This window comes from Pongo abelii, chromosome 2 (assembly GCF_028885655.2).
Source record: "Pongo abelii isolate AG06213 chromosome 2, NHGRI_mPonAbe1-v2.0_pri, whole genome shotgun sequence".
Taxonomy (NCBI): domain Eukaryota; kingdom Metazoa; phylum Chordata; class Mammalia; order Primates; family Hominidae; genus Pongo; species Pongo abelii.
The window spans coordinates 172645717-172789895 of NC_085928.1; positions in this window are offsets into that span (position 1 = coordinate 172645717).

Here is a 144179-nt window from a genome sequence, read left to right on the forward strand (position 1 = left end):
TTAACATGTAAATCCTTGGAAGGGGTTTCATTCAAAAAAAAGAACTTCCTATTACAGAACAAATAAGCAATATTTAATCAATTCCTCTTTAAAGGTAACATTTGAGAGGGGAGGATAGCAGCTCCTGAAAGGAGAGGAGGTTGAAAGAGAGACTTTTGTAGAAGCCACAGATTCATCTAGATTTGCTGCCCAGTTTCCTCATCCATGTCAAAGGTAAACATTAAAATGAAGTGCATTTCTATTCCTGTTTTCTTTTCTCTAAGTTTCATATCCAAGTTGTCATTGGATAGCTTCACTAAATGGGGTGCGGTTTTGTTTTCATTATTGTTCACAGAAAAACTTTATTTATGGTTGGCTAGTGAATTTGAATAAATTGGGTTTAAAATGGAAAAATAAACTCACTGATAGAAGCTAGAGAGCAGACAAATTCAAAATATACTAACAGTGTAATTTTGGAAAATAAACAACTTATATCTTAAGTATGAAGACTAAAGGAGAAGCTATTAAAAAAAAAAAAAAAAAGGCCAGGCGCAATGGCTCATGCCTATAATCCCAGCACTTTGGGAGACTGAGGTGGGCAGATCCTGAGGTCAGGAGATCGAGACCATCCTGGCTAACGTGGTGAAACTCTGTCTCTACTAAAAATACAAAAAATTAGCTGGGCGTGGTGGTGGGCGACTGTAGTCCCAGCTACTTGGGACTGAGGCAGGAGAATGGCGTGAACCTGGGAGGCAGAGCTTTCATTGAGCCGAGATTGCGCCACTGCACTTCAGCCTGGGCGACAGAGCAAGACTCCATCTCAAAACAAAACAAACAAACAAAAAAAAACCCTACAGAAATTGGTTAAGAGATTGATAACAACAACAAATAAAAACATGTAAATTGAAATTTCAAAAGATCACAATATGGTGAGGTGCAATAGTATTAAAGGGTAGAGTTTTATTTTTTTGATACTTTTCTTTGAAATATCAGGTTGTTATGAGTTTAACATAACTTACTATAACTAAAGGATTTTTTAATCCTAATGGTAACCATAAAGTAAAAACCTATATTACATATGCTGAAAATACATCAGACATAATGAAAACAATGCTAGGTAAAAATTAATCACAATAGATAACAATAAGAGAAAAAATAAAGGATCTATAAAGCACACAAAAAAGTAATAAGTGAAGCAGTAATAAACACATACTAGTCAATCATAACCTTGAATGCAAACTGATTAAATTCTATGATTAAAAGATATAGAATGGCTGAGTGAATAAATAGGGAAGACCCAAATCTATGCTATCTACAAATAAACTTACACAACCTATAAAGACATGCACAAACTGAAAGTAAAGAGGTGGAAAAAGATATTCCATGTTAACGAAAGCCAAAAATGTGCAGGAGTAGCTGTCTACATATCAGATAATAAAGGAATTTAAGCCAAGAACAGTAAAAAAAAAAAAAAAAAAAAAAGACAAGGTAATTATATAAAGTGGTCAACTAAACAAGAGGATACAACAACTGTAAATATATATGCACCAGATAGAAGTGCACCCACATATATAAAGCATGTATTAATAGTTCTGAAAAGAATGGCTGCATGCAATAATAGTAGGGGAATTTAAACACCCCACATTCATCAATGTACATATCATTCGGAAAAAAATATATACACAAAGAAATATAGATGATAAACAGCATCCTAGAACAAACGGACCTGATAGATATTTATAGAACATTTAATTTCATTCTACAGCTGCAGAATGAACATTTTTTTCCCAACAGCACATTCTCCAAAATAGACTATGTTACACTTAACAAATTTGAAAATACCAAAATTATACTAAGTATCTTTTCTGATCACAATAGAATCAAACAACAAATTAATAACAACATAACTTTGGAAACTATACAGACACATAGACAGTTTAATGATATACTTCAAGGAACTAGATAGGAAAGTTGAGGAAAAAACTACAAGGAAAATAATAGAGATCATGACAGAAATAAATAAAATTGAGACAAAAAATCATACACAAGATCAACAACACAAAAAGTAGGTTTTTTGAAAAGATAACCAACAAATCTTTACCAAGTTAAATAAGAAAATGAGAAGACACAAATAAATAAAATCAGAGACAAAATAGTAGACATTTTACCACAGATAACACATAAATACAAAAAAATCACCAGAGACTGTTTTAAATAACTATATACTAACAAATTGAAGAATGTAGAAGAATGGGTAAATTCCCAGACACCTACAACCTGAATCAAGATTGAATCAGGAAGAAATAGTAAACCTGAATAGGCCAATAATCAGTAACTAGCAGGAAGCAGTAATAACAATTTTCTCATCAAAGAAAAGCCTGGAACCTGATGGTTTCACAGCTGACTTCTACCAAACATTTAAAGAACTAATGCCAATCTTCCTGAATCTATTCCAAAAAGTTGAAGAAGAGGAACTACTTCCAAAGTCATTTGTTGAGGCCAGCATTACTCTGATAACAAATCTAGATAAGGCCACAACTAAAAAGAAAATTGCAGGCCATATCCCTGACTAAAAATAGATGCAATAATCCTCAACAAAACATTAGCAAGCTGAATTAAGCAACATTAAAGGAAATCATTCAACGTGATGAAGTGGGATTAATTTCAGGAATGCAAGAATAATATACACAAATTAATAAACATGATAGATCACACTAACAGAATCAAGTACAGAACCATATGATCATTCCAATAGACCTGAAAAAGCATTTCATATAATAAAATGTCAGTCATGGTTAAAAAAAAAAAAAAAACTCTTAAAAAAACTGGATGTGGAAGTACCATAGCTAAGAACAATAAACTCCATATACAAAAAACCTACGGTGAATATTATACTGAACAAGGAAAAATTGAAAGCCTATTCCCTAAAGCTTTGGACTAAGACAAGTATTTCCACTTTTTCCACTTTTATTGAATGTAGTACTAGAAGTTGTGGCCATAGCAATTAGGCAAGAAAAATAAATAAATTGCATTCAAATGGAAAGGAAGAAGTCAAATGATCCTTGTTCTCAGATGACATGATCTTATAGTTAGATAAACATGAAAAGTCGCCAAAACCTATTAGAACTGATAAACAAATTCAGTAAGGTTGGAGGATACAAAATCAACATGCAAAAATTAGTACCATTTCTATACACCAACAGTGAACAATCTAAAAATGAAATCAAAAAAACAATTGCACTACAATAGCTACAAAAAATATCAAATACCTAGGAATATGTGTATTCAAAAAGTGAAAGATTTATGCAATAACAACTATAAAACATGGATTAAATGAATTGCAAATAACGCAAAATTTGAAAACTATTTTACACTCATAGTTTGGAAGAATTAATATTAAACTTTCTATACTACCCATAGTGACCTACAGATTCAATGCAATCTCTATCAAAACACCAACTATATTCTTCATATAAAGAGAAAAAATGTTTAAATTCCTATGGAAACAAAAACCACCATAAATATCCAAAGCAATCCTGAGCAAAAAGACCAAAGTTCTAAGCATCACACTAACTGACTTCAAAATATACTACAAATCTGTAGTAACTAAACCAGAATGACACTGGCATAAAAACAAATACATATACTAATGAAACATAATACAGAATCCATAAGTAAGTCCACACATTTACAGTCAATTGACAAAGATACCGAGAATATTCATTGAGAAAATGAGAGCCTCTTCAGTAAATGGTCCTGAGAAAACTAAATATCTGTGTGCAGAAGAATAATACTAGACTCTTATCTCTCATCATATACAAAATTTAAATTGAAATGTATTTAAAGACTTAAGTGTAAGACAAACTATGAAAATGTTTTTTTGGTAACCTCAAAAGCTTAGGCAATAAATGCAGAAATAGACAAATAGAATTACATCAAGCTAAAGAACTTCTACAACACAAAGGAAATAAACAACAGTGTGAAAACAAAACTGAGGAAATGGGAGAAAAATATTTGCAAACTAGCCTTCTGAGAAGGAATTAATAATCAGAATATATAAGAAACTTAACTTTATAGCAAATAAAATAAATAATCCAATTTAAAAATGGTCAAATGATCTAAATAGACATTTATCAAACAAAGACATGCAAATAGCCAACAGGTATATGAAAAATATTCAATATTACAAATTATAAAACAAATGCAAATCAAAACCACAATAACATACCTCACCTCAGTGAAAATGGCTATTACCAAAGAGACAAAAATACAGATGCTGGTGAGGATATGGAGAAAGGAAAATGCTAGTATAATCCACAGCATGTAAATTAGTGCAGCCATTATAGAGAACAATATGGAAGTTCCTTGAAAAAAACAAAAATAAATCTACTATATGATCCAGGAATTCCACTGTTGGGTGTATATTTAAAAGAAAGGATACCAGTATAAAAAAGACATATCTGGTCTCCCATGTTTATTGCAACACTATTCACAATAGCCAAGATTTAACTTAAGTGTTCATCAACAGATGAATGGATAAAGAAAATATGGTATTTGTATGTATGTACATATAATATATAATATAACATTATAACAATGTATATATCATATATACACACATACAATGGGATATTATGCTATAAAAGGACAAAAATTTCATCATTTTCAGTCATTTATATAAGTCAGATTACTTAAGTCTTTCTGACAATACAGAAAGACAAATATTGTAAGTTCTCACTCATATGTGAGAGCCAAAAAAGTGAATCTCATGGAAACAGCGATCAGAATTATGGTTACCAGAAGCTGGGAAGGATGATGGAGAGGAGTGTGTGAAAAAAGGCTGTTGAATAAGTATAAAAATACAGTTAGATAGAAGATAAAAGCTGCAGTGTTTAATATCCCAGTAGATGGCTGTAGTTAAATATAACTACATGTTGAAAATATTATATTGCAAGAATAGGGAAAATAGAAAGTTATTTTAAAGAACAAATAATTAAATTATTTTACATGCTGTATGTCTTTGAGAGGGATTATCCAAAATATACTACTTCTTAAATATTTTAAGAACTGAGACAAACTACAAAAAGTCAAAATAATTTAAATAAGACTGCATACTGCATAGGTTAATATAACCTAGCTTTCTTTTGTTCTAGAAAATCTTCACACATGAAAGACAAGATTATGTATGAATAAATATCTTCATTATTTGCTTTAGAAAAATCCTACAAGATAAATTTATCAAAGTCTGATCACCTGATGAAATAGCTCACTTATGAAAAAATAGTTTGTCAAGACTTATTTCAATACCCATATTTTGTTATACATAACCAATACTAAACTAGTATATCATAAACTTGTTGGTCCCAATCTGTTTGAGTTTTGCATCTCGAAAGAGCTACCTTAAGTCACCTGAACCGAGACGCAAATATCCAATTTACAGATTTAAATATCTGTAAATATCATGTTTCTGACTTTCCCTTTTTTAGACACTGCTACAACTCTCAAAGTTTTCTTCTCCATACAACATTAGTTCTAATACATTTAGCTTTGCTTCATTAACAGGTATTCTGATTTTATTTAAAGAGTTTAACCCCATGAAAGTTGAAGTTAAAGAAAATAGATAAAATTCATTAGCACTTAGCTTATATACTGTTAAATTAAAAATAATCACATATTCTTATATTTTAATTTAAAAAATGATACTTGATCATAAAACTAATTATTTTATGTACAAATACTGGATTTGAGTGCAAACATGATATATATTTAAATGTACATGAATAAATAAATATCTGAATCATTTTAATATTGAGGTACCTATATCAGATACAGTATAACTCATAGGTTTTAACTCAACTACAAACCACAAATTTATTTACTGAAGCTGAATAATCAATTGTCCGTTTTACATGTTTGAAGTTAAAATTATTACAAAATTAATTTAAAATGCCAAGTTACAGTCTGATTTTAAAAGATTTGTATAATTTTAAACATATTTTAGTATTAAATTACACTTGAACTTAGGCATTTCCCACAAGATTATTTATATATGAAATTTAAATACATATATAAATATGTATATACCATATAGGTTTATTATATATTTAAATATATATATTTATTAAATATATATAAGTGAGACTCCTGAGAAACTAAAGATGTATATATAATTTATATATGTGGATATTTATATATGTATATATAATGCATTTATGTATATATACATATATGAATATATTTATGTTATATATGTACATATATACGTGTATATATGTGTATATATGTATATGAATGTATACATTCTATTATATATATGCATATATATATTCCTCAGGTTTCTCAGAAGCCTCTCTCATTTATATATATTTAAATACATGATACATATATATGCATGTATTTATATATGTGCATATATACTTGTATAATAAATAGATTACATATTATATATAATTATATATTATGTATATAATTATAGATCTATATGTACATAGATAATATATATAGCTATACATAGATAATATAAAATATATAGATAATATATAATATATAGATATATATGTACATATATAATATATAATATAAACATGTATAATATAATATTTACATTATACATATATGCACATATATAAATATATGTATATACATATATAAATATAATATTTAATACATGTAATATTGTAGATCTATGATAGATATTTATATTTATAATATGATAGATATATAATAGATACTTACATGTATATATACACATATACATAAACGTGTATATATAATATATATACATACACACGTATATATATTTTTTATACATGGGGAGAGGAAGAGAGCGAGACAGCATGTGAGAGCAACAGAATTTTCTACAGAATGGTAGAAATTATATAAAAAGTGATAGAGTAATATGTAAACAAACACTTTGATCACTGTGATTAAAAATCTTTAGTAAACATAATCATCTCATTCATTCATAGAAAAATAAGGAACATTGGTTCATGCTAACTTATGTGTATCTTCATAATTACATTTATTTTAAAAATTGATCAGTACTATAATCTTAGGTATTTTATTTAAATTAGTTCTAATAACCTATTGTTTAAATCTACCTCCAAATAGACATTGTGATTTTGTTTTTTCTTGTTCATATAAACGCAAAATTTTATATAATACAAATATACACTTAATCCACATGTATTCACACATATGAATTGAGAATTGTATTAAATGTTTCCCAACAAAAGTGTATTAAACAATTAATTAATTAAATTACAGTCGGCCAGGCACAGTGGCTCATGCCTGTAATCCCAGCACTTTGGGAGGCCGAGGCGGGCAGATCACCTGAGGTCGGGAGTTTGAGACCAGCCTAACCATTATGGAGAAACCCTGTCTCTACTAAAAATACAAAATTAGCCAGGCATGGTGGTACATGCCTGTAATCCCAGCTACTCAGGAGGCTGAGGCAGGAGAAGCACTTGAACCTGGGAGGCGGAGGTTGCGGTCAGCCGAGATCGTGCCATTGCACTCCAGCCTGGGCAATAAGAGTGAACTCCGTCTCAAAAAAAAAAAAAAAAAAAAAATTACAGTCATATGCCACATAAACACATTTGGGTCAATCTGCACAGACTACAGTGGTCTCACGATATTATACTTTCTAAAATCTACCTTTTCTGTGTTTAGATATCTTTAGATACACAAATACCTATATTTGTGTTACAATTTTGCCCACAATAGTAAATACAGTAACATGCTATACATCTTTGTAGCCTAGTAGATATAAACTATAACATCATAGCCTGGCTATGTAGTAGAATACACAATATAGTTTTATGTAAACACATTCTATAATGTTTGCACAATGATGAAATTGTTTGAGACATTTCTCAGTATATATTCTCATTGTTAAGAAATGCATGGGAGGTATAGAATTTATATTTAATTCACTGACAAACAGTTGATTTTAATTAATTGAATTTTTATTGAATTAATTTTTTGTTAACAAGGGCAATATAGATAAATGTAAATATTTGTTGCACATATTTTAAATTTAAAAAAGTAGTTACTATTCACTATTCAACTTATTTAAAATAGTATTCTCCTAGTGGCTCAAAAAAATTTTTTTCAACCAAGTGTGGTGGCTCTCACCTGTAATCCCAGCACTTTGGAAAGCTGAGCCAGGTGGATTGCTTGAGCCCAAGATTTAGAGACGAGCAACATAGTGACCCTGTCTCTACCAAAAATACAAATATTAGCTGGGCATGGTGGTGCACACCATTATTTCAGAATAATCAGAAATAGTACAAAATAGATATAAGTTAATTTCCACATTTTGACTAAAACAAAAAGACTTATGACTTATATTTTCTTCTCTATATTACGCTGTTGTAAGAACAAATAAGTGTTACTTTAAAATTAATTGCAAATGATATTAGAGAATAAGAGTAAAACAAAAATTCTTGTTTATCAAATTCAAGGGTGATCTTTAGGTTTTTGTATTTTATATTAATAAACTAAAATGAGAGAGGTTTCTGATAAACTAAATATATTATTGAAAAAATATTTAATCTTATTAATAGTTAATATTCAATATAATATTACATTTTTAACATTTAAATCATAAATTACAAAACAATTCTAAAATATAACAGTTGTTTTTTTAAATATATAAATTTTTATGAAAGATATTCATTATTATACAAATAATGTTTTCTGAGAGGTGAATGCTATAAAATTAATGATTAATGGAAAAACAACATGTATTAAATATATATTTTAAAATGTTTAAATATTTATAACTATACTTTAAATACAGACAATAGTGAAAATAACTGACATCAATTTACAAGCTTTTTTTAAACAGCACATAAAGGATATGCAGTAAGATGTAAAGGCCTGCAGTACTCTTTCTTCCCTGCTTCCACGGCAGTTTTACTTCTGATTTATATCTGGAATATGGCCTTCAGAATAAACAGTATCTTTTCTATTCTAAAATATTTATTTGATGGCCTTAGCTAGGCATATACATATGACTAAGTGGTCACCACTGAGATTTACATTTTTGTACAAATCCTCTGTAATGTTCTCAATTTTTTTCCTGTCTCTTTTCTTTCTTTCTTCTGCCTGCAGTTGTAATGTAATATCTAAAATGTTAGCAGCTATATTGAATCCTGGAGTGATTTTGAGAATAGAATTTGTGCATATTGAAGATTCAACAAAAGTACTTGGATTCTTACTTGCCCTGGACTGACCTCCTCCTGTTACTTTGAGAACCAGAAACAAAAATCTTATATAGCTTAATGCATGAGTATTATAATGACTTTTAATGTTATCACTAAATATATTCCTAATACTTAATTCAACTCAATAAATCAATAAATGTAAAATTATGTGAATCTAAAAATTATGAAAGTATGCAAAATGGAAGATATGAATACATTTGATAAATTATATAGAGATCAAAATAATCACAGTTGGTTCTAGAAAGTGACTACTAATAGAAATGTTTCTGGCAAATGCCTTGAGGAAAAACAGAAAAGATATAAGTAAATAATATTAAAAATCAAATTAAAAATATTGGAAAATATTAAACAAACTTTGCAAAATACAAATAAACTGAGCAATTTTCTAGAAAAATATAAATCAGTACTAGGTAGTGTGAATATCTAGGCTTTCAAGTTCTAGAGACACCACCCTAGTGGGGAAAAGGGAGGTGTCTCATTACTGTTGGTGGAAGTGAAAGTCTAAAATATCCACTCAGTCTTTGCTGATGGTATACACAATGTTGTTTTCCCCCTCTTCTAACCATAATTGCTGGAGTAGGACATTTATTGTTTAAAAAAAGAAGTCTTCTGTCTGGCTAGGCTGCTAATTTTATGGTTCTTTGGCAAGAGGGAACAGGCTTTCTTGTGACTTTTTGTTGGCTCTCATTGTACACTTTTTTGGGGGGCTCCTTTAGCAATCAGCTTTAGATATACAGGATAAAAAAATAAAACCCAGAAAACTCATCTCACCACTTTAGATATCATAAGTCCCAGGGTTCCTAGGCAATCTTCTTTTCTCTGCTTTTAACCCTCTTTTTTTGTTTATTTTATATGTAATGCTTAGGGTGTTTTGCTGTACTTAATGGGAAGTATGGGAAAAATACTTCTACTCCATCTTGTCCAAAACTGGAAGACATATTAGATACTTGTCTGGTCTGTTGTGGTGTTGTCATCTAAAAAGTCATTCCTAGTTGACTCCTTATGAGCTAATTTATAGGAAGAACTCATACTAGGGGTTGGGTTGGGTGGCAGCCCAGACAAATGAGAAATAAGATTATCAATATCATTTTGTAGCAGCTGTATTAATCACCAGCTTAGTCTACTTGTCTTCATGTTTCTTATCCAACACAAACAGTGCAATTACTTTTTAGTGACCTTATTCCTTATGGTACTCCTAGGTGTGCTTATCAAAACATGCCCACCTCAGACGCTTAATGATGGTTTTTCTTTGAACATTCTTTCAAAATGTTCAATGAGGAGTTGCAGATTTGGCAATGTGTCCATTTACCAATCCAGTTTTGGCTTGCATATTAAATCTACATATTCCTTTCTAAGGGTGGTCATAAAAAGCGAAGTGAAAGCTGTTATCACATCTTCTTCAGAGTACACTCTTGAATGTTGTTTGGTGGTGGCAAAAATATCAGTTCTCACATTTTCAATGGATTCATCCATTCTTTAATTGCAGAACTGAATTAGAATGCAATTTGTTTTTACAAAAAAAAGTTTAGATAAAGCCTTCAAAAGATGTTTAGTATTACATTGTTCTAAACCCTTCTAGTGTTCCATGTAACTTGGAGTCTTATAAGTCATCCTCAGAGCATTCCCATTCTGTCTTTATCTTCCCTTTTTTTTTTTTTTTTTTTTTTTGAGACAGGGTTTCTCTCTGTAACCCAGACTACAATTTGCTCATACCAGAAGTTTCTCAAAGATGCCGATTCTCAGTTTTCCTCCATGAAATTGTGCCATATTGAAAGATAAACACAAGAATTAGGGTCATAGTTTGTACACAGGAAGCAGTAATCTGAACCAGGCAGTACTTAAATTTAGAATGATGCAGATTTGTGAGACGTGTCTGCAAGAAGTGTTGTTACCAATAAGGCTGATTTTTCCCAAGATAAGTTTTTATATATGATTAGATAATCAAAGGATTCCCAAAAGTGTTGCTTATTCCTAGGAAGATATTTGGGAGCTTGACAAAAAGTATTTAGAGTTCAGACACAATACAATACTATCTCATTGTCACTATCAGGGGGACCTCTGGGTGAAAGATTAAAAAAGGCCTTCAATGGAGTGCACAGTACCAAGCTGGGAATTTTAGGCTGTAGCAGGGAAAAGTGTGTTGACCAGATCTCTGTGTGGCTTCTAAGATGGTCCTCACCTGGACTCCCAGAAAGCCACACAAACAACCATTACTCAAGAAAAACCAAGTTTATTAAACTTCCTTTAATAAGAACACTGAGGTCTGTTCCAAGATGGCCGAATAGGAACAGCTCTGGTCTGCAGCTCCCAGCGTGATCAATGCAGAAGGCAGGTGATTTTGGCATTTCCAGCTGAGGTACCTGGTTCATCTCATTGGGACTGGTTGGACAGTGGGTACAGCTCACAGAGGGTGAGCCAAAGCAGGGTGGGGCGTCGCCTCCCCAGGGAAGCACAAGGGGTTGGGGGATTTCCCTTTCCTAGCCAAGGGAAGCTGTGAGTGACTGTGCCTGCAAAAACAGGACACTTCCGCCCAAATACTGCACTTTTCCCGTGGTCTTAGCAACTGGCAGACCAAGAGATTCTCTCGAGTTCGTGGCTCTGTGGGTCCCATGACCACAGAGACTTGCTCACTGCTAGCACATCAGTCTGGGATCGACCTGCAAGGCTGAAGCCTGGTGTGGGGCGGGGTGTCCACCATTGATGAGGCTTGAGTAGGTAAACAAAGCAGCTGGGAAGCTCTAACTGGGCAGAACCCACCACAGTTCAGCAAGGCCTACTGCCTCTATAGACTCCACCTCTGTGGGCAGGGCATAACTGAACAAAAGGCAGCAGAATCTTCTGCAGACTTAAACGTCCCTGTCTGACAGCCCTTAAGAGAGCAGTGGCTCTCCCAGCATGGTGATTGAGCTCTGAGAATGGACAGACTGCCTCCTCAAGTGGGTCATGACCCACTTGTAGCCTAACTGGGAGACACCTCCCAGTAGGGACGGACAGACACCTTGTACAGGCAGGTGCCCCTATGGGATGAAGCTTCTAGAGGAAGGATCAGGCAGCAATATTTGCTGTTCTGCAGCCTCCCCTGGTGATACCCAGGCAAACAGGGTCTGGAGTGGACCTCCAGCAAACTCCAACAGACCTGCAGCTGAGGGACCTGACAGTTAGAAGGAAAACTAACAAACAGTAAGAAATAGCATCAACATCAACAAAATGGATATCCACACCAAAACCCCATCTCTAGGTCACCAACATCAAAGACCAAAGGTAGATAAAACCACAAACATGGGGAGAAACCAAAGCACAAAAGCTGAGAATTCTAAAAACCAGAGTGACTCTTTTCCTCCAACGGATTGCAGCTCCTCATCAGCAATGGAACAAAGCCAAACGGAGAACGACTTTGATGAGTTGACAGAAGTAGGCTTCAGAAGGTTGGTAATAACAAACTTCTCCAAGCTAAAGGAGCATGTTCTAACCCACTGCAAGGAAGCCAAAAACCTTGAAAAAAGGTTAGATAAATGGTTAACTAGAATAAACAGTGTAGAGAAGACCTTAAATGACCTCATGGAGCTGAAAACCATGGCATGAGAACTACATGGCACATGTACAAGCTTCAGTAGCCAATTCAAGTGGAAGAAAGGGTATCAATGATTCAAGATCAAATTAGTGAAATAAAGTGAGAAGACAAGTTTAGAGAAAAAAAGTAAAAAGAGACAAACAAAGCCTCCAGGAAATATGGGACTATTTGAAAAGACCAAATCTATGTTTGATTGGTGTACCTGAAAGTAACAGGGAGAATGGAACCAAGGGGAGAATGGAACCAACTTGGAAAACACTCTTCAGGATATTACCCAGGAGAACTTCCCCAACTTAGCAAGGCAGGCCAACATTCAAATTCAGGAAATACAGAGAATGCCACAAAGATACTCCTCAAGAAGAGCAACCGCAAGACACATAATTTTTAGATTCACCAAGGTTGAAATGAAGGAAAACATGTTAAGGGCAGCCAAAGAAAGGTCGGGTTACCCACAAAGGGAAGCCCATCAGACTAACAGCAGATCTCTCAGCAGAAACTCTACAAGCCAGAAGAGAGTGGGGGCCAATATTCAACATTCTTAAAGAAAAGAATTTCAACCCAGAATTTCATATCCAACCAAACTAAGCTTCATAAGTGAAGGAGATATAAAATCCTTTACAGACAAGCAAATGCTGAGAGATTTTGTCACCACCAAGACCAGGCCTGCCTTAGAAGAGCTCCTGAAGGAAGCACTAAACGTGGAAAGGAACAACTGGTACCAGCCACTGCAAAAACATGCCAAATTGTAAAGTCGATCGAGGCTAGGAAGAAGTAGCATCAATTATTGGGCAACATAAGCAGCTAACTTCATAATGACAGGATCAAATTCACACATAACAATATTAACCTTAAATGTAAATAGGCTAAATGCCCCAATTAAAAGACACAGACTGGCAAATTGGATAAAGAGTCAAGATCCATCTGTGTGTTGTATTCAGGAGACCCATCTCACGTGCAGAGACACACATAGGGTCAAAATAAAGGGATGGAGGAAGATCTACCAAGCAAATGGGAAGCCAAAAAAGCAAGGGTTGGAATCCTAGTCTCGGATAAAACAGATTTTAGACGAACAAAGATCAAAAGAGACAAAGAAGGCCATTACATAATGGTAAAGGGATCAATTCAACAAGAAGAGCTAACTGTCCTAAATATGTATGCACACAATATAGGAGCACCCAGATTTATAAAGCAAGTCCTTAGAGACCTACAAAGACACTTAGACTCCCACAAATAATAATGGCAGACTTTAAAACCCCACTGTCAATAATAGACAGATCAGCGAGACAGAAGGTTAACAAGGATATCCAGGACTTGAACTCAGCTCTGCACCAAATGGACCTAATAGACATCTACAGAACTCTTCACCCCAAATCATCAGAATATACATTCTTCTCAGCACCACATCACACTTGTTCTAAAATTGACCACATAATTGGAAGTAAAGCACTCCTCAGCAAATGTAAAAGAACAGATATCACAATGAACTATCTCTCAGACGACGGTGCAATCAAATTAGAACTCAGGATTAAGAAACTCATTCAAAACCATACAACTACGTGGAAACTGACCAACTTGCTCCTGAATGACTACTGGATAAATAACAAAATGAAGGCAGAAATAAAGATGTTCTTTGAAACCAATGAGAACAAAGACACAATGGACCAGAATCTCTGGTACACATTCAAATTACTGTGTAGAGAGAAATTTATAGCACTAAATGCCCACAAGAGAAAGCAGGAAAAATCTAAAATCAACACCCTAACATCACAATTAAAAGAACTAGTGAGGCAAGAGCAAACAAATTCAAAAGCTAGCAGAAGTCAAGAAATAACTAAGATCCAAGCAGAACTGAAGGCGATGGAGACACAAAAAACCCTTCAAAAAATCAATGAATCCAGGAGCTGTTTTTTGGGAAACATCAAATTGATAGGCCACTAGCAAGACTAATAAAGAAGAAAAGAGAGAAGAATCAAATAGATGCAATAAAAAATGATAAAGGGGATATCACCACCGATCCCACAGAAATACAAACTGCCATCAGAGAATACTATAAACACCTCTATGCAAGTAAACTAGAAAATCTAGAAGAAATGGATAAATTACTGGACACATACACCCTCCCAAGACTAAACCAGGAAGAAGTTGAATCTCTGAATAGATCAATAACAGGCTCTGAAATTGAGGCAATAATTAAGAGCCTACCAACCAAAAAAAGTCCAGGACCAGATGGATTCACAGCCAAATTCTACCAGAGGTACAAAGTGGAGCTGGTATCATTCCTTCTAAAACTATTCCAATCAGTAGAAAAAGAGAGAATCCTCCTTAACTCATTTTATGAAGTCAGCTTCATCCTGGTACCAAAGCCTAGCAGAGACACAACAACAAAAAAAGAGAATTTTAGACCAATATCTCTGATGAACATCTATGCGAAAATCCTCAATAAAATACTGGCAAACCAAATCCAGCAGCACATCAAAAAGCTTATCAATCAGGATCAAGTCGGCTTCATCCCTGGGATGCAAGTCTAGTTCAACTTATGCAAATCAATAAATGTAATCCATCACATAAACAGAAACAATAAAAAAACCACATGATTATCTCAATAGATGCAGAAATGGCCTTCGACAAAATTCAATAGCCCTTCATGCTAAAAACTCTCAATAAACTAATAGAAGGAATGTATCTCAAAATAATAAGAGCTATTTATGACAAACCCACAGCCAATAACATACTGAATGGGCAAAAACTGGCAGTATTCCCTTTGAAAACCAGCACAAGACAAAGGTGCCTGAAAACTGGCACAAGACAAGGATGCCCTCTCACCACTCCTTTTCAACATAGATTTGGAAGTTCTGGCCAGGGCAACCAGGCAAGAGAAAGAAATAAAGTGTATTCAATTAGGAAAAGAGGAAGTCAAATTATCCCTGTTTGCAGATGACATGACTGTATATTTAGAAAACTCCATCATCTCAGCCCCAGATTTCCTTTAGCTGATAAGCAAATTCAGCAAAGTCTCAGGATACAAAATCAATGTGCAAAAATCACAAGCATTCTTGTACACCAACAACAGACAAACAAGAGAGCCAAATCATGGGTGAACTCCCACTCACAATTGCTACAAAGAGAATAAAATACCTAGGAATCCAACTTACAAGGGATGTGAAGGACCTCTTCAAGGAGAACTACAAACTACTGCCCAATGAAATAAAAGAGGACACAAACAAATGGAAGAACATTCCATGCTCATGGATAGGAAGAATCAATATCATGAAAATGGCCCTACTGCCCAAGGTAATTTATAGATTCAGTGCCATCCCCATCAAACTACCAATGACTTTCTTCACAGAATTGGAAAAAACTACTTTAAAGTTCATATGGAACCAAAAAAGAGCCTGCATTGCCAAGATATGGCACAAGTATACCTATGTAAAAAACCTGCACATGTATCCTAGCATTTAAGGTGGAATAAAAAATTTAAAAAATAAAATGAGAAAACACCATCTTGCCATAGTCTTAAATATTCTTATAAGAAGCTGGTTAGCCAGGGGAATATATTTATACTGTTTCAGTCTGTACTCAAATGGTTTAAGAGGTTTCAAGACAAGAAATATTAGAATTAGGCAAAGTTGATGACATAATAATTTAGGTCTGATGGATACTATGAGGTGATCTTGAAGTGAATATTGTTTGGTAAGTCAGTTATTTGCTGAGCTTAGTCTTTAAGTAAAAAGATTTTCTGGGTACAAAAGTTGTTTGCCGATAATAAAGCTATTTATTGGTTTATAGCCTTAGCTTTCTGGTCAATAAATCCCTGAAACAGTTATTTCATGTTGACATACATGGTCACGTTCATTAATTCTGATAATCAAGTTATGTGGATGTTGGTGATTGACTGTAATTCTCAACACTAAGGACAACTCATAAAAGTAGTTACTTGGGAAGCTGAGGCAGAAGCCCAGAAGTTTAAGGTTTAAGGCTATAGTGAGCTACATTCATGCCAATAAATAGCCACTGCACTCTAGTCGTGGAAACATAGTGAGATTCTGTTTTGTTTTGTTTTTTTAAAGGTGGTAGGAATATTGATATTTGATTACATTAAATCTTTTATGAAATGAAACACACAAATAATTTGAAAGATAATTCTAGACTATAAGAAGATATCTATATCACATAAAATAAATAAGTGATTACTATCATGTATATATAAATAACTTCTACAAATCAGTAAGAAAAATATAAGTATGTTTTGCAGATAAACGAGTCTGAATAGTCACCAATAGATGAGTATTTATTCAACTTATCTGGTAATCTGAGAAACACAAACTAAAGAAATATCAATCAAGCATAAAATTGGTGTAAAGTTAATATTATAAAATTTACATGAAATGAAATGTTAACTGCTGATAAGAATATGAAGAAGTGTTAACTCTCATACTCAATAGTGTGACTATAAGTTGGCATTATCATGCTGAGAATATGTTTCTTATCTTGTAGAATTTAATATAAACAATTTTGTTATAAAAAAATGCTGATGTCATGTCGATACAATGATGTCTCTTGAGTATGAATTTAAGGAAACATATTCATGAAAAGTGAGTGAAGAATTATTTCCAGTGGTAAAAATATAAATATACTAAGCAACTATCAATAGAGTAAAGGAAAAATAAAATATGGGATATTCTGAAATTTAAATTTTATATAGCGCTTAAATTTTATGAACATGACCTATTCATGTTTACATGGGTGACATGTGTGAAAGAAAGTTCGGAAGTATACTTTGAGTATACTTCTGAGTATTGTGCAGTTTATGTAAATATTAAAATCTCAAATTAAGATCTTTGATGGATATATACTACAAATTGTAGTGAAATATAAAAGCATTGACAAAACATTTAAACCCAAATCCTTCAGGATCAGGATTTTGTTAGTGGAGAGAGGAGAATACATTTCAACGGAAAATCTAACTAATTTTTAATAGATCTATAAATATGACTTAATCTTAGCACTTGTTAAATTTGAAAGTTAAAAACAAGACTTATTACATTTCTGTCTTCACTTTTTTGTTTACTTCAAATATTTCGTGATTTAAATTTTTTCTTGAAAAACATTGATTTAGGATACAAAATAGAAGAACAAAAATAATATTTCAGAAATAAATTTGTATATGTGCAAAGATTTGTGACCAAAGATGGCTCTTGCTGTCTTGTAAATAACTATTTAAGAAACCTCAAACACTAAGCAATGAGGAAAAACAGGAAACGAACTATATTGCTTTCAAATAATAGGCAGGTATTAAGAAAAACGTGTTAGCTCTTGGACAAACTAAGGAAGATTAGACAAGCCCACATTATGCAATGTGTTATTCCAGGGGTCCCCAACTCCTAGGCTGTGGAGGTATGTGGCTAGCCTGTTAGGAGCCACACTGCACAGTCATGGATGTGAGCCAGGGAGAGACGGGTAAGAGGGCGAGCAAGCATTACCACCTGAGCTTCACCTCCTGTCAGATCAGCAACAAGATCAGATTCTCATAGGAGGCCAAACCCTTCTGTGAACTATGCATGCTAGGGATCTAAGTTGTGCACTCCTTGCAAGAATCTAACTAATGCTTGATGATCTGAGGTGGAACAGTTTCATCTCAAAACCATCCACCACCCCCATCCTGTGAAAAAATTGCCTTCCAGGAAACTGGTCTCTGGTGCCAAAAAAGTTGGGAATTGCTGTGTTATTCCATTTACTTTAATATATATAGTATACATTTTTTCATCAAATGCTGAAATATCTTGTATACGAAGCCTTAATATGAGGATGTGTGTATATCTTCTTAAACATTTGAAATGAATATAACAAGCTGTTAATAGCACTTATTTCTGGAAAGTGGATTGGATTGGATATGAAGAGAATTAGTTACTTATTATTCTTATAATAATCACTTTAAAAGTTTTTTTTTTAAAAAAACTCAAAAACACACAATAAAAGAAATGAGTACAAGAAAGGTGGAGTATACATTTACAAGCAAAACTTGAGTAGAGGATTTTGTCTTTTTTTCCCTCATTCTCATTTACAAGGACATTTTCAAAGATGAAGTTTGCCTTTACTCAACCCATTAATTAATAATCCATTAAGAAAAAAATCAATTCTGAATTTCCATAGACAAACTGACATTGAAGCATAAGTGAGGATTTTTATCACAATGCTGTACAGTGGCTTTCAATGCTTTGAATCCAGATAAAGAAGCCAAATTGCTGGACACAATGTGATCATTTTGACACAAAACTTCGTATATTGAACTATCACATCTAACAATAAAGAAATAACTATTATTTTGTTGTATCTATTTTTGTCTTGTATTTAAAGCTGTAAAATTTGAATCTGGGAATTTATTTTATTTTTTAAAACAGAACCTTCAGAGGAAAGTGTTCAGTAATTAGCTCATGTTAGTTTCAGTTGCTGGATTGATTCCCAGGTCTTAGCCTTCTCTCCTGTGGGAAATTTTGATCATAAAATTCAAAGGCTGACCTTGGTTTTGATTTTATAAGGAATTTTATATTCAGTTCGACCTTCACAATCTAGATGGAAGGAAGATGAAAGGCTTAGCTGAAATTGAACACTATGCCTACAGTCCAAGAAAGAAAAAAAATAAAAAGTTAAACTTTCAGAATAATAAATTATGCATGAGAAGATATATGCTAATAGTATAATCTGAAGTCACCAGATTTTCTGCATTATGTGAACTTGTAGGTGTTATGTTAGTTGAAAGGTAATAATGCCTTTAAAAAAACAGTGAATAGCTTTATGGAGGAAAAAAATTTTCTTAATTTTATAATTTCACATTGTACAAAACACTTGCACAAGTTATTTCTATACAAATGGTAGCTTAAATTGCCAGAATTTTAGATATTATTTAACTTATTTTTGTACATGTACAAGTGCTATACACACTATTTTGTCTTTATAAAAATTTATAAAAGTTTATTGAGCAAATATCTTTAGGCATGTACTTATTTAAAACCTCATTCTAGGAAAAATTACCAAGTACTAATTTTTTAAGGAAAGTATTCTTTGTATCAATTGATAATCCTGTGACTCATTTTTTTTAAATGTCACTTGTTTGGATTAAAATATTGCCAAACACTCTCATTCACAGTTGAAACTGTTTAAAATTTAGATTTTAAAAATATGCCATGATAATTGGAGTTTTGTAAGAAATAAAAGTAAAAAAAAAAAAAAAAGCATGGTATAGTACAGCAGGTAAAACATCTTACCAGTTTGCCAAGAAAAAGATAATTTGTCACATTCTGAGGGAATAAACTTTTTGTCATCTTTAAGTGTCAAGAACAAGGTGGCTTCTGTCCTTGATGTCCCTTTTACCCTTGATCAATATTTTTATTTTTTATTACATTAATGTCAAAATTGCTTCCTTTGAGAAAGAGCGAAAGGGTGTCATATGGATACCATACCCCACAACCTCACTGGTGAACAGTGCAGCTCTGCCCAGGATCAGGCTATCCCGTGCCAACAGTTGATCCTAAAACATGAAAATCTACTTTGCTTCATAAATTATTACTAACATTATTATTTTTTGATTTAATATATATTCCACACTTTTAAAGTGTTTTCGTATTTGTGAGTAGTCACAGTTTGATTATGGAAACAGAGTAGTGTAACCAGAGGATGACATACTGCAAGAATTACATATTCATTCCCCAGTATTTGAGTGTAAATGAAGCCTGAATCATAAAAGTTATATGCCAAGATTCCAAATAAACAATGTCGGAGTAAATTTTCCTACAAATGTCAAATTGGACATTTTCTGATTTGATGCTGTGTCAATCAGTTTTGTAAAGTGTTCTTCACAGTGACAGAATAATTTAGAAAAGTCAGCTGTGTTCTGATAATCAGCAATAGGTATGTTTCCTTTTTCATTCCAAGATGATAGATATGAACATACATGTTTTTGCTTCAGGTTCTGTTACAACTCAGACTGAAGTTTAAATTAAAGAAAAATACCTCTACCCTCAATCCCCATCCAGATTTCTCCTCTTAAAAGCCTATAACTAATCATTAAAGCAATAAATATTTAATGAGTGCTTAATAGGTTCTCAATGATTTTAGGAATAATGTAATTGGGATAGGACCCTAGACATGTAAGATACAGAGAAATAAATAATAAAAATGAGGCTGTAAATTATAATGAAAAAGTGAGAAAGTTTTCACGTGTAATATACATGTATTTCATTTGGTGTCAATGTTAATGATAATGACTACAGTAATTGTTTATAAGTATTAAGTTTTTATGGTGTGTCCTATACTGGGATATATAATTTACACATATTATCTATGCAATGCTCATAATCACAACATAATTCTAATTTTATAGCTGAGATGAAAGTGAAACTATGACATTAAGTAATTTGCAAGTAAATGTTGGAACCAAAATTGTAATTCAAGATCTGCCTAGACACAAAAAGAGACATAGGTAATCATTGAGATATTATATATGTATACAAACATAATCAAATAGAGCAAAGGAAAAAATGTTATTACAATACAGTACTGCCTTTAATTTAAAGGACATTTACTATGTATAAAGAAAGTGAAAAGACAATCCTTTCAGATGGAGGAATTAAAAAGGAGAATGCCAAGTTCAAGATATAGAAGTGGACTTAGGTGAAGTTTTTATAAATCTTTTAAAGACTGGGAAATCAAAATGACAAGACACCCATGGCCTACTTCCTTGCACTAGCCAGAGTATATGTGGAAGACCAGCTTTGGTACATTAAAGAAGTCTCAAGCAGAGATACTTGACAAAATCCCTGGCACACAATATGACCCAAAAGCAGGGGAGCCACCTGACATTAAGGAAGACTGAATATTTGGAAAATGGGCACACCAGAGGTATCTGATGTAGACCGATGACACAGGGGCTTTCCTCATATGTTACTACATGGCATGAGACCCCTGTAAGTATCACCTCTTCCTGATAGTCTGGGAGAAGGTTCTCTTTAAGACTGAGACTGAATTTCTACCATCTTGGTGGGATGATTTAAATTCTATTCAAAAAGTGAAAGGAATACAGTATTTATATTCATAAGTTATGGTGTAAAATTCTTATTTTCTAATTATGGAAGCTTCATCATCATGGGTTACAATTACAGTGCAGTAAATATTTTTATAAGATACTAAATTATAACACTAATAATTGGAAATGGTTATTTTTGAGACAATGGGTATAACCCTGATGAAGAATTTATGCATAAACATAAATGACATATTTCATGATTTTTAGTGGATGGAGAAGTATCAGCAAACTATGATAAGAGGAATTCTGAAACACTGTTATATATGACTTTGCATATCCTAGTGGACATAGAGTATTCAGCAGATATATGTACAAGAATGAGGAAAGGTCTCCTTATAGGTTTCTGATAGTATTAAATTTGTGATTCCCAATAAATTGTAAAGAAAAGAGGGGTAAGGAATATGCTTTTTAAATTTTCTCTAAAATTGCATTTTAAAACAAAAATAAACAGCTTTTCTAGGAAATGAAGGAACACATATTGCCCCAAATTATCAATGTTCTGGAAAAAAAGGCCACTTTTGTTTTCCTCATTGGAAAATATCACAGAAGTTAGGTGCTCACAGTTTGCAAAGATCACCAGGACCATGGGGGAAATAACAAAACAGTAGAACTTCTGATGTTTTACAGAAATGAAATTCCTTTGTTTGGATAGCAGACATTTGAATCTTCATTATGGCCTTTTGTTACCATTCTGAGGCATTTGAAAATATGCAGGAAGTACTAATAGTGTGTTTCCTTGCTGTGCCAGGGTGAAAGTGTGTATGTGTGGAAAGCAATGGCATTGGTGCAATGTCTTTAGAAGATTAGCTTTAAATTTTTAACCAAGATAAAAGTACTCAAAACATAAAAATATTCAGTGAAAGTGGCTTAATAGCTGAACATTTTAAGTTTTTAATGCCCTGTAAAATCTGGAATAACTCAGATTAAATTCCTAAAGTTTTACCAGAAGCTAGAGAAATCGTGATTTTGTGTAATATTGAGGCTAGAGACTTATAGACACTGGATCTGGGAGTTTTGGAGCTAGGAATACAAATCCCACATAGATCATGTGCGTATTGGGATAAAACTGGGCACAACAGTCCTCTAAAAGTTCTGCTTAATTTAAAGGTTGTCTTCTGCTTCTTTCAATTGCTGAAGATAGTAAATTGAAATAAAACATCTCTCTGAGTAATTAAGCCTTGACCACTTCAAAGACATCAGACACTGCCAGTGCACATAAAGACTAGTTACACAAATTACAACTTTGAGGCATTTATATCCCCTCAGAAGCCTATTGTTGAGATAATTGAATCCCGGAACCTTAAAATAAAAAATAATATTTATTTTTTTAATAGCACAAAAACATATAAATAAAAAGAATAAATTTTATACAGTTGTTTGCTGTTGGTCATTTTAATGTGGATTATTTTCATCACCTTGTGTATGTTTTCTTGTCAATATTTCTATTAAATATATATTCCTTTCATACTTTAAAGTATTTTTATTTAAATGTTTGATCTTTGTTTACTATAAAGCATAGTTGAAACATGTTGTTTGGAGTGGGATTTTAAGAGTGTTCCAAGAATGAAAGGGGGCTTAAAGTTTGATCTAACAGTAATGCAAGACTAGTAATTTTGTCGTAACAGAGACACACAATATGTATTTGAATACAGGATGATTTACTGATATTATAAAATTTTATTTAACAAAACAGATATTACTGAATCCTTTGTCTAGCCATACCTATTCTAAATTTCTCTAGGGAACTAAACATGAGAGGAACAGTGACAAATGAAAAATCAGAAATGCATTTATGGATAAAATGATGCAAGGCATAAAAATATTTCAGTCAATGACAGACTGCATATAAGATGGTGCTCCCATAAGACTATAATACTGTATTTTTACCGCGCTTTTTCTATGTTTAGGTGTTTTTAGATACCCAGATACTTACCATTGTGTTGTAATTATTTATAATATTCAATATGGTAACATGCTGTAGATTTGTAACCTAGGAGCCATAGGCTATATCATATAGCCTAGATTTATAATAGGCTATACCATTTAGGTTTATGTTAAGTATATTCTGTGATGTGTGCACAATGAGAAAATTGCCTAATAATACAATTTTCAGAATCTTCTTCTGTTGTTAAGTAATGCATGACTGTATCTAGTTGTGGGTAATATCCAAAGCAGAGATTCATTCATGGTCAGGGCATGAGTTTTGGTCTTAACGCCCTGCCATTAATCCCAATTTACCAAAAATCTCTCTCTAGCTATATGACTAGCTTTTTTGTGCTGCTATACCCACGAGGTGAGAACTCATAAGATTTTATTTAACCATATGTGAAAGAAATAAGAGAAAGAGGGGCTACATTCAATGACATGTAGAATTTTGCAATATCCTTAATACAGGCTGTTTTTAAAGACATAGCATTCTACCATGAAATAAAACTGAAGAGTTAGTCTTTACTGTTCAGGAAAAAAGGAAAAAAGAGTAGTAAGATATAATTTGGTAGTCTTGTATTTGAGATATTTCTGGATATTCACAAAAACGTACTTTAAGAAAATATTTGCATGTCTTAACACTGTAAATTTATGACTTAGATTCTTAACTCACAATAATTCTTGAAAAATGCTTTCTATTAAGTGAAACAGTAATCTAGTAAGAGATGGTATCAATGTAAATCAACCATTATTTCAAACCAACATCAACAGCCATGCTTTAAGAAAATTTAGAAAGGTTATGAAACATCATATGTGTAATATTAGAAAGTCCTTTATTGAAGCAAGGGCACTCTATCTCACTTGGGCACAAAAGGAGGAAAGATATACAAACTAGGGATAACTGAGTGACTTGCATAGATGACCGTAAGTTGTGAATGAATAATTTGACTATGTTTTGCACTCTTTTGTTTCATAAACAGATATTGCAGTTATATTTTCATAGAATATTCTGCTTCAGTATGTTCATTAATTTATTCATTCATGCACTACTTATCGTTTACTGTTAGATAAAACTTTTAAGAACTTGGGTACAGTGTTTAAAAGAACAAAAAGAGTTCCTGCTGTCACAAATATTAAATGTGAGGAGACATTTACCCCATCTATTGATAAATATGTGCAATAAGATAGCACCAGAGAGTAGTGAGATAGAGAAGGGGCACGGGAAAATGTCAGGTATTTCCTCTATGAGAAGGTGACAGATACTTGTTGCACAATGCACAATAAACAGAAAAACAGAAAAAAATGAACTATAAAATATATGTACACTCTTAATTGTTTGCATATGTAATCTGTTTATCAGGAGAATGTGTTAGGCTTTATAATTCTCATTTTAAGGAAAGCAAACTCATTTTACTTCCTCAGTGATATGGTTTAGCTCTGTGTCCCCACCCAACTCTCACATAAAATTATAATTTCTAGTGTTGGAGGAGGGTCCTGGTGGGAGGTGACTGAATCTTGGGGGTGAACTTTCCTCTTTCTGTTCTCATGATACAGTTCTCATGAGACGTGGTTGTTTGAAAGTGTGTAACACTTCTCCCTTTGCTTGCTCTCTCTCCTGCTGGCTATGTGAATATGTGCCTGCTTCCCCTCCCATTCCACCATGATTGTAAGTTTCCTAAGGCCTTCCCAGAAGCAGGAGCCTGTATAGACTACTACAGAACCATGAATCACAAACTGACTAACCCTTTTCTCTTTACAAATTACTCAGTCCCAAATATATATATATATATGTATATATATATATTTTTTTTTTTTTTTTGACAGAGTCTCACCCTGCCACTCAGTGCAGTGGCATGATCTTGGCTCACTGCAGCCTCCACCTCCCAGGCTCAAGCAATTCTCCTGCCTCAGCCTCCCAAGTAGCTGGTATTACAGGCACAAGTGACCATGCCCAGCTAATTTTTGTATTTTAGTAGAGATGGGGTATTACCATGTGGGCCAAGCTAGTTTTGAATTCCTGACCACAGGGGATCTGCCCGCCTCATCCTCCCAAAGTGCTGGGATTATAGGAGTGAGCCACTATGCCCAACCTCAGATATATCTTTATAGTAGTCTGAGAATGGATTAATACACTCAGATAACACAGTCCAATATAATATAGGAAAAATATACACACACAGCAGAGAAGTTTGGGCTAAAATATTGAACTGATTTTAAAACAAGCAGATGAACTAAGATATTTTTCTGGGAGAAACAGGATTTTATAAAGTTATTTTCTGACTTGAGCAATTGGGAGTATGGTAGTGCCATATTTTACAATGAGAAAGACAAAGAAATTATAAGATTTGGAAGTATCAAAAACTTCATGGTTGACATGTTTTCTTAAAACACTTTTAAAACAATTCAGTAGAAATTTCTAAGGCAGTTGGATAAACAATTCCAGAGCTCCAGGAGAGGGATAAATTAGAAATATAATCTTGTGGAGCATCCACATAAATAATATTACTTAGGAAGATTAAAGAGACACTGTTAGAGTCCAAAAGAGATTCCTGAGAAATTTAACACTGAGAAGTATAAGTAGAAAAGAGGAGAAACCTGTAAGAGTAACAGAAGAAATGGTCAGCATGGTGCTAGGAAAATTGACCAATGCCAGAAGTCTAGAGAAGAAAGCATTTCACATCAGAATATATAATCACTCAGGTGAAGAGGTGCAGGAAGACTGATTAAAATTAAAAGAAGAGTTGATCCATAAAATCCTCGGGCAATTTTAATACTTAAGAAGTAGACAAACAAAAGGAACAATAAAAAATATTAAGAAAGAATAGCTGTAAAAATAACTGAATACAGGAGCCTGTAGTAACATGAGGGGTTAGTGGGGGAAGAGAACTTTGAAGGAAGAAATGATCAAATATGTCAAATATTGCTGCTTTAAAAAGGCTAACAAAATAAGAACAAACTTATCTATTGGAATTAAAAGCATACAGATTATTGGAGACCTTGGTATTTAAAAGCTGTGACTGGAACTGAAGCCAGCTAGAGTGGGTTAAAAATAACTGGGAAGTAAGGAAGTGGAGACCAAAAATGAAATCAATTCTTTAGTGAGGTTTTCGGTCCATGGGAGCAGCATCCTCAATGTTCTGAAAAGGGTCAACTTTGATCTGTCACTTACAGGGATAGGTTTTTAGCCACTGTGGGTCATTTTCCTCTTGGACTGCAAAATTCTTCCATCTCTCATTCTTTGCAGGATTTTTTCAATGCTCCAGTCACTCTTTTCACAGTCTTGTTTCCTTTATAATTTTTGTTGTGTTTTGTTTTTCCCAATAAAGGTAGACTTGAAGGGACAATCCAAACAGAAACTGAAAGTATCAGAATGTAAACTAATTGGATTTCATCATAATTTTTGTATAAAATTGATTTACTTTGTAAGGAATCTGAACTTAATGAAAATGTATAGTGATCATAATACATAATCTGTTTTCTTGTATTGATGATCACAGTGGTTAATTACAAAGTGGATGCTCCCAAAATCACAACCTGTTTAAGGTCTAACACCTGATACTCTACTGGTACAAATTAGAGAGCCCTATGTGAGCCTGATATATTTTCTCCTAGGTATCATATCAGAGCATGTTCCTGTAGAGCAACCTAGGACTAGTTACATTCCCATTTCAAAGAAGGGTGTGCCTTGAAGGGACTTAATCAGAATCATGTACCATTACATCCTTGGTGCAAACCAGCACAATAAAGCCAACCTCATTTTCCTATCTGGTTCTTCTCTACCTTTTTTTCCCCCTGAAAATCTAATTATGAGTTTAGGATACACCCTTGAAGTCTACAAACTTGCTCTTCAGTGATACATTATTACATATCACATCATCTGTGTTGGCGCCTAGATCAAGGGAGTTTTGGAACCTAAATCTAGTCCCAAAATCTTTCTAAATAATTCCTTTGTGAAACTCAGGACTCCACTGTAAATTTTACATGGGGAAAACATTCTTCGTAGAACTGACAAACTTGCTAATTAAAGCATAACAATGACCCTCTATCACATATATTTTAGAAGGGTTGACGGTGGGCCAAGAAAGTTAATATTTAATTTTTGTGTCAATAAGTATACACTAAAATGTAGCATCATTTGCTATCTTAGTTTTATGATAGAATTAAAATCTCCAGATAATTCCTCAAGTCTCTTGCTTTTTAAAATTATACCTTTACTTGTGGATTTATCATTCTCCAGACTTGCTCTTGCATGAAGAATATTTTGCAATCTCTTTAGCTGCTGCAAAAAGCCCATCCTAGAATATGAGGTATCAATTTCATGCAGGATTTTCAATAAAAGAAGAGTGACATCCACACGGATCCAGAGCTCAGCCTGTTCCATTAGACTGATAATATTCTCCCAGCTTCTCAGTCTGAAATATGTCCTCCTGCTGGTCCTCATTATTAACACCTTCAGTGATGCCTTTTCAAGCCTGTTGTCATACAGCAGGCAGTATCTCAGTGCTGTCAGGAGCATCATTATCATCTCTGTCAATGAATACACAGGCATCTAACCCCAGAACCTCTCAAAGCTCACTAGTCTCTGCAAGGAATGTTGAGATGGGGAAAAAAGTGTGTGGGTCTGTATCTAAACAAACATATATTTTTTACACTTAGACTATATTCCCCTTTCTGATTCTGTCTCTGAATACAAATATATTTAGAGAGATATTCGTAGAGACATATTAGTATATATGTATCTAATATGTAAAATGATGAAATTTAAATTCAAATTACAATCTTTCTGTTATAGTTCCTCAAAGTAAATGTAGTTGAGAATAATAATCTTATAGATGCTTATTTCCTTGTCTTGTATTCTTTTTCATCTTCTTACGAATGGTATATAATGTGCCAAAAATAAAATAAAACCCGCTTTAGTGACATAAAGAGTATCAATTTTGTTTATTTTTTTAAGATTTTCAGTAAAATATAAAACGTGATGTATCTCAGTGATATTTTCTGAACTAGTAAAATAGTATCTTTTTAAAATGTCTAGAATTATAATTGTTTCTGTAGGCACATCTGCATAAAGGAGAGGGCAAATTGTGGTGGTGTATAGGTAAATATACAAATATAGAAATAATAAAGAATTTAAAAAATAGACAATGTGACATTTCCAGTGGTAATTAGACTAGATTTTAGAGCATCAAAATTGAAGAAGCACTGCTCTGGGCCTTAGAATAGAATGCAAACTGAGAATGACACAATTTTTAAAGGAAAAAAAAAGCTAGTGAAATCTCAACTCTAGAGATTACAATTCATTATATCAGTGATTTACCTTTTTAATATTAGAACATGCAATATAAATATGTACAGATTTCTAACAAGGTAATATTTAAATAAGTTCATTGTGATTGAAACACATTGAATAAATGTGATTACTGTCCATGAAAACATCTTTGTAAGAGGGAATTAAAGAGGTCAAGTGACTAGAAATACCTAATAAAAAAGAACTATTTATTTAAAAATATTTTACTTTTTGTATTATTTCATATAACTCTAGATATATCTATATATGTGCATTATATATATAAATAAATTATATATAGACATATTTATACTTATTTATTTAGATACAGGGTCTCACTCTGTTGCCCAGGCTGCAGTGCAGTGGTGCAATCATAGCTTGCTGCAGGCTTGAACTTCTGAACTTAAGGGATCCTCTCACCTCAGCCTCCCAAGTAGGTGGGACTATAGGTGTGCACCACCAGGCCCAGCTAATTATTATTATTATTTATTTTATTTTATTATTATTATACTTTAAGTTTTAGGGTACATGTGCACAATGTGCAGGTAAGTTACATATGTATACATGTGCCATGCTGGTGTGCTGCACCCATTAACTCGCCATTTAGCATTAGGTATATCTCCTAATACTATCCCTCCCCCCCTCCCCCACCCCACAATAGTCCCCAGAGTGTGATGTTCCCCTTCCTGTGTCCATGTGTTCTCATTGTTCAATTCCCACCTATGAGTGAGAACATGCGGTGTTTGGTTTTTTGTCCTTGCGATAGTTTACTGAGAGTGATGATTTCCAGTTTCATCCACGTCCCTACAAAGGACATGAACTCATCATTTTTTATGGCTGCATAGTGTTCCATGGTGTATATGTGCCACATTTTGTTAATCCAGTCTATCATTGTTGGACATTTGGGTTGGTTCCAAGTCTTTGCTATTGTGAATAGTGCTGCAATAAACATACATGTGCTTGTGTCTTTATAGAAGCATGATTTATAGTCCTTTGGGTATATACCCAGTAATGGGATGGCTGGGTCAAATGGTATTTCTAGTTCTAGATCCCTGAGGAATGGCCACACTGACTTCCACAATGGTTGAACTAGTTTACAGTCCCACCAATGGTGTAAAAGTGTTCCTAGTTCTCCTCTCCAGCACCTGTTGTTTCCTGACTTTTTAATGATTGCCATTCTAACTGGTGTGAGATAGTATCTCATTGTGGTTTTGATTTGCATTTCTCTGATGGCCAGTGATGGTGAGCATTTTTTCATGTGGTTTTTGGCTGCATAAATGTCTTCTTTTGAGAAGTGTCTGTTCATGTCCTTCGCCCACTTGGATATTTTATTTTTTGAGAGACAATCTCCTTTTGTTGTTCAGGCTGGTCTTCAATTCCTGGGCTCAAATGATCCTCCCACCTTGGTTTCACAGGGTGCTGAGATTACAGGGCTGAGCCATTGCACTGAGCCATAAATACATGGTTTAAATGTACTGAAAGCTGTCATCTAGAGTAGTGACTATATGGTACACTATTTGTTGTCTATGAAAAAAACACATTTCCTGATTTCTATTTAAGAAGTGATCTTTCGTATTTCTCATAATCAAGGTAAATAATACAATACATTGCTCTATTAAAAACAATAATTTTAAGATACATACACATATTATTAGTAAAAAAAAGATGTATTATGTTCACTACATGATATTTTATTCTGTACCCTTTCAATTATGCTAATCCATGAAGTTGAATACATGAACATGATTTTATAACATACAGTATAAAATATTCATTTGTTTGGTTATATTGGCAGAAATACCAATGCCAGGAATAAAAGTGATTCACTGGTGAGGGAAATTTTGAACCAGATTAAGAACTTTCGACCTTTCATTACGCATTACTGCACTTGTTTCTGAGAAAATAGGAGTCATGTAGATATACTGAATTTTCCACTAAGTTATGTAAAAGAGATTATATAGCAATACTTTACAGTAAATCATTATTTTATAATCTTCTTTTAAAATATTTTCTTAGTTGGGCACAGTGGCTTACACCTAAAATCCCAGCACTTTTGGAGGCTGAGGTGGGAGGATCACTTGAGGTCAGAAGTTGCAGACCAGCCTGGCCAACATAGTGAAACCCATCTCTACTAAAAATACAAAAATTGGCCAGGTGTAGTGCATGCCTGTAATTCCAGCTACTTGGGAGGCTGAGGTGCGAGAATCGCTTGAACCTGGGAGGTGGAAGTTGCAGTGAGCTGAGATCACGCCACTGCACTCCAGACTGGGTGACACAGTGAGACTCTGTCTCAATAAATAAATAAATAAATAAAAATAAAATGTTTTCAATAAATAAGCTAGGTTTAGATTAATTGACAAATGTTACATTTATACTAGCTGGCTAATTTGCAGCATATCAGAAAGAGTCATATACAACACACAAATTAAGGTTAAAAGTTTGTCCATGCTTTAGGCGGAATTCTTATCCAAACAATTGTTTTGCAAACAACTATTACAAAACGTTAAAAATAAAGTGAGTTATGAGAAAAATATATAAATTAATCAAGTTTTATAATAATGAGCAAGTGTTCCCACATTTAATATAAATACCTATGAACATACAAAGTTTATGTGAATTAATATAATTACTGATTTTCAAAGCAGATAACAAACCTCCCAGAGTGTTGGTATGTGGAACCTGTCTTAGTCCAGCAGTGTGTCCTGGAGCTGTCTCTTCCCCTAAGGCAATGATCCACACTGGCTTATTCTTTGCTGTTCATAGTTGGGGGTAATAGGCATGGGGTAAAGGAGATATGCCAGACCAGAGAAAAAATGGACATGAAATATTTTTCCATGTTATCCCCAAAATTCCTAATAACATGAAATGAAAGGAGAATTATTTTTTAAAATACACCTACTTCATAAGTCATATTGAACTGTATAAACTAAATAAATTAAATTAAGCACTCTAAAACTATGAGAATACAGGCTAAGTGGCCGTTTACTGTAGCTAAGTGTGTGTAATGGAGTAGATCTACAGTATCAAGAAATTAAAGATGTGTTTAACTGGAAAGTGAAAAAAGCTAGGTATAGAAAAATGCAATATTAAGGAAATAGCAAAGGCTTAGAAGAACTCTGTAAAGAGAGCTAGGTAAATTTTCTAATTGACAAAAGCAGAATTTGTAAATATTGATATAGAGTCTATGGAAGGATATAAAATATAATGCAATTGTAATGCATTCAAGTAAGCAACAGTGGCCTTTCTCTATTTTATTATCAATGGCAATTGGATAACGAAAGACATTGTTGCCCATGATCATATATGATAATAAATTTTGTGGCTCCTCTGATGATTCTAACTTGGATTTATCAGCATCTTGTTTTAGGCAATCTAACCCCAAAATGGAAAAGGCAAACAATTACAATTTAAATAAAATTTTATAAAGAGTTTTTTTTCATCTATTGATCATGCATTAATGCCACTCCTGCAAATGATACCTCAATTTTCACTTTTGGAATTTACCATTTTCCCATTGAATAAAGCACATTGTATGGGACTTCTTGAAAGTAAAGCTTTGCATAATCACCTTAGAAGTAACTGAAAAGCAAACACATAGATATATTTTTGAGAGTTGCTGATTTAACAAATGAACTCTTGAGCTCCAAGGATTCTTGTGAAAGTCAATTTATGACCTGAGAGTATGGAGCTGAAGAAAAGGAATAACACAGTAATAAAATACTCCCCATTCTAAAGTACCTTCTAGAAGAAAGGAATTCATCCTTTCTTGGGGTTTATGTGGATAACTTTGATTCAGAGAAAGAAGATCAAAACTTAATTCTGATCACCTGCTTTTTCCTCTTCTATCTCCCATTCCCCCCACCGACCATTCAACCGGGTGAGGAACAGAGTAAGATTTTCTTTTTGTTATTTTTTCTGTGTTTTTAGGCTTTCTCCAGTAGCATATCTTTCCCTATGCTTACTTCAATTTATGGATTAACACAACGGAAAGGGTGCAAAATAAAATGTCATCTTATGATATTTAACTACGATACTTAACTACTGAAAAGCAGACCCTATTTCAAAAACAGCAATTCTGTTAAACTTTTTCTTTCAAATGTTGTCGAATAGATTTACTTTTGTTGGTATTTCTGGGAATGTAGCAAATCATTGAAATTTGACACTTTTTTATATAAAAAAGGTATCTGAATTATAATTGTCAATATTCTCTGCTCATTTTTGTTTTTCTTTATATAATTTTACTTGTTTTAAATAAGCTGAAAGAAGAAAGCAGAGAAATTATATATTAACAGTTTGTTTTGTTAAGCTTCTTATTTTTGAGTTTTTTTCTTGTTGCGGATACAAGTTATTGTCTGGAAACATTTTCTTAGCCCAATATGATTTTCCTTCCACCTACCTCCTCTGTGCTGTTATTGGCGTATACATTAACATTTTATTTATTTTAATTTTTATTAACATTTATTTTAGGTTCAGGAGTACATGTGCCAGTTTCATTTTTTTTTTGGTTCATTTGGTTGTTTTTGAGATGAGGTCTTGCTCTATCACCCAGGCTAGAGTCCAGTGGCACAAAAACAGCTCACTGCAGCCTTGGCCTCCTGGGCTGAAGAGATCCTCTCACTTCAGCCTCCTGAGTAGCTGGGACCACAGGCATGCTGCCACAAAGCCTGACTCATTATTTCTTTATAGAGGCAAGGGTCTCACTATGTTGTACAGGCTGGTCTCGAACTGCTGACATTAAGTGATCCTTTCAGCTTGATCTCCCAAAATACTGGGTGTTGCTCTGTTGCCCAGGCTGGAGTGGCACAATCTCAGCTCACTGCAACCTCCACCTCCCAGTTACAGGCAATTCTTAAACCACAGCCTCCAGAGTAGCTGGGATTACAAGTGCATGCCATCATGTCAGGCTAATTTTTGGTATTTTTACTAGAGCTGGCGCGAACAGCCTGGTCTAGAACTCCTGACCACAAATGATCTAAGATTCCACCTTTACAAACTAAGGAAAAACAATCAGTCTAAGCCTTAGGAAAGCAAAAGAAAAGATATCATGAAATAGAAGAAATCATAATTTGAAAACAGGTAAAGATAGTGAAAAGCTGGTTTTCGAATAAAAGCAGATGAAACTCTACCAAGGCAAATAAAAAAGTCACAAAATATCAATATCAATGGCATAAGTAAAAGGTCATTATTGTTAGCTCCATAAACATTATAATAATAATAAAGAACTACCCCAAAAAAATCTATGCCCTCAAATCAAATAACTTAGATGCAGTGGACTAATTTATTTGGAAGGCACGAAATACCAAAACTCACACAGGAGAACTAGATTATTCACTATTTCTATATGTATTTTAAAGATTGTATCAATCAATAATAACCTTCCATAAAGAAAGCACCCATTATCCCTCACCAAAAAGAAATACTCATGAATAAATCCAACAAATACGTACAAACTCTATATAAGGAAAACTACAAAACATTGATGAAAGAAGTTCTAAAAGAACTAACTTAATGGAGAGATATTTAATTTTCATGGATAGAAAGACTCAATATTGTCAATATGTCATTTCTTCCCAATGTGAACTAAAGACTCAATGCAATCTTAATACAAATTTGTGGGTATTGAAAAACTGATTCTACAGTTTCACGGAGACAAAAAAGACTCAGAATAGCCAACACAATATTGAAGAAGAACAAAGTTGGAGGGCTGGCATTACCAAATTTCAGGACTTACTATGAAGCTATAGTATTAAAGATAGCATAGTATTGGTGAAAAAAAAGGAAAAATAGATTAATCAAACAAAATAGGGAGCTTGGAAATAGATGCACAGATCTTTGACAAAGGGGCAAAGGCAATGCAATAAAGCAAAGATAGTCTTTTCAACAAATGGTGCTTAAACAACTGCACATTCACATAAAAGAAAACTAGATTTTACCCCTGATTTTACCCCTTTAACAAAATTTACTGAAAATAGGTTATAGACCTACATGAAAACTATAAAACTCCTAGAATATAGCATAGCAGAAAACATAGATGGCAATGACCCTATCGATACAGTACCACAGTCATGATCCAATAAAAAACTAATTGAAAAACTGGACAACATTAAATTTTTTAAAAAAGCTGTCATGTTAAATACACTGCAAAGAGAATAAAAAACAAGGCACTGACTGGGAGAATACATTTGCAAAAGATACGTCTAATAAAGGTTTGTTATTCAAAATATATAAAAAAAACAGTTAAAGCTCTACAATTAGAAAACAAACCACAAGATTAAAAACTGTGCCAAAATCCTCAACAGACATCTGTCTAAAGACAATTAGATGGATAAATAAACATTTGAAAAGATGTACCATGTCTTATAATATCAAGGAAAAGCAAATTAAAACAACAATAATCACTTCACACACATTAGTGTGGCCAAATTCTAGAACACTGACAGTACCAAATGCTGGTAAGAATGTAGAGCAACAGAAACTCTTATTTATTGCTGGTAGGAATGCAAAAAGGTACAGCCATTTTGAATTATTTTTGTACTCTGTACCAAATTTTCTGTTTTGTACTATTTTGTACTTTGTACAAGTGTACTACTGATACCAGTGGAAGCCAGTCTGGAGTGACCACTGCCATCATGTCGGCTGCAGACGGGAGATGAGGCTGGAGCTGCACACTCCATGGAGCCAGTGGGAGCTGGTAATAGTGTGATCCCTGACCCTTCTGAGTTGGTGGAGCTCCCCTGTGCCCCTGCAGCCACCCAAGCTGTGGCTGCAGACCAGGGCCTCTCACTTCATGGAGCAGACAGTAGCCCCGATCCCCTACTGCAGGCACAGATGCAGCTGCCCAAACTGTGGCTGCAGACCCAGGGCATCTCTGCACTCATGGGGGCCCAGAAAGGCCCCCCTCTGTCCTTGCAGGCTTGGAAGTACCTGCTCCCACTGCCTGGCATCTCCCTGCTGTCAGCACCCACTCCAATCTTGGAGCAAAGTCATGGCCAAGCCTGAGCACTGTCACAGCCCAGCCAAGTGTGCAAACTCTTGGGGAAGTGTTGAGATGCCAGCTCCCTGCCACTTCAGCCCCCGTCTGGACTTTGGGTGCCAGCGAGCATAGGAAGGAAGCCAGGAAGGGCCTGAAGGCTGGGGGCTGGGCTGCCACTTCCAAGGACTGGAGTGGGAACTTGTGGTGCCTTTTCTGGGCCTGCCCATGGCTACCCATGGACCAATCAGCATGCACTTTTTCCTCTCTGAGGCCCACAAAAGCCCCAGGCTCAGCCAGATTTGAGCAGACGTCTGGACAACCAGTTACAAAGAGGAGCTACCCACTTCAGGGCCTCCTCTCTGCTAAGAACTGCAGAAGTCGGGAGGACCAGTAGCTGTGAGGAACTACCCAAACCTGGACCTCTTATCTGCCGAGAGCCGCAGAGACGATGGGAAGACCTGCCTGAAGAGAGTAGCTACTTACTACAGGGCCACCTCTCTGCTGAAAGCTCAACGCTTGACTTGACCACCTGCCTGCAGAGTGGACCTACCCACTCCGGGGCCTCCTCTGAGCTATTTTGTCACTCAATAAAGCGCCTATTTACCTTGCTCACCCTCTACTTGTCTGGGGACCTCATTCTTCCGGGGTGCAGGAAAAGAACTCAGACCTGCCAAATGGCAGGGCTGAAAGAGCTGTAACACAAACAGGGCTGAAACACCCCTTGCTCGCCATGTTGTCAGTGAAGTAGAGAGAAGAGCTGCAGCCCCTTGGGGATCCCAGACCTGGGAATTCCCCAAGCCAGGGCTGTAACTCCCTCTTTGGGGCCCTGCAGTTCCTGGAGTCTCCAAGCTTCCAGTTGCCACTGCATTCCTCATTGGTGAAAACTGCTTACGGTGCACCTGGTCTGGCAGCAGCCTTGCAGAGAGGAGCATCTGTGCCAGCACATGGAGCTGCCCACCCCTCTGCAGCAGCCCTTGTGCCTGACTGTGCACAATGCCTGGACCCCACGCTCACCTGTTTACACACTCCTAATGACTCTACGCCTGGTATGCCCTTGGCAGGCATGGGATCCAGGCTGGTAGCATGAGCCAAGTGCATCCTGCCAGGCTGAGTGGGTGAAATGAGCCCAGTGGACCTGAGCAAAACTCAGGCAATGGCACCACTGGTCACAGAGGTTTCTGGCTAGGAATGGAAATGCAACACCCTAAGGATCTTGAAACACTATTTTGTGCTTTGTATCAAAGGTGTTTCACACTTTCTTATAAAACTCTCCTAGAGATATTCCATTATTATTTGTATCTTGACACTTGTGAGTCTGCTGGTAGAATGTGGGAAGAGGAAGCATTTTTTGATGCTTTGATTAAGCATCTCTCTTGAGTAGGCATCATGTAGCTAGATCATGAGGGAGTGACCTTCTCAACATTCGTGCCACTCATCTTGCATGTGTACATGTTCCTGTGGTAGGTGCTTTTTTTTTTTCTTTTTTTTTTCTGTCCCTCAGCTGCAACAGAGTTTTCCTGTGTTCTAAGTGAGAAAGAATTCACTGATCCCTCACCTTTGAACTAATGGTTTTTCTCCAATAAGGAAAACAGGGGAGAAAGCCCTGGGCAAAGTTTTGTGCCTCCCTGCAGTGGCCATTCCAGCCCTCAAACATGAATAATGTTTTCTCAAGATCCAAACCAATCTGACTTGTGAGCACTGCATGAAAGCCCTGGAGAAAAAACCTAAAATGTGTCCCTATGTCTTTGATCACCAAACTATTTGCCACATACAGTTTCCATTAATTTTTTACTTCTGTGGCTAAATTTTTAACTGATGTCTGGCTTTGTATTTCTACATGAGCAAACATTTTTGTCCTGACTCTTCTAATAGATCACTTACCTCTCTTTAGATGTCAGAATAATTTATTGCTCTGTTAACTCAGCTCTCTCCTGTCTTCAAGGAGTCATGAATTTGCAGATTTTCTGTTTTATTTATTGTTTTCTTTTTGGTTATTGTAGTGATGGAAGTGATGCTTGTTTTACCTCTCTACATTTTTACATAAAAACCAGAGTTCCATAATTTATCTTATTCTTTCACAATATGTGTTTACTTTTAAGGACATTTTGTTGACTCTAACTTCAAAATATATTAACTGCCAAAGTACTTCTTACCAGGTATAACGTTGCAATCAGATTCTACCAGTATCATCTCTAGTTTATCATTATATAATGATAAAAGAATCAATTGGCAAGAAGATATAACAATTATAAATATATATGCACCAAAGACCAGAGCACACAGAAATATAAAGGTAATATTGCTGGAGATAAAGAGAAAAATAGATCCCAATATGTAAAAAGTTAGGAAATTCAATACCCTACTTTCAACACTGGATGGATTATCTAGACAGAAAATCCACAAAAAAAAAAAAAAACTTCAGACATAATCTGCACTGTAGAAAAAATTGATCTAACAGACATTTACAGAACATTTTATCTAATAACTGCAGAATAAAAATTTTTCTCATCAGCACATGGAACATTCTGCAAAATAGACCATATGTTAGGCCACAAGACAAGTCCCAACAAATTTTTTAAAATTGAAATTATATGAAGTATGTTCTTAAACCACAATGGAATAAAAGAAGAAATCAATAACAAGAGGTAATATAGAAACTGTACAAATACATGGGAATTAAGCAACATGCTCCTGAATGACAAATGGGTCAATAAGAAAAAATAATAGAGAAATTTTTAAAAAAATCTTGAACCAATTGAAAATGAAAACACAACATAGTAAAACCTGTGACTGATAGGGTACAATGCATGTTATTTGGGTGATGGATTCCCTAAAAGCCCTGACTTCACTGCTACATAATCTAAGAATGTAACAAAATTGAACGTGTGTATTATACATTTATACAAAAATATATACTCCTGCCAAAATAATGCTAACAGGAAGGTTTATAGCAATAAATGCCTACTGTGCAGACTAGAAAAAATTTCAGTGAATAACCTAACAAAGTAACTGAAGGAACTAGAAAATAAGAACAAACCAAACACAAAATTAGTAGAAGAAAGTACATATAATAAGGATCAGAGCAAAATTAAACAAAATAGAGACTAAAAATTTATATAAAGTAAGTGAAAAATTGATTGTTCAAAAAGATAAACAAAATCAGTATACTGCTAGCTAGGCTAGCCAAGAAAAATAGTGAAGACCCAAATGAATAAAACCAGAAATTAAAAAAGAGATAATACAACTGATATCACAAAAATACAAAGATAATTAGAGACTCTTATGAACAACTATAAGCTAACAAACTGACAAGTCTAGAAAAGTGGATAAATTCGTGGAGAAACACAGCCTCCTAAGATTGAACCAAAGAAACAGAAAATCTGAATAGACCAATAAAAAGTAACGATATTGAATCAGTATGAAAAAGGTTCCTAACAAAGAAAAGTCCAGGACTGAACTGCTTTATGATTGAATTCTGCCAAACTTGTAAAGAATAACCAACACCAATTCATCTCAACTTATTCCAGATGATTGAAGAAGAGGAATTTCTTTTCTGTCATTGTATAAATTCAGAAGTATTTATACTTTGCTGATACCCAAACCAGAAAAAGACACAAGAAAAATTAAAATTACAGAGGAATATCCCTAATCAACATGGATACAAAGTTTCTCAAAAAACACTAGAAAACCTAATCTAACAACACATCAAAAAGATAATACACCATGATCAGATGGAATTTATCTCAGGAATGCCAGGAAGGTTCAGCATATGCAAATTAATAAATATGTTACATCACATCAACAGAATGAAGGAAAAATATGATTATCTCTATAGAAACAGATAAAACATTTGATAAAATTCAATATCCCCCTCATGATAAAAACTCCCAACAAATTAGGCATAAAAGGAACAAACTTACACTTAATGAAGGCCATATGTGACAAACCCACATTGTACTGAATGGGGAAAAGCTGAAAGCCCTTTCTCCATTATCTGCAAAAAGACAATGATGTCTCATTTCACCACTCTTACTCAACATAGTGCTGGAAATCACAGCCAGAGCAATTGGGCAAGAAAAAGAAAAAAAAAGCATCCAAAATGGAAAAGAGAAGGTCAATTGTCCCTCTTTGCAGGTGGCATTATCATATATATAGAAAACCTAAAGACTCCCAGAAAAAATTTTAGAACTCAAAAACAAATTTGGTAAAATTACAGAATAAAACATGAATATACAAAAATTAGTGGTGGTTCTTTACACCAATATATACTTGCTGAAAAAAATAATCAAGAAATCATTTCAATTTATAGTAGCTACAAAATATTAAAATACCTAAGGTTACATGTAATCAAGAAGGTGAACAACCTCCACAATGAAAACTAGAATACACAGATGAAAGATATTGAAGAGGTTGCAAACAAATGAACGGACAGCTCATGATCATGGATCAGAAGAATTAATTGTTAAAATGACAACACTACTGACAGCAATCTCCAGATTCAAGGTAATCTTTATCAAAATACCCATGACATTCTTCACGGTAATAAAAAGAATCCTAAAATTGATGTGGGAACACGAAAGACCTTGAATAGCCAAAGTAACCCAGAGCAAAAAGAAAAAAGCTGGAAGCCTTACACTACTTGAATTCAAAGTATAAAGATGCTCAATATTATTAATAATCAGAGAAATGCAAATTAAAACCAAGAGCTATCACTTAACCCCCCAGCTGGAATGGTTATTATCAGGAAGGCACAAAATACCAAATGCTGACAAGGAAGCCGCGATATAAATTAGTACAGCCATTATGGAAAACAGTATTCAGGTTTCTCAAAAAACAAAATATAGAACTTTCATACAATCCAGCAATCCCACTACTGGGCATTTATTCAAAGAAAAGGAAACTAGTATATGGAAGTGATATCTATCTCCTCATGTTTACTGCAGCACTATTCACAATAGCCAGAATACAGTTCAACTTGTATTCATCAGTGAATGAATACAGAAAATTTGGTTTGTATGCACAATAGAAGACTATTCAACCACAAAATATAAGAAAATTCTGTAATCTGTAGCAACATGAATGAAACTGGAGGTCATTGTGTTACCAATAAGTTAGGCACAAAAAGACAAATCCTGCATGTAAATGTTTTCCCTTATATGTGAAAGCTAAAAACATTTCTCTCGCTAAGGTAGAGCGTAGAATGACGGTTACCAGAGACAATGTAGGGCAGGAGGGATTAAAAGAGATTGGTTAATGGATACAAAGACACAGTTAGATGGAAGAAATGAGTTCTAGCATTTAGCAGCACAGTAGGATAACAACAGTTAATAATTTGTTACATTTCAAAATAACTAGATTTGATATGTTCCCTGCACAGAGAAATGGTAAATGTTTGTGGTGATGGTTATTCTAAATACCCTGTTAATCATTACACATTGTTTGTGTTCATCAGAGTATCAAGTGTATTCTATAAATATGTATATGCTTTTCTTCTTATAATGTTTTTTGGTGTATCATTTTGATGCATGTATCAATTATTAATTTGTTTTAATTGCTGAGAGGATTACAACGTATTGACATATTGTTTTTCCAGCTGAAGGACATTTAGGTTGTTTTATCCTGGGCAACTATGAATAATTCTATAAACATTTCATTAAAATTCTCTGTATGAATATATATTTTCAATTCTCTTGGGTGCATTACTGAGGGATAAATTGTTGGTTTCATATGATGAATCTATACTTTCCAAATTGGCTGTAATGTTTTATATTCTTACTAGCAGTGTAAAAAGATTGGCGTTTCCCCTCAATATTGCCAACGCTTGGTATTAAGCCTTTGTATTTATAATCATTCTACTGGATACATAGTAATATTTCATTTTGATTTTTGTTTGTATTTTCTTAATGATGAACGATTTTGAGCATCATTTTAAAAGTTTCTGTACCATCCGTTTAGCTTATCTGATGAAGTGTTTACCAAAAGCTGTTTTACTTTTTTTAAAAAATGAGTTGTTTCCTTATTATTGAGTATTAAGCATTTAAAAATATTTGGACTGAGGTTGGGAGTTTGAAACCAGCCTGACCAACATGGAGAAACTCTGTCTCTACTAAAAACACAAAATTAGCCAGGCATAGTGGCACATGTCTGTAATCTCAGCTACTCATAAGGCTAAGGCAGGAGAATCGCTTGAATCCGAGAGGCGAAGTTTGCAGTGAGCAGATATCGCGCCATTGCACTCCAGCCTGGGCAACAAGAGTGAAACTCCATCTCAAAAAAAAATATATGTATATATATATATATATATTTATATATTTTATATATATATTTATATATTATATATATATTTATATAATATATATATTTATATATTATATATATATTTATATAATATATATATTTATATATTTTATATATATATTTATATATTATATATATATTTATATATTATATATATTTATATATTATATATATTTATATATTATATATATTTATATATTATATATATATTTATATATTATATATATTTATATATTATATATATATTTATATATTATATATATTTATATATTATATATATTTATATATTATATATATATTTATATATTATATATATTTATATATTATATATATTTATATATTATATATATATTTATATATTATATATATTTATATATTATATATATATTTATATATTATATATATTTATATATTATATATATATATTATATATATTTATATATTATATATATATTTATATATATATATTTATATATATATTTATATATTATATATATATTTATATATATATTTATATATTATATATATATTTATATATATATTTATATATTATATATATATTTAGATATATATTTATATATTATATATATATTTATATATATATTTATATATTATATATATTTATATATATATTATATATATTTATATTTATATATTATATATATATTTATATATATATTTATATATTATATATATATTTATATATATATTTATATATTATATATATATTTATATATATATTTATATATTATATATATATTTATATATATATTTATATATTATATATATATTTTTATATATATATTTATATATTATATATATTTTTATATATATATTTATATATTATATATATTTTTATATATATATTTATATATTACATATATATTTATATATATATTTATATATTATATATATATTTATATATTATATATATAAATATATATAGATATGTCTTTTATAAATATAAGTATGCAATTTGAATATGGGTACTCGCTGTCACTTAAGTGGAAGTTTCTAATTTCAATAAAGTATAATTTGTCATTTTTTAAATTTATGCTTTTATCAATAAATTTTTTATTTTATATGGGATCATAGTTAAGAAAGCTCCTAATTTAGTTCACAAATACTTCTACTATTTCTTTTCATTTTTGTTTTTTCAGATTTATTTTTTTAGATTTTGTATTTACATCTATGATTCATATTTAAATTAATAATTGTTTAAAATTTAAGGTGAAGAAACTAGGTCAATTTTTTGTATTGTTTTGCATACCAAAATCCGAATGTTCCAACATATTCCCTAGGAAAGACTTCCATATCATTGAATAACCTTAGTGCCTCTGTCCAAAATCAGTTATTTCTGGAATCTATTCTGTTCTTTTATCTATTATCTATCTTTATCTCAAATATATACTGTTTTTTTTTACTATAGCTTTATATTAAACTTTGAAATCAGATAGTATAAGTCTTACATCTTTATACTTATTTTTAAATGGAGTTTCCTATTCTAGATCCTTTGCATTTCCAAGTAAAATTTAGGATAAATTTTTCATTTTTTATTAATAGTCTCCTAAAAATTTGATAGAATTTTTTATAAATAAAGTTGAGAATATCTTAATAATTTGATGTCATTCAATAGGTCTTCTTTAACATATCTCAGCTGTATTTTGGTGTTTAAAATGTAGAGATTTTTTACTACTTTATTAAAGTTATATTTAAGTATTTTTAACGCTATTGCATTAAAATAATTTTACCGGTTTAGTTATCAGATTGATTTTTGCTAGTACATACAAATACAATTTTTTTAATATTGATCTTGCAGCCTATGACGTTACTCAACTTGTTTATTTTTTCAAGCAAGATTTGTGCGTGTGTGAGTTTCTTAGAGTTTGTTGCTTTTGAAAACTTTTTGATCTAGAAAAAGAACTCAGGTAGTTGTATTTATTTTAAACCAATATAGATACATCTTATTTTCTTTTCTTGCCTTATTGCCTTGGCTAGATCCCAAAACATAATGTTGAGCAGATAAAGTAACATCAAACAACCTTGTCTTCTTCAAAATCTTAGTTAATAGCATTCAGTCTTTTACCATAAATTGTGATTTTTACCTGTAGATTCTCTGGACTTTATTTTTTAATCAAAACATAGATATTCCAATTTAATTCCTAGCTTTTGATTGTTCTTTTAACCAAGAATGGGTGTTGGATTTTGTCAAATCCCTTTTTGTTGTAACTATTGAAATACTCCCATATTTCCCCAATTATACTTTCATATCACATAAATCGAGGATAAAATCTAACTGTTGTCAGCAGCCTGTAAGATGGCCTCCAAGGCCCACCTTCTGGTATTATGCTCTTTTCTGATTTCTTTCTTTTGAATATAAGCTGGACCTAGTGATTTACTACTAAAGAAATAGAATATGGCAGAAACAGGGAGAATTGAAGGGAAGCAACAAATTTGTAAAAGGGCATGAATAATAAGACAGAGAGAAAAGGACTTTGTGGAATGAATTAAGTAGAGATGATTAAAGGAGTTTTGAGAAATATTGCTGTGATAAGTTGCTAAGAGCAGATAAAAAGCAAGTAGAGCAGAGCAGAACAAGTCAATGAGGTCAGTAATATCCAGATTTCATATGTTATGAATGCCATTTTACTCTATATGCATATGAGTGTTCATAAATGTATAAATGTATAAACATTCTTTTGCACAGCTTTAATGAATTCATCCTACTACCTTCACTGAAATTCCACAGGAAACTTGAGAAATATCAAGATAAAAATCAGTTCCTTTTTGGGAGTTATATTGTAATGGGAGTAAAACCAGATATTTTTCAACACCAGAAAAAACACTGTCAGTAGCATAACAATAATATAAAGTATTCTATGCAAATTTTGAAGAATTAACACTTTAAAGGTGAAGGTGATTTTTATGGGAAATGTACTTAATAATCAATAGCATTGAAGTTTGGCTTTGAAACAGTGATGAAAATGTGGATCCTTAAATATGAGAATAAAGGCTTGTAAGTATAAGTGAAATTTATGAGGACAGAAAATAATGGATGTTTCTGGCAAAGAAATGGCATCCTTTGGATGAAATACTGGATGAGTGGAAGAGAGCTATAAGTGATAAAATTAGAAAAATTACTGGGTGCAGCACACCAACATGGCACATGTGTACGTATGTAACAAAACTGCATGTTATGCACATGTACCCTAGAACTTAAAGTATAATTTAAAAAAAGAAAAATTGTGAGACCTAAAATTTTGAGTGTCAGTTTACCAAATAAGTGTGTGTATTTGCACACACGTGTAGTAAAAACTAGTGATATACAATTGCTGAACTGTTGAAGACGAGTGGTAGATTAATATTAGCCATCATTACTACTTAAGCACCTGCTTCATGATGTCTCTAACATGACTTTATAAACATAAGAAACTTAACTAAAAATCACAAAGAGGGATATCCTAGAGTAATCTTTAGCTATAACTACTGTGCCACCATCCATCTTAACCCATGGAATCTCTACTATAATTTGTAAGCCTCCTTCACTTGAAACTACAGTGACCAATTCATTCAATTTACATAAAATTCTCATGAATAGTTAGGGGCTACCTAAAATATGTTGAGAATAGTTTTGACATCAATTCTACATATAGAAGGAAATAATCCTAAATCAATATATAAGACTACTATGGGTACAGAAATTAGCAACACAACTAGTGCAGATAAGTGGTTGCTGGCCCTGAAATAGAAACACTGAAATCTGGCCAGTCCTTTCCAGGTAATAGGATAGCGGTGGCTCTCCTTTATGAGAAGTAAAGATGGCATTTATGTTCCAGTTTAGTTACTTGAAATAGACAATATAGCTTGTATTTAGATATTCAGATATCACACCTGTAGGACATTTTCAAATTGATAATTTGCAACCAGTAGGAGTGGATATATATTATTTTAAAGTACCAAGGGTTTCCCATAATCTGTGAAGGTGGCTAAGTAGCAAGCACACACCTGGTTCTGAGGGTATTTACCATGACATTAGCTGATATTCCATTATCTTTACCAGTGATCTTATTTGACTGCCTTGTCAAGATAATAGCCAAAACAACAAATAAGAAATTTTCCATTTTGTTATTTTTTAAATTTTATTTTCAATTGACACATCATAATTTTATATATTTATGAAGTAAAGTTTGATGATTCAATACATGTATGTGTTGTGTAAAAGTCAAATCATGTATTTAGCATAACCATCACCTCATGCATTTATGATTTCTTTGTGGTAAGAACATTAAAGGTCCTTTTTTTGTAGCCTCTAGTAATCAGCATTCTATTCTCTAATTCTGTGAGATTAACTTGTTTATATTTCACATTTGAATTAGATCATGAAGCTATTGTCTTTCTATGCCCGGTCTCTGTAACTTCACATAATGTCCTCCAGGCTTATCCATGTTGCCCAAAATGACAATATCTTACTATTTTTTATGGGTGAATTGTATTCCAGAAATCGTGGTATAACTACCACAATTTCTGTGTCCATTGATGAATGGACACCTAAGATGATGGACACTTAGGTTGATTCTATATCTTAGCTATAGTGAATAATGCTGCAATAAATGAGGGGTAGATACGTCTTCTACATACTGATTTTATTTTCTTTGGCTATATACTAAATAGTAGAATTGCTGGATCATTGGGAGTTCTATTTTTAATTTTTTGAGAAACATCTGTACTATTTTCCATAGTGGCTGTACTAGCAACATTCTCACCAACAGTGTATAACAATTCGCTTTTATCTTTATTCTCAACAATGTTTATTATTTTTATTTTTTTGTCTTCTTGATAATAGTCATTTTAATTGGGATAAAATGATATCTCACTGTGGTTTTGATTTACATTTCCTTGATGATTAGTGATGGTCAGCGTCTTTTCATATATCTGTTGGCCATTTGTATTTTCTTTTGTGAATTGTCTATTCATGTCTTTTGCCCATTTTTTAATTAGATTTTTGTTTTCTCATTCTGCAAGTTGCCTGTTCACTCTATTGATTGTTTTGTTTGCTATGCAGAAACTTTTTAGTTTAATATAGTTCTGTTTGACCATTTTACTTTTGTTGCTTGTGCCTTTGGGGCCCTATCTAAAAAAGTTTTTGCCTAGTCTAATGTCATGAAGTATATTTCTTTAATTTTATTTTAGTAGTTTCAGAGTTTCAGGTCTTACATCTAAACTTTTATCTATTTTGAGTTGACTTTTGTCTATGGTGAGAGATAGGAGTCTAGCTTTATTCTTCCGAATGTGGCTATCCAAGCACCCTTTATTGAAGAGACTGTCCTTTCTCCATTGTGTTTTCTTGGTTCCTTTCTTTATTCTGTTCCATTGGTCTGTGTCTATATTCATGCCTATACCATGCTGCTTTGGTTAGTACAGCTCTGTTGCATATTTTGAAGTCAGGTGGTATGATGACTTCATCTTTGTTTTTGCTTAAGATTGTTTTGGTTATTTGGGGTACAGATTTAAGGACAAAAACCATGTGATTATCTCAAGAGATGCAGAAAAATATTTGAAAAAATTCAACATCTCCTGTTAAAAACTCTCAATAATTAGGTACATAAGAAATTTACTTCAAAGCAGGAAAGGCCCTACATGCCAAACCCACACCTAATGCTATACTAAACATGGAAAAGTCAGTAGCTTTTTATTTACTATCTGTCACAAGACAGGAATGTCAATGTCCACTTTTGCCACTTCTATTCAATATAGTACAAGAAGGCCTAGCCAGAGCAATTAGGCAAGACAAAGAAACTTAAGGTATCCAAATTAGAAAATAAGAAGTTAAATTGTCCATGCTTATGGATTGAAGAATTAATATTATTAAAGTGTCCATACTACCCAAAGCAATCTACAGATTCAGTGCAACCTCTATCAAAGTACCAATGACCTTCTTCATAAAAATGAAAAACAAAACCCTAAAATTTATTTGGAATTATTCTGTTTTTTTTGTTTAATCATAGAGAAACATTCCACTCACGATGTCAGTCTGCTGATGTAATTGTAATTTATTTTCCCTCTACATGTAGTATATGTCTAAAGTTGAAAAAAGTGATTTCAGATTTACTGTTTTATTAAAATCTTATTTCTTATTGTTGTTTAAGTTCAGAGACACTCTTATATGTTAATTTGCATTTATGACTCAATATTTCCACTGAAAACCTCAGTTATTGTAGTGTTATAGTATCCATGTTATACATATTAATATGCCAACATGTCTCCCTCATTCTGGCTTACTTTAATATTTTTTACATAATGAAATTCAGTTACTTTTAGTACAACATGCTAAGTTATTTATAATTAAAAAATTAAGGGTGGACAGGGGAGGGATAACATTAGCAGATATACCTAATGCTAAATGAGGAGTTAATGGGTGCAGCACACCAACATGGCACATGTATACATATGTAACAAACCTGCACGTTGTGCACATGTACCCTAAAACTTAAAGTATAATTAAAAAAAATTTAAAAGCTAATAAATCATTTTTGTAAACATATTTGCATTTTTTAAAGCTCTGAGAAAGCATAAGACATTATAAATGTAATTGGAGAAAAACCAAACATTAATTTTGCAAACTGTTTTAAGTAATTGCATGATGCAGTAGTGCAAAAAAATTCATTGTGTGGTTGATGCTGAATGTAGAGTTTTAATGAGTTCTTCATTTTGGAAGATGTATTCATAAAACTTTTTTTGTGGGGAGAAGTGTTTCATTTGTTTTTTTTTTGTGAGATTAAAATAAATTCCATTTATTTGTTTTTTTGTGAGATTAAAATAAATCCCTTTCACACAAAATAAATATTTATCAAACATTTTGAAGATAAGTTGAAACTTATTTATCTAAGTTAATACTACTTCTGAATATCTTTTACCACAAAGAATTTTGTTGTGCAATTTTCTCCAGAAGCATAAACTTGAGCATGAAATTAGCCATTTTAGCCTCACATTATTTTCATTGAAGATTCCAAAATATATTTAATAATTCATGAAATATTACTATTTAGTAAATAAAAATTTTTTAAACATCAAAGACTACAATGAAGATTTTGAAATAAATACCATATTCTTCTTATCAATTATCTTGGAAAGATATACATTTATTTCACCAAGTACAACATTGTCATTATAGAAAATATTTTTTCATATTTACCATTATAACTGGAAGATAAATTTCACATTCAAAACCAAGTTGAGTTTTTTTTAAAGCAATAGCTAGTTGATTTCAAAGAAACCAAAAACATTTCTAAACTATAATGCTTTGTTATGAGAATTGTTTATTATTTTAAAATTGATTTCAAAAGAATTGCTAAAACTTTTGGATGAATTTTATAAGTATTCTTGGATGAGCTGCTGCCCACCTAAAGTAACAATTAGTGCCTGTTGCGTTTAAAATTATAGTCAATTTTGTTTCTCATGTTTTGATATTTTAAAAAATTTTTCTGACAAAAAATTTTGTTTCTTTCCAAAAGAAGTGATCAATGGTAATAACTGAATGTCAATAAAAGAAATGGAATGTGAAATGCTCTCACTGTAGTGTATTAGGAAAATATGCCATTTTATAAGAACTGATGATAGATACTCTGCTGAATGTCATTTTATATAGAAAAACTGCTCCAAATATTCCATTTCATCCTGGGCTGTAGAGGCAATAATATCTTGGTGATGTAGGAATAAATAGCAGAAATATTGCTTGGTACTAATAAAGCTTTTCTCATATCTCCTTGAGATGTTCAAGTAAAAATGTTTGAATATTCAACATATTTCTGTGTTAAGAAAAACATTTTCACTACCAGTGAATTATTTGTTTTTCTTGATTTTAGGAATCACATCTAAATAGTTCTTATATCTGTGTAGCAGCCCCTTCTTAAGGAGTTTTAAAATTATAAGATATCTCCTACCTTATAACCTATATTTTCTTTTAAAAACATTAGGCAAATGAACAAGGTATTGAACATCACTGGATAAATCAAAATATTTTAGTTACACATCATGTATGAAGAACACAGTGTATTTATTTTTAATGAAGATGTTTGTATAAATAGAAACTAACCTTTTAGCACTTTTCCATCAGGTCTGACATAACTTTTATTGCCTTTGTTATCACACTGCTCCACCAACTGATAAATTGCTGGGTACTGTTAAACCTAGGGCTAAATCCTGGTTTTCTTTAACTGGCTGTGTTTCTCATCATCTATAAAAATAATGTAAAATGTGCCTAATGAGTAAGTTTGTCAGGAGACTGCAAGTTAAAACATAAGTGTCATTAATACAATATTTTGCATGTTGTAGATTTTCAATAAATATTTATTGTGGTTTTATCAGGATCTGGGGTGAGTAGGAGGTGCTGGGTGTATTAATATAGTTTTTTTTTTTTTAATTCGAAGTAGTGCAGCAACAACAGGAGCATATATGCACGGAGACAAAAACTTGAAAGAGGACCAAAGCCAGAACTCAAAAGTACAACTTTTAATATTAAACATTAATCGAACTGTAAAAAATATAGAATGTGATAAATATATTAAAACCAACATTAATTTTATGAAAACCACAATTTTGAGTTCAAAGAAAATTATTTAAACTCAGTAAGAATACATTTATGACCTCAATTTACTAAGGGTACAATGGTTTGTGACTACATTAATTTTTATTTTTTTAAATGCATAGATTCAGGGGGTACATGTGCAGACTTGTTACACGGATATAGTGCACAGTGGTGTGGTTTGAGGTTCTAGTGTACCCATCGCTCAAATAGTGAACACTGTATTCAATAGGTAATTTTCAACCCTTACTCCTTCCCTGCCTCCCCATTTTCGGAGGCCCTAGTGTCTATTCTCCCCGTCCATATGTCCATGTGTGCCCCTTGTTTAGCTCCCACTTATAAGAGAGAACATACAGTGTTTGATTTTCTGTTTCTGAGTTATTTCACTTAAGAGAATAATGGCTTCCAGATTCATTCATGTTGCCGCAAAAGACATTATGTCATCCTTTTTACCACATTTTCTTTATTCAGTCGTCTGTCGATGGACACTTAGGTTGATTGCATGACTCTGATATTGTGAATGGAGCTGCAGTTGTCTTTTTGATATAATGATTTCTTTATAATCAACACATGAGTGCCGGTGTCTTTTTGATAAAATGATTTATTTTGCTTTGAGTAGATACTCAATAGTAGGATTGCTAGGTCAAATTATAGTTCTATTTTTAGATCTTTGAGAAATCTCCACATTGTTTTCCATAGATGTTGCACTAATTTACATTCCCAGCAACAATCTATCAGTGTTCCCTTTTCTCTGCTTCCTCACCAACATCTGTTGTTTGTTGACTTTTTAATAATAGTCATTCCAACTGGTATGAAATGGTATCTCATTATGATTTCGATTTCCATTTCTCTGTTGATTAGAGATGTTCAGTATTTTTCAACCAAAAATCCCTTCTACTTTTATAAACTTCATTTCCTTTTTGATTATACTGTATATTTTTCTAGCAGAATTAAGCTAAAATGGCATAACAAAGTGTCAAAAAGTTAAATTATTCAAAGACGACAGGATTCATTCTTTCCCAGCAGCACCCCCTCTGTAATGGAAGATTAATAGATCACAGACCAGCTATTTTAACCCCTTTTCTCTTAGTAATTTACAATGTGAGAAAGAAAATGCTTTAGCGTAAGATGATCTACATTAATATGCATAGTAAATTATTTTATAACAGTGTACACATAAATGGAAAATTATTGAGAAAAATGAACAATGTCCTCCTATAAGTCAAAAGTTATTAAATATTTCAAATATCAGAAAATATAAGAGTAATATTACACATACAAATGTACTACCACCCATATTTCAACACAGGTTATTATTTTGCCATATCTGCTTTATATTTTAAATAAAATTAGATAGTTATATACACTTAGAGTACCATCCTCAAGCCTCAACATTAATACTACCCTTCTCACCTAAGTAAAAATAACAATATATAAATCAGTTTAATTTTTTAAAGCTTTATGTGACAGAAATCATACTGTATACATTTGAAACTTTATTTTTTCACTGATAATTATATTTTGTAATTTAGCTATGCTAATATATGCACGTTTATTTTCGCCTTAAAATTGAAACACACATTTTACTTTTGAATGTATTATTGCTAATTTATCCAATTATTTATTGATCTATAACAAGGTGGGGACCCAATTTTTAAATAATTCTAAGTAGCTCTGTCATAGACAGCTTTGTTAATGCCTCCTTGCACATATGAACAATTTTAATGTGAAACTTTTCTTCTAGAATATTTACCTAGAATTTGAATTGCAAGGTCATAGAATGTGCAATTATAATTTTTCTCTTCAAAAGCAAAGCATTTTTATTATCATTCTTTAAGCCTTGACAAAACTTTCTATTCAGACTTTTAAATGTTCATTATTTAGCATTTAAAATTATTTTTTCTTAGTGCATTTTCATTTCTCTTATGAATCATGTTAAGTATATTTTCATATATGCTTCCTGATTATATAATTTGCCAACATTTTTGTCTATTACTTATCTATTAGTATATAAATTGTGATTATCCTCTCTTTTTTTTTAATCTATAACAAATACTGTCTTCCAGATTATAGCTTTTCTTTCTTCTTTCTTTTATATACTTTGTATAATATGGCTTTTAAAGTTAAATTTCTTATTCTTATTTTTATTTGTGGGCTTATTAAGTTTGTTCAATAATTTCTTCTAAACAATAATATTTTAAATAAATTCTTGACCATTTATTATATCAGTTACTTCATAGATTTATTACTCTTGTCCATCATAATTTTAAAATTTCATTTCCAAGTGGTTTCTGGTGTATAGAAACAGTACTGACTTCTATTAATGGCTCTTGTGTTTAGGGAACATGAGTATTTATGTTAAAGTTCTTTTTTTTTTTTAATTTCTTGGTTCTGATTCAGACTGTTATTTCATCTGCAAATAACAAGTTTAGACCCCGAACTTTAATACAGTAAACTATTCAATATCCACTCTTTAGCTTAGATGTAAAATTGCAAGAATCAATTGTAAAAGGTTGGGAAGAAATATATAAAGCATGAATGAACAATGCTGTAAATAAAATGAGTTATGCGAATATATGCATTAGCTATTTTAAAAACAAAAATGTCATATTTTCGTAAAATATAAAACTAGTTAAAAGTAATGGTGATGATTTTTTTTTACAAAATATAATTACTTTAACTTAAGAATTTATAGGGGGAGAGAGAGAATCAGGATAAATAGCTAATGCATGTGGGGCTTAATACCTAGGTGATGGGTTGATAGATGCAACAAACAACCATAGGACATGTTTACCTATGTAACAAAGCTGCACATCCTGCACATGTATCCCAGAAATTAAAATAAATAAAATAAAATGCTAAATAAATAATGTATACACACATACACCCATATATGCACACATATGAGAAGAGGAAATAGATCTAAAGCCATTTTGAAATTTCAGAAAATAGTCAAAGTCTACTAGTAAAAAAAATTTGTCTGGGGTCAAATCTATCTCTATGAATCATCCCTATTAATTTAGAAATTACATTGGATGATACACTAAGGATGTCCATTTCTTACATTCTCGTTTCTCATCTATATAATAAGAATAATTATATGCCCTCCTCATAAGGATGAGTGGTGGGAATTAAACGAAATAATTTTAGTAAATTTATTTTACTAACTAAACACTCAATGCAAAGAATCTGTAAAGAATAGACACTTTTTTCAAAAAAGATATACAAAGGGCAATAACATATATGAAAAGACGCTCAATATTTGTAACCATCAGGGAAATGCAAATCAAAACCAGAATGAGCTGTCATCCCATACCTATTATTAGCATGATCGTTATAAAAAATCAAAAGATATCAAGAGTTAGAGAGGATTTTTTGAATGAGAAACTTTGTTCCCTATTGGTGAGAATGTAAATTTTTCAGCCATTATAAAAAACAGTTTGTGATTTTCACAAAAAATTAAAGATAGAGCTACCATGTGAACCAACAATCCAAATTCTGGGTATATGTCCAAAAGAAAGTAAATTAGTATATTGAAGGGATATCTGAAGTCCCATGTTTTTTGCACAACTGTTCACAATAGCCAAGATATGAAATCAACCTAAGTGTCCATTGACAGACTAATGGATAGAAAATTAGACACACACACACACACACACACACACAGAGACATATACACACAATGGAATAGTATTAAGCCTTAACAAAGAGGAAAATATTGTTTATAAAAACATGGGTGAACCTGATAGACATTATGCTAAGTGAAGTAAACCAGGCATAGAAAGACAACTACTGTATGATCTCACTTATATGTGGAATCTGAAAAATTTGAACTTGGAGAAGCAGAGCATAGAATAGTGGTTGCCAGCAACAGGGGGAAAGAAGAATGGGAAGATGTTGGTCAAAGGGTACAAAGTTTCAGCTAAGCAGGATTAATGAATACATAAAATGTACGGCGTGGTGACAATAGTTAATAGTACTACACAGCATACTAGAAATTTACTATGACAGTAGATCTTAGGTGTTCTCAGTACACACTCAAAAAGGGTAATTATGTGAAGTGCTGGATATGTTTATTAGCTTGACTGTAGTAAATATTGTACAATGCATATATATATCTAAACATCATGATGCATGCTCTAAATATATGCAATTTTTGTCATTCAATTATGCCACAATAAATGGGAGAAAATACAAAAATATTTTAGAATTATTTCAACCAATAATATTTATAATTGTTCTTATGAAACATAGGTTTTATTTTGTCATAGAATGTATATATTATGAGAAATTAGGTCACTATATTGACCTAGGATTCTGAAGATTTGATTTCTATTCATGCCTGCAAATTCTAGCTATTTGACACTTGACAAAGCCTTTTTCTAATCCAAAAATGATAGAATTAGACTACATCAAAGGTCAGAAACTACTACTTGTCATGGGAAAAATATGACCTGCCACCTATTTTTGTGAATAAGTTTTAGCTAGAGTATAGTCATGCCTGTTTTTTTACATGTTTTCTATGACTGCATTTGCGCTACAATAGCAGAGTTCAGTGGTTGTTCTTAAAGATATAAATTCTTAACATTGGCCCATTTTCTAAATCCTGACTACATCATTTTTCAGGTTCTTCTCTGTGCTATTATTCTGTAATTCTACAGATAATAATTATTTCTGAATGTGTCAACATGTTTTAAAAGAAGAAATTATAGAATGTAATAAAATACATCTTTATCTTCTTCTATTCATGTAGAATAACCAAGCTCTACATATTCTAAGATATCCTAATCACAGACCTCTGTGTTTAATTAAAATCAGTTACCTACAAAGCTGTTGGTGACTGGTGGTAGACATTGTTTGTTCTGATCTCTATCCTATGCTTACAGCACTGCTTCAAATAACCTTATGATCTGCTACCATTACTGTAACTCTTAGTTCCACCTTTTATTCAACCTATACTGATGCTAGATCATCTATGAGACCAGAAAAATGTCATATCTATGTTCTGCTGTATTGTGCACCCAGGTACTATATCAGCCCTGCAATGGCAACTATCCAACCTCCAGGCAAGGACTATATCACATTATAGTTTTATAATTCCATTTTGAAACTACTATTTTCCTAAAACTGGATACCACTGACTAACTCAAGTCATCCCACTTTCCTCATCAATCTGAAATCTACCCTCCTGGATGGTCTTCGGTCTTCAAAGTAGCATATTTCTCAGTCAATTCTATCTTCTTTCCATTCTCATTCTATAGTATCTTCCTGTGATAAAACGTTCCGTATTATCCAGTTACATAAAGGAATGTGTTGGGTTTAATTATGTACTAATTTAGTAATTGGTAGCCTGAAAATTGTAACTGTCACTTGTGTAACTCCCTCCAATTCATAATTGGACAGAGGTTACTTTGAGATTGGATTGGGATTAAGTAGTACACCCCTGTTTCCATAGGATTGTTCTAAGTAGCATCAAATCTTATAACTCTTATAACTAAGGTAATTTATGAAGCATTAGGAACCAAATTAAATTCTAGAAGGTTTTTAGAGTTGTTGAAAGCATGGATTTCAGTTGGACTGATATGTGTTTGCATAATAACTTTACTCCTTGTTTTAATCACCACTGAACTGTTTTAGTGCCCCCCATTTCATTTTAAATGAAAAAACGGAATTTACAGTAATTATTTTTGAAAAAATTAAATTAGGTGAATCATGCAATATGCTTACCACAATGGCTAGCACATGTTAAGCACTCAAAAAACAGTTGTTATTATTGCAAGATTATTGTTACTCAGTTGTTGAGGAAATACAAAAATTATAAGGAATTATTTTGGCAGATCAAAACATAATTTGGCACCATTCAATAATTCCTAGTACCTCTGCTCTAAATAATGTGGCTTACTATGAGAATTGGCTGAAACGGCTATATGTCACTGAACAGAACAAAGAAAAACTTTGATACATAATGGAGAAAAATAACACAATAAATCAGAAATGAAGAATAACTTAAAAAACATATAACAGACAAGAGGTTTAGAGTCTCCTTAAAATATAGTCAAACTAAGCCACATTTTTGCCTACATCGTTCTGTTTGTTATAATGCTCTAAAATGTTCAAAGGTTAAGCATAATTTGAAGAGATTTCAGCAGAATAATAAGGTAATAAATAGATAAAGGAAGTAAGACCATGAAGAGAAATACAAACTTAAAAAAAAGAAATGATGGTGAGTCATATAATAATATTTCTAGTATATAAAAAGATATTATTCAATGGAGAATGACAAGATATTTTCCTTCACTACTTAGAATGTAGGAAGAGAAAGGGGATTATACTGAAGAATAGAGGGTATAAGCTATATATAACAAATAATTTTCCAACAGTTAAGAATGCTAAACGTGAAAATTAGTTATCCAAGGAGGTCCGTTACAAAGAAAGAGGGTTTCATCGTCTAAGTTAGTTTAAATGTAATCTTGCCTGAAAGCCAGAAAATGGGTTCTACCACCTTTCAGTATTCCATGCAGCCTTGTGATTCTTTGACTAAATATTTGAGTAATGTTATTATATTTTTTGCAATGGAAATGTTTTGTGCTTGTAGGATAGATTACCAGTCATATTTTAGCATCACCTTCACACATTCACATTATCGTACTCCCCTGAAGAGATATGTATATCCTCTTACAAGTGGGTTTCCTATGGAGGCTCTAAACACAAACTCTGTTCCATATTGCCTTTATCAGCATTTGATGCTGAGCTCAGTGGGCATTAGAGCTTTTAAATGAATACATTTCAGAAGCACAGAGAACTGAACTTTAAATGGCTTATATTGCTCAGAAAGCCTCTAGCCTTTAGAATAAAGATACCAGTGCATTCCCAGGAAATACTGTTTACTATCCCCTAAACACTATAAAATAAAGTGTTAGGAAGTAAGGTTTTATTCTGAGAAGAGGCAAATACAAACATGAAATGCAGAAGAAATAGAAGATTCCTATGGTATTAGGCTGGAATTGGAGGTTTCCATATATATAGAAATATGTATGTGTGTGTGTATATTATATATATCAATCTACATATATTAATATGTACATATAAAATGCCTAGCTCTACCCACTGAAATTGCCTAAAAGCAACAAAACACCATTGACATCAAGAAAACAGAGGTCTTTGTAGAAATTAATAATTCTAGTACTAGAAAAGGAAAATTATGAGATATTCTTGATGCATCTTGTATCAGAAAGTCAGGAAGTCAGTCATTCCTTGGTAACCACAGGGGATGGTTCCAGGAGTCCCAGCAGACACCAAAATTCATAAATGCTCAAGTCCCTTGTATAAAATAGTCTAGTATTTGTATATTCAGACTCTGTCCTATATGTTAAAACATCTCTAGATTACTTACAATACCTAATACAATGTAAATGCTATGTAAATAGTTGTTAACTGTATTGTTTTTATGTTATTTTTTATCATAATTATTTAAGTTTTTTTGGAAAAAAATTTTTATTCCCTGTTGGTTGAATCCACAGGTGCAGAACTCATAGACATAGAGGGCCAACTGTATTTGTTATCAATGGTAAAAGTTGAGCTTTCAACCAAACATTAGAATTTTGGAAAACGTGCACCTACCACCAAAGTGTTGACAGATTCCAAGTACTTAGCCTTTGTTGATGAAATTGGTGGTAAGTCTTTTTTTATATTTCATAAATACGTATGTCAAAATTGTTTTTTCTTCATAACTCATTGAACCAATATTCCCAAATGGCTGTAATGTCATAACATCACAAATGGAGAAGGAATCCACTCAAAGAGCAAGGTAGGCCAATAAATTTTAACATAGTAAAGTACAAAAAGCTTATTTGTATGGTTTTATATTCCGTATGCAACTGATCTTAAAGAAACTACCACTTGTCAAAATGTGGTGTGACAACAAAGATGTATATTCATGCATTTCTGTGTGAGGCTGAATTTTCATCATGTACTTCAACTAAAATAACATACCACAACTGACTAAATAAAGAAATAAATATGAGAATCCAGCTACCTTGTGTTTGGCCAGTCTTTAAAAAAAATAGCCAAAATGAAAAACAATGTAATCATCCTCTATTTGGGGTTTGAAGTATTATTTATTTAGTCAGCTTTGAAATACTTAATGTTGATATAAATATGTTTTAAGGTACATTATGAGTTTATTTTAATGTTTAAGTTAATAAGTGAACGTTTTAAATTACCAATATTAGTAACTAATATGGAAAATCTAGATAAAACATGCATAACATGAACCTTTCTAGGGTAATAAGAATTTTTCAAGAATATAAGAAAGTATCTAAGAATGAAAAATTTGAGTGTCTCTGTTTTTCAAAAATAAATTACAGGCTGCACAATGGTAGTATTTCTTAATTTATGTCATACACTATAGGTTAATTCACAGCATACAATTATAAAATTGTACAATAATCATTTTTCTTTTTTAATTTTTATGGATTTTAAATTTTTATGCATGTTTTTTGGAGCACATGTGATATTTTGATACCAGCATGCAATGTGCAATAATCAAATCTGGGTAATTAAGACAGCCATCACCTCAAAAATTTATTGTTTCTTTGTGTTGAGATCTTTCTGAATCTTTTCTTCTACTTATTTTGAAATATACAACAAATTATTATTAACTATAGTTGACTTATTGTGCCTTTGAGCACTGGAACTTATTCCTTCTAACTAAATATATTTTTGTACACATTAGCCAACTCCTCTTCATGTCTCCCTCCCCACTAAACTTTACAGCCTTTAGTAACCACCATTATGCTCATTATCTCCATGAGATCAAATGTTTAGCTGACACATATGACTGAGTACATGTAATATTTGTCTTTCCATTCTTGGTTTATTTCACTTAACATAATGACCTCCAGTTCCATCCATGTTGCTTCAAATGACAGAATTTCATTTTTTTGTGGTTAAATTATATTACATTACCATATATACCACAGTTTCTTTATCTATTCAGCCACTGATTGGCACTCAGATTCTTTTGTTTTCTTGGCTATTGTGAATAGTGTTTCAATAAACTTGGGAGTGTAGAATCACTACAATATACTGATTATTTTTTCTTTTGAATAAATGTCCTGCAGTGAGATTGCTTCATTATGTGATAGTTTTATTTTTAGTTTTATTTAAAATCTTTCTTGCTGTTCTCCATAGTGACTGTATTAACTTACATTCCCACCAACAGTGTACAGGTGTTCTTTCTCCATGATGTGTTGAACATTTGTTATTGTCCGTCTTTTTGATAATAGTCATTTTAAGTGGAGTGAGATGATATTTCATTATGGCTTTGATTTGCGTTTCTCTGATAATTAGTAATACTGAGCATTTTTGCATGTCACTGTTGGTATTTATATTTTGATGAATCTTTATTTAGATCTTTTGCTCATTTTAAAATCAGATGATGATGATTATTTTTTTCTATTGAGTCATTTGCATCACTGATATACTCTGTTTCTTAACCACTGGTCGGATGGATAGTTTACAAATATTTTCTTTCATTTTGTAGCTTTAATTTTAATTTGTTTATTGTTATCTTTGGTATGCTTTGAAGTTTATTAGCTTGACGATTTTCTTGCAGTCCTTTCATAGTTTCAAGGTTTACACGTAAGTCTGTAATCCATTTTGATTATATTTTTGGGTATGGTAGGAGACAAAAGTCTAGTTTTATTCTTCTGAATATGAATATCTCGTTTTTACAGCTTCATTTATTAAAGAGGATGTGCTTTCCTTACGGTATATTCTTGGTGCTTCGATCAAAAATGAGTTGGCTATAAATGCATGGAATAATTTCTCTTTTATTTTGTTCTATTGGTCTATGTGTTTGTTTTCATGCCAGTACCATGCTATTTTGATTACTATAGCTCTGAAGTATATTTTGAAGTCAGGTCTTGTGATGCCTTCAGCTTTATTATTTTTGCTCAGAATTGCTTTTGTTACTTGGAGTCTTCTGTGGTTCCATAAAAATTTTGGAATTTCTTACTATTTCTTTGAAGAGTGTTATTGATATTTTAATAAAGACTACATTGAACATGTAGATTATTTTGGGTAGCATGGACATTTTAACAATATTAATTCTTTCAATCCAGGGCTGTAGGATACCTTTCCATTTATTTGTGTCCTCCCCAACTCCTTTGCTGTGTTTTATAGTTTTCATTGTAGAGATGTTTCAACTCTGTTAAGTTTATTAGTATATATTTTATTTTCATAGCTATTATAAATATAACTGCTTTCTTGATTTTTTCAGATTTTCTATTGGCATATAAAAATGCTACTGATTTTTGCATGTTAAAATAATGTTATGATTTTGATTTTGTATATTTTAACAATTGTCTTCCTCCTTTCCAATTTTGATGCCCTTTCTTGCCAGATTGTTTTGGCTAGGACTTCTAGTTGAATACAAGTTTAAGAGGGTATTCTTGTGCTGTTTTAAATCCTAGAGAAAAGGCTTTCAATTTTTCTCTGTGCAGTATGATGCCCGTCATGAGTTTGTAATATTCAGCCTATATTGTTTTCAGGTGTGTTCCTTCTATATCTAGTTTGTTCAGAGTTGTTATCATGAAAAGATGTTAAATTTTAACAAATATTTTCTGGCATCTATGGAAATGACTGATCATCTTCTTTTGATCTTATTAGGCACTGTGAATATAATCTGATTTAGGAAATATTTATAGAAATCCTAGTTAGAAATGTTAATACTTATTATCAGAAATGTAATTACCAATGTTTCACATTATGGGGGACTCTCTCTTGCATTCAGTGAACATTATTTGCTAAATACATTCCAGAAACTCAAATGCCACCATCTTTGCAGAGACACCATTGACTTACCCTAGACATCTATAATAGTTTTCTGATTATTAATTTACTTTCATTGTTGCCTACCAAGCTCCCCAAGAGCCGCAGTGAACTTTTTATAAGACACTTGAAATATCATCTTTTTTTTCCTACTTCAAGTTTTCAAAAAGCAAAGTTGTTTTCGTTGATTTTTTGATGGAAGTGAACCTCTCTTTTTTTTGATGGAAGCAAACCTCTCTTAATATGGTCTACCCAATCCTGTCTCATCTGACCCTTCCCTACTTCTCTGCCCTCTTTTAATACTCTCCTGCGTGTCCCGACTTGCTCACATTGTTCCAGTCACTCTGACCCCTTTTTGTTTATTATGAATGCCAGGGTAATTCTTCACTCAGAATTTCATCCTGAAATTCTAATTCCTCACAAAATTTAATTTGTCTTGTCTCAGCACATATGTAAGCCATTATATTGGTGCTCTCATTTCCAACAGATAACACTCTTCTATTGGAGTTATTCCAATGTATGCTTATCAGTATCCCCACAAATTATTTTTATTCGTGTGTTTCTATGTTTATTGTTCATCGTACCAATCAGATTTATAATCTCTGTGAATCAGAAAACTTGACTTTCTTACTCTTTAATGTGTTTCCTGGGGCTGATTCACAAAAGGCATCTGACAAATATGTGTAAAATAAATAAATGTGTTGATGTAAACACTATCTTTGGATACATAATGTTTTATAACAATATTAATATTAATTATGAACATTCTTTATCTTTTAGCTGTGATTATTTGAAACAAAACTTTCTAGGTTATCTTTTAATATTCTAGTTTCCTTATTAAATTAATGAATCAATGTACTGATAAAGGTGGAAAGATGCAAAATATAAGATGCGGTTTTTATACATGATGATTCATTGTACAATCTTATATGTGAGAAAGTAGCTGGTTTCAGAACTCAACTTCCCATATAATTGTTTTACCTAAAAAAATGCTAGAACCTCACTGTCTGATATATTTCCAATGGCCACAAATGTCTATTTAAATTTAAAGTAAAATTAATTTAAATAAAATAAAAAATGTAGTTTTCTATTTGGACTGGCTACACTTCAGTTCCCCCAAAGGCACACATGTCAAGTGGATAGTTGACAGCAAATATATAAAATATTTTTATTATCACAGAAATTTCTAGTGAGCAGCATTGCTGTAGGACATGTAAAGCACGAATGTTTTCAGCAGTATATTATGATTATGATATAGAGCATGCATTGATAGAAAGAAAGAAACTTGTTTCTTTTTAGCTTATTTAAACATTAACTTAGTTCTTAATTTTTGTGCGACACACCACTTCAACATTAGTGGTTTAAAAATAACTTATTATGTCTGTCTATTCGGAAGGTTGGCTATGGTCAGTTGGTTGATCCTTCTGTTCTTCATAGTATATCTAAAACCACATATTTAGTTGCATTCATCTGGGAGCTCAGCCAGTTCTATTAATGTACAATATGTCTCTCATCATTCAGTATATCTCTCCGTGAAGCCTCTCATCATTCAATGGTCTATTCTGATATTCTTCGTAGCAAAGTTGTTGGCTTCCAAGATGAGGTATTCTAAGAAGGCAAACTCCATGTGCATGTGCTTTTCAATCCTCTGCTTGAATCATACTTTTTGATGTTTTATTACAAAGAGTAACTAATATGACCAACCTCAGAATCAATGTAAAAGAAAATCATACAAGTGCTTAAAAACCAGGAAGAGTGATTATTTGGGACTAACAGAGCAGTCTATTACAAACACTGTTAGCAATGATCTAAGAGACCACTGATTTGAAATTAGATAGATAATTCAGTTTCTCAGGGTTGGAAGGGACATTTAAAGGCCTCTATGTCAGTCTCCTTGGGCTGCCATAACAAATACCCAAGATTGGGTGTCTTATACAACAGACATTTACATTTCACACTTCAGGAGGCTGGGAAGTCCAAGATCAAGCTTTCAGCTGAATCAGTTCCTGGTGGGAGATCTCTTCCTGGCTTTAAAATTTCTGCCTTTCACTGTGTCTTCAAATGATGGGGAAAGGGAATACTCTAATGTCTTTTCATCTTCTTTAATAAAGGTACCCTTTCAACTCAGAGCCCTGCCTTCATGACCTCATTTAGCCTTTATCACCTCTTTATAGGCCCTATCTTCAAAAATCGCCACAGTCGGTCTCAGGACTTAACATACAAATTTGGGAGAGAAAAAAAATTTCAGTCCATAGCAGCCTCTAAGTCTAAAAAAATAAAAACAAAACAAAAATAAATCTGATGCTGGAATACAAGCTATAGTTTTTGGTGTCATTGCTGTTGTTGCCAACTGAACTTTTAAAGTTTCTGAAGTATCACAGTACCTAGTACTATATAGGAGATGCACCACTTCCTTAAAACTGTAAGGCAACACAGCCTCATCTATCCTGCAGCTTTGCTATCGCAGAGCCCATCAATTTCCTCCATATAAAAGGAGGAGAGAAAGAGAGAGAAGCCAAGATATCACTTTTGTCCATACTGCACTAATTAGGCTTGCAAACTGATACTTCTTGTTTGTATTAATAATTACATATAATTTAAGGTATCAAAAACATTCTATTCCAAAATGTAAATATAACATATTGTATTATAATTACTTACTTAAGAAAGACCCTTATTTTGCAGTTAAACGGGTTCAAAAACTAGTGTGACTTAATTCAATTCACATAATAGAACAAAACTGAGATGCAATAACTCCTAATCTCAATAACTTATTAAGCCACAGGATATGAAATATAAAGGAATATTAATGGCTTCCCTAAATTGCCATATTCTTTTCATGCAGTTTATTATTACCTATCCAAATGTTTTGAAAATAAAAATAAAACAAAAAGAAATTGTGGTTTCAAAATGGAAACAGTAATAAGAAGAGTATCTCTAATGGTGGTTAGTTTTCTAAAATAAAGTGTTTTAAATTTTTACTACTTTAATTGTTAAAGAGAAAATGATGAGCAATTGCAATTGCACATTTGGTTTGAATGAGAATGAGATGATTTGATGAAAAACAATATGAAACCCTCTAATCTTTACGAAATATTGTCAAGGAAGCATAAGAACATTTGTAAAATTGTGTATTGTTAAAAAATCAGACTCTATAATTTAGAGAATACTCCTTATCTGCTCTATTTTACATAAGTTAAGCAAGTCCTGAGTTTTTAAATCCTGGTCAACAATCTCTCCCTCACCTTGGAAAGAGTTTAATCATCTATTAGTCTTTAGGGAGTTTTAAATATTTATAAATGCAAAATTTTCAACTTAGAAATGATAATAAGAAAGAAAAGCTGTAAGTATAAATACAACTGAGTTGTTCATCTACAATACTACATTAATTCAATTACATTATTTTATAAATTCATTTACTTATTTAAAATTTGTAAAGGAGTAACATTTGCACTTGTTCTGTTTATGAAGCAAACATAATATTATAGTAGGCATGATTATTTAAAACACCAGCTGCCTCCTTAAATATATTTTACTATTTCCTTAATACAATAGACATTATGATATTACTTTAAATTTAGTTTGATAATATGTGGCACATAAGACAAAAAAAGTTCTAATGTCAAATGAAAACAAAAGGAAAATGTACAGTGTAATGAATATACCATTCTATTTACAATAAAATGGGACACAATTTTATTTTTAGAAAACAAAATTACTAGCATTTTAATTAAAAGATGATGAGCTGGTTATTATTGCTGCCTGGGAAGTCGGCAAATATACTGGGGGTTATCACTGCAATAATCTTAATTATCATCTTTGGAATCTGTACAAATTATCTGTGCTTTAGCTCAGTTGATGACCAAATGGAAGCATTCTCATAGTGCTAAGTTGCAAGTTTAGTGCCAAAAACTGCAAATAAGATATTTTATAGCAATTTAATAGACTTCTTAGATATTTTGAAATTGCTGATCAACATCCATGTAATCTCTCTACATCTACAATTTAAAGTTTTACTACAGATCTAGAGTGTAGGCAAATACAAAGTCTCTAGACCACAGCAGTTAACTTCTATTGATGTGCTGTGCAACTTCGTTAGGAGGAAATAGGAGTACATAAATGTGGTACTCTGTGGGGAAAAGTTTTTGGACTGAAAGATTAGCTCTAATCTGGGGTTACATGGAGTGTTCATTGATTTAAAATAAGTAAAAGTCATTTTGTGAAAGGTGTGAAAAATAATTTTAATTGACATTTCTGTGTAATAAAACATGAAAGTCAAATTGTCAGCTTGTCACCCTCTCTTATTTCCTCCTTTTTTATAGACTCCCTGGGATTTCTCAGGTTTCCATGTTTATTTTGTAAGTGCTCATAATTTTCAAATTATATTTTTCTTAAAGATTTATTGTTTTTCAGTATTTTGAAAAAAACTTTTAATGAGATATATGAAAGAATAACAACATATAACTCCTAATTACTTATATTTTAAATCGCTGTATTTTAAAATCACTGTAAGCTGGTGATTATGTCTTTGTAAAATATCTCATCTATTTACATAATCTGAAATTTTACAAGTCAAAGACTTTATACAATATGCAGAAAAATTAATAGTAATAAATGAATTGTAGTAATTACACAAGTTAGTGAGACTTTTTTTCTTCCTCCCAGAAAATGTGAATTCTAGACAATTTGCAGACTTGTAACTTATTTCAAATCTTAAGTCAGAGGATATTAGTTCCAGATTAAATAAAATATTCATAAGTAGACCAGAAATGTAGTGAGTGACATTCCTTAATCTTATCAATCCTTATTTTCAATTTTTTGTAAATCCAATTCTGTAAATTGCTTTATTCCTAGTTGGCACTGGAACTTTACCAATCAATTCAGTAATATAGATGTAACCTCCATGAGAGTTTGATACATTGTATTTAAGTAGTTCGCAATTGAATTATATTCCCTCATTTAAAGGAGCTATAGTCACTTGGGTTGGTTAAGTACGGGAAGACAGAGGTATAAGGCTGAGTAAACTGAGATGCAGAAACTAATGACCGAGTATAAGTAGAATTGAATAAGAGAAGAACCAAAAATCATATAACTGTACTAACAGAGACATATCATTTCAGTGAACAATTCAGAAAATTTTTCATGGTAGAAAACCAGCCATAAAAGATAGCAATTGGATACTTAGAGTTACTTCAACCAAAGATCTAAAAAACAAACAAACAAACAAAAAACAGATTCCTTTAAAGAAAAATCATGATGTCATGCGATAAGATTCAAATTAGAAACTAGTGGTGAAGACAATCTCAGAAGAAATAATCTGAAAGAAAGTACAGCAACAGGCCAGCATCCTTGAAGAAAACATTCTTATTAAATGAATGATATTTATATAACAGAAAGGTCAATGAGAATTGTTAGATTCTGTTCTTAGACTGATAGCTATAAGATATTTTTAGCTCTGTGTCTTAGTTTGTGTATTATATTTGTCTTTTATTTTTGTTGTTGATAATGATGGTTTATTTTTGTAATGGGTAGAATAGCAGAATAGTTAGAACATTTTCTGAAGCCATTATGCCCGAGTTTTTAGTTTCACATCTAGATAAGTTTCTGAAGCTCTCTGTGTCTAATGAGCAAGATAGCAGATAATAAAATGCATCCACATGACAGGATTGCTTGGAAAACTCAATGGATGAAAAGGTCTTCGAATAGACCTTACACATTATAAGTACCATATAAGTGTTTACTATTATGTGTCAATATCAGCAATGAATTTATTAGGTTATGTGAACTAACATACAAGTATCAGCAGTTATTTCATACATTCCTAGTGGAAGAAATTAAGGGTCTGCAGATGAATATGTCAAAAAAATTATCCTGGCTACTGCTTCAGAAATAACACTTTCAAATACAAACATGACATATGTTACAAAAATTTTTTGTGAAGTGTTTTATAGTTTAGATATTTTATTTTTGATTTTAATTTTTGAGAGAGAATCTTGCCTTGTCATTAAGGCTGGAATGAAATGGCCTGATCTTAGCTCACTGCAACCTCAATCTCCCACCTCAATCTTCCAAGAAGCTGGAACTACAGGCACTTGTTGCCATACCTAGTTAATTTTCTGATTATTTTTTTCTTTGTAGAGATGGAGACTCACTATCTTCCCCAGGCTGGTCTTGAACTCCTTAGCCCAAGTGATCCTCATGCCTCGGCCACCCAAAGTGCTAGGTTTATAGGTGTAAGCCCCCAAACTGGCCAGTTTTTTAATTTTTTAATAAGAAAATTACAGCTTTTAAATATCTTGGTTTCCCAACCAAACATAATTACTTTATAATATTTGTTATATTTTAATAGTATTTGATATAAAATTAGAAAGGTAAAAAATTCAATCAGTAAATATACAATTAGTCCTTTTTTAAGTCATAAACTCATGAGACCGTTGAATTTTAACTACTACCCTAAATTTCATAATCTATCACGTTTTCAAAATGTATAAACTCAATATTACAAATAATTCCTCTGAAAATAGATATCAGTGAAGAACAGCAAAATAATGTTTCTTAAATTTTCTAAGCAAAAATATAATAATTCAATTTATGTTAAATGCTATGTATTTAAAACTTTCAGAGATACCCTGTATTATACTTTAGAAGACAATGATTTAGATGATCTAAAAATATTGTGAGCTGTGCAATCTTCGAAGAATGATCATTATATATCAACATTTGAAATTCAGGACTCTCTGACTCCTTATATAATCAACTCATCATGATATACAGAGAAAATAATATTGTTTTTATCTCTCAATTAATATTCCATACTAAAATTGTATGATATCATAACTAAGAGAATATTCAAGGGGTTGCTAAAATATGTACGCTTGAAAAATATTTTGACAGAAGTTATCACACTCTGCAAAACATTGTAAAAACAAACTGATCAAGATACTTTCATGTCACCTACATAATAAATAAACATCATACTGTTATACACTGTTATTTTTTAAAACTTCACACATAAAAACCTGCTCACATTTAGCAAAATATTATTTAGTACCTGTAATTTTTCAACATTAATGAACAAAGGCATGTTATTTCAATGTTTGTCCTGTTCTTTTTCGTGCATGAGAATTAGAAATGGGAATTCTCAAGCCTGACAATAGTTGAATAAATACTTAAATGTTCTTTAAGAGAATTTTACTACATTAACATTTCTAATCTGTTAAAGTTCTTATATTAATGACCAATTCAAGTTTCATAAAGGATTATGATAAATTCAAGGAAAATCAATTTTAAGAACTTCTTTGGTGGGGCATGGTTGCTCACGCCTGTAATCCCAGCACTTTGGGAGGCCGAGGCAAGTGGATCACCTGAGGTCATGAGTTCGAGACCAGCCTGGCCAATATGGTGAAACCCTTTCTCTACTAAAAATACAAAAAAAAAAAAAAATTGCCAGGCATGGTGATGGACACCTGTAATCCCAGCCACTTGGGAGGCTGAGGCAGGAGAATCACTTGAACCTGGGAGGTGAAGTTTGCAGTGAGCCGAGATCTTGCCATTGCACTCCAGCCTGGCAACAAAAGCCAAACTCCATCTCAAAAAAAAAGAAAAAAAAGAAAAAGAAAAGAACTTGTCATTATGTAGTATAAATGATGCAAATGATGTTACATTGCCATTTATTTATTTTTACACTGAGTAATAAATATTGCAGCAGACCAGAGGAGATATTGTTAGTATAATGTTCAATGAACATTTGCATCCCTGAAAATTCAGTTGTTTTAAATGCTATCTGAAATAAGATGGGTTACAAATAACCACTATATCACTATAGGAAAGAGGAGTTTTAATTTAAAAACTTTACATTTTAAGAATATGTATCATATAGAGTTTCAGAAAATAAAACAAATACTGGTATTACTTATATTTCAAGGCCCAGTGTGTTAACTGGGGTGTGGATTCGTCTTCTGAGGCTTCCTTAACAAATTATAAACTTGAATGCCTAAAAGAACATAAATATTATCTTAGAGTTCTGGGTGCTTTAAGCCTAAAATCAACTTGTGGCAGGACCAACCCAGAAGATATTTCATTCCATGTCTCTTCTAGCTTTTGGTGGTTTTCTGAGCATTCCTGGATTTGAAGCCACATCATCTTCATCTGCCTCAGTCTCACCACAAGGTAAAAGGCAATTAAAGATTTGCTAAAAAAGAATAAATTATATAAAAGATATAGTGATTTACCAACTGACGAAGGTAGAAAGATCCCAGAAAAAGTATCCTATGGGAAATAAAACTTGGCTTGGATTTTCAAAACAATAAAAATATTTTATGTATATAGAAAAACAAAAAAGTCATTATAGATGAATGAAAATGAATGACTTAAGGAAGATTCAGAGTACCCAGTGTGTTTAAAAACAGTAAATAAATTGCAGACAACTTACGTAATGCATTGAAGATTGCAATCTATAGTCAAAAAAGAATCAAACGCTTTGACCAAACAGTTATATACCTCATAGATGTAGACTGTAGTCTATGTAAAAGGTTAAAAATTAAAACAAAACATTTATTTTTAAAAATGTAAAAGTAGTTATTTCACCCCAGTTAAAATTGCTTTTATCAAAAAAGACTGGCAATGATAGATGCTGGCAAGGATGTGGAGAAAGGGCAACTCTCATACACTGTTGGTGGGAATGTAAATTAGTACCATCAATATGAAGAGCAGTAGGAAGGTACCTCAACAAATAAAAATAGAACTAACATATGATCCAGCATTTTCACTACTGGCATATATTCAAAAAAATAAAATCAGTGTAGCAAAGAGATACCTGCGCTCCCTTGTTCTGTGCAGCACTCTTCACAATAGCCAAAATATGGAATCAACCTAAGTTCCCATCAACAGATGAATAGATAAAAAAAATATGGTATATATACAAAAAGGAATATAATTTAGCCATAAAAGAATGAAATACTGCCATTTGTGGCCACATTGGTGGAGCTAGTTTGTTCCTGCCAGCAACTGGACTTCAGACTTCAAGCATCCAGAACTCTGAGGGAATACATTTCTGTTCTTTTAAGAGATCGAATTATAATTTGTTAAGCAATTCTCAGGAGACAAATACACACCTCTATTAACATACTGGGCCTTGAAATATAAGTAATACCTGTATTTGTTTATGTTCTACTAGTGGTGAAATATAGGTGAAACTAGAACTAATTTTGCTTATTATGTTAAGCAAACTAAGCCAAGCTCCGAAAGATACATATTGTATGTTTTCGTTCATCCATGGTAGCAAAAAATAGTGGATCTCATGAGAATAGACAGTTGAGGCCAGGCGCTGTGGCTCACCCCTGTAATCCTAGCACTTTGGCAGGCAGGGGCAGGTGGATCACCTGTGGCCAGGTGTTTGAGACCAGGCTGGCCAACAAGGTGAATTTCCATCTCTACTAAAAATACAAAAATTAGCTGAGCATGGTGGCTCACACCTGTAATCTCAGCTACTCAGGAGGCTGAGGCAGGAGAATTGCTTGAACTCGGGAGGTGGAGGTTGCAGTGAGCCAAGATTATGCCACTGCACTCCAGCCTGGGCAAAAGAACGAGACTGTCTCAAAAAAAAAAAAAAAAAAAATAGAGTTGATTGGTGGTTATCATAGATCAGGAAGTGTAAGAGAGCGAGAATGAAGTGTTGATTAGTGGGTTCAAATACATAGTTTGATAGAAGAAATAAGACCTAGTGTTTTATAGATCAGCAGGGTGGTTATTGCTTACAATAACCTACTGTATATTTCAAAATATCTAGAAGAGAATAATTTGAATGTTCCTAGCATAATAAAAAGACAATATTGAATCTGATGGACATCCTAAGCATGCTGATTTGCCCTTAATAAATGATATGAATGTATTAAATTATCACATGTACCATGAAACCATATACATTTATCAAGTATCAACTCAAAAAATGTAAAACTAGCTCTCTCACAAATGCATGCTTAAACCATAATATTTAGCTTTGAAATATTACTCCTACTTCAGATCATATAAAATAGGGCAAAAAATGTTGAAGTAGAAGTAAACAAAAATAAAGGAATCTGAGTTTTAGACATGAGAGTAATGTTTGATTAAGCTGAATGAATGAGTTAACAACATATTATATATATAATTGTATTAGTACATTTGCATTACTAAAAAGGAATACCTGAGGCTGGATAATTTGTTTTTTTTTTAAAGAAATGTTTATCTGGCTCATATTTCTGCAGGCTGTATAAGCATGATGCCAGCATCTGCCTGGCTTCTGGTGAGACCTCTGGAAGCTGTTACTCATGGTGGAAGGTGAAGGGAGAGTGAGGGAAAGCAAGAGAGAGAGAGAAAGAGAAAAGTAGGAAAGTACCAGGCTCCTTTAAATAATCAGCTCTCCTGTGAACTAATTACCATAGGGAGGGCAGCAAGCCATTCATGAGGGATCCAATTCCCTGAATCAAAACCTCCAACTTTGGGGATCATGTTTCCACATGAGATTGGAGGGGGGGGTACAAAATATTCAAACCATACCAATAATAATGTAATTTAAAATATTTTTAATCAATCCTCAGTTCAGAAGTATTTACCTACCAATTAATATGTGGTTGGCATACAAATGTCAGGCAATGGGGACTCAACTATTCTAATGAATCTCGAAACAATGAAAGAGTAAACAACAGGTCAATTAGTAAATGTTTTCAGTCTGCCCAACCTGTAGATGTCATTACTTCTCTAGTATTGATCCATATACCTTTATATAATCTATTATAATTTTTACTTAATCCCACAGATAAAACTCCTAAGACACTGCAGATTAATAGGCTTGCCATACATTTTCTTCTCTATCAATGGAAATGTTCAAAACATATCCTGAAGTTGCCTGCTTTATTTCTGTCCTACTCTTGGTAAAGGGAATCTATTGTATTCTAATTTTCATAGACCCTCACACACTGATTAGGTGTGAAGAAGTAGATGAATAGAGTCCAGGCCACAGTTTGGCCTAATTTGAAGTTTACAGCCAAGACTTTGTGGGTAAAACTGAGCTATATTTCCAGCAATCAATGTGCGTAATTGTAAGACTATGTAAAATATGATTATAATGTATTTTATATGCAGAGGTATTATGTTCTCTCTAATCTAGTTATACAAACATACATCAAAAGGTATAAAGAAACAAAAACGCTTTAGGCAAGAAATTACCTACTTACTTATCTTTCTTCCTCAGAGAACACATGAAGCCATTTTCCCCAGCAAAAAGTACAGTGAAATTGACCTATGTTTAGTGAGAACAATAATGATAATCTGTTAATCCCATTTTTTTATGAGAAAATAAACTTACATAGTAGTTCTAGGGATTTCAAATCACATTTGGTGATTTTCTCTAAGGTTCTCTATACAATTACAAATACATCTAGTTAAAGTTGAAAAAATAAGTTAAAATTGCCATATTTTAAAATAATTGATAGTGACAAATTACATAGTTAAGTAAATATTTCTACTGTTGCTATTAATATATTGTCCCTGAAACATATTAGTCTGATTCAGCATGGCTTGAGAAGAGATGCAAGATAATAAGTTAAAAGGAAAAAGAAGAAACTCCATACAATAAGATTAGACTCAACAATTTATTAATATCCAGTTAGTGTTTCCTACAACTTCAATATTAATGGCTTTCAAATAACACTACAATAAGACTATTGTGGGTGGGATATGTTTCTCTATATATGCATATATATAAGACTGGTGTCAAGTGCTAAAGTATAGATACATATTTATTGATATTATTTAATTAATTATTTTTAAATCAAAGTTTCACCAAAATAGAGTCAAAGAATGTATATAGTACCATGCGGTACTTATTTTTCACCCCAAGGTAGGATACATGAAATTTTTAGTAGACTGATCTGTGAATATCTGCTTAAATAGGTGCAAATGTAGCACGCATAACTTTTACTCTTCTTTCAAAAACAGCAATGTTAAAGAAAGCTCCTGTGTGGTAATTTTTTTCTATTATTCATCTCATTTAAAATAACATTTTAGTGGCAGGAATTGAATAATTCTCTTTATCGCATAAAAATAGAGTTGAATTTCAGAAAGCTTACTGTCAACAGAGTTACCCCAAAATCAGTAAAAATAATTTTGTTTTCTTTCATTGTTAACCCAAGAAATATTGGTCCTAAGAGCTTTTGAGAAAGCTGTTCCTTTGGTAAATACAATAGGAAAATGTGTGTGTGTTTGCAGTGTATCAAACTTCCTTTTCAATGCTTTACAATATTGTTCATGTTTGATTGTCATAACATGTTTAGGAAGTTGATATTCTTGACATTCTTCATTTAAAGATGAAAAAAGCACTTCTTAAAAGAGAAACTTCCCCACAATCACACAGCTAGCAATTATACACAGCTGGTTCCAGTAATGGCAGAGTAGCTTGTATCAAATTAATCCTCTTGCAGAAAACATTGCCAATTCTTAGGCAGATATAAAAAAATCCTGCTAAAAGTTGCTGAAACATGATCAAAGGCAGCCAAATATTAGAAGGAATTTAACCCTTGAAATAAAGGATTTGCACTGGGTGACATGTTCATTTATTTAGCTTTTCTTCTAAAGGCACTTCTCATTTCTTGTTGAGCAGAATATAAGCATAGAGTTACAGGCTTCTTGACCTGAGGAATGTGGGATTAAGAGAAACTGGAAAATGAAGGGGTCATGAAGATATAAGAGAGCCAGATGTGGATAAGCCACAAATTCTGTATATAAATTCTCCTAGGTTTTTGGTTGACCCCCAGAGCTGCATGCAACATTCCAAAAACCTGAGGAAGAAAACCACAACTGCAAAGCTTGAAGACCTGAGCAGAGATTTTAATGGTTTCCCAATGAAGTCTGGAGTTTGAATCTTGACAATATAGAGGAATTTGTTAAATGCTTTGAACTTTCCATAGATATTCTAGGAGAGCACCCCTTATATACTAAGATATTTTCCTTAGGACTAAGCACAAAACCAAAATGGACTATAACTACTAAATGTAAAACCAAATACCCCCAAACTTAAAGTAATCTTCTGGTTATTTAATGCCCATTACTACAAAAATTAACAATCTTCAGAAGAAAATTACAAAATCCCAAATATTATATTGCAACATCATATAGCATACAATTGAAAATTATTAGAAATGAGAAAAAAGAAAAAAATGTAACAGCAGAATAAAAGAAATCATTCTAAAAATCATTACCATAAATTGAAAAGGTGTTAAAATTAGGAGACAAACTATAAAATTACTATAAAATAATGGGGTTAAGACCCAAGGAACAGTAGAAAATAATAAAAGAGGAATTGGGGAGTTTCATGGATAATTAGGAGAGCATAAAAAGGAATCAAATTGAAATCTTGAATAAAACTGAAAAATCAAATATCTGAAATGAAAAAATATATATATTGAATAAGATTAAAAGTAGATTGGGTATTTCACAAGAAATCATTAGTAAATATAAACTCAGGACAATGGAAGTAATTGGAACAGAAGTACAGAATGGAAAAAGAAAACAAGGTGAATAAGCTTTAATGATTCATGAGATATTTTAATACATATGTAATTTCAATCTCAAAAGGGGAAGAGAAAATAAAATGCAACATAAAAAGATATATTTAAGAAATAAATGCTGAAAATGTTCCAAATTAGAGCAATCTATAGAAATATCAATACCAATATATCTTAAAGTAGTTGTTGGGTCTTGTACATTTTTCTGTGTGTTATCAGCAGAAGTGCTGACATCCTTGGCTCCAGATGATTTTTTTCAAAGATATTTGTTTAGTGAAGAGCCTTGGAAGATTGAGATAGTGCCTTTCTCCAGAGCAAAGGGCAGTTTGTGTGTGTGCAGTTTTATTTTGTTGTTGTTGTTTATTGCCTATTATAATAAACATAATGTCTTCCTTCAGTGCAGAAAACAGGAAAGTTTATTGCTTATTTTAGAAGGTTTGGGTTGCCTAAGCTCAGGGTTTATGTTCGTGCAGCACTACAGGAACCTGCTAGGTGTACAGGCATCACTTCAAACCTCTTTGCAGAATTATGTGGGAATTGGGACTCTGTGAACCAACACAAATGCTGATAGTCTGGCTACTGCTTTTGTTGTGAGTAATAAAGACTTTGTCTCTGACTTAGAGGTTTTATGTCTTCTGAGAGCATCCATGAAATTTTGGAAGGCTAATTTGTTAGCTGTAACTAGGACAAAACCGTAAACTCTTTACAGTTGTTTACAGTGATCAGAATCCCAGAATCTGAAATCTGGAAAGAAGGAAAGAAGGGAAGGAGGGACAAAAGCGAGAAGGGAAGGAAGATAAAAGAATTAAAAACAATAAACATAAAAACAGATTACATTAATGCTGAAACTAGGAAAGATTGAGTATCACAAATGTGAGCAGCACTGCCTAGAAACCAAATATTTTGATTCAGGTTAAGACTAATATTTATTAATTTAAAGGCAGAGTACTGTGTACACTTTTAGGTGCATTAATTTAGGGATAAACGGAATTCTTCATTGAAGGAATAGGCTGTCCTGGAATATTACAGGTTCCCTTTTCTAGAAAGTATTTTCATGGAATCAAATGGCCATTTATTAGTTTGAACTTGAACTTTGAAAATATTATCATGTATGGGCAGTTAAATAGAATGCAATTATTTCTGCATCAGTAAAACAAGTAGGTTTAGAGAAGTAATTCCAGAGTCACTTGCATCTATAAATCATTCTATGAATTTCCAGAAACTAAAAGAAACAAAGGTGATAACCAATGGTAAGATTGAGATGCCAATTTGCTGAGTCAGCCAAATTAGACTGTAGACACCAGACTTATATATCAAAAATAAGAATGGTGTGGTCACATTTAACATGAGATCTACCCTCTTAAAAACCTTTTTTCCAGCTTTACTATGGGATAATTTACAAATAAAGGTCATATATAATTAAAATGTGCTACATTATTTTTAGATGCATGTATTTATTATGAAATGATAACCATGATCAAGATAATTAACATATCCATTACCTCACATAGTTACCTTTTGTGTGTGAGGCAGAGACAGAGAAAATATTTAAAATCATTATCTTAGCAAGTATACAATACATCATTACTAACTATAGTCACCACGTTTTTCATCAGGTCTCCAGAACGTATTCATCTTTTAATCAAAAAATTGTACTCTTTGACTAATATTTCCCCAATTCCCCTCCCCAGCCCCTGGTAATCACCTTTCTGTTCTGCTTCTGTGAGTCTGAGGCAGTGGTGGTGCAGGGAGCAAAGGGACATAAGGAAACTTTTGGAGGTAATGGGTTTGTTCATTAACGTGATTGTGTTGATCGTATTCTGGGTATGTGTGTATGTATGTCAAACTCATCATATTGTATACCTTAAATATGCACAGATTTTTGTACTATAATTGTACCTTAATAAAGCTGTAAAAAAAAAAGAATGGTGTCAAAAATGCTACCTTGTTTCTCTCTCTGTTTTTTGTATTCTTCTTAAACCTGAATCAATCTTTTTAAATAGGTAAAATAATTTTTAATCCTATCAGCTCTCTATTATTTATTATGGTTATAAAGGGTTTCATGGTATGGCCTTTATCTGAACTAAACTGCATGTTAAACAGTAACAGGCAAAATGAAATTTGGACATGGGTACAGATAAAGTAGGATGAGAGCCATGGATTTATAATGTAAAATTTGCTTGCTTTTGAGAGAATAATGACACTAGAATATCAACTATGCCATGTGATATTCCAGGGAATGGATTTCTGAGTCAAAATTTGGAAAGGAAACTTACATCATCTTTTATTTCTCTAATCTCATGAAAGAAAACAGAATTGATGTGAAACTGATTTTTTGGCTTGATTTTTGTCAAAGCTTTGCTGATACAACATTCTACGAGGATACTATTCTCACTGTAGCCAAGGAAGTGTCTGTGTATTAACAGATACAGAAGCAAACATAATTACACTATCCCATTCTTTGTCTACTAATCTTTAAATATGAACAGTTTCAATAAAATTGTTTGTATCACAAGTGACTAAACCATGGCAAAATGCTAATTTAGACAGCATTGGAGGACTTCCTGATTACTTGGTTTCATGACTTCTATTTTATTATTGTTATTTTAAATTGAACTTGCCATGTTAATTGTGTTTAGAGTAAGGCATTTGAATACTCTCAGCATGAGCTTATATTTATATTACCAAAAATAAAAATCACTTTAAATTACAACAAAGTCTGACAGTCCATAGCCATCAGCAAAAGAACAGAAAACTGTTTCACAAAGCTTTGGTTTTGTTACAAGATTAAACATACCCTGAAATTATTTTAAGAGCCTTAGGAAAAGAAAATTAGATTTTTTTAACCAATGACAATATAACCTCTCAAGTAGATAAATTGAACTATAATGTATCCTTGTGAATAATTTCCAACAAAATGATCCGTTACATACCTCATTCCATTGATCTCAAACACTGGGACATAGGCATCTATGGCATGAGCCACACAAGCCACAGAAAACACACACACACACACACACACACACACACACACACATACACACACATAGATGGACATAAATAATATTTCTCCATTGGATGAAGACATTTCTGAAATCCATAAAAATAAAATAAAAAATAATTTTACAATTTAAAAAAGAATAACAAATATAAAAAAGCCAAGCAATGGCAAAAGTCTAATTGAAAGTTTAATAAGTTTGAGAAATGCCAACATACGTTGTTGAAAATGTCTGCTACACACAGAAACGAAGAGTTTGTTCCATGAGATAGCAGTGTGATCGCTCTTGAGCAAGAAGATGGGAGAAAATCCTTAAGTATACGATCCTAAAAAGTGATTTGTTTCCACCCCAGAAAAATTAGAAAATAGATGTCGTTTTGACATGTAGTCTTTCAACAAACAAAATAGTTATTAAATGCTTACATATACCGAGAACTGTTCTCAATGTGGGGCATAAAACAAGGAGCAAACAAATTATCTGATTTTATATGAGGACTAAACTCTGATTATTTTATCTTGCCCAAATTCCTATCTAAGGGATCTGGGGAGTCATGCTGTACAAACCATAAATTCTCATCAGATGGGTTTTATTTAACCCTATATATCGTGACTTATTTTCCAACCTGACTCTGGCATAACATTAAAAGACAAGGAAGAAAATAAATATATTTTACCCTCAAAACATGTTTTTTTGGGTCACATTTTGAAATGACTCTGCAAACTGTCCTTTGTGGCGGAAAACTCAGATCTCCAAAGAATCCCTATGAACATAGCTAGACCTTTTCCTTCAAGGCCCCTCCAATTCTCAATAGATTAACTGAGAGCCTAGCACCTTTTAAAGGGTCTGAAGAGGAAAAATTTGCCATCTATTGTTTCTATGGTCAGCCACTATGAAACATCAAAAGAACCTTGTCTCCACAATTTTTATCTTAACCTGAACATTTCCTTTCTATTGATCCCAGGTCGGTAGACAAAAACTCAAGCAATAGTCAACAAGAAAATGCAGAAAATGTTTAAATTTACCTATAGCCTGGAAGTCCACACATCCCACTTCAAGCTTCAAGTTGTCTCGCCTTTCTGGAACAAACCAATGTATTCCTTAAATGTATTTGATTGATGTCTCACGTCTCCCTAAAATCTATAAAACCAATCTGCACTCCAATCACCTTGGGTACATGTTCTCCGGACCTCCTGAGATCTGTGTCACGGGCCAGGGTCCCTCATATTTGGCTCAGAATAAATCTCTTAAAATATTTTACAGAGTTTGACTCTTTTCATCAACATATAGAACCTACATTCTGGTGGAAAGATCAAATGCAAATGAAGAAAAAACAAGCAAAAAATACACATATATATTTGGATATAACAACAACAAAAAAAACTGCAACCAGAAAACATTGTAACATAACAAGATGTAACATAACAAGATACAGCAGAATAAGGGATCTAGAAAGGTCTCTTGAGAAAGTGACTTCTGAGGAGTGATAAAAAGAAGTAAATGAGGAGGAATGTTTCAGAAAAAGAGAATGATAGATTCTAAGGTGTGAGTAAATGTTTCAGAAAGATTATGTGCTGCAGAGCAGGGCACCTAGAACTCCATTACTATAGGGAATGCATTAGAAGATAAAGTCCAAGAGAAAACGATGCCTAGCAGATAATTTAGGACTATATATTCCATGATAAGCATTAGGAAAAGTATTCTAAATGGTTGGTAAACCATTTGAGTGTTAAGTGTCTGCATGTTGGGGGAGAGGGAATGAATGAATTTAAATTTTAAAATGATTACCAATTGCAACGTAATTGCAACATAATTGCAACGTAATGGACAAGGAAAGATTCGTTGGGAGGCTATGGCACCAATTCAAATGAGATATGTTGGTGTATTGTTCTAAGATGGAGGGAGTTTAAAAAGTGTTCTAATTCTGGAACAAATTTGAAAATAGATATAACAGAGTTTGATGATGTTTTGTAGAAGGGGTGTAGGAGAAAAAAAAAGTCCATATGGTTCTAAGTTTTTTGTTGTTAGAAAGTCAATCCTGGAAACTTCTTATTTGGTAAACACTGGGATAAGCGAGTTTGAAGAAAACAAGAAGTTTGGTTTTGGATATTTTGGGTGTGAGAAGCCTATGAAACATTAAAGTTGAGATGGAAAGTAGTGAGTCTGAAATATGAGTCTGGATATAGTGGAAATATCATGACTCTAAATTTGAGAGTCATCAGAATAAAAATGGCATTGAAGTTCATGGAGCTGAAAGAGCCTACAGAGTGAATTAAAATAAGAAAGAAAAGGAAGCAAAGAGCCCTGAGCCCTGGGCCATCCAATGACTGGGTGGTCAGAAAAATAACAACATTCCAGCAGAAGTGAGTGGGAAGAAACAGCCAGGAAACTAGGAAGAAAACCAGAAGAGTGTGGTTTCCCAGAAGCAGAAGTGGAGATATTGTTGCAAAAGAGAATTAACAAGTATGCCAATTGATTCCAAGAATATGAACAGATAAGAAAAATAATTTAATCTGACAAAGAAGTCATTGATGACTTTTACATGAATGGGTTTAGGGAGATAATAGGTATAGAAGCCTGGAAGGAGAAGAATGAATGGTAAAGGACCTACATTCTTCCTAAGAGGGACCATCCTTATATGACCTCATCACAGCCATAAAATTATAGAAGACTCCATTGTCACTCAAATTATGACTGGCACTATTTTTGAACTCTATCTTGAGCTGAATTTTCTGGTGTGCTCAGATTCACCAGTTCATTCCCTAGATATTCAGACATAAAATTTCTACCAAATAATAAACAATTTTCCAGAAAATTAACAAGACCATGTGGGAAAATAATGACTGGATAGAAATAAAATCACCTAGAAGGCTTTAAAATTGCAGAATTCTAGATGCCATCAATTGAAATTTAACTTTACTTGGCCTGCAAATAGGCAAGCATTGGTAAATTTTACAGATCACTAGAGAATACATGTAGAATTCATGTTTTGAATCAAGAGTAAGAACCAAAAAAAGGTGGGAGATGAAATGATATTTCTTAAATGCTCTGTTTCTAGCATTGTACTGGATATTTTGTGTATTTGTATTCAACTTTACATATGAGAAAATGAAGAACATATTAGAGAGCTTAAGCAAAACTTCTCTAAACCTGAGGGCCTTTGAAGCCCATAAAACTTAACAATATCTGGTGCCATAATGTCTATCTTGCGTTTTAACCTTGGTTCACATCTTAGCTTTCATTATTTCTGTTTGTACTAAACTTCACAGCAGTCTTCCTCCTCTTTTTCTGTTGGCCTGAAGCACAGATAAATCCTCTAGTCCATATGCCAGATACACATGTGGTGAAGGCTTTATGAGGAATATTATACTAAATTAAAATAAACAAAAAATACGGCATTGTATTTGTTCCAAGCTGCTCTCGCTTGGCTGCTGACATTTATTATTTTTTTAAAATTTTCAACTTGAAATACAAAAACAGCCATTTGAAACCAGCTATTCAATTAAATTCTTTTTTGCGCGAACTCAACATTCATTGTCTTTTAAAATTCAGCTGGTTATGTACAAATGGTTGTTAAAATTAGTCTAAAATCTTAAGCATTACTTTTTTTATTTTCAAACCTTTAGCTATAAGATTGCCCAAATAATACCTCACATAATTCAAAATACAATGTTTAAGACTACTTGAAAACACTGTTTTTATATAATAAATAAATATTTTAAAAGAAAAGGCAAGGGGTAAAAAGAAAGCAAGGTGTAGAAAGGAGAGATGTTGAAATGTGAAACATATATTATTAATTCAAATACACCCGCAAGAAGAGTGTAACACATTTAGAGCCAAGCTTTTCAGCAGCCATTGCAAACAGGAGGACATGATCACTTTGTTTATTTATAGTACACTTAAGATAAAAACAGACCAGATGTTACATCGAAGACTAACCATGCTTGGTCCTAAGATGAGAGGAATATTTCTCCTGCAAACACTTGTAGCGAACACACTGTTATATAGTAAACAGTTTGAATGAAATTGTTATAGTAAGTTCAGCAATGCATTTTATAGGTCTCTTTCTGGTTAAGTAGACTAGTGGCATCAAGGCAAAGAAATTCAATAGTGTGATTATCAGGGAGACTAAAACAATATAGAAAAAGAAAAAACTTTTGATTTTTTTTTTTGTTAATTAAGTTCTAAATTCACTCCTCTGATTACAGCAGTGTGGAATGGTGAAACAGCCATGATTAAATGCCTTTCGTGCCTCAGGTAATATATGGAATATAGAGACCAGACTTATTAATCTGTACTCTTAAGTTATGAGAAGAAATAAAGGGATGTTATTAAAAATAACTGAACTGATGTATAATAATCCTAGTTTTTCAAAATTATTGTATTATTCCAACTAACTTGAGAAAAATTATCACTTAAGCATTTTGGGTAATACATATTTAAGAAGAATACAAACATGCTTTATATAATTTATTTCTTATTAAGTTAGAATTGAAGAAAAATTACTCTTGAGAAGAAATTATTGTTTGCATACATTCCATTAAGTATTTCTGCCCACATTACAAAGACTGGTTTTCCATACACACACACAGAGATCGAGAGAGAGAGAGAGGGAGAGAGGGACAGAGTCATATATTAAATTTTATCATTAGTGCATCTTTTGGATTTTGTTTTGTTTTGTTTTTAGTATGGATTCAGTTAAGTAATTAATCGAAACATTAAATATTTAAATGCTTCTAAAGATATTAAAATTATCAACACCTAAATATTTACATAATATTATTATTCCTTTACACAATGCTTCCTATTACTAACCCCACAGTAGAAAATTAATAAAAATGAGAAAAAATTGTAAGTATAAAATATTACAGTAATTTTAAACAGCATAATGTAAAATATACTCTAAAACAAATTTAGAATTTCATAAATATTTGAAGATTTTACAAATCCATAAATATGCTATTTGGTAACATTTTATTTAAGTTCTTTTTTTTTTTTTTGAGACATAGTCTCACTCTGTCACCCAGACTGGAGTGTATCTGCATGATCTTGGCTCACTGCAGCCTCCGCCTTCCAGGTTCAAATGATTCTCGTGCTTCAGCCTTACAAGTAGCTGGAATTAAAGGCATGTGCAGTTGATTTTTGTATTTCTAGTAGAGATAGTGGTTTGCCATGTTGGCCAGGGTGGTCTTGAACTCCTGGCCTCAGTGATCCACCCGCGCCAGCCTCCCAAAGTGCTGGGATTACAGCGTGAGACACCATGCCTGACCTATTTAAGTTACTTTTATAGACTCCATGGTATAATTCTGATTTTGATATATAAGAGTATAAAAAGTATAATTCAAAAGGGCCCTTGGGCCTTGAATAAACAACAGCAGTAGCCAGGCAGTAGTAAACATGGGCTTGGGGTAGTGGTGGCCATAGGGAGAGACTCTTTCTGCTTAATAAAAGGAGAGGAAAAAGTAAAGAGGACTTAACTTGCAACTCAGGTACCAGTTCACCCACAGTAAAATAAAGCACCAAGTAGATTCCTAAAGCCCCTGATTCCAGGACCTAGCTCCTGTATGGAATTTCTTTTTTTTTTTTATTGGACAGAATCTCCCTCTGTCACCCAGGCTGGAGTGCAGTGGCATGATCTTGGCTCACTGCAACCTCCACCTCCTGGGTTCAAGCAATTCTCCTGCCTCAGCCTCCTGAGTAGCTGAGATTACAGGTGTATGCCACCACACCCAGCTAATTTTTGTATTTTAGTAGAGACAGAGTTTCACCATGTTGGCCAAGCTGGTCTCGAACTCCTGACCTCAAGCGACCCACCGGCTTCGGCTTCCCAAAGTGCTAGGATTACAGGTGTGAGCCACCATGCCCAGCCCCTGTATGGCATTTCTAGGCCCACCTTTGGCCAGAAGGGAGCCTGCTGCCCTGAATGGAAATACACAGTCCTGACATGATTCATCACCTGTGGACCAAGGACCCCTTGGACCTTGAATAACCATCTACAGCATCTAGGCAGTGTCACCATGGGCCTTAAGCAAGACCCAGTACTGTGCTGGCTTCAGGTGTGAAAAAGTGCATTCCCAGCTGGGGTGGTCATGGGGAGAGACTCATTCTGCTTGATGAATGGAGAGGGCAGAATGAAGTAAAGTTACTCTTAAGTAAAGAGTTAAGTAAAGTTTTCTTGCAACTTGAGTACCAACTCAGGCACAGTAAAATAAAATACCAAGCAGATTCCTAAAGTTCCCCATTACAGAACTTAGGTCCTGGATGGCATTTCTAGACCCACCTTGAGCCAGAAGGGAAGCCACTTCCCTGAATAGAGAGACCCAGGTTTGGCAGGATTCATCACCTGCTGACTTGGACCTTCGATAAACAACTACAGTAGCCATGCAGTAGTCACCATGAATGTAAGACAGTGGTGGACATAGGGAGACACTACCTCAGATTGAGTAAAAGAAAGGGAAGAGCAAAAAGCACTTTGTTTTGCAAGTTGGCTGCCAGCTCAGCCACAGTAAAATAAAGCACCAGGTAGATATCTAAAATTCTTGATTCTAAGCCCTAGTTCTAGGGTTTAGAAATGCAGACCTACCTTGGGGAAAGAGGAAACTCACTTCCCTGAAAGGAAAGCCAAAGGCTGACAGGGTTTGCAATCTGCTGTCTAAAGAGCCCTTGGAGATTAAATAAACATTAGCAGTAGACAGGCAATAGTTGACACAGGCCTTGTGTTAGACTCAGTGCTGTGCTAGCTTCATTTCTGACCAAACACAGTCCCAATGATGGTGGCTACAGGAATGCATGTGTCACACTACCCCCAATTCCAGGCATTTCAGCACAAAGAGAAAGACTCCAATTGTTAGGGGGCATGTGAGGGAAGAGAATAAGAGACTGCCTGGTAATTCAGGAAATTGTCCTGAATTATACAAGCCCACCAAGGTAATACCTTTATGAGTTTTCAAGAGTCACACTGTTACTGAGCTTGGGGTGCCCTATAATGCAAATATGGTGATAATGACCAAATTTAGATCACAACACCCAAGTCCCTTTGAAAACTTGAAAAGCCTTCTCAAGAAGGACAGATATAAATAACTCCAGACTGTGAAAACTACAATAAATACCTAACTCTTCAATGTCCAGATATTGATAAACATCCGCAGCTCAAAACCATCTAGGAGAGCATGACCTCATCAAACAAACTAAATAAGTCACCAGGGACCAATCTCAGAGTAACAGGCACACATGATCTTTTAAGACAGATAATTCAAGATAGCTGTTTTGGGAAAGCTCAATGAAATTCAAGACAAGAGAAGACATTCATAATTGTATCAGATAATTTTAACAGAGATTAAAATAATACTAGGATCTGTGCAGGAGGTAATAAGCTAAATCAGAAACCTCTGAGAATCAGAAAAGTCTTCCTTTGTTTTGGGAGAACAAAGATTAGAGTTCCAATCATGCCTCAGGGAGATACCTCAAAGAATACACCAGATTCTCAGCTGAAAACTCTTAAAAGAACAAAGGTAAACTGACTCTTACCAGGATCCGGCATAATCCTATTTAGAAGAGTTCTTGACTTAATTAAGGTCATTTACAAATAGGAGCAAAAATATTAATGGTTGCTATGGTTTGAACATGTTCACCAAAGTTTATGTGTTGAAAGCTTAATGCCTAATTTAAGTGATGAGAAGTAAGACCTTTAAAAGGTGACTAGGTCATAAGAGCTCTGCCCTCATTAATAGATGAATGTTGTTATCACAGGAGTGGGTTTGTTATTGTGATAATAGTTTTGTTACAAAAGTGAGTTTGAGACTTTCATGCCAACTGTCTCCATGGGATGCCTTCTGCCACAGGATGATGTAGCATGAAAGCCCTCACCAGATAACGGTTCCTTGATTTTGGACTTCCCATCCTCCAGAATGATGAGAAATAAATTTCTTTTATTTATAAATTACCCAGTCTCTGGTATTCTGTTATAGCAGCACAAAATAGACTAAACAGAACATTGATATTGAGAAGTGGGTCTGTTGCTGTAACAAATACCTGAAAATGTAGAAGTAGCTGTGTAACTGGGAGATCAGAAGAGGCTGGAAGTATTTGGAGGAACAAGCGTGACAAAGCCCACATAGACATGAATGGAGCATTAAGAGGAATTCCGATGAGGGCTCAGAAGATGAGAGCTTTAGAGAGTTTGAATAGTTTTAGGGATTACTGAAGTGGTCATGATCAGAATGTTAGTAGAAATATATACAGTAAAGTTTCTTCTGGTGAGATCTTAGATGAAAATAAAGAATAGTTATTGGTAACTGTTTTACAGGTAGATAGATAGGCATAAGCAGGGCAGGAAAGTGCTCTCCCCTTACCCACTAAGAATATCAGATGATGGTTTGACAGTTATCACACTGACTCTTTAAAAGTGAAAATTTGGCACTCGGAGCCAGGGTGCCAAGGAGAGACAATCTCCTGGTGATCCACAGCTACTATCATTAAACTGTTAATTGAATACAGTTGCCAGGGAGAAGAAACTTCCTGGGCATGTGCATTGAGACAAAATGGTGAAGTAAGACCTTCTGCATGCACTCCACTGGAAAAAGGGAGGAAAGCCTCAGATGGGCATGCATACAATTTCCTAAATACACTGTACATGCTCAATTCCTGAGGGTAAGGAGGGCACTGTGCATGCAGTCAGAAATAGGTGAGGCTATAAAGTTCTAGAATCAAGATTAAATGCTCTCTTTGACCTTCAGGCACCCTCTTGTATCTCTTTCAGGTGAACTTTCCTTTCTTTCTTGTTCTAAAGCCTTTTAAAATAAACTTCCACTCCTGCTCTGAAACTTGCCTTGGTCTCTCTTTCTGCTGTATGCCCTGAGGAGGTGAGAATTAAAGTTGCTGCAGATGCACATGGATTCACCATCGGTAATTCAAATATCTTCCACCAGTAACAGCAAGAGTAAAGATCATTCTTGTTATACAGTAGCAAATGATTTGATGGCATTGTGTTTATGTCTTAGGATTTTATGGAAGTCAGAATCTGAGAGCAATGAACCATAATATCTGGCAGAAACAATACCTAAGCAGCAAAGCACTGAAGGTACTACATGGCTTTTTTATCTGTTTACAGCAAAATGAAAGACAGAAGTGGCTTATAGATGGAATTTAAAATTAAAAGAGAAGTAGAACGAAAAGATTTGAAAAATGTAGCCTGACCAAGTGAAGAATGAAAAAGCACGTTCAAGAAAGAGTACTAAAGGTGTGGCCAACTAGCAGGTTGCTAAAGTCATTAATATGGATAAAAGGAAGCCAGTGTTTACTTATCAAGACAATGGGTGAATGATTCCAAAGACATTTTAGATATCTTCAAAGCCAGCTAGGCCCTTGATGATAAGGTTTCCAAAGAGGTGACTGCAGGACCTCAGCATTCACTCTTCTGTGCCAGCTATAGACTCTGTTCTCTGAGTTCTGGCACTCCCCGCCTCAACCACCACAGCCATGGCTCAAGGGGTTCTGGGAGCAACTTGACCTCCCACTCCAAAAGATATAAGCTATAAACCTTGGCAGCATTTACATAGTACTTATTCTACACTTGCAGGAAATATAAAAGCTGTGTACCCATAGTGCTCACCTCAATTTCAAAGGATGCATCAGACAGCCTGGGAGTCCAGGCAGAAACTTGTCACAAGAGCAGAAGGGCTGCAGAAAGTCATCATCTGGGCAATGCTTAGTGGACACACAGGAGCCCCCAGAACTATGGAGCTACCAGCATGCAATGCCATACTGGTAGAGCTGCAGGCATGAGGTTCCAACCTGTAAGAGATGTTTGTGTACTGAACCCAGAAAATGCTGTGGTGAGGCTGCCTGAGGCCTTGGGGACTTAACCTCTCCCTCAGTGTGCCAAGAAAGTTGGACATGGAGTCAAAGAATATTCTGAAGCCTTAATATTTAATGTTGTTTACCTGTTGGATTGTGGACTTACTTGGGACCAGTTACCATTTGTTTTTTGGCCTATTTCATTTCTCAATTTTAGAATGAGAATGTCTGTCTTATCCTATCATTGTATTTTGAAATTGTGTAACTTCTTTTCATTTCACAGGCTTACAGTTAGATGAAGTTTGCTTCAGGATAATTTCATGCCTTGAGTCTCACCCAGATCTGATTTAGATAAGACTCTGGACTTTTCAGTTGATACTGAATCAAGTTAAGACTTTTGAGGCTACTAGAATATAATGAATGCATTTTGCATGTGAGAAGGGGACACAGGGGTGCAATGCTATGGTTTAAATGTTTCCCCAAAGTGCATGTGTTGGAAGCTTAATCCCTAATGCAACAGTGTTGAGAGGTGGAAACTTTATAAGGTTATTAGGTCATGAGTTGTGGCCTTGTTAGTCAATCTGTGCTATTATTGAGAGAGCTGATTAGTTATCACAAGAGTGGATTTGTTATCAGAGTCAGTTCAGCCTTCTCTTGCTTTCTCTCACCCTCTCTCTTGCTTTCTCTCACCCTCTCTCTCGCTTTCTCTCACCCTGTCTCTCTCATGCCTTCTGCCATGTTATGATGCATCAAGAAGGCCTCCTCCAGATGCAGCACCTTGATTGAGCTACTCAGCTTGCAAGATCATGAGCTAAATAAACTATTGTTTATAAATTACCCAGTGTGTAGTATTCCATTATAGCAGAACAAAACAAATGAAGATGATTGTTTATAGAATCTTATATAGCATCACCCTTATCCATTGTGGATACAATTTAAGTGTCCCAGTGGATGCTGAAAACATGGAATGCTACCAAACCTAAGCACTGTGATACCTTGACAGTTAATCTGATAATCAAGACACCAACTGAGTGACTAACAGGTGAGTAGTGTATACAGTGTGGGTATACTAGACAAAGGGATGATTCATGTCCAATGCAGGATGGAGAAGGATAGCATGAGATTTTTATCATGCTACTCAGAAAAGCACATAATTTAAGGTGTAAAAATTATTACTTTCTGGAATTTTGTATTTAATATTTTCACACCATCCTTGAACACATAAAACTTAAATACTGGAAAGTGAAACTTAGGTTAAGGCAGTAATAATGTATTTGTATTGTGTAACCAGGATTTAAAAATTACTTGGACTAATATATCCAAAATGCAAGAAATAGAGGAAGAAAATAAAAGAAAATGTGCAATTTTCACCCAAAATTGCATTGTTTAAATACATAATCATATGGATACTATTGAAGTAGAAAATAAAATATATGTAATTAAAAAGTCACTAGATATTTATGAGATATCCAGTTTAATACAACATTACACAGAGCAGATGACAGAATAGATGACCTGGAAGACAGGTCAATAAAGATTATTCATATCAAAGAATAAAGGCAACTTTCAAAAGGAAAGATTTTTAAAGGGCATTAGATACATATGTGTTGTGGAATATTTTTTAACATGATATAGGGGAGGAAAAAATGATTTTCTTTCTAAACTTTATACTTCTTACTTGGGTTTTAGCCCTGGAACAAAAGACAGATTAAGAATAGAGAAATCAACAAGTTTATTAACATGTACACATCACGTATACATGAAAAATACATAGAAAAACAGAATTAATCTTAAAGAGGTGCCTTTGAATCCAGGCTTAAATATTATCATTTGCTGAAACAAAGAAAAAAGGGTGTAGAGAAGGCTGGTTATGGGAGGTAATCAGGAAAAGTTCAGAAAAATAGGAAATAATTTGTTATGTCAATTTCTCAGTGCCTTCTCCATGGATGAGTCTCTAACCCAACAGTCAGACCGTCCTGGTGTGCATGGGGAGCCTTGGAGAAGGGGACATCTTTGCCCCCTTGTCCACCATGGCAGGTACAGTTGGGACTTCTTCCACAGCAGCTCGGCATTGATGCAACTATAGACATCTTTTCTGGGACACATCAAGATGACTGCATCCCCACATGAGGAAGACCCCCAGGTTCAGGCTTGCATGATAGAGTCACATGTCTATTTGAAATATCAACATTTCTACAGATGAAAAAAGTGCCTGTCTGACCTGAATAGCCAGAGCTCTGAGACAGGAGTGTCTGAGAGATGGATAACTTTCCTGATGACCTGTCAGGGGAGCTGAGGTGGCTCCAAACCTTCCCCATGATAAGATCCCAGTGTGACTCACTGAGAGCTCCTCCAGGCACCTTTGTCAAGGCTGGGACCTGTACTCACCACTGAGTATTGCATTTACCCACCAGCTTTAGACACAACTGGTTCTTACCCTGGGACACATCCCCTACTGTCCTGAAGCCTGAATTATCCAACTAGTAAAAAAAAAAAAAAATACTGGGGGAAAACAAATAAATAAATAAAGTGCACACCACAGAGGATGAGATAAGCTTTATCCCATTCCAACCTTACAGGAGACAGTGACCTTGCTCAACACCAAGTGTATTGCTACTACGACTAGCACATGAGAAAGCCATCATACAAAAACTCTATAACCAAGAAACTCTGACAGAGTATTCACCCCTGAAAGCCCCAAGAACCAAATTAGGCTGTAATTAACTATAAGCATTAAACTCACATCCTTAAGGGGGAAAAATAAATTAAAAACAAAAACAGAAACACAGTTAAATTGTATTAGTTAGGGTCCTCTGGAAGGACAGAACTAGTGGACAGAATCTACACACACACATACACACACACGTATCATAAACTCCCTTACATATATATGAACTGACATTCATATATGTAATTCTTTTGTGTGAGAATTGGCTCACACAAAAGACAAAGTCTTGTGATAGGCTCTCTGCAAGCTGTGGAAAAGTGAAGCTGGTAGTGGCTCAGTCCAAATCCAAAAGCCTCAAATGAGGGAAGCTGACAGTGCAGCCTTCAATCTGTGGCCAAAGACTTGAGAGCCCCCAGAAAACTACTGGTGCAAGTCTCAGAGTCCAAAGGCTGAAGAACCTGGAGTCTGACTTCCAAGGGAAGGAGGAGCAGAAGAAAGCATCCAACATGGGAGAAAGAAGGAAGCCAGAGGACTCCACAAACAATGTTATCCCACCTTCTTCTGCCTTCTTTGCCTTAGCCATGCTGGCAGCAAATTGGATGGTGCCCACTCACATTGAGTCTGGGTCTTCCTCTCCCAGTTCATTGACTCAAACGTCAATCTCCTCTGGCAACACCCTCACAGACACAACCAGAATCAATACTTAACCAGTTATCTAGGCATCCTTTCATCTAACCAAGTTTATACCTAATATTAATCATCACATATATAAAACATAAATTCAAATATGATTAGAAGAAATAGTCTATCAAAATGAGAAGAAACCAGAAAAGTAACTCTGGTAATATGACATAACAGGGTTCTATAACACCCACAAAATATTACAGTAGCTGTCCAGCAATGAATCCAAACCAAGATAAAAATCTTTGAAATACCAGATAAGGAATTTGGAAAGTCTATTATTATTATTATTATTATTACTATTATTATCATCATTTTGAGATGGAGTCTCGCTCTTGTCCCCCAGGCTGGAGTGCAATGGCATGATCTTGGCTTACTGCAACCTCCGCCTCTCGGGTTCAAGCGATTCTTCTGCCACAGCCTCCCGAGTAGCTGAGATTACAGGTGCCTGCCACCATGCCCAGCTAATTTTTGTATTTTTAGTAGAGACAGGGTTTCACCGTGTTAGCCAGGCTGATCTCAAACTCCTGACCTCAGGAATCTGCCCACCTTGCCCTCCTAAAGTGCTGGGATTACAGGCGTGAGACACCGCACCCGGCCCAGTAAGTCAAGGAGGTATCAGAGAAAGCCACTCAAGGAGATATCAGAGAAAGATTAAAATTATAATACAGAAATTTAAAAAGCAGTTAAGGATATGAATGAGAAATGAGAGATAGCTATCATCAAGAAAAGACCAGCATATCATAACTTCTAGAAATGAAAAGCACACTTAGGAAATTACAAAATACAGTGGAAAGTTTTAAATATAGACTAGAACATGTAGAAGAAAGAATTTCAGAGCTTAAATACAAGGCTTTTGAGGTGATCAAGTCAGACCAAAATAAAGAAAAAAAAAAAAAGAAATAAAGTATCCAAGATACATGAGATTATGTAAAACAGCCAGCCCTAAGAATAATTGGTGTTCTTTTAGAAGAAGAAAAAGTAATATGTCTGGAAAACTTGTTTGAGGAAATGATTAAGGAAAACTTCTCTTGCCTGCCTGGAGATGTTAGCGATGTAAATATTCAAATCCAAGAAGCACATAATTAAAAATGTACACACTTTAAAAATGTACACTCCTGTCTCAGAGCTCTGGCTATTCAGGTCAGACAGGCAACTTTTTCATCTGTAGAAATGTTGATATTTCAAGTACAGAGAAATTGTGATTCTGTCATGTAAGCCTGAACTTGGAGGGTCTTCCTCATGTGGGGATGCAGTCACCTTGATATGTCCCAAAAAAAATATTCAAATCCAAATCAAAGAAATCCTGAGATTTTCATTGCAAAAATATCTTCGCCAAGACATATAGTCATTAGGCTATCTAAAGTCAACACGAAACAAAGAATTTTAAGAGCAGTAAGACAAAAGCGTCAGTTAACCTACAAAGGAAAGCCTATAAAACTAACATCAGACTTCTCAGCAGAACTCTTGCAAGCCAGAAGAAACTGGGGTTGTATCTTCAACCTCCATAAAAAGAACAACTGTCAGCCAAGAATCGTGTATTATGCAAAACTGGATTTCATAATCGAAGGAGAAATAAAGTCATTTTTAGACAAACAAATGGTGATAGTTTTTCACTACAAAACCAGCACGACAAGAGATGCTAAAAGGAGCTCTAAACCTTGAAACAAAAGCCTGATATGCACCAAATTATAACCTCTTGAAAGCTTAAAACTCACAAGGCCCATAAAACGATAACACAATGAAAAACAAAACAAAACTATCTAGGTGAAAATTAACATAATGAAGAGAGAAAAAAAGTACCTCATATCTCGATATTAATATTGAATGCAAATGGTTTAAATGTTCCACTTAAAAGATACAGAATGGCAGAATGGAATAAAAAAAATAAAAATCCAGATACCTGCTATCTTCAAGAGAATCACCTAACACAGAAAGATGCATATAAACTCAAGGTAAAAATGTAGAAACAAAATTCTACCCAAAGGGAAATAAAAAGTGAGCAGGAGTAGCTATTCTTATATAAGAAAAAACAGACTTCAAAGTAACAACAGTAGAAAAAGTCAAATATGGTTACTATATAATAATAAAAGGATTAATCCAACAAGAATATATTATAATCCTAAATTTACATGCACCCAAAACTGGAGGCCCCAGATTCATGAAACAATTACTACTAGTCTTAAGAAATGAGATAGCCAGCAATACAATAATAGTGGGAGACTTCAATGCATCACTGAAGATCCTGAAGATCTGTCTAGTGCAAGAAGTCTAGAAGATCTTCAGATCTTCTGTTGACAAAAAGTCAGTAGAGAAACAATGGACTTAAATGACATGCTAGAACAAATGGACTTAACAGATATTTATAGAACATTCTACCTAAGAACTGCAGAATATACATTCTTCTCATTACCAGATGTAACATTCTCTAAGATGGACTACATGATAGGCCTCAAAACATGTCAAAATACACTTTTTTAAAATTAAAATAATATCAAGTATCTTCTCAGAAAATAGTGGAATAGAATTAGAAATCAGCTCCAAAAGAAACCTTCAAAACTATACAAATGCATGAAAATTAAGTAATCTGCTTCTGAGTGATATGTGGGTTAACAATGAAATCAAGATGGAATTTCAAAAGCTATTTGAATTGAATAATAATGACACAAGTTTAAAACTTCTGTGATCCAGTGAAAGCATTGCTAAGAGAAAAGTATATAGTGCTAAGTGCCTCCATCAGTCTGGAAGCACAAATTGACAATCGAATATCACACCTTAAGGAACTAGAGAAACAAGAATAAACTAAACCCAAAGCTAGAAAAATAAATAACAAAGATCAGAGAATAACTCAATGAAATTCAAACAACAACAACAACAACAACAAAAACAATATAAGGATCAATGAAAAAAAAATCTGGTTCTTTGAAAAAATAGACCATTAGCTAGATTAACCAAGAGCAGAAAATATAAAAATAACCTCAGTGAAACTGGAGACATTACAATTGACACCACAGAGATACAAAAAAATCATTTGAGACTACTGTGAGCACCTTTATACACAAAAACTGGAAAACCTAGAGGAAACAGATACATTCTTGGAAACACAACCCTCCTAGATTAAATCAGGAAGAAATAAAAACCCCAAATAGACCAATAATAAGCAGTAAGATTGAATCAGTAATTTAAAAACTTCCATCAACAGCAACAAAATCTCAGGATCAGATGAATTCACAACTGAATTCTACCAGATATTGAAAGGAAAATTGGTACCATTCCTACCAAAGCTATTCTAAAATATTGATAAAGATGGAATCCTTTCTAAATAATTTGATGAAGCCAGTATCACCCTGACACCAAAACCAAGAAAAGAGGAAAAGACACAACCAAAAAAGAAAACTACAGACCTATTTTTCTGATGAACATAGATGCAAAAATCACCAAAATACTAACCAAATCCAACAGCACATGAAAAAGATAATTTATCATGATCAAGTTGATTTCATTCCAAGGAGGCAGGGGTGGTTGAACATATGCAAGTCAGTAAATGTGATACATCACATAAACAGAATTAAAAACAAAAGACATATTATTATCTCAATATATCCAGAAAAAGCATATGAAAAAATAGGCATTTCTTTATGAATAAAAACTCTCAACAAACTAGGCATATAAGAGACCTACCTCAAGATATTAAAAGCTATATATGGCAAACCCACAACCAACATCATACTGAATGGATAAAAGTTGAAAGCATTCCCCCGGGGAACAGGAACAAGATAAGGATGATCACTTTTACCACACCTATTCAACATAGTTCTGGGAATCCTAGCCAGAGCAATTAGGCAGGAAAATGAATAAATTAATGAATAAATAAATTGCATCCAAATTGGAAAAGAGGAAGTCAAACTATCAGTGTTTGAGGATGACATGATTGTATATCTAGAAAATCCTAGACTCCTCCAAAAGATTCCTAGATTTGATAAAATCTATGCTCATGGATTGGATAAATCAATATTGTGAAAATGACCACACTGCCAAAAGCAATCTACAGATTCAATGTGATTCCCATAAAAAAGTTAACATTATTTTCAGATAATTGAAAATATCCTAAAATTTATATGGAATCAAAAAAGAGCCCAAATAGCCAGAGCAACGTTAAGCAAAAGAACAAATCTGGAGGCATCACATTACCAGAATTCAAATTATACTACAAGGCTATAGTTAACAAAATAACATGGTGTGGTTATAAAAGTAGGCACATAGATCAATGGAACAGGATAGAGAACCCCAAAATAAAGCCAAATACATATGGCCAACTGATCTTTAACAGAGCACACAAAAACATAAATTGGGAAGGGACACCCTATTTAATAAATGGTGCTGTGAAAACTGGCAAGCCACATGTGGAAGAATGAACCTGGATCCCTATCGCTCACCTTATCGAAAGTCAACTCACAATGGATCAAATACTTAAATATAAGACCTGAAACTATAAAAATTCAAAAGACAACATTTGAATAACTCTTCTAGACATCAGCCTAGGCAAAGAATTCATAACTAAGACCCCAAAAGAAAATGAAAGAAAAACAAAAAAAAAATGAGACCTAATTAAACTAAAAAAGTTTTGGCATAGAAAAAAATAATAATTAGAGTAAACAAATACCCCAGAGAATGCGAGAATATACTTCCAAACCATGCCTCTGATAAAGGACCAGGATCCAGGATCTACAAGGAATGCAAAAACAAATCAGCAAGAAAAAAACAAATAATTCCATCAAAAAGTGAGCAAAAGACATGAATACATGTCTGTCCAAAGAAGATACACAAATGGACAACAAACATATGAAAAAATGCTTATCATTAATTATCAGGGAAACACAAAACCACAATGTGATACCACTTTACTCCTGCAAGAATGGTCATTCTTAAAGAGTCAAAAAATAATAGATGTTGACATGGATGTGGGGAAAAGTGGACACTTATACACTGCTGGTGGGAATGTAAATTAGTACAACTTCTATGGAGAACATTATAGAGATTCTCTAAAGAGCTAAAAGTAGATCTATTATTTGATCCAGCAGTCACACTACTGGGTATCTTCACAAATAAAAAGAAATTATTATATGAAAAAGACACTTGCACACATGTATTTATGCCAGCACAATTTACAATAGCAAAGATACGGAACCAACCTAAGTGCCCATTGACTAATGAGTGGATAAGGCAAATGTAGTATACATGCACAATGGAATACTAAGCCATGAAAAGGAATGAAATAATGCCTTCTACAGCAACTTGGATGGAGCTGGAGGTCATTATTCTAAGTGAAATAACATAGGAATGGAAAACTAAAAACTGTATACTCACACTTAAAAGAAGAGCTAAGTTGTGAGTACCCAAACACATGCACACATGCAAATTAATGAATAAATAAATAGCATCCAAATTGGAAAAGAGGAAGTCAAACTATCACTGTTTGAGGATGACATGATTGTATATCTAGAAAATCCTAGACTCCTCCAAAAGATTCCTAGATTTGATAAAATCTATGCTCATGGATTGGATAAATCAATATTGTGAAAATGACCACACTGCCAAAAGCAATCTACAGATTCAATGTGATTCCCATAAAAAATTTAACATTATTTTTCAGATAATTAAAAATATCCTAAAATTTATATGGAATCAAAAAAGAGCCCAAATAGCCAGAGCAACGTTAAGCCCATTTATAATGGGCTTTAGAGATTCACAAGGGAGTGGTGGAAGCAGGTCTAGGGATAAAATCTACACATTAGGTACAATGTACACTACTCAGGTTATGGATATACGAAAATCTCAGAATTCACCACTATATAATTCATCCATGTAACAAAAAAACACTTTTACCCCAAAAGCTATTGAAATTTAAATAAATACAGGAACACAAAATCTTTTCTCATACTCCATATATGGACATAAATTTGAGATGAAACAAGGATCCCTTTTGGGGACCTACTGGATCCCCACAAGGGTGGAAACAAAGAAAAACTCTTGAGTCCCTTCAAGTGAAATTCCAGGCACTTAACTCTCCTTGAAAAGTAAGTGAGCAACATGATAGGCAAGAATATATTAACAGTAGTCTTCCAAGCAAATCAGTCACAAGGTGTTTTTGGTTCCCTATTTAAACTAAAAAATAGCACCTTAACATATATTCTTAAATTGTCTTTCAGAAACCCCTACCAGATGGAAAATATTGATTACTATCACATAGATCTTATATAAGGGGAACTGAGTACTGAACTCTGACCACCATTCTTTTTTCTAAATTTCTTCCTGAAGAGCCTGAAGAGAGTCACACTCATGGACCAAGCCAATGAACAATCTCCATGTATTGGTTTACAATGTTGCCTGCAAGTCCTCCTTTCCTGACGTATACTCCAGTCTATAAAAACCTTTGCTTGTAAGCGAGCAGGATGTTTGGAACTTAAGTGTTAGTTACCCATTCTCCTTACTTGCCACCATGCAAGAAATGTCTTTTTCTCCTACTGCAAATCTCAGCATTAGTGTCTGGCTTTACTGTGCCAGACAAACAGACCTCAGTTTGCTATGGCAACAAATTAAAGAATCTTCCAGAAAATATGGTGCCTATTATCATTCATTTGATTTTTGAATTCCTTTAATAACTTATCCTTAAAAACATTTAGATTCTAATCTGTCCTATAGAATTTATGTATTCAAAAATAACAAGAATTTGAAAAATAATGCCCCAATATATAGATAATACAATTGATTTTTCCAAAATACAATTAATGATTTTTTTATTAATCTAAATTACTATGTCTTATTTCATTTATGATTAAATTATGATGGTTAGAGAGGCAACTTCAACATAAATTAATCTGACTATCAGAAAAAAGCTGTCTTGGACATTTTTCCACAATTTTCTTAAATTTTAAAGTCAGCATTCTACTTAACAGTTTGTGTTTCATGTACAGCTTCCCTTGAATTATGTGCTAGCTGGCGATTTAACCTATTCTGCATATATGAAATTTAGTTTTTAAATATAAAAACATGTATGTAGACTAATGCTGTCTTTGTTGTATATAGTGTCTCTCTCTCTAAAAGGGATTAAATGCTTAAGAAAAAAGCTAACCCTGATTGAAAAAAGATATTCATAATTCTTTTATACTAACCATGCTTCTTACAAATATAACTATATATTTCCATTAATATATATACATTTTTATTTGACAGAATGAAACAAATGAAGAATTGATACATAAAATACTAAATGTCATTAATATTAGAAGAAAATGGTATATTATTGAAAATGCCTTATAGGTTTGCACACATAAAGATTCCCATGGATGCAGAGAAATTTCTTGGGTAGTCTAGTGATTTTCAGAGTCTGCCTGGATAAAAACATGTGGTCTACAAAGCAGAGTTCCCATAGGTCTTAGCTTCTCTGTCCTTGAAATAATGTGCCTAGAAAGTATCCTGTTGTTAATCAATTGGTAACCTGTAAGTTGTTATACAAAAACCTACCCTGTAATAGAAATGGCTTCACCTTCATTCTCAAGAAAATTGTCCCTGGGATACAAAAACCTCTCCATAGCATGTGTTGCCATCTTTTGTCAGATATTCTTCCTTTTTTATATTTTTTCCTTATTTTTCCTTGTAAGAATTGCCAATTAAATAGTCGTTGGGAATAAATATAGTTTTGTAGTCGAAAATAATTTGGAGCTAGCGATAAAAAAACCTTTCACATTCAAAAATTTTTCTAAAAATAAGGTTTAATTGTTTTCACATTTACTATAATTATGCACATTTTACAATGGTATAAAATGTTCTAACTCAGAAAATAGCAAAAAATAGAATAATTTTAAACTTTTGATACCCTGTCTTTGCTGGTTTGTCTAAAATAATGTTGCTGTATCTTGTACATCCTGAAAGATTATGCCTTGGACAAAATCTGAAAATAAAATGTCTATCCAAAGATTTTATATTTGGTGAATATATTTAACAAGGCATTATTTCTAAAACATTATGCTGAGAATGTCATAATTATACTAGGATGGGCAAAATCCCTCATCTTAATGGCAAGAATTTATAGGAGGTATCAATGAGGAGGAAAGTGTAGAGTACAAAGTGTTCTTTCCTAATATTCATCTTTGTACTGTTATATATATAATAGCACCAAAGGCCCTTACATAAATAAATAGATCTTAGATCTACAAGTTCATTATCATAAGGTTGTTATTTCACAGTGAAAAAAACTGTAATGTATATCACAACGTTTATCAGTTTCTAATAAAGCTGGATTTTTTTTCCAAAAGGTAACACACTACAGAAAACTCAATGTCACCATTACCAAACAAAGTAAATTAGGGTGGACATATTCCATTACGAAACCAGAAGAAAATAAATACACACTTACTGTTATTTTTTAAGTTTTCAAGCAGATTATTTTCTGCTTTCCATGTTCTGTCTAATTTTGTAAGTACTCTATCTTTAAGACTCCTGATTTCTTCAATAACCATAGACTAAATCACTTAATTTGTAACTAAAATTTTATATACAGCACATAGTCTGAGGCTAGTTGTCTTAGTCATTTTGGATTGCTATAACAAAAATACGAAAGCATTTTGCTTTTGAAAACAACAGATACTTTTCTCAGTTTTGGAGGCTGAGAAGTCCAAGACCAAGGCACTAACAAAAGCAATTTCTGGAGCAGAGACCCACTTCCTGATTCATAGCAAAGGGACAGAAAAGGTGTAAAACCTTTCTTAAAAGGATCACCACCTACACTCCTATACAAAAGACAGGTTAACAAGAGAAAAGCATAACAAATTTACTTAATCAAAGTTTTATGGGGCATAGGAGCCTTCAGAAATAAAGACTCAAAGGCTCAGGAAAAACTGTCTGTTTTTGCTTAGGTTCAATAAATATTGGACAGCCATACAGAAATGTGATTGGACAAAAGAAAATGGTCTAATGGAATAGACCAAGTGGGGAATCCAGCAATGCCTGTTTGTTCAGATTCTTCTTTGTCTCTCTGCGTGGCATTTATTCCTCCCAGTTAGAAAGTAGGACTCCTTTTGGAATGAGAGTTTTATGACCTACCATCAGACAAGGTAGGCCAGATTATTTCTTTATGGCCAGCTTCTACACAGAAAGGTCGGAGAAAGTTAGAATGATATTTGTAGCTTCTATGACCTGCACTGCAGAAGAAGAATTCTAGTTTCTGTGGCATACCTTTGAGGAGAAAGGGAAGCTGAAGAAAGAAGAGCAGGTCAGAAAGACAATGCTTCTGAGGCCCTTAGAATGTTCAAACCCTCAGAATATTCGGCATGCCAAAGCACCATATTTTGGAATACTGACTTAGGAGTCTCAATAATACACTACATGGGCAGAAAGGACTAGGAAGCTCCCTGGGAGGCCTTTTATAAGAGCACTAATCTCATTAATGAACTCCCTGCCTTCATGACCTTATCACCTCCCAAAGGCCCAATCTCCAATACCATTACATTAGGGACTAAATTTCAACCTAAGAATTTTGGAGAGCACACAAACATTAAATATATAGCACCACTGATTGCAAAAGTGTGTTTGTAATCAATATTAATTTTAGGAATGATATGTCAATGGAGTTTCTACCAAACATCATAAATTAGCAAAGTTATAATTTTTTGCATGTATGAAAGCAGTTTTTAATTTGAATTTGATCTTCAGTTTTATAACTAGAAACATGCAGTATTCATGTTAATGTGTCATATTTAGGAAATAATCCTGGTACTCCAAGGTTGCTGCAGAAAGAAGATAAAGTAATATTTAAAAAATTAATTCATTGAATTTCACCCTGGTGAGAAAACATTTGTTATTCATTGTCAGTCATCGTTGATTTCATTTGCCTATACAATTTTTGAATAACTGATGGTTTTAGAGTATGTCTCTGATGTGCACTATCTGGTGTCATCTATTGGCTAGACTTTTTTGGATCTCCTTATTGCCTCTTATTTTAGGACTGAGACACCTCTAGACTTCCTCTAAGCATGCAATATCAGACCCATACACTTACTTGAATATAGACAGAGTTTATTATTCCCAGGTTCCAAGACCTCCCTTTACTATCATTGAAATGGTTGTGATCCTCATGTGCAAATTAGCTACTTTCAAATTTAATGAAGTTTCAGCTGTAAATATTTACACTAAAGTTTTGTATTAAAATTATTTTATTATTAATACATGATTTCTCAGTGTTTTTTCTTGAAACTCTAGATATGTGATGCCCATTTCTACATTGTGGGAAATATTTAATAGTAAAGCCTAGGGCTGGGCGTGGTGGCTCATGCCTGTAATCCCACCACTTTGGGAGACTGAGGCAGGTGGATCACCTAGGGTTAGGAGTTCGAGACCAGCCTGGCCAACATGATGAAATGCCATCTCTACTAAAAACAGAAAAAAATTAGCCAGGGGTGGTGGCGGTTGCTTGTAATTCCAGCTACTCAGGACCTTGAGGTAGGAGAGTCACTTGAACCCGGGAGGTGGAGGTTGCAGTGAGCTGAGATAGCTCCACTGCACGCCAGCCTGAGCAACAAGAGTGAAACTCCGTCTGGAAAAAAAAAAACAAAAAAACATTAAACTATTTAATTTAGAGACATGCTTTTGAGACAAGAAATTGAGAAGAAAAACAAGTCTCAAATGAGCAATAAATAGTTTCACAGTGGTGGATTTCTGTAGATTCAATAGATTGTTTGAAGTTGTTTGAAACTAATACATTTTAGCATATCATTATTTGAAAGAAATATGTGAGAGGAGTAGAAGTGGATAATGTAATTGAAAACACATCTACAACTGCATAAAAAATTAGAAAAGCATACCCATAATTTTTATATCATTATTTGTATAATTTGTCACATGATTGTAGCTGGTATGTATAACTTCCTTCTTCCACTATCAATTTCTTTTTCCCTTTGTGTCTAGAAAGTATTTTGCCTAGTCTAGGTTCTTTTGGTGGGGTAACCCAAAAATATATTTCTAAAACATCTGGACCATTTGCAATCTGTCTTGTGTTGGGGAGTTCCAGTTATATTTTGACTTTCATCACGTGGCCTGAGGTCATTACACAGTACTCCAAGGCATTTCCTGAACACCTTACATTCTTCTTATCCCTATCATATAGTAGCAATCAGAACCAATCAGCCCAACTGTTCAGACACTTTCTAATCTGCTTGATGATTTGTTGGCTTGGGGAACCCAAAGTAGTCAGAGTACAGACTCAGTGGAAAGATATTGGTATCCCATATTGGAAGTATTTTTTCCTTTGAGAAATAAAGCCTCTAGGCTAGGAAAGCCTAAAATTGTGGTTATGGAAAAGAAAAATGTATTTCTTTCTTAGAGCTCTGGAAGTAGCAGTGAGCAGAAATACTCTCTATTTTTAGATTAGCATTTCCATTTTTAGATTCCCAGACCCATTAACTCTGGCTGTGAAACAACAAACAAACAACAAAAATCCCAGCATCATCTATTTGTCATTTATTTAACAGTCACAACCTAGAATATGTTATAGTAGTTCAGAAAGGTGTTGCCAGTCTGCTGGTGCTGAAATTTAAATTTCCAAGGGCCACTCTACCATATATCAGGCCATATACTTTGTTTTGATTGTGTGATGGTTGATTTTACGTGTTAAACTTGCTGGGCCACAGAGTTCCCAGCTATTTGTTTAAACATTATTCTGGGTGTGTCTGTAAGAGTGTTTCTGGATGAGATGACATTTGATTTAGCAGACTGAAAAAAGCAGATTGTCCTCCCCATTGTGGATGTGCCTCATCTAATCTGTGGAGGAGCTGAGTAGAATTAAAAGGCTGAGTAAAAACAAATGTATTCCCTCTGCCTGACTGTCTTTGGGCTGGAACATCAGGCTTCTTCTGCCTTTGGACTCAGACTTGAACTGAAACTTACCCGAATTTGCTCTCTTGGTTCTGAGGCCTTCATTTTTGAATTGGAAAGACACCATTGGCTCCTCTGAATCTTAAGCTTACTGACTGCAGATCTTCGGACTTTTCAGCCTCCATAATATTAATATCTTGTAAACCAATTCCTTAATTTAAATCTCTCTCTCTCCCTCCATTTCTCTTTCTCTCTGTTTCTTTCTCTCTCTCTCTCTGTTTCTCTCTCTATACACACACACACACACACACACAATACTATTTGTTGTTTTTCTCTGGATAAGCCTAATATAGATTAGAAACACAGTAAAGCCTGTGAATTCCAAAAGAATAATTACTTCAACATGATTCATTTGCTCCAACAAGAATTACTTCTTCAGAAGCAAGCATGATGGTGAATAAGCCATTCTGTACATCTACAAATATTTGTTTCTGTAGAAATACTGTCATTAGAAAAGGAAAGCCGACATACAGATGTAATTATCTATTCCAGTGTGATTTACTTTGATCTACACAAAATACTACAACTTTCATGGTGGAAATAATCCGATGTTCCCATAATGTTTCCATCAGTGAGCTACCCCATGTCCAGCTGATCTCTCTGACACCATAGCTGGAATTCAGTGTTAATTTCTGCCAACTCAGCAGGGGCTGTAACCATAAAAGCCTTGAAAAATTGGTTTGGTCAGCACGTGGAAAATCTCCATTCCTGCCACCATTGACACTTCATTTACATACCACTTGAAAAAAAAAACTGGTAGCTGGGGTAAAAAAGCATGCTGGTAAAGTATAGACATATTTCCCTATGTTTTTCAATTGCTTATTAAAACACAAAAAGATCTTGGCTCCTGTGTAACATCTGTAGTTATTCTTTGTCTAGCTTTATAAAGTTTCTCAACATGCCGTCATAGCTCAATATTCTGCCAAAGAGTCAAGATTTCTGAAGCTGTTTACCTGCAGTGCTTCCTCTTCTCTACTCTTTTCACAAATTCCAGTGTCACAACTTGCTTGAACTTTGGTCTCCACCCTAATAGTGTGGTAGTGTGTTTTTAAAAATGTTCATTGGCACAAAAGTTGGGCAAAGATAGTGCTCACTTTGTTTCCTTTATGCAAAGAATTAAAGCCTACTGTAGGTAAAGCGCACACACACGTATATATGAAAGTAATATATATGTAAAATATATGATATGTTTTCAAGGTCTATATATGCTGTATTTCTCTCATTCTGTGTATACATACACACACACATATGTCTCATACATGTGCCATATATTGTACCTAGAAGAAGTCTCAAGCATCATAATTTCACACATTTTTTAATTGCCAAAAGCATGTGCATCAAGCATTTTTACAGTGGTAAAGAAGGTTAATTTTATGCTGTATTAAGTAAACAACTGCATTTATTTCCCTTTATAAAGAGGTACAAATTATGTCAAAAGCTGTAAGTTATTTTTTATTTTTTTGAAACCCAACACAATTCATTAAAACCCTACATATTTGAAAGCTAATTCATTTTATAAGGTGAGCATCATCCTGATACCAAAGCCTGGCAGAAACCCAACAAAAAAAGAATTTTAGACCAATTTCCCTGATGAACATCGATGCAAAAATCTTCAATAAAATACTGGCAAACCGAATCCAGCAGCACATGTAAAAGCTTATCCACCACGATCAAGTTGGCTTCATCCCTGGGATGCAAGACTGGTTCAACATATGCAAATGTATAATATAAACATAATCCATCATATAAACAGAATCAAAGACAAAAACATATGATTATCTCAATAGATGCAGAAAAGGCCTTTGATAAAATTCAACAGCACTTCATGCTAAAAATTCTTAATAAACTAGGTATTGATGGGACACATCTCAAAATAGTAAGAACTATTTATGACACACCCACAGCCAACATCATACTGAATGGGCAAAAACTGGAAGCATTCCCTTTGAAAACTGGCACAAAACAGGGATGACCTCTCTCATCACTCCTATTCAACATAGTGTTGGAAGTTCTAGCCAGGGCAGTCAGGCAGGAGAAAGAAATAAAGGGTATTCAATTAGGAAAAGAGGAAGTCAAATTGTCCCTGTTTGCAGATGACATGATTGTATATTTAGAAAACCCTATCGTCTCAGCCCAAAATCTCCTTAAGCTGATAAGCAACTTCAGCAAAGTCTCAGGATACAAAATCAATGTGCAAAAATCACAAGCATTCCTATACACCAATAACAGCCAAACAGAGAGCCAAATCATGAGTGAACTCCCATTCACAATTGCTTCAAAGGGAATAAAATACCTAGGAATCCAACTTACAAGGGATGTGAAGGACCTCTTCAAGGAGAACTACAAACTACTGCTCAATGAAATAAAAGAGGACACAAACAAATGGAAGGACATTCCATGCTCATGGGTAGGAAGAATCAATATCGTGAAAATGGCCATACTGCCCAAGGTGATTTATAGATTCAGTGCCATCCCCATCAAGCTACCAATGACTTTCTTCACAGAATTGGAAAAAAACTACTTTAAAGTTCATATGGAACCAAAAAAGAGCCTGCATTGCCAAGACAATCCTAAACCAAAAGAACAAAGCTGGAGGCAACACACTACCTGACTTCAAACTATACTACAAGGCTATAGTAACCAAAACAGCATGGTACTTGTACCAAAACAGAGATATAGACCAATGGAACAGAACAGAGCTTCGGAAATAATACCATACATCTACAACCATTTGATCTTTGACAAACCTGAGAAAAACAAGCAATGGGGAAAGGATTCCCTATTTAATAAATGGTGCTGGGAAAACTGGCTAGCCATATGTAGAAAGCTGAAACTGGATCCCTTCCTTACACCTTATACAAAAATTAATTCAAGATGGATAAAGACTTAAATGTTAAACCTAAAACCATAAGAACCCTAGAATAAAACCTAGGCAATACCATGCAGAACATAGGCATGGGCAAGGACTTCATGTCTAAAACACCAAAAGCAATGGCAGCAAAAGCCAAAATAGACAAGTGGGATCTAATTAAACTAAAGAGCTTCTGCACAGTAAAAGAAACTACCTTCAGAGTGAACAGGCAACCTACAGAATGGGAGAAAATTTTTTCAATCTACCCATCTGGCAAAGGGTTAATATCCAGAGTCTACTAAGAACTTAAACAAATTTACAAGGAAAAAACAACCTCATCAAAAAGTGGGTGAAGGATATGAACAGACACTTCTCAAAAGAAGACATTTATGCAGCCAACAGACACATGAAAAAATGCTCATCATCACTGGCCATCAGAGAAATGCAAATCAAAACCACAATGAAACACCATCTCACATCAGTTAGAATGGCGATCATTAAAAAGTTAGGAAACAACAGGTGCTGGAGAGGATGTGGAGAAATAGGAACACTTTTACACTGTTGGTGGGAGTGTAAACTAGTTCAACCATTGTGGAAGACAGTATGGCAATTCCTCAAGGATCTAGAACTAGAAATACCATTTGACCCAGCCATCCCATTACTGGGTATCTACCCAAAGGACTATACATCATGCTACTATGAAGACACATGCACACGTATGTTTATTGTGGCACTATTCACAATAGCAAAGACTTGGAACCAACCCAAATGTCCAACAATGATAGACTGGATTAAGAAAATGTGGCACATATACACCATGGAATACTATGCAGCCATAAAAAATGATGAGTTCATGTCCTTTGTAGGAACATCGATGAAGCTGGAAACCATCATTCTGTGCAAACTATCGCAAGGACAGAAAACCAAACACCACGTGTTCTCACTCATAGGTGGGAGCTGAGCAATGAGAACACTTGGACACAAGGTGGGGAACATGACACACTGGAGCTTGCCGTGGGGTGGGGGGAGGGGGGAGGGATAGCATTAGGAGAAATACCTAATGTAAATGACGAGTTAATGGGTGCAGCACACCAACATGGCACATGTATACATATGTAACAAACCTGCACATTGTGCACATGTACCCTATAACTTAAAGTATAATAATAATAAAAAGAAAACTTTTCTTCAGAGATACTACAAGAAGACAATATTACCATGTTTACCACTAATTGCATGTTACAAAATAAACAATCCGTTATAGTAAAGCTGAAGCAAAGACTGACTTTGATTTTTAGTGAACATTTACATGGGATACAAATATATCTCATTGTCAGCAGTTTCCCAGTTATCTTCCTTCCATCTCTCTATCTGGAAGAAACCTATGCACTATGAAACAATGCAGATTTGCTCTTTTTGCCATCTCTCTTTCCTGGAAAAATTAATTACCAGGTGAACATTTTAAAGTTCTTTCCATTGAGATGCTTTTCTTTAACCGCTGTCTTTTAATGTGACGCAGGAAAAAAGCTGCAATAGGACTATGCATGAAACAATACTTAAATGATTTTCTTCTTCAGTCACTGGTTACAGGGAAATTAATATGAGGCCGTAAGTCTGGACTGAGAGAAAAAAAAGGCAACTTAGCTGCATTAGGGGCCATGACACATGGATTCATTTGCTTGTACAACTTACTTGTGCATTCGCATCCTGCTTGAGGCCAATTTTTGTATACATTGCTTACATTTGATGATGGAACACTGCTATGCTTAGTGGGTCATGCAATGCTTAGTCTACTTTTGGTGGTTCTGATTACACAATAGCTTGCCAGGCTATGGTCAAGAATTCAGTCTCTATCAGAACTTAGTAGTAAGCCAAAAGATTTCCTCCAGGTTCCATAGTCTTCCTTCAGAATTTTCAAGAGACTACATTATTATTCACCTATAGGGACTTACAGAGGAAAAGCTAATGCAATGTGACTTCATGATCTGGCATTATCTGAAATATATATGATTGTAATGATAAATTGCAATGTAGGTAGTATCCTATTGTCCAAGCAATAGAGTACATTGAAAGCAAAATATAGAAAAAAATACTGTTTTTATCATCGTACTAAAGAAATCAAGATACCTTGTGTTTTTAACTGCAACCTAAGTATATTTAATATAATCATATTACAAAAACAGATAAATTTGTAAAAAAAAAACAAAACAAAACAGAAGTTTCTCTGAAATAAATGAAAAATTGAGGTTATCTGGACAACCTCTTTGACACTTTCTGTTAAAAGGTTATGTTAGGCAAACTTTAGCAGTAGTGCACCCAGTAATTGAAAAATGTGTTTTTGATGCATAAAGTTGTTTTGGTACATGAGGTAAGGGTAAAGTTGTTTAAAAGGCCTGTCATTCACCAGTGTTTTTATATATATATATATATATATATATATATATATATATATAAAATATACATTTCTACTTTTTATAATGTGTTATATATGACAAAATAGCCTATATATTTCTATTAATATAGTCACTAGACAATGTGTCTTATTTCTTCTGATACCACTTCTCTCAGTCAGTCAATTTTTGTTGCTATAAAGAAACATCAGAGTCTGGGTAATTTATAAAGAAAAAAGGTTTATCTGGCTCATGGTTCTGCGGGCTGTACAAGAAACATGTTGCCAGCATCTGCATCTAGTGAGGTCCTCAAGAATCTTCCACACCATGGTAAAAGGTGAAAAGAAACAGGTATTATATGGTGAGGGAGAGAAGCAGCAAGAGACAGACACTAGGCCGTTTCTAATTAGTAAAGTAAGAACTCACTCATTATGCAGATGGCACAAAGCGTTTTATGAGGAATCTGCACTTATGATCTGAACACCTTTCACCAGGCCCTATCTTCAATATTGGGGATCAAATTTTTACATAAAATATGGTGGGGACAAATATCCAAATGATCACCACTTAAATGTTTTTGACTACCAGAGTTTATGAACCAAAAATTATAGAGAATATGGTTAATGTTTTCTTCCTCTACAGAAGCTATTTTTTTTTTATTCTGATGAATAAATAGAGTTGACTGTGGTCTTTTGGAAACAGATTGATTTGAAGTTTGCTTCTATTCCTAGGGTATAGCACTTTCTCATAGGGCATGGTATATTTCCTAAATCCTCTTTGCATCATATTTAAGAATGTTTGCCTATTTAGAGTCATGAAGATATCATTGTATAATTTCTTCCAAAATATGTATTTTTTCACATTGAGATCTGTGATTCATCCATTAATTTTATTTTTAAAATGAGAGAACAAATATATTTTTATATATATTACTAGATTGACCTAGCACAATCTGTTTGAAAAGAATGCTCTTGGATGGGCTGACAAGATGGCTGAATAGGAGTCTGCAGCTCCCAGCGAGACCAACGCAGAAGGCAGGTGATTTCTGCATTTCCAACTGAGGTACCTGGTTCATCTCATCGGGACTGGTTAGACAGCAGGTGCAGTCAACAGAGGGTGAGCAGAAGCAGGGTGGGGCATTGCCTCACCCGGGAAGTGCAAGGGGTCGGGCAACTCCCTCCCCCAGCCAAGAGAAGCCGTGAGGAACTGTGCCATGAGGGATGGTGCTATCCAGCCCAGACACTACACTTTTCCCATGGTTTTCCTATCCTAAATATATATGCACACAATACAAGAGCACTTAGATTCATAAAGCAAGTTCTAAGTTTGATGAGAGCTACAAAGAGACTTAGACTCCTACATGATAATAGTGGGAGACTTTAACATCCCACTGTGAATATTAGATGGACCAACAAGACAGAAAATTAACAAGGGTATTCAGGACTTGAACTCAGCTCTGGACCAAGGCGTCCTATGAGACATCTACAGAAATCTCCACCCCAAATCAACAGGATATACATTCTTCTCAGCACTATATTGTACTTATTCTAAAATTGACCACATAATTGGAAATAAAACACTCCTCAGCAAATGCAAAGGAATGAAAATCATAACAAACTGTCTCTCAGACCACAGTGCAATCAAATTAGAACTCAGGATTAAGAAAGTCACTCAAAACTGCACAACCACATGGAAACTGAACAACATGCTCCTGAATGACAACTGGGTAAATAAGAAAATTAAGGCAGAAATAAATAAGTTCTGTGAAACTAATGAGAACAAAGACACAATGTACCAGAATCTCTGGGGCACAGCTAAAGCAGTGTTTAGAGGGAAATTTATAGCACTAAATGCCTGCAGGAGAAAGCAGGAAAGATCTAAAATTGACACCCTAACATCACACTTAAAAGAACTGCAGAAGCAAGAGCAAACAAATTCAAAAGCTAGCAGAAGACATAAATAAGATCAGAGCAGAACTGAAGGAGGTAGACACATGAAAAACCCTCCAAAATATCAATGAAACCAGGAGCTGGGTTTTTTTGAAAAGATTAACAAAATAGGTAGACTGCTAGCCAGACTAAAAAAGAACAAAAGAGAGAAGAATCAAATGGACACAATAAAAAATGATAAAGGGGATATCATCACCACTGATCCCACAGTAATACAAACTAGCATCAGAGAATACTATAGACATCTCTAAGCAAATAAACTACAAACGTAGAAGAAATGGATAAATTCCTAGATACATACACACTCACATGACTAAACCAGGAAGAAGTTGAATCCCTGAATAGGCCAATTACAAGTTCTGAAATTGAGGCAGTAATAGCCTACCAAAGAAGAAAAGCCCAGGACCAGACAGATTCACAGCCGAATTCTACCAGAGATACAAAGAGGAGCTGGTACCATTCCTTCTGAAATGATTCAAAACAGTAGAAAAAGAGGGACTCCTGCTTAACTCATTTTATGAGGCCAGCATCATCCTGATAACAAAACCTGGCAGAGGCACAATAAAAAAAAAGAAAATTTCAGGCCACTATCCCTGATGAACATTGATGCAAAAATCCTCAATAAAATACTGGCAAACCGAATCAAACAGCACATTAAAAAGCTTATCCACCATGATCAAGTCGTCTTCAACCCTGGGACACAAGGCTGGTTTAACATATGCAAATCAATAAATGTAATCCATCACATAAACAGAACCAATGGCAAAAACCACATGATTATCTCAATAGATGCAGAAAAGGCCTTTGATAAAATTCAACACCCCTTCTTGTTAAAAACACTCAATAAACTAGGTATTGATGGAGCATATCTCAAAATAATAATAGCTATTTATGAAAAACCCACAGCCAATATCTTACTGAATGGGAAAAGCTGGAAGCATTCCCTTTCAGAACCGGCACAAGACACGGGTGCCCTCTCTCGCCACTCCTATTCAACATAGTATTGAAAGTTCTGGCCAGGGCAGTCAGGCAAGATAAATAAACAAAGCATATTCAAATAGAAAGAGAGGAAGTCAAATTGTCTGTTTTCAGATGACATGATTGTATATCTAGAAAACCCTATCATCTCAGCCCAAAAACTACTTAAGCTGATAAGCAACTTTAACAAAGTCTCAGGATACATAATCAATGTGCAAAAATCACAAGCATTCCTATACATCAATAGTAGACAAATGAAAGCCAAATCATGAGTGAACTTCCATTCACAATTGCTACAAAGAAAATAAAATACCTAGGAATACAACTTACAAGAGATGTGAAGGACCTCTTCAAGGAGAACTATGAACCACTGCTCAAGGAAATAAGAGAGGGCATGAACAAATGGAAAAAAAATTCCACGCTCATGAATAGGAAGAATCAATATCATAACAATGGCCATACTACCCTAAGTAATTTATAGATTCAACGCTATTCCCATCAACCTACCATTGACTTTCTTCACAGAATTAGAAAAAACTACTTTACATTTCATATAGAACAAAAAAAGAGCCTGTATAGCCAAGATAATCCTAAGCAAAAAGAACAAAACTGGAGGCATCATGCTACCTGATTTCAAGCTATACTACAAGGATACAGTAACAAAAACAGCATGGTTCTGGTACCAAAACAGAGATATAGACAAATGAAACAGAATAGAGGCCTCAGAAATAACACCACACATCTACAACCATCTGATCTTTGACAAATCTGACAAAACCAAGCAATGGGGAAAGGATTCCCTATTTAATAAATGGTCTTGGGAAAACTGGCTAGCCATATGGAGAAAAGTGAAACTGGACCCCTTCCTTACACCTTATACACAAATTAACTGAAGATGGATTAAAGGCTTAAACATAAGAGTTAAAATCATAAAAACCCTAGAAGAAAGCCTAGGCAATACAATTCAGGACATAGGAATGGGCAAAGACTTCATGACTAAAACATCAAAACAATTGCGACAAAAGCCAAAATTGACAAATGGGACCTAATTAAACTAAAGAGCTGCACAGCAAAAGAAACTATAATCAGAATTAACAGGCAACCTACAGGATAGTAGAAAATTTTTTCACTCTATTCATCTGAAAAAGGGCTAATATCCAGAATCTACAAGGAACTTAAACAAATTTACAAGAAAAAAACAAACACCACCATCAAAAAATGGGCAAAGGATACGAACAGACACTTCTTAAAAGAAGACATTTATGCAGCCAAAAGACACATGAAAAAATGCTCATCATCACTGGCCATCAGAGAAATGAAAATCAAAACCACAATGAGATACTATCTCACACCAGTTAGAATGGCGATCATTAAAAAGTCAGGAAACAACAGGTGCTGGAGAGGATGTGGAGAAATAGGAACACTTTTGCACTGTTGGTGGGAGTGTGAATTAGTTCAACCATTGTGGAACACAGTATGGCAATTCCTCAATGATCTAGAACCAGAAATACCATTTGACCCAGCAATCCCATTACTGGGTATATACCCAAAGGATTATAAATCATGCTACTATAAAGACACATGCACACATATGTTTATTGCAGCACTATTAGCAACAGCAAATACTTGCAACCAACCCAAATGCCCATCAATGATAGACTGGATAAAGAAAATGTGGTACATATACCCTAGGGAATACTATGCAGCCTTAAAAAAAGAATGAATTCATACCCTTTGAAGGGAAATGGATGAAGCGGGAAACCATCATTTTCAGCAAACTAACACAGAAGCCGAAAACCAAACACCACATGTTCTCACTCATATGTGAGAGTTGAACAATGAGAACACATGGACAAAGGGAGGGGAACATCACACACCAGGGCCTGTTGAGGGGTTAGGGCTAGGGGAGGGATAGCATTAGGAGAAATACCTAATGTAGATGACGAGTTGATAGGTGCAGCAAACCATCATGGCTCATGTATCCTATGTAACAAACTGTCACATTATGCACATGTAATCCAGAAATTAAAGTATAATAAAAAATAAATGAATAAAAGGAATGCTCTTACCTGTTGTACTGTAGTGTCCACTTTGCCATAAATCAGATTACCATGTATAGTCAATTTCTTCCTTGATGAAATTAAAATCATGGCTGTTTAGCTGATCCTTTTATCTACCTCTTGTTTTGCATATACCACTTATTATTAAGGAAATAAAAATCCACACAATTATTTCCCAAAAGCCATCGCTTTGGGTCTCAATCATCAAAACTAGGTAGAAATTCTGATGCCTGATAAGGAGATAGAGCACAACTTAATTCAAAAGATTATGTTGGAAGATGTCACAGTCCATAAGAACACAGGAACAAAGTGTATGCCTGCATTAAGATTTACCAGAAAAGACATAATGTGAGTGGAAACTGCTACTCTGGCAGACTAAGGAAAAAACATCCAGAATCTTATCTAATTATCACAAGTTAAAAGCTTTGGAGCCATTTATACCAATATGACAGCTGACAAAACTAAGGAACAGAGAGAATAAGTAACTTGCTCAAAGAAATATGGTTTAGAAGTTAGAGAATAGAGATTTGACCCATGAGTCACAAACTGAGAGACACATTATCTTCTCTATCCAATTAGCTCTCTTCAACATGAACTTTAGTTTCTTAATATATTAGAGTTCCACTACTACTTTTTTTTTCAAAAGTGCAATCTTAGCAAAGTCATTTAATACTTGAGTACATCACACTACAGTGTTACATGGGGAAAAAGAAACTTGATTTTTTTTCTGATTCTTTTATGCAAATAAATTGGGTCTCAATGTAAGATGATTTTTTTTAAAATGCCCTTTTTAAACAGCATGCATGGCATACATTATCATGAACATTAATATTTTTGTATCTTTAAATTCCTACATTCAAGAATTAACTATGTTATCCTGAGACGGTTGACTCTGACTTACTATAAGAGAAGTTATTATGTTGTCTTTTCTAAATCATGTAATTATTAATGTCTCCTAAACTTCCATAGTCTTTTTGCACGTACTTTACACTATTGGCTCATAATCAAGCTATAGCCAATCCACATGTCTAAATAGCTGCAAGCATTATTATTGCAGGATTGTATCTTTACCTCAATTGTATTTATTTAATTGTTTTAATTCTTTTGATCTAGTATCTAAAGATACTTTAAAATGTTGATTTTACCTTCTGTTATGTTTTTGTCATTCAAGACAATGACAATAAATATTATTGTTGCATTTTTACTTTGTAATGTATTCAAATATTTAATATGAGACAAATAATAGAACATTGGATTATACTTCAGTAATTTTCAAGTTAGTATCATTTCATAAAAGAAAATGGCATCAAGAAACTTATTGTAGGCCGGGCGCCGAGGCTCACGCCTGTAATCCCAACACTTTGGTAGGCCGAGGCAGGCAGATCACAAGGTCAGGAGATCGAGACCACCCTGGCTAACATGGTGAAACCCTGTCTCTACTAAAAATACAAAAAAATTAGCTGGGCGTGGTGGCGGGTGCCTGTAGTCCCAGCTACTTGGGAGGCTGAGGCAGGAGAATGGCATGAACCCCGGAGGCGGAGGTTGCAGTGAGCCGAGATCGCGCCGCTGCACTTCCAGCCTGGGCGACAGAGTGAGACTCCATCTCAAAAAAAAAAAAAAAAAAAAAAAAGAAGAAGAAGAAGCTTGTTGTAAGTTATTTCTTTTTCTGATTTCCAATTTTCTTCTTTTTTTTTTTGTCTCATTCAATTTTTCTAAGTATTATACCAACCCTTAAGGATCTCTCTCCTTTTCAGACTACTAGAAGTATCATCACATCTCCATTCTTTGCAATTACTGAGACCATGACACTATTTTTTTGTAATTATATTTTCAAGTGTTTTCAGGACATTACACTAAAATTAGTATGGTTATGACATCATCATTACCTTTAAATTCCCCTTTTTCAATTTTCTAAAGTAACTTGGTCATCATATTGTTGAAGTCAAAATAAAATATAGAGTTGAATCTCTAAGTTAAATGTTCTAATTGGGAGTCACAGAATTGCAATCCAGAGGACAAACGCAGACCAATGTGGTCTTCAGTATATCAGAAAAACAATAATGAATTAAGGTTAGTTCCTGGGAAAAGTTGTGGGTGTATGCGGGTGAGGTAGGAATGGTTAATGCATACAGAAAAAAATAGAAAGAATAAGACCTACTATTTGATGGCACAATAGGGTGACTATAGTCAATAATAACTTAATTGTACATTTTAAAATAGTGTAATTGGATTGTTTGTAACTCAAAGGATAAATGCTTGAGGGGATGGATACCCCATTCTCCATGAAGTGCTTATTTCACATTGTATCCCTGTTTGAAAGCATCTGAGGTACCCCATAAATATAAACACCTAATATGTAACCACAAAAAATTTTCTAAAGTTAGTGGCTTTATTAGAAACAGAAATGTTACACATTGTTTTGAAAGAAAGCTCATTGGCATTAGAATATCTTTAAAGAGATGTCAAGCTCTGATTGGTGACTTACAGTGGTAGGTAAAACCAGTCATAGAGTCCCAACATGTTTCAGCAGCTACCAGGTAAACCTGATCTTGGAGTTACAGTAGCCTATTTCAACAGCTGAAAAAATTAATTATTGGAGCACTTACTATGTTCCCTGAATGCTTTTTCTCCCTGGCCCCTTGGCTCTTAGTTGGGTATGACATAAATGACACAATTTGTAAAATTAACTTTCATAATATCAATTTTAACTTTATTTACTTAAAACTTTCTATTTTCAAATGATTACTTAGATTAAAAATATAAAATTAAAATCAATCTTAGTAGTTCTATTTTCTGTATACCGTATTTTAATATAATTCTTTAACTTATGACTAATCACTTATTTAACATAAACTCACCTGTAACATCTATAAATCTAAATATTTTTGGCATTAGTATATTATTTTCCTATTATTGCATTAACTAATGATACGTAGTTCATATATTTTTCTTTATATAAGAAAAAATATTTAAATTGAAATTAGTTGCTTCTAGTATAAAATTCATAATATTGTATTAAAATTATAGGCTTCAATAGAAAAAGCATACATTTTTATTGAATAAAAACGAAAAAGGCATATAAGATGAAGTGCATGAATCCTAAAAGACTTAAGTTGATAATGTCACTGCTTGCTAAACACAATTAATAAAACTCTAATATGATATATTAAAATTTTACAATGCCAAGGATAAAGAGAAATTCCAATATGTATAGAAAAAGAAACATGTCAACTCCAAAGTATGCCTATAAGACTGAATTCTGACATTAGGGAGACATTAACATCCCTGGGTGCTGGTGGATAATAGAGCAATACTTTCAGCATTATAAATTTTTTTCACCTCAAATTTTTTTAGAAGACAAATTATCAGTTTGACTTTGGAATTAAAATATTTTAACACATTCAAAAATACGTTTGATTCGTTAGCTTATGGATATAACTCAACTAAAAAGTTACCTGAAAACTAGCAGTTGTTCAACAACAAATACATATGAAGTTTCTGGGTCCTCAGCTTAGCTAAGTAGACTCTGCTCCAGATTACCTAACTGAATTATTTGAGGAAGACTGGCTCTACATGTCTAATTCAGGAGCTCTGTTGGAGGATCAGTAGTTGCCATGGGAATCTTCTTTAGATGGTAAAGATTGAAAGCTCCTCTGGTCTAAGTAGAGATACAGAATACTGTTTAGGGCCCATGCTCAAAAATTATACTTTCATTTTTCAGTCACATGTTATCAGCCAAAGCAAGTCAAATTGTCATGCCCAACATTAGTGGGATGGTGAAGTAGAAGCTTTCCATGAGGTCTTTTAGCATTGGTATATTATTTTCCTATTATTGTATTAACTAAAAACATGTTTACGTTTCTTCTCCTGTAAGAAAAATAAGCAACTATTTACATAGAAATTAGTTTTACTTTTTTAGTACAAATCTCACGATATATTATTAAAATAAATAAAACAGTGAAAGAAAAAATTAGATATGGACAAAATAATTTTCCACAAAGGTTTTACCTTCAGTGCCCTGTTTCTGCTTGAAGAAGTGGTGGAGCAAGACACGGCTGTGAACCAAAATTATAAATGTCCTCAGCAGATACAAGCCGGGAGAAAAGTAAAAGGAATGCCAATTCTCCTTGTGTAGAACATAGACATTGAACCATCCACACTGAGGTAAGAGGATAGAGAACTTTAGGAAAACGAGAACTTGATCAAGTACATTTTTTTGAGATTTCAAACAATGAAAAATATGACATGCAAACACGGCACAAAAAAATTAAAATGGCAGAAAAACAAAAAAATGAATTGCTGTATAAAAAGCCTTAGTTTTAAATATAAAGCAAAATTGTATATACATTATATATACATATTATATATAAAACATGTATACATATACATTATATACATATTATATATATAGAAGATGTGTGTATATAATTATATATTAATTCAATTTGACTTGACATCATTAAGGCGTACTCTTTAAATAAAGCAAATTTTTTATCTTCTACTATGGAGGCCAAATGTAATACTTCATTATTATTTGCATTTTTATTTGATAATATTGTAGCAGAGGCAAAACTATAACTTCTGCCCTCTTAGGGTTTTTCACGTGGGCCTGAATTTTAAATCGATATAAGACTGATCTACAGGATAAATGCATATGAATTTATTTATTTAATACAAATTTTGTGACACAAGAGCCTTCATAAGGAAATTAAGACTTAAATACACAGAGTTGGACATTACATACTGAATTGAATTAAGAGTAGTAAATTATGAAAAAGTGACAAGGCACAAGGCCTTGGGCTACAATTTGAAATACTACATTGAAGAAGGAAAGATACAGGAAATCTGAACAACACTTCTTTTCATAATATGATTTTTTTTAAAAGAAGAAGGTATTATACCCAGATCACATTGACTCTGAAACAGTAAAATAACTACTTCTATTAAAACTAAAACTAAAATTGATTTAAAATGTGGTATATGGAAATAGTTTTATTATTGTGTGATAAATAATATTTTATTGGAAAAAATAATACAAATTTTATTATATATGAAAACTGAATTCGTGTTAGTAAACTTAAAATTGTAACTGAGTAGTTGAAACATTTTAAGCATTTTACATTTTGTGTGAAGTTTGTCTTCATGGAAGAAATATCTGTTACAAGTATGTCATTAAAAATTACATAAGAAGAAATTATATAGCCACAATGTTTGTATATGATCCTTACTTTGGACTCAAGGTATAAAGACCATTCAAAAATCAAATTACTCATCTACATATTATACATATTAGTAATATCTTATCCAAATTATTTTTCTTTTGAAAGCATTTTCTTCTATCGTCCATGTAAGAAAGGAACATCGAATAATAGCACCAACAACAATAAAATCAACAGTCATTTATTCAGCTCTGGCTGTTTGGTGAGATGAAATATATACTGTAAACATTTAAGTAACACTGTAACAATAAATACAACTTTCACATTGTTTTTCTGCTTAATAATAGAGTCAGAGAAAAGTTGAAGACTTAGGCCAAAGCAACGCAATGTTTTAAGTGGCAAACAGAAGATTCTAATCTGTGTCTGTGTTTTTAATCATAGCAGTGCACTTTCCCTAATTAATTTTATCATTTGTTTAGTTATTTTGTTATTCATATTTATTTGTCTGTTTGTTCAGTACCCATAGAATTTCCTAAATGACAGGCAATATGCTAAGCAATGAAAGAATAGGAAATAAAAATAAGGCCTGTAGCTGTTGTTCAGTAATTTAGTCTATTGGGAGACATAAACACAAAAATAATTGCAACATGGACAAAAATAATTAATGCAGAACATTCACCACCTTTCCTTTCACCTCAACATTACTTCTCCCAGAAACATCCCCCCACCCTACACACGTATGCTGCGTGCATGCACAAGGATGTATTTTCTTAAAAAAACATAATTTATCACTACATTGTCTCTCTCTCTCTTTTTTTTTGCAAAAAGAATAATGGCTAATTATTGACAGAAAAAAAAATAAGTAACTGGGAGAATAGCGTATAGTTTCCAAGGAGCAGCAAGGCAAACAAAAAACTGTGTGTGTGTGTGTGTGTGTGTGTTTATGAGTATCTGTGTTATGTTTTTCTGTTAAAAAGTATATATATGTGAGTGTGTGGTGTCTGAGATAGAAAAGTAAAAAATAGAAATTTAGTAAGAAACATAAATGAAAAATAGAGGGAAGATATTTAAAAAATTATAGAGGCTAAATTTTATTGAGAACTTTGAAGGAAGACTACAGAAGGATTTTTGAGGGAGCAACTATGAGTAGGAAAGATTTTTGATGCTTAAATCATAAGTTACTCTCATCAGTTCGTCAGTTTTTTTTTTTAATTATACTTTAAGTTCTAGGGTATGTGTGCACAACGTGCAGGTTTGTTACATATGTATACACGTGCCATGTTGGTGTGCTGAACCCATTAAATCCTCATTTACATTAGGTATATCTCCTAATGCTATCCCTCCCCTCTATCCCCATCCCACGACAGGCCCCAGTGTGTGATGTTCCCCTTCCTATGTCCAAGTGTTCTCATTGTTCAATTCCCACCTATGAGTGAGAACATGCGGTGTTTGGTTTTTTGTCCTTGAGATAGTTTGCTGAGAATGATGGTTTCCAGCCTCATCCATGTCCCTACAAATGACATGGAGTCATCCTTTTTTATGGCTGCATAGTATTCCATGGTGTATATTTGCCACATTTTCTTAATCCAGTCTGTCATTGATGGACATTTGGGTTGGTTCCAAGTCTTGGCTATTGTGAATAGTGCCGCAATAAACATACATGTGCATGTGTCTTTTTCTAGGTAAAATGATTACAGTTTTACATCTCAATTATATTTTTTCTCTTATGCTCATGTTTACATGACAGTGCATATTCATTGGGTCTCAAAAGACCTTAATTATACTGCAGTTATATTATTGTAATAAAATATTGTAATTCTGAAGTGACAGCTATGCACAAATTAAAAAGATACAGTAAATTGTTATTGGAGGAATACAAAAGTGTCTGGCACAAAACCTTTGCAAAGGTTCATATACTAGATTATTCATCTCTTATATGAAATTGCAAAGCCTTTTTTTCTTAGAAAAATGTCTCTCTGTTTTAGAAGTCTCATTTCACTTTCTCTTTGTTTCTATTAATTTTGCTACTTTTTTTTTCCATTTTAACCTTGTTAAATTTATGAGTTTTTGTTGTTTTTGTTTTCAAATTTTCCATTTGAGTTTTATCTTCAGTTGGTCAACTATCTTTCCCATGTGTTGTTTCTATTTTTATTGGGATTTCATTGAATGGACAAATTAAGTTAGTGTTATCTGATACTTTAAGATGCTGAATTTTAAATCCATGGCCACTATATTTATTTCTAATTAATTATTCAAATATCATTTATATCCTTTGAACTGTGATAATGCTTCTTTCCTACAAGTGAAATTTCCATATTACTTGATAAAGTTTATTTCTAATAACTTTTATACATTTATTGATATTTGGAAATAAACTTAGAAAATATATTTCTGCCAGATTGTATAGTATATTTTTCAAGTGTCAAAACTGGAAGCTAGAAAACTGCTAGGTGCTTATTAAAACAGTCCAGGAGAGAAACAGAGACTGAATGAAAGAGATTATGAGTGGCACAGATAAAAAAGCTAACAAGTAGTCGCTTAGAAGAATGTTGCTAAAGAATTCAATTTTGTGCATACTACAGAAACTACACTCGAGGAGTGTTCAAAAACTATTTTATGAAAGTTTTGGACACTTAGCCCAAATAGATTATGAGGAGCACAGATATAAAAGTTAACTAGTAGTCGCTTATAGAGAAGGTTGTTCAGTGTTGTGCAAAGAAGTCAGTGTTGTGCATACTATACAGACTACACTCAAGGAGTGTTCAAAAACTATTCTTTGCCAGTTTTGGACACTTAACCTTGAGGGTAACTTTTCAGCACTTCAGTGATTCTATGACCTATTCAAAATAATTTCATGTAAGTTCATTTTCAGGTATCTCACCTACATTGTTTCAAGTGACCGTGTTTTATCATTTAGATTTTTAGGTCTCTGATCTCCTTGTAGTTTGTTATATACACTCCACTATTCATACATTTGAACTTTATTCATCAATCTTCATCTTTTAGAATAACTCTCCTTGCCTATTCATGTTACTGTCTTTAATAGGAAATACCAACGAAAGTTTTCTCAGATAGGCTTCCCTGATTCCTGGGCTGAAATCAGTGTCTATATAAGTTTCCCAAAGCACCTTACACAACTTCTATCATGAATTAGTCACTGTATTATGTACTTTATTATGTATTAACTACACTTCAGTTTTATTTTAGTCATCTCTAGAGTACTATTAATTGAATAGGAGAATTAATATTAAGACATACATATAATTATAGCTTTTCTATATTCTATAATGTAGAAATAAATTCAGTGATTTTACTTTTAAAATAATGTGTACTAGAATACAAAGGAATTTTGGCAACCTAATATATTTATACAATGTAATGTTAAATTTAAAATGTTAATTTTTTCATTTCTTTTATATCTTTTTGCTTCATAAAACAACATTTCAGAAAAAGTTATTGCTTGCTTTTGTCAATATCCTGTGACATTTTCATTCAAGTATAATATTATTAGAGTTTTATTAGATTTCCACATCAAATAATGATGTCTAAAATATTGAATTTATCAGAATTATAAAAGCTTTTAGAAGTACATAATTTTTGTATGTGTGAATATAGGATATTGCAATACAACCTTACCTCTAAGTTCATATTATATTGTCTTTGTTCTAGGCACCATATATTATAAAATCACCTTTTGACTCATTTTATTAACAGAGGGAAATTAGTTATAACCTTGCTTGTAGTACTTGGATACACATAAATATAAGTTCATATTTGAATCTCCCAGACACAAACACCAATAATTATATTCTAGTAAAGAAAGTTAAAAGATACAAAATGCTTCCTGAATAATTTTAAAAAGTTACATACATTTCCCTTCACTTAGTAGGAAATAAAAGCATGCCTATTTAAGCATATTTAGTATATTATAAAGTATTGTATCATAGAAAATTTGATTTTGAAAAATAAATGTGAACTCTTCTCATTGGTGCAAAAAAGCTTATCACTTCATTTACATTACTGTATAATCAATAAATAGTTGTCAGTTTTTCAATTTTTATTTTAAAAACACTTTATATGATATATTATGTGTACATTTTGTCATATATTAAATATTAGAAATGGAAATTTAAAAATTTCCAAAGAATAAATACACATATATATGTATTTATATATGTGTGTGTATATATATGTGTGTGTGTGTGTGTGTGTGCATTTATACATATATGCATAACTATTCTAGAGTATGGATTAAAATACTTCTTTCCGTGGAGCATACATATTTTACATACTTGAGTGTATAACAGATGACCCTTAAAACAAACATAAAGCAAATTAGGCCTAACTACTCTCTAAAATCACTATGCTTTATTTTTCTCTGACCTTGAATAGTATAAGCCTTCACATTGCTTTACTTAGTTTCCACCCCATTTTCTTCTTTCAATGTTCTTTGAAACCAAGGTCAGACCTGCTATGTCAGTTCCCTATAGAGTAAAAAATGGCTTATGAGAAAGTGCAGAAGCTATTTGGGGTTGAAGATTTAACTTAAAGGGAAACATCTAAAGACAAAAAAGTTGGAAAGGCCCAAAGGTTTCATGTGCCACCCTTAAAAGAAAAAAAAAAAAAAAAAAAAAAAGAAAGGTCATACAGATACTAAAACTATATATGAGATGATTTCAACATTGATGGAAACTTCTTTCTGATATTGCATAGGAAAACAATAAGTAATTGCAATCTTAAGAGAGTTCTTGTTTATTGTGACATCAGAAAGATATTATAAATTGTATAGTACATATCATTTTCACTTATAATATCCCTCATTGCTTTAGTTATTCATGTTGGCATATCAGTTTATTTTAACAGCTTTTATAGAACCAGTGATAAAAATTCAATTTATACACTCTTATGGTTGTTATATGTGAATAAATACAAGAATGGGAAGGACACCACAGTGCTCTTTGCTCCCAGTGGCCAAATCTAAAATAAAACATGTTTGAAATACACACATACACATGCACTCATGCACACACACTTTTATTTGATAGAGTTTTATAGCTGCATAGTTTGTAGGTAAAATTAATAATATGAGAAGAGTAGGAATTGAATATGGATGTCATATAGTAGAGAAAATATATATAACTGAATATATGTTTCCTAGAGCTTCAGTTAAAAAGTACGACAAAATGGGAAGCTTAAAACAACATAAATTTCTTTTCACAATTCTGGAGAATAGAAGTTTGAAGTCAAGGTGTCAGCAGGGCCATGCTTTCCTTGAATGCTCTAGAAAAGAGTCCCTTCCTTGCCTCTACCTAGCTTCTGGTCATAAAGGACCATTCTCAACATCCCTTGGCTAGTAGTTGTTACCCTCCAATTTCTGCGTCTGTCTTCATGTATTACAGCTGTCTTTCCTCTGTGTGTGTCTCTGGGTAAATTTTCTCCCTTCTTATGAAAGCATCAGTCATTGGATTTAAGGCCCACCCTAATCCAGTTAAGATGAGGTCATGTGCTTATTTAGATGAGACTACATTTATGTCCTTTAGGGAATGGGCACACAATAAAGAGTGAATCCCTACTTAGTATCTTACTCTTTAGTGTTTCTTTCAGTGAATTAGACTTTGCCCAAAGGCACAGAAATATAATTTTTATATAATTACATTTTGTTTTCTTGCTCTTTATTCTTCCATCCTTCATTCCTTTCCTTCCCTCACTAAGCAATTGTCAACTAAAAAAAGTTACGTGAAAGTGATAAGTAAAACTGCTTTTGCCTCAAAGAAAGTACAGACACAAAAATTAAAGAGATGCTTACAAATGTTAAGACAGAATGTAAGACTTAAACTGAGTACCATGAGACTGCAGAAAGTGTACCTTAGGTGGTGAGATGGAAATATTCCTGCAGTAAGTGATAGAAGCTGAGTTCAAAAGAAAACGGGTAAAGGAATCAGCATCTGGAAAGACATAAACTTGTGAAATCACATTAAACATTCCAAAAACTATTTAGCCATTGTATAGGAGGTGAAAATATTTTGGGAGGTAAAAATTAGGCAGGTGCCAGATTCGGAAAGACCATGTTAATACGGCAAATGTACATTTTTTCATTTACTGTTATTAATCCAACACATTATTGCACCTAAATGAACTGAAAAAAATAATAATAAATTGTAGGAAGGTATTTGCTAAAAAGTTGGATGTATTTTCACAAGTGTCAATTTGTTGTCTAGCTGACCTAATATATTATCTATACAAGTCTAATCAAATCAGCTGTTTTTACATGTTTTCATCATCACCTAAAAATTTCTTTATTTTTTTATTTTTGACTATTCATATTCATTTTCAAAATCCCCAGCTTGTGTCTTTTTAATCAAATTTACATTTATTTTACTTTTTTTTTATTACACTTTAAGTTCCGGGATACATGCCCAGAATGTGCAAGTTTGTTACATAGGTATGTATACATGTGCCATGGTGGCTTGCTGAATCTATCAACCCATCACCTACATTAGATATTTCTCCTAATGCTATCCCTCCCCTTGCCACCCCAACCCTCGACAGGCTTTGGTGTGTGATATTCCCCTCCCTGTGTCCATGGGTTCTCATTGTTCAACTCCCACTTATGAGTGAGAACATGTGGTGTTTTGTGTTCTGTTCCTGTGTTATTTTGCTGAGAATGAAGGTTTCCAGCTTCATCCATTTCCCTGCAAAGAACATGAACTCATTCTTTTTTAAGGCTGCATAGTATTCCATGGTGTATATGTGCCACATTTTCTTTATCCAATCTATCATTGATGGGCATTTGGGTTGATTCCAAGTCTTTGCTATTGTGAAAAGTGCTGCAGTAAACATACATGTGCATGTGTCTTTATAGTAGAATGATTTACAATGCTTTGGGTATATACCCAGTAATGGGATTGCTGGGTCAAATGCTGTCTCTGGTTCTAGATCATTGAGGACTTGCCACATTGTCTTCCACAATGGTTTAACTAATTTATGCTCTCACCAACAGTGTAAAAGTGTTCCTATCTCTCCACATCCTCTCCAGCATCTGTTGTTTCCTGACTTTTTAATGATCACCATTCTAACTGGAGTGAGATGGTATCTCATTGTGGTTTTGATTTGCATTTCTCTAATGACCAGTGATGATGAGCTTTTTTTCATATGTTTGTTGGCTGCATAAATATCTTCTTTTGAGAAGTGTCTGTTCATATACTTTGCCCACTTTTTGATGGGATTGTTTTTCCTTGTAAATTTGTTTAAGTTCCTTGTAGATTCTGGTTATTAGGTCTTTGTCAGATGGATAGATTGCAAAAAAATTTCTCTAATTCTTTAGGCTGCCTGTTCACTCTGATGAAAGTTTCTTTTGCTGTGCAGGAGCTCCTTAGTTTAATTACATCCCATTTGTCAATTTTGGCTTTTGTTTCGATTGTTTTTGGTGTTTTAGTCATGCAGTCCTTGCCCAAGCCTATGTCCTGAATGGTATTGCCTAGGTTTTCTTCCAGGGTTTTTATGGTTTTAACTCTTACGTTTAAGTCTTTAATCCATCTTGAGTTAATTTTTGTATAAGGTATAAGGATGGGGTCCAGTTTCAGTTTTCTGCATATGGCTAGCCAGTTTTCCCAACATCATTTATTAAATAGGGAATCCTTTCCCCATTGCTGTTTTTCATTAGGTTTGTCAAAGATCAGATGGTTGTAGATGTGTGGTGTTATTTCTGAGGCCTCTGTTCTGTTCCGTTGGTCTATATATCTGTTTTGGTACCAGTACCATGCTGTTTTGGTTACTTTAGCTTTGTAGTATAGTGAGCTATACAATTTTATCATACAATTCTGTACATTTTTCTTCTGAACAAAAACACTTTTTAAAGAAAACATTTCAGCAACAGTTTAATTTACATGAAACTCATTACTTTTACAATGCTTTTTATCACCCAGAAGCAGCAGGTCTTACTACTGAAAACTTAGTGATGACATAAGTTGGGTGACAAAGCAGTGGGTCTGTTTTACAATCTGGTATATGAGTTAAGGTATCAAACAATATATGATGCTGTTTCTCCCATAACCAAAATATACCAGATAATGAAAGTGTATTTTTTGTCTATTATTTCTAGAAATGTAAGGCTTGCAAGTTTAAAAGAGTTGATTAAAAAACAAAAGAACAAATATTATAGATGTTGACAAAGAACAATTGTTATTAAATTGGAAATTGAAACTATCATAATTTGGATACATTGATGGTATTTAACCAGTAAGCAAAGAAAGATGTTTCTGTACAGGCCAATGTAATGGACCATATTACTGAGGTGGCTAATTGATATACTCGAAGTTTGAAAGAGACAAAGAAGAAAGGAAATAACCAAAAGCTAGGTCAATTTCCTCTTAGTACTTAGAACTTCTATGTATAATAGTAACATTAAAAACAAAAAGTTATATAAATTGAAATCTAGAAAATTTAGTATTGAAAGTTTGGGTTATTTCCAAAAATAAAAAGTTATTATAATTTAGCCTTTTTATGTCTTTTTATCTTTTTAGACATTATCTTATAAAATACTGCCTCTTTTTAAACCCCCTTCTCTACTCTGCTACTCAAAGTGAAAATATTTGTACGTCCCTTTATATGTCTAATAATTTTTCTTATGTTGTTTTCAAATTTTTGCCTTCCTAGACTGCCTTTGAATTATTTACTTTGTTCATTCATCCATATCCAATTTACTAATTCTTTTCTTTTGCTACAAAAATTATTCTCTGAAGAGATGACTTCCAGAATGTCAATGTAAAGCAAGAAAAGTATCTTTGAAAGGAATCAGATGCCAAACTTTGTAGGCAAAGACTTTAAAGCATCTATTATATATATGTTCAAATAACTAAGGGAATTTATGCTTTTAAAAGTAAAAGAAGGTATAATGACAATGCCACTTGAAATAAAAAATATTAGAAAAGAGATACAAATTACAGGAAACACCAAATACATTCTAAAGGTGAAAAATACAATAATTGAAATTTAAAAATTACTGAAAGGTCATCACAGTAGATTTGAATTTGCAGAAGAAAGATATAAACTTCGAAGCCAGATCAAATGACATTATGTAATTTAGAAGAACAAAGAAAAAAGATGAAGAAAAATGAACAAAAAGACTTCAAAGTATAAGATACCATTAATACCAATGTATATGTTTAGAGGGAATGTATGGTGGGAATATCGGAAGGAGAAGAAATAGACAAAGGAGCAGAAATATTTTTTAAATATAAAAGCTTCTAAAATTAATTAAATGAAAAACAAAAGAAAACTACATATCCAAGAAGCTCATCAATCTCCAAGTAGGATAAATACATACAAAGATATCCACACTCCAAAACATTATTTTTTTAAAGTCGATAGCCAAAAACAACAGGATAATCTTGAAAGTGGCAAGAGAAGATTGACTCATATAATGAAACTCCAAGATTAACAGCTCATGTCTCATTTTAAGTAATGGAATGTAGAAAGCAGAGGCAGTAGAGTTGTTGTAGAAAAAAAAAAAGAAACAGGTTCTTGTAGCACAACCGGGAAACATTAAGCAGGCAGACACTTTGAAGGGTGAGGGGGAGTAGAATTTATCGGGTGGAAAGGAAACAAACAAAAAAAAACCTCTCAGCAAAGTGAGACGCGTTCCTGTTAACAGATCGCCAACTCACAGATTGAATCTCAGTCACCACACAGGAACAGGAGAGGCCAGGATCTTCCCCCTGCAAATGACGTGAACTTCCTGTGGCTCCACCCTGTTCTCCCAGTGTGCAGGCCAGTGGGAGATTCTCTAGGGACACTACCCCTTATCTTCCTCCTGCATCTATCAGAATGACACATTCAATGTATCAAACGAAAAAAGGAGAAGTTCTATGAAGTAGTGTCTTACATCCAGCAAAATTGTCTTTCAAAAATGAAGGCTAAAAAACTAACAACAATTACTTATTTATAGTTAGTTTTAAGTAATTGCTACTAGTTGTTTTATTCATTGTCAATAAGTTAATTGTTGCTAATATTTCTGATTAATAACATAAATAGGAAGTTCTTCAGACTGAAAGCATGTGATCTCAAACAATAAATTCACACAGTAAAACAAAAAATCATAAAGTTAATTATATAATTATAAAATACATTATTTATGCACATATTCTTTCCATTCTTTTCATAAGTTAAAAGTACTCTTTTAGGAATTATTGCATTAAGGCCCAGGACTGCTCACTTGGGATATGTGGTCTAGGCTTAGATCATCTTATCCTCTCCTTTTAGGTTTTTAAGCCTACCTTTTAATTGTTCATTAAATGTTTCGACCACACTGTGGCTGGGGTGTGATATGAAACATGGAGAGCCCACGATATGTCCCATGATTATGTCCACTGCCTGTGCCACAGACGTGGAACCATTGTCATTCACAATCTGTTCAATGAAGCCAAACAGGAAAACAAATGAGACATTTTAGGGCCTCAATAGTGTAGCTAGGGTTAGTGGAAAGTATAGGGACCAAGCCAAACCATGAGAAAGTGTCAACTCCAGTCAAGATCCAGCAGAACCCTCTGGATTGGATAAGGGACCCAGAATAATCCATCTGCCAAGAACATCTTATGGGCCCAGAAGGCAACTGGTTACACATGTGCTTGCTCTGAGTGGGGAGCAATCCTGTCTCTGCATTTAGCTGAAAAATATGATATTCTCATTTGTTATCTTCCCCTTTCTTAGCACAAGAGACATTCTGATGATCATCTACATGGATAACAAGAAGCCTATTAGAAGCACAACAGATTTTTATCCATATGTTTTGTTCCCAGAAGAGGGCTTATTTTATATGCCAGTCCAAGGCTTGCTAATGGCCCAACCAAACACCTCAACGTTTAATCACAGCTATGAGTCAGTAAAAATATTGTATGGCTCATTTACTGTAGTACCCTGGATAGTAATATCACATGAAGCTTGGCCTGTTGTGCTGTGCATGCTTTATTATTCTTGGTAAGGGACGGGTTTCTGAGGCTGGTTGGTATTTGCATCCCATTCCATCCTGGTAAAAGTTAACTAAGAGGAACCATAAGTGACATTCTCACTAGGTGCCTACAGTCAGGTTGGTTTGCAGTATTCCAGATGACCCAAAAGATGACCTCAACTTCAGAGATTCCTGTCAGAGACTGGGGGCAAATAAAAGAAGAACTGTCCATAGACAATATGTATCAGTGATATGTTTGGTAATAAGGGACACAACAATAGAGATTTGTAAGGTCCCAAATGGACCCATCCGTAGTCTACCCTGGACAAAGATACTGGTGATGGTAATCTGAGAACCAAAACTGAAGAACATTAATTTCTTCCTCTCATCTTGGTGCTAGGAGTTATGGAAATTATGGTCACCTATGTACTGGTATTCAAAAGGCACAGAAGTTCAATTTCTCTCCACCTCCCCATTACATTCCTGGGAAGGTCCTTGGCATAGGACACATATCTCCCTATGAGGACAGAAGAGCCATACCATAACCCCTAATCTTGCTTATTTTTGAAAATTTACATGTTCAGGTCATGGAAAGTTTGGTGGGGCTTTCCAATTTCTTTCCAGATTTACTGGATGGGTGAAGGGGATAACCACTGTATCAGCCATAGGAGCTGTCATTGAAAGCTGTGTCAGGGCCTGATATCTGTAAATGAGTTTTCTGTGGGGGAGGGGACAGGAAATGAATAAAGCAGCAGGCCAGGAGTTAGCAGTTATCCCCCAGCCAGGACTCATGGTGTTTTATTTTCAGCTAATGTTTGGTAAAGGAATACTTAAAACGTGAAGATAAAAACCAAAGATTACAATGAGTTAACTTTTTTAACCTTAAGAAAGGACAATAAGCTTGCAGCAATATATATTTTTTTACTTCTTTCAGATTCATTTTGTTCGCTTTAACAAAGACCAGAGTATACCTTCCCTCACTGTGTGTTTTTGAGAGGTGACAGCGTGCTGGCAGTCCTCACAGCCCTCGCTCACTCTCGGCGCCTCCTCTGCCTGGGCTCTCACTTTGGCAGCACTTGAGCCCTTCAGCCCGCCGCTGCACTGTGGGAGCCCCTTTCTGGGCTGGCCAAGGCCGGAGCTGGTTCCCTCAGCTTGCCAGGAGGTGTGGAGGGAGAGGTGCAGGCGGGAACCGGGGCTGCAGGAGTGCTTGCGGGCCAGCGCCAGTTCCGGGTGGGTGTGGGCTGGGTGGCCCCGCACTAGGAGCAGCCAGCTGGCCCCGGGCAGTGAGGGGTTTAGCACCTGGGCCAGCAACTGCTGTGCTCAATTTCTCCCCAGGCCTTAGCTGCCTTCCCGCGGGGCAGGGCTCAGGACTTGCAGCCTGCCATGCCTGAGCCTACCCCGCCCCCCTCTGTGGGCTCCTGTGCAGCCCGAGCCTCCCCCAGAGCGCCGTCCCCTGTTCGATGGCGCCCAGTCCCATCTACCACCCAAGGGCTGAGGAGTGAGGTCGCAGGGCGAGGGACTGGCAGGCAGCTCCACCTGCAGCCTGGTGCGGTATCCACTGGGTGAAGCCAGCTGGGCTCCTGACTGGTGGGGACTTAGAGAACCTTTATGTCTAGCTAGGGGATTGTAAATACATCAATGGGCACTCTGTATCTAGCTCAAGGTTTGTAAACACACCAATCAGCACCCTGTGTCTAGCTCAGGGTTTGTGAATGCACCAATTGACACTCTGTATCTAGCTACTCTGGTGGGGACTTGGAGAACCTTTGTGTAGACACTCTGTATCTAGCTAATCTAGTGGGGAAGTGGAGAACCAATCAGTGCCCTGTCAAAACAGACCACTCGGCTCTCTGTAAAATGGACCAATCAGCAGGATGTGGGTGGGGCCAGATAAGAGAATAAGAGCAGGCAGACCCAGACAGCAGTGGCAACGCGGTGGGGTCCCCTTCCACACTGTGGAAGCTTAGTTCTTTCGCTCTTTGCAATAAATCTTGCTACTGCTCACTCTTTGGGCCCACACTGCCTTTATGAGCTGTAGCACTCTCCACGAAGGTCTGCAGCTTCACTCTTGAAGCCAGCAAGACCACGAACCCACCGGGAGGAACGAACAACTCCAGACGCGCCACCTTAAGAGCTGTAACACTCACCGCCAAGGTCTGCAGCTTCACTCCTGAGCCAGCGAGACCATGAACCCACCAGAAGGAAGAAACTCTGAACACATCCGAACATCAGAAGGAACAAACTCCGGACAGGCCGCCTTTAAGAACTGTAACACTCACCGCGAGGGTCCGTGGCTTCATTCTTGAAGTCAGTGAGACCAAGAACCCACCAATTCTGGACACATTTTGACTTCCCAGGGCACCCATGAAGATTTCCTCAAAATCTGGCCAATTATGAGATTCTTAAAATAGTCATAAATGCAAGCCATCAAATGATTATGTTTGAGAGTTGGAAATATTCCCATCTGACTCTCAGTCTCTTATGAAAATTGATCATTATATATAAATTATTACATATATCAATATAAAATATATAAATATATCTTATTAAAATGAATTTTGATAAGAAACTGGGCATTAAGTGGGAATATTTATATATTATATATATATTTTTTTCCATGGCATGCGGTGTTTAAGGGGTACTGCTGTCTTCATGAAATATAGCATAAATAAGTTTTTCTTACGTGTAATAAATTTTGTATCTTAAGCAATTTTAGTTATCTTAATAGATTGTTATCTTATGCAATTTTAGTTATATTAATAAAAGAAAAGCCCAAATTCACATGTAATGTTCAATTAAGTAGATCATTAATAAAGTAATACTGTGTAACTTTTTCTGAAGAAGGAAGACCTAAGGAAGAATATTAATTTATAAAATTTGAAATGATGTTTATTAACTTTAATTAGTATTTTTCTATACCTTGAAAGATTATTCATGTGACTTTTAAATAAGCCAATCCAATTTATTTTTTTGTATCATACCTTTAAATATCTTACCCAGTAAAGAGATACAGAAAATAGATCTGGCCAAATCTTAAGAATTAAAAGTCTCCTTCTGTAAATATAAATCTCTTTTTACCTAATTTATTTTAATTGTGTGTTATATATAGCATGGGGAAAAAATAATACTGGCCCAGTTGATTAGGCTTGGGAAGTAAACAAAAAAATGTGATTGTAACGGTAGATAGGATTGATTGTGTAAAATGGTAGTGAAATTTTGTATTAGTGTGCCAGGGCTGCAATGCCAAAATATCAAAGACTGGATGACTTAAAAAACAGAAAGGTATTTTTCTCAGAATTCTGGGGCCTAGAAGTCCAAAATCAAGGCGTTCGTAGGATTGATTTCTCCTGAGGACCCTTGCTTTGACTTGAAAATGGCCACCTACTCTCTGTGACATTATATGGTCACCCTTTAGTATGTGTGTTGTCTATATCCTAAGTATCACTTTTTATAAGGACACCAGTGATATTGAATTAGGACCTATACATGTAGCTACATGTTACTTTAATTACCTCGTTAATACTCCTACCTCCAAATATAATCACATTCTGAGCTACTGGGGATAAAGACTTCAACAGATAAGTTTTGGAGGGATACAATTTAGCCAAAACCAATTCTGAATAAAATTTAGAATGATATTCTGGTGGTAAATGTAGAAATATATGGACCAATCACTTTAAATATAGTAATTTCCAATAATAAAATAAATACAGACTTTTGTATAAATTGGAATAAAATAGACTAGTTAAAAAGACAGTATACTACTTATTTAATATTAAATATGAATTAAGAATAACTTTAATGCATGATGTATTTATGAGCCATGTAATTACTTACAACATTGGAAAATGCCTAACAAAGTGAAGTCATGAACAAGAAAAGCTATCTTGAAATGAAAACTTAAGGACTGCAATTTTTTTTTGACATTTGGTCCAGAAAAAGTATCTCTATAAACTTCAAAACATTTATTTGTTTTTGATGACTACTTTAAATCTATAATCAATAGACTATGAGCTTTGAACAACTAATGAAACACCTGTCCCTGTCATAGCCAATTTGGGCCGAGGCATCAGGGCAGAGATGGAAGTTGCGGGAGTGGCAGGAGTGGATGAGCTCACCTGGGGAATTCACAGAGAAAGGAGAGAGCTGTGGAGATCAAGGCTCCTGGGAAGCTGCTTGGCATGGTTTGTCTGGAGACAGGACGTGCTATAGCAGAAACTTCAGGCCTGGTAATCTCCAAAAAAAAAAAAAAATTAAAAATGGAAGGAATGTATGGCTTGCAGTTCTGGGGGCTTGAAAATCCAAAATAAAGGCATTAATAGATTCAGTGTTCTGGTGAGGACCTGTTTCTCATAGACAGGACCTTCTGTGTCCTCACATGGTAGAAGTGCAAAATGGCCCCCTTTTATAAGGGAATTAATACTATTCTTGAGATTGTCACTCTCATGAGCTAATCAACTTCTAAATGTCCTGCCTCTTAATACTATTGCACGGGGGATTAAGTTTCAAGGTATAAATTTTGAGGGGACACCAACAATTAAGCAATGCCTAAATAGAGCACCCTCTGTTTGTTATTTTAAAGATAATCTCTTCTTAAATAATATGTTTTATTGACTAGTTACAGTAAGAATAGAAGAAACAATAAAAACATTTTACACAACAATTCTGTTTTGATTTGTACATGCTTCAGGTTTTTTTGAAAACTAATATTTTATACCATAAATAACAAACAAAAAATTCAGGGTTGTATATAAGCCATGTCTTAGTCCATTTCTGCTGCTATAGTAAAATACCAGATACTGGGTAACAGAAATTAATTGGCTCACAGTTCTAGAGTCTGGAAAGTCAAAAATCAAGAGGTCAGCATCTGCTTAGAGCTTTCATGATGCATCTTTCCAAAGGCAAGAGAGAAAACCCACTCCTAAAATCTTTTATAAAAGCGTTAAATCACCTCTGAAAGTCTCACCTCATAATAATGTCACAATGGCAATTAAATTGCAACATGTGTTTCTGAGGGAAGACTGAAACCATAACAATCCATAAGCGGAAAGATGAGAAATTTTTAGAAAAAATAAAAGTGACAAAGGTTAGAATAGTAATAAATGTTGTTAGACTGTAGGTGGAATTTGAATAAAGCATAAGGGATATTCTTAAAAATTTGGGGTGACAGAATTCTCTACTGACCTAAAAGCATAAACCACCTTTGCTTAGCCTTTTGCCTGTTGTGATTCAGGCTGTCCCTTTGCAAAACAGACTGACTTGATTGTGACTACTAAATATCATTACTGTGCATGCAAAATTTTAAGCAATAAGCAATAGCCTAATCTTATATGAAGACTATAGAATAGAAGAAATAATATTAGGAGTTTTGAATTCTTGTACTTACATTTTCTTGTTTAGTCCAGTCGTGGACAGCAACTATTATAGTATCCAAATAGTTCATGTATTAATGATGAGACAAGCAATTCGAGTTTTAATTTGAGAGATTCATTTCCAGTGTAGCATATTGAAAGTAGTCACTCATTTTCAAATAGCAGCTGCTGACATCTCAGTAAGAATTTGAAAAATTTTATTTAGAAACCAATCTGCTTACACATAACTTATGTAAGTTGTTTCCCTCATTCTTCATTGCAGAGGATATCTGCATAAAAAAGGAATACTTATTTCTTCGGAATTCATCTGTGATAGCAGTTTTGCCACCTAAAATGATAATTTTCTCTCTGTGGCATCAAAACCAATAGCTTTGGAAAGACTGAGACTTGCAAAAATGCTTTTATTTTTACACAAATAATATATACTTTCTCATTATAACTATTTCCAAGACCTTTTTAGAAGTAATACTGCCATGATAGTGTTACAAAATTTCTCAATAATATTAATTTGAAAAAGTTTTATCTTTGTTTATCCTCAACATTTAATTGTAGTAGTTGATTCCCATTATAATATAAATTATAACGGGTAATTAAATATGTCATAATTTTAGAAATATTACAGAATATTTGTCATGTATCTCTCTTTTGATCTTCTCATAAACTTTATACGAAAGGTGTTATTTCATTACTGATGAATAAATTAAGGTATTAACATCCATCTACTAATAGAAGTTAAACTTTACCATCCCATAAGAAATATTAACATCTGCCAGATATTGGTTCTTTGAACATTTTAAAATTAAAGAAATGTAATAAAAAAGACAAATAATGCAAAAAGCTATAGTCTTTTTTTTTATATTGGTTGCAATTTACTTGATGAAGGAAACTGTATTCATAGTGTGAAGCGCACTTCCTTTAATTAAATGTAAGTGTAATATGTGTCTTGTTTTCTAGAAGGTTTAGGGTATATGCTATATAAACTGTGCTGTTCTGAGATGATGATAGTCAAGTGTTATCAATATTAAATGATAAAGCTACAGTTCAATAAAAATATTGTATTCAATTTATAATAAAATATTGTGTGCAACTATAAGCTCCACTAAAATTGTTCTAAAAACAATTAAAAATCAGGACTTCCAAATCTTCAAAAGCAATGAAATCTAACATGAATGTTGCATATTACTCTTTCATTTTGTGCAACTTGTTAGGTAATTTTGAAGGAAACTATGATTGTGAATCAAAACACTGTTTTTAAAGGTGTCTCATACAGATATTCTTAAAATCCATAAAGTGTATGTGTTACATTAATCATTGAAATTCCTACTTAATGATACTTGAAATAGTGGAATTTAATTATAGTGCCTTTTACACAGAATGACATGAATAATGCTGAGCACAAGGAGCTGGATATATAATAGAGCAGGTGCTGAGTAACTGTGTGGTGTTACAAGCCCCTTGGGGACAATGACTGATACCAGGGCTACTCTGTAGTTGTTAGAATGATGCATTTTTTGATTTGGGTAAAGTTTTGTTAAAGTGTTAAATTTGCAACATTATTTTTGCTATAGAGTTAGGATTTGTAAACATATATATTTATAACCTAAATAACAGAGAAAAACTCTCAAAAAGGAAATATTTATTCAGGAATAGGCATTACAATGAAAATATGCATACCATAGTAAACTATGTGCATATTCAAGAAGGTAAAGGAAGTCAAAGTTTTTAAAGAAAAAATGAGGAGGATTGGATTATAATTTCGAGATAATTATCCTTGCCTGCAAAGATCAATAACAAGGATAGTCTAGGTTGTACTAGAACTTGATCAGTCTAAGGTTGTACTATAACTTGCTGGGTAGATGATCTTGAAGTATTTTTTGTTTAAGGTGGTAATGGCTTTTGTTTAGGGTTGTGGCTTTTAGAGTCTTTTGTGAAAGTTCTTATTGTCAGGCATTTTTGCATCAGAACTCTCTCTTCACAGCCATCTCTAGGTTTATTAATCAGTTTTTTTCTCAACACCAGTGATATGGTTTGGCTCTGTGTCCTCACGCAAATCTCATGTAGAATTATAATCCCCACATCTCAAGGGAGGTGCCTGGTAGGGCTTAACTGGATCATGGGGGCAGATTTCCCTATTGCTGTTCTCATGATAGTGAGTGATTTTTCATGAGATCTGATGGTTTAAAAGTGTATGGCATTTCCCTTCACTCTCACTCCTTCTCTGGCTCTGCCATGATAAAGATGTTCTTGCTTCCCCTTTGCCTCCTGCCATGACTGTAAGTTTCCTGAGGCCTCTCAGTCATGCTTCTGGTACAGCCTATAGAACTGTGAATCAAACCTCTTTTCTTCATGAATTACCCATTCTCAGGTAGTACTTTATGGCAGTGTGAGAATAAAGTAATACAACCAGTAACTCCCTTTGTTTTCTTTTTTTATTACTTTAAATTTTCATGGGTATATAGTAGGTGTAAATATTTTAGGGATACATAAGATATTTTGATACAGGTATACAATGTGTAATAATCACATTAGGGTAAATGGGGTATCTATGACCTCAAGCATTTATCCCTTTTTTTGTTACAAACAATCCAATTATAATTTTCAACTATTTTAAAATGTACAATAAATTATTGACTGTAGTCACCCTCTTGTGTAATCAAATATTAGATCATATTGGTTCTGACTATAGTTTTGTACTCACTAACGATCTCTACCTTCTCACTCCTGACCACCTGGGTACATTCTCTGTGTTTTACCATAAAAATATGTTGAAATTTATCAAATGATTTTCAGCAGCAATTGAAATAATCATTTGGTGTGTGTAAATGCTCATTCTGTTGATATAATGTATCACATTGATTGAGTCACATATATTGAACCATCCTTGCATTCCTGTGATAAATCCCACTTGGTAATAATGGATGATCTTTGTAATATGTTGTTGGATTCGGTTTGCTTGTATTTTGTTGAGAATTTTTACATCAATGTTCCTCAGGAATATTGGCATGTAGTTTTCTTCTTTTGTTGTATCTTTTGTCTAGTTTTGCTATCAGGATAATACTAGCCTCATAGAATGAGTTTCGAACTATTCCCTCCTCTTCTATTTTTCAGGATAGTTTGAGTAGGATTAATACTAGTTATTTCTTTAAATGTTTGGTAAACTTCAGCATTAAAACCATCAGTTCCTGATCTTTTCTCTGCTGGGAGCTGTCTATTACCATTTCAATCTTTATCCATTTCTTCTAGGTACTAGGTTCTCCAGGTTTTTTTTTTTTTTTTTTTTTTTTTTGGCAAATAGTTTTTCAGAGTAGTCTCTATTGATCCTTTGAATTTCTGTGGTATTAATTATAATGCCTTCTTTTTCATCCCTGATTTTATTTTTTTGGTCTTCACTGCATTTTTTCTTAATTAGTTTGGCTAAAGGTTTCTCTATTTTGTTTATCTTCTTAGAAAAAAAAACTTTTCATTTCACTGATCTTTTGTATTATTTTCTTCATTTCAATTTCATTTATTTCTGCTCTGATGTTTATATGTTTTCTTCTACTGATTTTGAGACTGGTTTGCTCCTGTTGTTCTGAGTCTTTAGGAGGCATTGTTAAATTATTTATTTTTTTTTTTTTTTTTTACTTTTTTGATGTAGATGCTTATTGCTATAAACTTTTCTGTTAGTGTTGCTTTGGCTGTATCCCACATAATTTGGTATGTTACGTTTTTATTTTCATTTGTTTCAAGAATCTTCTAAATTATTTTCTTAATTTCTACATTTACCCACTGCTCATTCAGGACCATATTGTTTAATTTCCATATGTTTTTATAGTTTCTAAAGTTTCTTTCATTATTGGATTCTAGGTTTATTCCACTGTGGTCAGAGAAGACACTGGATTTCATTTTTTTTTTTTTGAATTTTTTAAAGCTTTGTTTTATGGCCATACATATGGTCTTTCTTTGAGAATGATCCACATGCTGAGGAAAAAAATGTATATTCTTCAGTTGTTGGGTGAAATGTTATGTAGATATTTATTTGGTTAATTTATCCTATAGTGCTGATTTAGTTTGATGTTTATATTGTTGATTTTCTGTCTGGATTATCTGTACCATGCTGAAAGTTGGATGTTGAAGTCTCCACCCAGTATTGGGGTCTATACCAATACTATAGTTCTAATAATATTTGCTTATATATATGTGTGTGGCTCCAGTGTGGGGTGCCTACATGCACACACACATATACACACACAATACATATATTACAATAAATATACACAATATATAATAATAAATATTCTAATTCAGCAAGAGGAGATAACACTTGTGTATATATACAATAAAGGTCATATACACAAGTGTTAATTCCTCTGGCTGAATTGGAATATTTATTATTATGTAATAAACCCCATTATCTCTTCTTATATTTTTCTCTTAAAAACTATTTCGTTTGATATAAGTATAGCTACTCCTGCTCTTTGTTGTTTTCCATTGACATGAAATATCTTTTTTCGTCCCTTTGTATTCAGTCTATGTGTGTCTTTATAGGTAATGTGTGCTTCTTGTAGGCAACAGATCATTGGATTTTTTGTTTTTATTCTTCAGCCATTCTATTTCTTTTGACCTGAGTGTTTAGTGCATTTACATACAATTTTTTTTATAGATAAAGAAAGCATTACTCCTGCCATTTTGTCATTTTTTTTTAAGAGGATTTTTTAACTTCTTTTCAACCTTTTCTTCTTGCCTTTTACTTATGATGATTTTCACTGGTGGTATGTTTTGATTTTTTGTGTTTTTTTTTTGTGCGTCTGTTTCATGGTTTTTGGTTTGATGTCACCATGAGGATTGGGATAGAAATGCATCTTTATACTCATAACTTTCTTCACATCTGTCTCTCTCTCCTACTTATTGGTTTCTTTTTGACTTGCTTCTATTTTCTTCATAAATCTGTTCTTCAAAACAACTTTTACATAACTTCTGAATTAGACACATTATTACTTTTCTCAACAAAAAACATTTTTATGATTTTTATGATAAATTTTTAAATTAATAACACAGCTTATATTTTTGTACACTTTCTTTACAAATTAGAATTTTAATTCTTAGTAACCTTAATTTTTAGTAAAAACTGAGGAAGAAAGCAATTTTTAACATTTGTCAAACACCAGTATTTTATAGATAAGAATGATTTTATAATTTTAGAAATATGTTTCTTTATAACATAATTTGTAGATGTACTAATAGTCTCAAATACATTTAGTATTTCTATAAAATGTTAAAAGCCAAGGAAAACATTTATTTTCAACAATTTTTTTCAGTTTTTAATATCTTATACATCTTATATGGAAATGATTCAGACATTAATGAAAATTTATCACTTAATTTACCTTAAAAAATTCATAGAATTTCAAATTACATGAAAAGTTTACTTATAAATCTCCAAGTTATTTACATGTACCTAATTTATTTTTTACAGTTAACAATTATACCCAAATTACCTATGAAAATTGAGACATCAGACAAATCTAGTCATCATTTCAAGTCATTTCCCTGCTAATCACTTTTATAGCCAGTGATGATCAGTTGTTCATCTATGTAAGAACTCTAAATTTAAGTACATAGTTACTTTGCTGATAACTCAGTTTGTACACATATTTTTATTAAACAAATAATATTAAATTAATACTACATATGAAAGTGTTAAACAAAGATAATTCTATTTTGGGTTTCTAGTTTTATAACTTTAAAATATCTATCAGAGATAAATACTATCTTATCTGAGCAGTAAATTCAGGCAAACATGTATGCTGACAAATTTGATGACATTTCTGTTTTTATTTTATCAGTAATTTAAAAATCAGCATATTTATCAGAGATTCACTTAAGTCACATAAATTGAAATGCATTGGGGTTAATTAATATATATTTTTATATGAGCATTTATTTACCTAAGCAAATCTGAATCAAATTTCTTAATTATTTCTGACTGACTATACCAGATTTTACCCTGTGGACACAATATACAACATAATACATGCAAATACGTGTAAACATGGCTAAATTCATATGTACACAAAAATCTTATAGCTTTCATTTTAGGTTTTAGTCATGAGATAGTAGCGCAAACATAATGGTTTATAAAAAATAGGTGAATCCAAATTACAATTCTGACTAAATGGAACATCTTTTCACATGGCTAATTTTTTTTCTTTTTTGCCCTGATAGGTAATCTGATGAAGGCTGTAGATTAAAGTTTTGGGTAAAGCAGTTTGGCTTAAAAATCTCCTTCACATTTTTTCCTCCTTTTTTAGTTTCAAATGAGTTTAAGGTTAAATTTTCAATTTTGACATTTTAGCTAGGACTGGCAGAATTGTATAAGAAAAAATAAAATCTCCAAGTACCCTTGAACTAGTAATAAATCAATTTTTTGTTTGCCAAGTAGTTGTTTGACTAGTCAATGCAGTCAGGAAAGCATTTTAGCTTTTTTGTTTTATTTTGTTTATTTTTCTGTGACTTGCATGACAGAAAAACCAAAAGTTGTATGCTGAACACAGATACTTTACTTGTTGCTCTGGGCTTAAGATTTTTACCAGTTTTATCTGAGAAAACTTTTATAAGCATTTCTTTAGTTATTTTTATTTTAGACTATTAACATTTCAATGAACTGTTCCATCACCCCCACATGATTATTAGCCAGTAAAACCTAAATGTGCCTGTCCAAAAGGTATTTAAGTTGTTACAATTTGGAAAGCCATTGATTTGAAAATGCCTCAAAAACTTTCTTTTTTATTTTTTTGTATTGGCTGGAATGCCATGAGCAGTAAATTTTATCTCAACATCTGGAGAAGAGTCAGCAAATTCAAAGTAAGCAGATAAATCAACAGCAACAACAAAAAAGAGAAAACTTAGGTTCTACATATTAATTTATAGTTGTAGTCTCTTAATTGGATAGCGAGAATCAAAAAGTTTGGGGAGTTGAAGTGATCCCCAAGATGGTCATTGACCCAAAATGTGCACAAGAAAAATCTATGTAGCTAACTTGAGTCCCAGAGATCTTGGCATATCTTAATGTTTGAAATTCTCATTACATTTTACATAATTGCTTGAAAGCAAAGAAAATTATATAAACTCTGTCACTGAATGTCAGAAGTTTGAACCAGTGTCTAGATGATGGCAACTGTCCTAGTGGCTTTTAAGGAGCCATCCTGGGTCCACCATTTAGAATACTTATTTTTGCTCTTAGATTTCCAGAAAGTAGCTAGGGAAAAGAGCTGAATATTTTGCAGATGCATGCAATCAAATCAAAACGAAACCAAAATCAGAGTGCTCACAAAAATTGTAACCCAAACATAAAGATCAAACAAAATATTAAATTAAGTATGCAAAAAGAAACAAAAGTAAATTCACCAGAAAAGACATGCCTCATAGAATGCAAATTCTGTAGAAACTAGAGCACTCAAACCAAAAGGACACTTGTCTTTACATAAGAAAGAACTTTCCAGGAAAGATAAAATATCTTTTATTATCTTAGGAGGAATGTAAGGTCCTTTATTAAAGGTAGCCTTATAATCAAAACAAATCCTGAACAAAGTTAAACAAAACTTCTAACAAAAAGAAGAAGTCTTTCCCTGAGAAAAGATTCACCAGGGCAGAAAGGGCAATCTGTGGAAGTGGAGAGCTGTAAGGGCTCATGTGGGTAGTGCACCAGAGCCCCAGCAATTGCTGATTTCTTCTGAATGTGATCTTGCTTCATGGCCTGCTTCTGGACACTATGTGTGTCAATCTAAATAAGAAAAAGAAAGAAGCTCTCTAAGATAAGATGAAATATCATTTCATCTTATATTTATTTGGGGATAGGGCATTTCAATAGGAATATGTGTGTCCTAGTAAACTATGTGCATAATCAGGAAGATAAAGGAAGACAAAGATTTTTAACAAAACAATAAGGAGGATAACAATTGTTTTAGATAAAGAGTTTCAGTGATAGGGATCACTAATAAGTGTGGTGCCAATCTGAGGTTGGACCGGCAGTTGTTGGGCAGATGTCTTTACAGGAGTATTTTTTGGTGTAAGGTTGTGATGCCTTTTGTGCAAGGTGCAGTTTTTGAAATCTTTTATGATAGCTTTTGTTATCAGGTATTTGTGCATGAGAACTCTCTTTTTATTACCTTCCCAGCTCTATTTGTCAGGGACTTTGTTTTTACATTTTTTAAACACAGGCAACTCCATTTGGATTCTGATAACTTTCACAATATGTTACATATCAATAAAAATTTTCATAGTACTCACACATGTTACCATTTTTAAAGTTTGAAAAAATCACATGAAAAGTATCAAAACATTTGTCAGGATTTTTCATTAGATAATTGTGGTATTATTATTATCTCTCAAATTTTTAAATTTACTTTCTTCTCCCATTTTGTTCCAGTATAATAAATAAGAATATTAAACTAAAATACATATATAAAATACATATATTTTATGTTTTATTTGTATAATGTATTTTTTTTTACAAAATTAGCTCCTAATTCTTAATGAAATATAAATGCATGTATATTTCCTTTTAGTTTAGTAGGTTTTCCTTTTGTGGTCTTTAACTAAACGGTGAAAAGTTGGATATAAAAAAGCACAGATACATGGAGAAAAATATAATTAATTTTTTGCTTCATGGTCTTGTGATGTAACATGTAAAAAAGAAATGAGATTACGCTTAATCCTGAAAATTTTATGTTTTCTTTTCTTCAAAAATGTATTGTTTTAATGTTCTTCTTTCTTGTCATTTTTGAGATGTAGTCTATTTGGTCACACTGAATGTATTGAATTTAATGTGCATCATAGTAAAAATGTCAGAAACTGTTAGCAGAATCTTCCAACATTCAGCCATTTTCAGTTTTTACTGTTTAAGAAAAACAGAATCTGAATTAGTTGTCCAAATTTAAAAGTCAAGAGATTTCATATGAATATCTGGATTTGTTTTCTAAAACATTTTGAACACACCTTGACACAATTCCAAATTTTGCTTAACCCGAATTATGTATGTTTCTCCCATGAAGCTGTGCTCACTGTCTCTAGGTCATTATAGCCCTTACCATGTACCAGTAACTATTTTGATTAACTTAGTATTTCCCTTT